The 140,436-nt window shown below is 47.5% G+C and overlaps 7 protein-coding genes across 7 annotated transcripts; 4 read left to right on the plus strand and 3 right to left on the minus strand.

Annotated features, from left to right (window-relative positions):
* The first annotated feature begins 482 nt into the window (after positions 1–482).
* HARS1 (histidyl-tRNA synthetase 1) lies at positions 483–31,998 on the plus strand. The gene is made up of 13 exons (XM_054985232.1): positions 483–649; positions 2,083–2,172; positions 10,524–10,643; positions 11,419–11,514; positions 12,775–12,900; positions 14,518–14,625; positions 16,170–16,268; positions 19,613–19,706; positions 21,202–21,329; positions 21,434–21,676; positions 24,169–24,285; positions 25,862–26,008; positions 31,544–31,998. Exons 1-13 carry the CDS (start codon positions 578–580, stop codon positions 31,601–31,603), a joined length of 1,500 nt encoding a protein of 499 aa, XP_054841207.1. The 5' UTR covers positions 483–577; the 3' UTR covers positions 31,604–31,998.
* A 4,949-nt stretch (positions 31,999–36,947) lies between these two features.
* Positions 36,948–45,010, plus strand: DND1 (DND microRNA-mediated repression inhibitor 1). Its single transcript, XM_054984842.1, has 5 exons — positions 36,948–37,049; positions 37,532–37,649; positions 38,077–38,538; positions 40,369–40,788; positions 43,941–45,010. The coding sequence occupies exons 1-5, from the start codon at positions 36,948–36,950 to the stop codon at positions 43,955–43,957; spliced, it is 1,119 nt and encodes a 372-aa protein (XP_054840817.1). The 3' UTR covers positions 43,958–45,010.
* Positions 45,011–51,471: 6,461 nt separating this feature from the next.
* On the minus strand, positions 51,472–59,024 carry WDR55 (WD repeat domain 55). Its single transcript, XM_054984306.1, has 8 exons — positions 58,996–59,024; positions 57,777–57,925; positions 56,905–57,005; positions 54,181–54,268; positions 53,692–53,871; positions 53,376–53,475; positions 53,011–53,180; positions 51,472–52,312 (listed from the first exon to the last, which is right to left on the minus strand). The coding sequence occupies exons 1-8, from the start codon at positions 59,011–59,013 to the stop codon at positions 51,988–51,990; spliced, it is 1,131 nt and encodes a 376-aa protein (XP_054840281.1). The 5' UTR covers positions 59,014–59,024; the 3' UTR covers positions 51,472–51,987.
* Positions 59,025–63,292: 4,268 nt separating this feature from the next.
* Positions 63,293–78,863, minus strand: IK (IK cytokine). Its single transcript, XM_054985468.1, has 20 exons — positions 78,776–78,863; positions 76,640–76,706; positions 76,113–76,205; positions 75,801–75,860; positions 73,466–73,633; positions 73,261–73,375; positions 72,122–72,192; positions 71,947–71,993; positions 71,616–71,779; positions 71,412–71,520; positions 70,703–70,742; positions 70,155–70,380; positions 69,767–69,785; positions 68,724–68,803; positions 66,588–66,667; positions 65,088–65,145; positions 64,574–64,662; positions 64,284–64,392; positions 63,848–63,882; positions 63,293–63,639 (listed from the first exon to the last, which is right to left on the minus strand). Exons 1-20 carry the CDS (start codon positions 78,789–78,791, stop codon positions 63,612–63,614), a joined length of 1,674 nt encoding a protein of 557 aa, XP_054841443.1. The 5' UTR covers positions 78,792–78,863; the 3' UTR covers positions 63,293–63,611.
* A 199-nt stretch (positions 78,864–79,062) lies between these two features.
* NDUFA2 (NADH:ubiquinone oxidoreductase subunit A2) lies at positions 79,063–84,013 on the plus strand. Its single transcript, XM_054985769.1, has 3 exons — positions 79,063–79,193; positions 82,121–82,227; positions 83,812–84,013. Exons 1-3 carry the CDS (start codon positions 79,099–79,101, stop codon positions 83,901–83,903), a joined length of 294 nt encoding a protein of 97 aa, XP_054841744.1. The 5' UTR covers positions 79,063–79,098; the 3' UTR covers positions 83,904–84,013.
* A 78-nt stretch (positions 84,014–84,091) lies between these two features.
* Positions 84,092–94,520, minus strand: TMCO6 (transmembrane and coiled-coil domains 6). The gene is made up of 12 exons (XM_054985768.1): positions 94,192–94,520; positions 91,214–91,338; positions 89,483–89,592; positions 88,816–88,999; positions 88,068–88,172; positions 87,139–87,224; positions 86,602–86,718; positions 86,094–86,205; positions 85,827–86,007; positions 85,209–85,300; positions 84,576–84,743; positions 84,092–84,470 (listed from the first exon to the last, which is right to left on the minus strand). Exons 1-12 carry the CDS (start codon positions 94,298–94,300, stop codon positions 84,309–84,311), a joined length of 1,551 nt encoding a protein of 516 aa, XP_054841743.1. The 5' UTR covers positions 94,301–94,520; the 3' UTR covers positions 84,092–84,308.
* Positions 94,521–100,560: 6,040 nt separating this feature from the next.
* On the plus strand, positions 100,561–106,699 carry CD14 (CD14 molecule). The gene is made up of 2 exons (XM_054985559.1): positions 100,561–100,632; positions 104,530–106,699. The coding sequence occupies exon 2, from the start codon at positions 104,540–104,542 to the stop codon at positions 105,881–105,883; it is 1,344 nt and encodes a 447-aa protein (XP_054841534.1). The 5' UTR covers positions 100,561–100,632; positions 104,530–104,539; the 3' UTR covers positions 105,884–106,699.
* Positions 106,700–140,436: the final 33,737 nt, after the last annotated feature.

Here is a 140,436-nt window from a genome sequence, read left to right on the forward strand (position 1 = left end):
GGAGGTTGGCAGCTCTTGGGCTGGAGACCTCCGAGAATTAACACATCGATCGCTTCCACAGGAGAAAACGGCTGCTCGCAGATAGGGTTGGTTGCCAGCTTCCAGGTGGTGCCTGGAGATCTCCCGGAATTACAACTGATTTCCCCCTGGAGAAAATGGCTGCTTTGAAGGGTGGACTCGCTGACATTAAACCCTGTTGAGAGGTCCCTCTCCTTCCCCAGCCCTGCTCTCTCCAGGCCCCATCCCCCAAACCGCGCGGAGCTGGCAACCCCACTCGGAGGGCGGCCTCTGCCGATCTCTCTCCACGCCCTCATCTCCAGCCCGGAGTTGGCTGCTTTGCGTCATGGAGTCACGCACTAGAAGCGCAGGTCTGCGGCTGCGCGAGAGCTGCGGAGCGGCCAAACGCGTCTCTGAGGCCGCCAGCCGGGCAAGAGCGGGACATGGGGACACCTCCAGCGGCGTCACCACGCGGCAGTGCGCATGCTTAGGTCGCGTGACGTACGCCTGCGCGCTGAGGACCTGCGGCGCCTGTCTCCCGGCTTCGGATCCGCTGCCGGTCGGCGCGGCTGTGGCGGCCATGGCGGAGGCGGTGAGGCAGCAGGCGGAGGTCGTGCGGCGCCTGAAGCAGGAGAAGGCCGGCCCGGAAGAGGTAAGGCGCCCTGTGCTGCCCTCCCCTGCCCTCCCCTCGGGCGGTCGCACGACAGCCCTGCAGGGCAGTCCACATCGGAGCTCCCAGTCCCGGTTGCGGCCGCCCCGCGTTGCGATGCCCCTTGGGCTGAAGGGGGTGGGGGTGGGGCTGGCTGGAAGCTGCCGCGGGAGACGGAGGCCTGCGCTGCGGCTGTGCCTGGTGAATGGGCCGGGCCAGGCCTCATTCCCGCCCCAGCCGTTGAGCGCTGCAGTCGGCTTGGGCGGAGGCCACGAGTGACTCTGTCGTTCCCGCAGGACAGTTACGACGCTTATTTACGAAGAAAGAACAGGAACCGGCAGGGCCCGGCGGCACTGGGTCTCTTGCATTCCGGGATGTTGTGGCCTTGCTCTCTAATCTTCTTCGTTGCTTCTTCATAAACGGACAAGTCTGCTTTGTGTGAGGCCTGCCGCTTGACAGGCACCTGGAAAAGCAGGTCCCGGTCCTCCAAAGCCTCCGCTGGACTAAGAAATGTCCTTCCTCACTCGAGTGCCATGAGGCTCAATCGACTAAGGTGGCCCACCCGCCTGGGATTACTTAACCAAGGGCATCCATAGCCCAGTCAGTTGAAAACAGAGAGATGACCCATACTGAATGTATCCCAGGTTGTAACAAAGGCGTACATCAAGAAGTCAACGTAGCATCTCCATTGCGCTCAGCCCACCCTCCTCAGCATTCAGTTGAATTTGGATGTGGCTCTACTCCATTTATTTGCATGCAGACGCCCACTGCTTTCACTGCCGTCTGTGAAACTGGGATCCCAAATAAACCCAGGAAGTGTGGGCTGTGTCTTTTTCTCCTGACTTTCTCCGTCTCTATGATAGCAAGCGCCAACCCTGGGCAGACTGTGCAAGAGTGCTGTCGCTCAGTCGATACGTAGGTAGCCATCCTGGGTCACTGAAGACTTAGCTTAATTTCCCTCTCCTATTTGCTTTTCTGAGTAAAGGTGGAAATAATTTTCCTTTCTTGTCTTGCAAGGAAGGGGTAATGAATTTCTTAGTAAGAGCTCAATGTACATGTAAGCATCACCCTGTACCCCAACAGTTTTTACACTGCAGTTGTAAGGGAGGTGATGAAGTAGGCCTTGCCAAAAAATGAGCATGTCTGACCTGCAGAAAAGCTCTTGACTCTTAAGTTATTAAAACAATCATACCTTGCTTCTAACCTGCAGACCAAAGTGAGCAGTTAATGAGTAGACTAGAAGTGTATCATCTCACAGCAGAATGGCAGTGATCGTTGAGTTTAATGGCTTGGGGTAGAATATGTTGATCAGGGAAGTTTTGTCCGTTTGTTGTATTTGAGTAAGGGCTTTTTATCCGCTGTGACATCATGTGGGTGTGTTGAATTAAAGATCATATGTGATATCACCTCTACTGGTTAAATATCTTCTGTTTTAGATTGCCGAGCAAGTGGCAAAGCTCCTGGAGATGAAGGCAGCAATCTGTCCTGAGGAAGGGAAGCAAAAGTTTGTCCTCAAGACACCCAAGGTGAGCTCTTTCGATTTGTTTGCCTGCAGTGGTGAATATCAATAGTTGACTTCAGGCATTGCTGCTGCGAGAATCAAATCTTGAGTTCAAGAGAAAGTCTCACCTTTGTTAAACCAGTCTTGGGAGTTTCATTCGGGCAGCATAGTTGTGGCCTACTGGGGCTTAGCATGTTCTCACTGGTCCAGAAAGGACCTTTCCTGATGCTTCTCAGACAACAGGACTTGGTGGAGTGGAGAGGCAGGCCTTGAGTGGATTTTCAAAAAATTTCTGTCTTGACGAAATGGGTTGGAGACCTAGAAGACTTTTGCCTCCTCCTTGCCTGAATTGTTTGGAGCAGCTGGTTTTATAGGCACCAAGTTTCAACCTACTCTGTTTGTAGTAGGAAAGAACGAGTGACAGATAAATGATCATTTCCTGTAATAAGTTTCTCTGTGCTACTGGTCCACTCTCAATCTAACGCTCCACACTACAACTGTAATGGAACACACTCATGTTGTTGACTGTAGAGTGCTCAAGCTGTTCTAATTATCAGGCAAAGGGGCTTTGAAAGGGCATGCTTATACTGTAATTAGAGTCGGACGCCTTCCTCTTGGCACCACATCTTTGCTCAGCAGGATCACACTGACAGTTGTCTTGGCTTGAATTAACAAAATTACAAACTTCCAAATCTTTCTAATGGTTATCATTTTATCCCACTGATGGTAGCTTATTGCCTGCAACTGAGAGTGTTGGCAACTCTCTGGTGTGATCTGACATTCAGATGAACCCACCTCCTTAGGCATGAGTGGTCCTACATTCTCCTCTATTTGGGAGAGACATCACGACCTGTACTTCAATGCAAGGTAGTTTCTAGTGATTTTTCTCACATCTCCTAAGCCTGAAGCTGTTGTTCATCGGGCATGCCCAAAACTGAAGGGTCAGAACGTGCCCAGTAAGGGCGCTATAATCACCTTCACTGAATGTGTAACGTGCTTTTAAAGGCTGCTTTGTGTGCAGATCAGCCCAGCAGACAATTCTGCCTCCAAACTTGTCTGCACAAAAAGACACATTTGCAAAACGGGCTGGCTGCTTCCCCAGAGTCCTGCTGTATCTGTAGTGTGGCTTGGCCTGGTACATGCTAGTCAATGTGCCATCCTCAATCAGCAGCAATTATTTGCTAAAGTCACAAAAAGAAAATGATAAATGCAACAGCTGTGACAGTTACTCCCACAGCAGCTGCAAAAGCTAAGCACCAAGGAGCTCCGTGGAAGTGCGGCTCACTCTAACCATCCAATGGAGAAGCGCAATCCTACAGTCTTTGTCCTGTCTCATTTTTCATTTCTCCCTCCCTGGTCTCATCCCAGGGCTGCATATTTCCCACTCCTTCCTTTTGTATTTATTTATAGTCTACTACGTTTCTCACTGAGACCCAAAGCAGATTGCACAGTGCATGGTAGTATGAACAACAGCTAGGACATTCAGCAAGCAAATACAATAGGGTACACGTTGCAGAAATTTGAAAACAATCCAAACACAGAGATCAGGCATTGGTAAAACAAAGCATAAGTAAGTAAACATGACATCTTGAACGACATGGAAACTACCCACTAGGAGTATATCTACATCAACAGACAATACCCAGTAGAATAGTTTACAGCCCCTGTGCCTTTAGCAAAGGCATCTCACCGAGTCATTTCTTACAGCACAGTCCTATTATTTGAGTCAAAAAGCCCTCCTGAATAATTCAGTTTTACATAGTTTGCAGAAAGCCAGGCAAGTCTGAGTTTTCCAGTCCTTCTCAGGCAGGGTTGGGGCTGCCACAGAGAAAGTACATGTATCGGGAGCTGTAGATTTTGCCCAACTGTATATTGGTAGTTTGCAGAAGGTCCTGTTCAGATGAGCGAAGCTGCCATGGTGGAGCATATGGGGAGAGATGGTCTTGCAGATATGAGGGGCCAAGGCCATGAAGGGCTTTGCATGTGATAGTCAAAACCTTGAATTGAGCCTGGTAGAAGAGTAGTAATATGCAGGCTCCCCTAGCTCCTGATACCAAATGAGTTGTGGTTTTCTGCACCAACTGGAAGCTCCAAGTTGACTTTGAGGGAAGCCCTATGCAGAGTGCATTACAGTAGTCTAGTCTTGATGTTACTGTGCCCTGAATCCAGCGGGCCAAATTGGCTGTGTCAAATTGGCTGGGCCATCTTCCAGGCTAGTCTCGGTTGAGACAAGGCCTTTTTAGAGGCAGCATTGACTTGCTTCTTTTGCAGCAGTGATGAGTCCAGTATCACCCTTAGGCTCTTAACTGAGTCAACCGGGGTCAACCGAACCCCATCAAAAGTGGGAAGCACAATGTCCTTCAAGATTTCTTTCTTCTCAGCCAGCATGACTTACATCTTGTCTGGGTTCAGTTTGTTTCCTTTTAGTCATTTAACCACAGCTGTCAAGTATTAACTCAAGACCTCTACTGCATCACCAGGAGATGTGGGTAGTGAGATATAGAGCTGGGTATCATCTGCATACTGATAACATCCTTTTCCAGAGCTATGGATGATTTCTCCTAAAGGCTTTACGTAGCGGTTGGATAACATGGAGGATTAGATTGAGCCTTGTGGAACCCTGCCAGATAATTCCCATCCTTTGAGTCTGTTCCATTAGGGAATAATTTAAACCCATCCAGGGCACGTTCCCCTTATATCTGCTTCTGCCTCCAAATGCCTCAACAGGATGACATGGTCTGCTATGTCAAAGGCTGTAGATAGATCCAGGAGGAGCAACAAAGAACCATGGCTTTTGTCTATATTCAGGCAGAGGTCATTTACTAAAAACATGAGAGCTGTCTCCTTCCCATAGCCTGACCTAAAACCAAACTGGAAAAGATCCAGAACATATAAGTTATCCAAGAAGGCCTGGAGTTGGTCAGCTACTGTTCTCTCAACCACTGCGAGGAGAAAGGGCAGATTAGAGATTGGGTGATGTTTGGCAAGCCATTGTTGTCTAAGGATTTTGTTCATGCCATGGAGCATATAGTCATTTTGCAGACACTTTTGTAATCAAAGTTACAACTCCCCGCCACTGCTACCTTTGTAACAGAGAGAGAGAGAGACCTGTTGTGTGTGTGTGTGTGTGTGTGTGTGTGAGAGTGAGTGAAGTCCCATCAATTCACAGCCGACTTATGGCAGCCCTGTAGGGTTTTCACAGCAAGCAATAAACTAAGCTGGTTTATCGTTACCTTCCTTTGTGTAGCTGTGGGGCTTCCTTGGTTGTCTCCCACCCAGTGACTAACCAAGGCCAACCCTACTTTACTTCTGAGATCAGACAAGATGGAGCTAGCCTGGGCCAGCCAGTTCAGGGGTGTGGATGTGAATCCCCAGCAAATTTTATTTATTCATGTTATTCACTGAGATTCAAAGTGGATTCCTTGAACAATGTAACCAGACAGCATAAAACAGCCAGTAAACAATGCAATAGGACTAGGGTTACAAAGTTAGAAAAATAATGCGCAAAAAAAGTATCAAATATTATGTATCATAAGCATAGCAGAAAATGGAATTACAAAAAAGAAGACAATGCAGTAAGAACAGGGTAAAACGTACAATAAACATTGGAATACGCTACAATCCTACCACATCTCTGTTCCTTTTCTAAGAATGCCCTCCTAAACAATCCTATTTTGCATAATCTGAAGAATGATAGAAATGTGGGAGCCTTCCTGGTCTCCATTCCACAAGGTGGGGGCCACCACGGAGAGATACCAGTCTTACCCATTTGTAGGGCTGCCCCCTCAGAAGGCACTACTGAGATGAGCACAGCTGTCTCAGTGAAGTGTAGCAGGAGAGGCAATCCTGCAGATATGTGTATATATGGCCGTGCACGGCTTAGTAGGCGATGAACAATATCTTGAACTGAACTCAGTAACTGATTGGTCGGTAGTGGAATAGCTGCAGGATGCATGTACACTGTTTGGCTCCTGTTAATAAATGAACTGAGGCATTTGTACCAACTGGAGTTTCCAAGTTGACTTCAAGGGCAGACCTGTGTAGAGTATGTTACAGTAGTCTAGCCTTGAGTTCATCAACCCTGGAACAAATGTGATTGTTATACAAAGTGAATTAGGACAGAGATCAGAAGTCCCAACTTCTCTTGGGACAGGACTTGGCAAATCCCAGGTCACCATGGTGCCTAGAAATGTCATTATGATACTTAGTATTTTCAGCAACGATTTTAATTACTGCTTCTCTCAGCGGTTCTCAGTGGAAGTGCAAAGGGTTTTTCTACCAGTGGGAAAGGGAGGAAGGATTTACCTATGACCACCCAAAATGCTATGTTAGGAATCATCATGAACCCACATGGACAACAGCCATATGGAGCAGGGGCTGTAGAGGTCCTTAGGAGAAATCTTTCACAGAGTTGAAGTAAGCTGTCGTCAATATGCTGATGACCTCCTGCAGCTCTACATTTCTGTATCCAAATCACCTGGTGATGCAGTAAAGGTCTTCAGTCACTCCCTGTTTTTTGTGCTGAAATGGCCAGGAGCAAGTTGAAACTGAATCCTGGCAAGTCGGAGGTTTCGGATGGCTGTGGTCTGAAGGACATCGTACCTCCTACATCTGACGGGGTCCAGCTGACCCTTGCCGACTCTGGAAAGAGCCAGGAGAAGCAAATTAATGCAGCTGCAAAAAAACACTTCCATCCATCTTCGTGTAGCCTAGAAATGTCTCTTTACCTTGGCTTGGCCCACCTGGAAATGTGGATCCATGCCATGGGGACCTCGGAACTAGACTATTGTAATGCACTTTACATGGATCTGCCCTTGAAGTCAGTGTGGAAACTCCAATTGGTAGAGAGAGCCACAGCTTGATTACTATGTGAAGCCAAGCAGAGAATGTATTTGACATGCATACCTGTCAGGCTATGGATGACAGCAGACAGCAGACGGATCCCTGGACCGTTTGCAGCAAGACACAAGTACTTGGTCAAATGGCTTTTATTCAGAAATCAGATCATTTCCATATAGAGGTCCATAGGACTGCTTAGAAGCAAGGGAGATGTCTAAGCAGCATGAGCAGAAGTTCACAGGAATGACATCATGTGAGAGAAACCTCTTTTAACATTTTAGTTTACTCCCCCCCCCCCCAACTGGCTTTGGCGCTCTCTTGGTGTGAGAACGTTTCAGATATTTGTGATAACACGTTGAGTTACTAGGGAAGCAAGACACAGCAGTGTCTGGGAATGAGCGCAAGGTCATAAACACTGGAAGCTGTTACAGTCCATCAGATAAACACCTGTGAAAGCCTGAGAAAAGAATAGTTATGACGCTAGCAAAGTGATATTGAGCTATAGCAAGATACACTGTGTTCAGCAGAACAGAATCATAATTGGCACGGACGGGGCTCAGACATGATAACGCCATTGGCAACCAATCAGTTACTGGGTTTAATTGAAGGTACTGAATATCACCTACAAAGCCCTTCATGTCATTGAACCTACATATCCAAACGACTGTCTCTCTCACTATATTTGACCATGACAACTTTGCTAATCTAAGCCAAGCCTTCTCAAGCTGCCGCAGGTGTGTTCTCTGTTGTGGCTCCTACTTAACAGAATGACCTGCTTGAGGAGGTCAAGGAGAACCCTACACTTCTGTCATCCTGCAAACTGTAAAACAATTGTTCAGGCGGCTATTTTTATAAAGGGAATAGGGCTGAAGTGTAATGGAACAGGTTGCTTTTTAAAGTGAAGAGAGAACTGTAGTTATTCCATTGTTTATGGTACATGTTATGTTGATCGTACCGCATTGCTTTGCACTTTTAGTCATTCTGTTCTTTGTTGCATAGTTGGCATATCATGTCTGATGCTTTGGGGGTCGTGGCCTTTAATTTTGGGGATCCAATTGACTGCATTGTTGGTTGGATGTCTCATCCTATTGATTACATCGACTTACACTGTGTAATATACCTGGAGTCTGAACACAAGAGGCAGGCTAGAAATAAAGTGAGTAAATAAATAAATGAGAGGAACTGGCTGAGCAAAAAAGCTGGTTGGCTCCAACCCAAAGTTTATTTTTTTGTTTTGCATCAGAATATTTTATTGTATGACATAAAAATAAAGTGTATGAAGTTTTTGTCCTTGCTTATTTATATGTTAACTTTACACCGTTCGCCGGTGACAGATGAATTAATTTCTTAACCAGTTGCTTTCTATACTGCCTCCAACATTCAGTTTAATGTTTTTTTTAAAGCAGACACGGAAGTATAAGAAATGGGGGAGAAGTTAGGGTTGGATGTTAGGTTTTTGTTGTGGTGATGACCACCAGGGATACATGTGTGTTTTACTTTTGAAGGTTGATAAAATCACAAGAAATTAAAGAAGGTAGGATTTTGTTTTGTGGTGGCAATGATTAGAAGATGCAATCATTAAAATACAACCCCCTGAAGACTGAAAAATAAGTCTGGCTCTTAATTTTTTGAGCTGGCCCCTAAGGCTAAAGAAAATTTGTCAAAGCCTGCCTTGAGATACTGATAAAGCAAGATCCAATTTCAAAAGTAATAAATTTGTTCAGGGTGAGTGAGGATGAACTGATACCACAGACTCCTGTTTATTTTTACTGCAGCAGACTAACACTGCTATCTCATTGGAATGATTTATAAGCAGTCTGTTTCATCCAAGCTTGTTGGAACGTAACCTAATCCCCTTTCTGGGCCCTCCCATTTTCCTGGAGGCAAGCAGTGTCAAAATCTCCCGAATCCAAGGTGAACCTGGATGGGGAGCGCTCTGCTCCAAGAAACAATTGCTCCAGGTCAGAGGGCAGCAAAACATTTGCTTTATTTTGCTGTATAAGTACTTTCTTGTCTACTTTCCATTAGTCAAGTCTCCAGTAAGGTGACAGTATAATTGCTCTATGGGTGCAAAATTTATAGAATGGAGTCTTCTAGAGCCTATATAGCATCTACTTACTTAAATCCAAGACTTTGGTAACCACAATTCATCTGGATAAGAGCAGCTTGTTTGCAACTATTGGATTCATGCCGCCCAACTTTATTCCTAAGTAAGCCCCGTAGATGTCGACAGGCAAGTGTGCATGGGATCGTCACCTTCATTTCTTATTTTCCTGCTGTGTATCTTTGTAGTGCAGGCCTATGGATTTGTTTCTTTCTTCCTCTGTGGAAAAGCGAATGGCGCAATTCTAAAACAACCTTCTTAGAAGAAAGCCCCATTTAGTAGGATTCTGAGTAGACTGGCTTAGGAATGCTGTTTGGGTCACTTTGCAGCAGCCTCCAGCTTTTCATCCTCTGGTCTTGTAATCGCTCTGGTGCTGCTCCAGAGAGCACCTGTTAAGGGCAGCTGTGCTACCTCAGGCCGAGGGTCTCTGGCCAACAGTCTCCAACCAGCAGATGCTTTCAGGCTGCCTCTAAGCGGCACATGAAGGCTCCAGCCCTGCGCGACGGCTGATTCCCCAGGACCAGATCTTGAGAACTGTGCTACTTTTGAATATGGCAGGGTCGAAGGTTAGCGAAGGTGACTGAAAGCCATTGATAGGCCCGTCCTCCAAGAACTCGCCTGATTTCCTTTTGAAGCCACCTAAGTAAATGACCATCATCAGATCTTTGGGCAGTGAATTTCATGCCTTGTGGGAAGCAATATTCCTGTTTATTCTGAATCTTCTGCCAAAAGACTTAACTGGGTGGCCTGAAGCTCCAGACTCAGGGGGCAGGAACACTTTTCTTTCTCTGTCTACACCATCCATAACTCTGTAAATCACTGTCACTTGTGCCTCTGCTTGCAGCCTTTCCTCCCTAAATTTAAACCCCAATGCTTTGAAAGAGACACTTGAAAATTGTATCCCGTTATTGAATGCTGGAGACATTCCAGAATAGTCACCTTTTCCATCTCCTTTTTCTGACTGTGCAGAATGAAAAACACCAGGCTAACAAAACACTCTACACCCGACAATAGCCCTGCAGAGAAGATTAGCACATCAAGCACCAATCCATATGCAAAAGAACCTCCTCAGGATACAGTGAAGCCTCCCACCATTAGCATTCCACACCCTGGGAAACTCTTACAGGATGACTCAGCTCAACCCCACCCCTCCTGAGTAGACATAAATGACCTGCCAACACCTTTTCCACACTGTGACACTGAGAGATCTCTGTCTTTTGGTGCTACACCTCTGAAGATGCCAGCCACAGCTGCTGGCGAAACGTCAGGAACTACAATGCCAGGACCACGGCAATACAGCCCGGAAAACCCACAACAACCATCGTTCTCCGGCCATGAAAGCCTTCGACAATACATTGTGCAGAATGTGTTTAGTGGGATGGAAATCTTTCAGGGTTCTTTCTAACCCCATTTCTTCCATTTGGGGCTCTTAGGGTGCAAGGGACTACAACCCCAAGCAGATGGCCATCCGCGAGAAAGTCTTCAACATCATTGTCAGTTGTTTCAAGCGCCATGGAGCTGAGACAATAGACACCCCAGTATTTGAACTCAAGGTGAGATGGGACAGTGTTGCGTAATGGTTAGCGTGTCAGACTAGAATCTGGGAGAGACACGTTCAAATCCCTACATGGCTAGGGAAACATCCTCAGGCAGTCTTTTTCTCAGCCTAGTCTGCTTCCTAGCGGAGTGGTTGTAAGGATAAAACGGCAGATGATGTAAGGTCCCCAACTGGGGAGGAAGGTGGGAAAGACAAAAATAAAGTAGGGCAAGACTGGTGCAGGTGACAGGTTGGGGTTGGTGGCAGCGTCATTACCAGTGCCTGCTCATATGTAACTCGCTCTCAGCTGAAGGGGAGAGGGGATGGGATTGCATTAGGCGGGGAGGCAGTCCCTGCCACAGTAGCTTTCTGTCGAACGTATGCTGTCATTTACCTTACATGTGTACTGAAACCTCCTCCTGCCCTTTACTCCAAGTAGGAAATCCAAAGTTGCTCAAACGTATATAAATCTGGAAAATGGACAATACTAAAAGCATAATTTTTAAAAAGTTTTTGTCTTCTTCAAAAAAAGAAGGTGGAGGTTAATTCCAGAGAGTCAGGGTTCAGGAAAGGAGGGCCTACCCCGTGCTTGCAAAGATGGGACGCAGTGGATTGAAGGGTCTCAGAACAGGCCTTTCCCCCCAAGTTATGTGGGTCCCTGGGGAATTTAGGGTTTTGGAGGGCCAAATTTTCTTGCTAAGATTCATTGTCCAGCCCTATGGAAGCCTGTGACATGACATGATCTATGTTTTTTCCTCTCTTTCTCCCCCACACGCCATTCTCCCATTTAGGAAACGTTGACTGGGAAGTATGGGGAGGACTCCAAGCTCATCTATGACCTGAAGGATCAGGGGGGAGAGCTGCTGTCCCTTCGCTATGACTTGACTGTATCCTTCTTCCTCGCCTGCACAGACCTCTGCACAAAATCCTCGGATCCCGTCACAGGCATAAGTTGGCCAGATTCAGTAGATGCCCCCCGACTGCTCTTGGCATTGCTACACTCCAGCTTCTGTGCTCTTTCCTGCATCTGTTGTTTTGAGGCAAATAGAGAAAGAGGCTCGAGATAGGTAGACCCTTGAAGCAGTGCGGATACCTGAGAGCATCTAGTCTGTTCCCCAAAGCCCACCCAATCTAATACTTAATGCTAAGTTGTGAACAACACATTGGTGATCCCTTGTGGGCCCTGTAGTGGTTGTGTTTCTGTTGCACAGTTCTGTGTTTTACTGAAGTTGCTTTTGGAGTGTTCCTTTTGGCTGTTGTCCTGCTCCTTCTCCGTGGGTGGGGGGCTGTTGGAAGAAGAAAACAAGGGAGTTTGTACTCCTGCTCTCATGCACTTACACCACCTGTTCATTTTGCCTCTTAATATCTTTTGGGAGAATCTTCATCCTTGACTGCCCCCCCCCCCATCTCGACAATGTTGATCGCCTTTATCCAGTTCTGCGGGCTGAATTATTCAAATTCAGCATTTATTACAAGGGGGAGAAAAATAAAACCCAAGCCTGCAATTTTAGAAAGGAGAGCAAGGGGAGAATGCAACCATTATAGATGGGCGAACCCAGGAGGGAGACCGGATGGCCTTGGAGGGGGTCTGCAGCCTGTTCAGGAGGTAAAAGTGCCACGACTTCCAAGAAAGAGCCCCTCCTGTTTTTTATTTATTTCACAGAAATAGTTCTCTCTCTGCCTTTTGCTTAATTCTCCTCATTTTGCAAGTTTGGTAAGGAATACAGAGGCAGCTGCTGGACTCTGCTGTTGTATTTTGAGGATCATAAACACCCAGATTTTGAGACATGCACCCCAACTTTCAGGACTGTGCCAGTTCTCAGTCAGATTGCGAGGGAGTCTTTTCACCCCTGAATCTTGGGCGGGTGACAAGCAGCCAGAAGTACCTTCTCTTCTGCCCAATTAGGGCAAAACCAGGGCTGCAAAGCATATGAACCATCCTGAAGTAGCAGGTGGGTTTCCCGTTTAGTGGTTGTGATTATGATGGAAGTGACTGCATTGTGATGATGCCTATTTGACACCACTGGGGGGGCTACAGGCAGAATACAAAGGCACCCCCTTCTCTCTTTGTGCACGCTGGCTGCCCTGGGAAGGATAAAAATGTGCCCTCTGCAGCTGAGATGTTCTCCTTAGCCTTCTCTTCCCAGGTACCGTTTGCCCGTTATTTGGCTATGAATAAGATCAGCAATATTAAGCGCTATCATATTGCCAAGGTCTACAGGCGAGACAACCCAGCCATGACAAGAGGCCGCTACCGAGAGTTCTATCAGTGTGTGAGTACCTGCAGGGGCCATCCCTGGGGCCGTGTGTTGCCGTCCCTCTGTACTGCTCATGCTCCGCTTCCCTGCTTCAGCATGTCAGCTGGTGCTCCCGCCTCCCTCCATATGTCTCCACGGCACTCCCTCTGCCTAGATCGCTTTTGCCATTGAGAGCCACCAGAGTGCTGCTTCGTACTCTTTCCCACCTTCCTAGCCTTTGGATTTCTTGCCAATAAAATGCAAACCAAGGGCAAAGACACCCCTGCACGCACGCACACACCCCGGGGCAGCACTTGCGAGCTTTCAGCAGCTGCCACAGTCCTGGCCAGATTGTGGGTGGAGCATGAACTCTGCCTGGAATGGAAGATGGGGCTCTTATATTGGTGGCTTGGCATGCTAAGTGGCTGCTGTCAATTATCTGAGCCTGGTTAAGAAATCATCCATGGCCAAAACACAAATCCCTCTGCTTGAAAAGAAGGGAAGGGGCAAATATTTCTGTACTTGTTAAAAAGTACTGCAAGGGGGGGGGTGGGAGGGCTTTCAGGCAAGAGGAGGGGGCCGGGCTGGGCACCTCATACGCTCAGCTCTTGAAGGGGGTCCCCCAAGGGCATGAAATCCCCTCCTCTGCCCTGCCCCAGGACTACTTCGAGAGTGGTGTGCCCTCTGGGGAAGGGATTCATTCCAGGCCAGGGGAGTCATACCTGAGAAGACAGCTAACTGCTGGAGAAAATGTCTTCTCTTTACTGTTTTGTCTTTTTAAATTGGAAGCCTCTGTGGATGTTTTGATGACGAGGCGGTTTAAAAATGCATTAAATAAATAAGGAAGTCTTCTCAAATACACACTTTTTTGCTACTTGATTATATTAACAACAACAACAACATAATAATAATAATAACAACAACAACATTCGATTTATATACCATCCTTCAGGACAACTTAACGCCCACTCAGAGTGGTTTACAAAGTATATTGTTATTATCCCCACAAAAATCAGCCTGTGAGGGGGGTGAGGCTGAGAGAGCTCCTAGAAGCTGTGACTGACCCAAGGTCACCCAGCTGGCTGCAAGCGGAGGAGCGGGGAATCAAACCCGGTTTGAAGAACAAATCTTACCCCTCCATTTCCTTCTCTCCCTCCCCACTCCCAACTAGTGAAATCTAAATTGGAGCCCTTGTGTATCTGACAAAAGTGCTCAGAATAAATGGTAATGCTCAGAATTGTGAACGGCATACATTACAGTTGAGAAGAAACACTGTTTGTATGACTTACTCTGCTATCTGTCTGGAGTTTCATAGATAATTGAGGTCAGTGAAATTTGTTGGGAGATATGAATATGATAGGGAATTGTCTGTGACTGGTTTGAGTGCAGGGCAGGGGGTGGTTCAGGTCCTGCAGGACAGAGAAATGGAATTCTGGAGACTTTTGCACCTGGGACCTGCTCCTGTTGCAGTGTGTACATACGGGCTACATGAAGCATGCGTGGCTTGCTTGTCCCTCTGAAACGGCAACGGTTATCAAATGTCTTTTTAACGGTAGCTCAGCTGCATGGAGTTCTGTGTCAACTACTGTTCCTGCTTTCACTGAGAACTCTGTAGTGTGTGTGTGTTTCAACTGCTGTGCTTCGTGCCCCCAGGATTTTGACATTGCTGGCCAGTACGATCCCATGATTCCTGACGCGGAATGCCTGAAGATTGTGCACGAGATCCTGAGCGCCCTGCAACTGGGAGATTTTCTCATCAAGGTGAGAATAAGGCCGGGGCTTCATGCAGTTATATCCAGAAGCTGCTTTTTTGTCCCCCTTTGCAAAAATCCTGGCTCTGGAGCAAAGGGCAGCACATGTGAGGCTGCTTTATCCTAAATCAGACCATCTGTCCATCAGAGTCAGTCCTGTCTGCTCAGAGTGGCAGCAGCTCTTCAGTGTCTCAGGCAGAGGTCTTTCACATCACCTACTGCCTGGTCCTTGTAACTGGAGGTGCTGGGGATTGAACCTGGGACCTTTTGCGTGCCACGCAAAGGCTCTTCCACTGATCCACACCCCCTTTAGCAGCTGATATCATCTGTCATGTACCAGCAACCTTAAGAAGCTTCGGTATTTTCTTTACTACCTTTGCCACCTTTTCCTTCCTTGTAGTTTGGGGCACTCTCAGTTCTTGTCATGGTAGGAGTTCTTCCTTACCAGACAGATTATTTTTGCCTTCTTTTTACCTTCTGCAGGGCCCGGGACTACAAACGATGGGGTCCTGGTTCTTTTTTGAAACATTTTGTAGCCCACATGCCAACATTAGGTTGTTGCAGTTGCCTTGCAATGTGAGTCTTCAAGCTGTAGAAGGAAAGAGGCATCTCTGTCAAATGAGGGGGGTGCAGAATGATCTTGGAGGAACTTGACAGGTTCTCTTGCTGCACAGCCTTTGCCCCTTTGGTGGCGCCTTTGCCCAGCTTCAGATGTCTGTTCCGATGGTGCACCAAGTGCTTTTTTACATCCCTGCCCCCCATCCCTCCCTGCAAATATGCAAGGCAAATATTTGTAGATGCGTTGCTTCACCTTCTGCTGTGCTTGTCTGCACTTTATGCGCATACTTTAGGCAGGCTTCCCCCTTCATGCTGCTTCCATTTACTTTCCCGGTTAGCGGCTGGCAGCATTTGTGTCCCTTTCTCACACTTCCTAGAGAAGAGGTTAGCGTGAAGCAGGAGGATGGTCCCAGGATGTGGCTTCAACCTCCCTGAGCTTTCAGAGTGTCCTTCCTCCTGTAGGATGGGGAAAGCAGGGAGGAAACCTTATGCTCCATCCCCTCTTGCAAGCCGAGCTGCTCCGCCTGTGGCTTCACTGTTTGGTGAAGGGGTCCACCAGTTGTTCTGCTGCTTCAAGGTCCTACTTAACCCTTCCAAACGTGAAAATGCAGGGCTTTTTTTCAGCTCGAACGCGGGGGAACGGAGTTCCGGAACCTCTTGAAAATGGTCACATGGCTGGTGGCCCCGCCCCCTGATCTCCAGACAGAGGGGAGTTGAGATTGCCCTACGCGCCGCCAAGCGGCACAGAGGGCAATCTCAACTCCCCTCTGTCTGGAGATCAGGGGGCGGGGCCACCAGCCATGTGACCATTTTCTCCTAGGGCAACCCACTGAGTTCCACCACCTCTTTTCCCAGGAAAAAAGCCCTGTGAAAATGTACTTGCTGCCTTTGGGGCAGAATAGTGACACTGGAAGAAAAACAAAGTAAAGAGTCATTCTTTCCCCATTGCTCCCACAACTGTGGATTGCCACTGAGAAGCGCTTAATACCCTGACAGGTCAATGACCGCCGCATCCTTGACGGGTTGTTTGCCGTTTGTGGGGTTCCGGACAGCAAGTTTCGGACCATTTGCTCCACCGTGGACAAGCTGGACAAGGTAAGGTGTTGATGCTTTTGGAGCGAGAGGAGGTGCTTGTCACAGACAAAAGGGGCTGGAAACCATGGCAGTGGGCCCCCTGTCTTCTCTCCCAAGAAGTGTTGTGGGGACGCTCTCGTTGGGTTCCCATCAGATGCAAGAGATAAAGTTCCACATGCGGATGTAGAAGGGGGTGGGGAGTTAGGAGCAGTGAGGTTAAAAGCGTTGACAGAAGAGCAGGGGGAACCTTCTTGAGCAGGTAGCAGCGTTGCCATGGTAGTTGCTCCCATCTCCTTTCCAAATTGCCAGTCTGGGCAGTTCTAGAAGGCTCATCTCTGTTGTTACCATCCTCTGAGATGATGGGGTGGACCACTTTTTAGAGGTCCCTCGCAGTCTCTGCATTCCTTTTTTTAAAAAAAGTTATATGACAACTAAAGCAGAAGCCCAGAGAGTCATGAATAATTTTGAGCCAAGCTACAAGTGACACCTGACACAGGTTGGACACTTGTCAGCTTCCCTCAAGTTTTGATGGGAAATGTAGGCATCCTGGTCTTGCAGACTGGCTTTCCATTTAATTGAAGTTTACAGAGTGGCAGTTTATGGGAGAGAGAACATGCGGTCGGGGGGGGTAGTGCAGGCATCAGGCTCTTGCCAGGTGCCCCCCTTCCCCTCCGCTGTGTGTGTGTGGGGGGGGGAGTGTTCTGTAAACTTCAATTAAATGGAGAGCCAAGCTGTAAGACCAGGATGCCTACATTTCCCATCAGAACTTGAGGGAAGCTGACAAGTGTCCAACTTGTGTCAGGCATCACTTGTAGCTTGGCTCTACGTCCACAGGGTTACATAGTTCATTTATTTATTTTTATCTTTATTTGCTTATAGCCTGCCTTTCTCACTGGGGCTCAAGGTGGATTACAAAATGTAGAAATAAATTCAATCAGACAGCACAAAATATCCAATAAGAATGCGACAGAGCTAGGATTACAGAGTTAGAAAACAAACCAAAGAACTGTCTAAGGCTTACCCTTCACTATAAAATATTCAAGATAATACACAGATAATTGTTGTCCCCAGTCTATGTTGTTGGTGGTACTTGGGCATCGGTGAAGTAATTAATTCCAGTGGAGCAAAAATGTTGTTGAAAAACCTGCAAGGAGTCTCCTGCCTCCTCAAAGACTGACAGCTCGATAGTTACTTAAGCTTCCTGGCCAGGCTTGCTTCACCCAAGGCATGAAGTGCCTCCTTAGCCAGCAAATGCAGCTACACCCACCCTGGATATGGAGCGGAAAAACAGTGAGCAGTGGGGCTGAAGCACCATGAAACCCGTCGTTGCAAAACTCAGGAGTGCAAGATAAGAATGATTATTCACGGCAGCTGTAACCATGCCTATCCGATGGACATAAATAAACTTAATTCAGCATTTGTTTATGCTACAATAAGTCTGTGAAGGCTTTGAGGAGCTGCAGAACTGTGATTTAACGTCCCCCACTATGCATTCTTCCAGGGCCGTGAGATCCCTTGCAATGTATTATTTATAGGAATTATATATTTAAAGAAGTACATTGTGTATTAAAAGAAAACTATATTCCAGCAAACTGTCTGGGACTGTTCATGAACTCATGTTGTGCTGAGGCGAGAACCAAGATTGCTTTTTTCCCTTTGGTGACCAGATATTTAAAGCGCACCCCCTACGTCATCTATCTGAAACTGCACTGTTCATTCAGTGAGGGGGGCATTCCTGTAGCAGCTTTCTGTTCTTTCTTGTGGGCGATATTTGGTCCTGCCAGATGTGGCCTCCTTTTCGTAGCATGGACTTGCAAGGAAAATTGGGCTGGGAAAGGGCAGCAAATAGCAGCTCTGGTGGAGAGGTTTCTCTTTGGGGAAAGCAACATAAAGAACCCCCCGCCCCCTCCCTTTAGGGTGCCAGTCAAAGTTGGAGGGCTGCATACCTGCTCCTGAAGGAGCGCCCCGTTCACGGAGCTCCTGGCCCCAAGTCTGGAGTGGGCCTCAAGAGGAAGGATGGGGCCACGCAAATTAAGAGGCCTTTTACCTTCTGTAGTGAGAGACCTCTGTGGAGTTGCAAGAATCTTAAGGATAAGTACATCTTGTTATGTCCACCTGGGAGGAAGCACCAAGAGCGTGGAGGTGCTAGATCTGGCCTAGAGGCTGTTTTCATGGCCAGAAGTAAAGACACCGCTCTTGCTTGCCTCCACAGGCTCAAACTGTGAATGTGTGAGCACACCTATCGTTAGCATACTAAAAGTGGGGTTAGTAGAGGAAAGCCTGTAGTGGAAACTCCAGTAGGCTAGAGTAGAATCCTCTCTTCTCTCCCAGTCTACATGGGAACAAGCCTGTTGCATGCTGTTGGGGGAATATGGGAAGGGGCTGTGAGGCCCCAGCTGATGGGAGGAGTGAGCTTTAGGGTCAGGGAGGCTGGCGCTGACTCTCCCAGTTCACTTGCTTCTTGGAAACCCAGAAGGATCAAAATGCAGGAAGGCTGTCGGTCTGTGCAGCAGCTGTCCTGACCCAGGCCTGTCTTGTCTCTCGTCAATCTGTGTGTCCTCCACTGAGAGCAGCCGGCTCTGACTCAGCCCTCCCAGGGGGGACTTTTCAGGGAAACTCACCCCCACCACAGTGGCATGCAAGATGTTTGCACATGTGTAGAAGGGTAACAGCCACAGCCAATAGCTTCTGCAGTGGTGCGCTGTCACGCAGGCGTACACTTGTCTTGTCGCTACTGGCTGCTTTGGTATGCGGATGCTCCTCACATGGATCTTGTGTCCCTGGTGTGTATTTTTAAGCAGAAACTGGGTATTTCAGTATCCACTGACAATTCCCAGGATTGGGATTGAGGGGAAAGGATCACATGCAGAAGCCCTTCCTGGAGGGATTGTTCTTAGCACAGAAGTGCATTGACCTTTCTCTCTGCTTCTCTAAGCATCTGGACAGATTCCATTCGGCTGCCACGGGGGGCATAAAGGGAAGAACAGGCTCAGGTCATGCATTGAAAGACGCCCCCCCACCCCTGGCTTGATTCTTTTGAACCATGGTAATCTAGCTCCTTTCCCACCCCCATTTTAAAATAAATGCACGGCTGAATTTATTCTGGCTTCTACTGAGTCCCAAGAAAAGTCGATATGTATATTTCTGCTTGTGCTAAACATTTTTGAAACAAGCGTGACTGCAAAATCTTCTTTCGCGCTGCGTTTCATGCTTCCAGAATCATGCAGCAGGTTCCAGAAACTGAGTAGTTTTAAAAGTATGGCGGACTCCTTGGAGTTTGCGTAGAGGGGGAAGGAAAATGTCTCCACAGTAAACAGTCAAGCCGGATAAGAATGGCACCTGTATGACTCTCCTCTTGTTCACAGATTACTTGGGAGGACGTGAAAAGTGAGATGGTCGGGGAAAAGGGGCTCTCGCCAGAGGTTGCAGATCGAATTGGTGAATACGTCCAGCTCCATGGTGAGTTTGGAAGCAAGCGAGTCTGTCGTCACTGTTCTGGGCACGCTTGTGTATGTTGCTTGCTGTGGGCATCTCAGTCAAAGTGACACGGTCTGGAAGTGGAATGAGGGAGCAATACTGCAATGTGAGAACCTGTTCACAAATTACAGTGTGCACACAGTCCATGTGCATTGTATACTTGATTTTTCTTTGCACTTGCATTGAATAATTCTCGTGTTATGTTCAACACACGTACAGCTGAACATGTGATTGGAACTGGACATTTATCCAGGTACCGGTCCCTGGTTTTGTTGGTATAGTGAATGCACGTCAGCTCTTTCTTACAAACAGATGTACGAGCGTACATGTAAGAAGTACATGTGTTCAATGTAATGTGAACAGGGCTAGAGTGGAGAAGTGCACAGCATGGAACTGGAAACCATAGACACAAGTGTATGGCACCAGTTCCACGCTCATCCCCTGGCGATAGACATAAGTTGTTTACACATTGGAAGCTTGTATGTCTCTCCAGGGAGAGGGAATAGAGGCAGCAGTTCTGTTTTGAAGAATCCTGTGATGCAGGAGAACAGGAAGCTTACAGCAAGAACGAGCCCAAGAGGAAGCATTAAGAGTTTGCTGTGTCTCCTGTCCCTACACACGACACCATTGTGTTTGGTGCCACTGGGAACCACCATGATTAGCAGAGGGGACGTTCATCTCTTCCTCCGTTCCTTCCGAATGACTGAAGGCACCAGGGGTGTCCTTAACACTTGAGGCCAAGGCATGTATGTTGTCAGGTGCAAACAGGAAAAGGAGAAAGGGGGATCAGCGGGCCTGCTTGCCGAACAAACCCCCCTCATTCGCAATGGTTTTTTTAAAGAACAGTCTTTTTCAATTATTTGTTTACTATATAAATCATATGCCACCTTTCCACCCAAACAGGGTCCTCAGGGTGGCAAACAACGTATATTAAAATGTTAAAGTGGCATTTTAATATGTGTGTATATAAATACATAAAAATAGACATATAGACACACACACACCAGGGAGAAGGGCCAATAAGAGTTTATTGGAGGTACATCAAATGAAACAAAAGTCTCCACCTGCTGGCAAAAGACAGTGACAGAGAGAGGCAGGAGAAACTTCCTTGAGGAGGGAGTTCCAAAGTTTCAGCATCACGACCGGCCGAGAAAGCCCTTCTCAGGTTACCACCCACCTGGTTTCTGATGGCAGGATGCCCCGAAGCAAGGCCTTGGAAGAGGGAGGTTCCTATGGGAGAAGGCAATTCTTAGGGCAGAAGGTTTTATTTTGCACAATCCGCCTTTTTGGGTAGGCCTACTTCTTTTACCCGGGCCTAAATTCAATTCACCTGAAGTATATCCCATTCATAAAGAGTGGCTGAAATGGGAGAAGGGGAAAGACAGTCTTGACTGGGCCTAACCCTGTTTGAGGCAGGGGGAATCTTCAGGGAAGTTTGTTGGCACTGGTCAGTTCCCTGCGTGTCTCGCTTCTGCAGGGGGGCTTGGTCTGATTGAAGAGCTGTTGCAGGATCCAAAGCTGTCTCAGAACAAGCTGGCCAGGGAAGGGCTCGGAGACATGAAGCTTCTTTTCGAGTACCTGGTTCTTTTTGGCATCTCAGCTCAAGTGAGTGTGTCCCAGTGGGGGGAAGGGAGGCTGTTCCTGGCCCATGGATCATTCTAACTGGTGAGCTTTCTGCCTGCTAACAAGGTTCTCATCCTGTGGTCCAGATCTCCTTTGACCTGAGCCTGGCTCGCGGCCTAGATTACTACACTGGGGTGATCTACGAGGCTGTCTTGCTCCAGCCGCAAAATGACCACACAGAAGAATCTGTTGGCGTGGGCAGCGTGGCTGGAGGGGGCCGCTACGATGGACTGGTGGGGATGTTCGACCCTAAGGGGCGGAAGGTGCCCTGTGTGGGAGTCAGCATCGGCATTGAGCGCATCTTCTCTATTATGGAGCAGAAAGCAGAGGTGAGAGCTGCTTGCTGTTCCCTTTCACGAGGGGTTGGGAGTGGCACGAGGCTAGTCTGCTGCAAAGCGTATCTCAGAGCTTGGGAAGTGTTTTGTGCTGCACATTCTGGGGGGTGCTTGTACCAAGGAGCTTGAGTGTTTCCTCATCCACAGGCCAGAGGGATCAGTCATAGTTACAGATATTCCTCAAGGCAGCCACCCCACCCCACAGCACTGGGGTTCCCCTGTGCAGGTGTTACTCCACGCAGCATCTGAGGGGGCTTCGCTGAGTTTCCATTTGTTCCTTTTTCAGAAGTCGGCTTTCTGTGTACCTTAAATGCAAAGCAACAATAGCTCCCTTCCTTCTTTTGTAATGTCCCACCCCCCGCCCCCCATGCAAAGGGGTTCGCATGCAAACTTTGTTGCCACATTATCCTGTATGCTGCAAGCAAACCTGCTTATAGGATCATCAAAGAGCATGGGAAGCTACCCTGGATCACCAGGGACAGCAGTTGTTACAAGACACACCCACTTGCCGTTGTGAATGTTGAACTTGTAGGAGCCGGAGTATCTGAAATGTCAAGAGGACCATTGCTTGTATGTCCAGGAACAAGGTCCTACTGCAGATGTTAGAACAGAAGTGAGGGAGAGGAGAGGACAGGACAGGAGAGGAGAGGAGGAGGAAAAGGGTCGAGCTTCTTGCTTATGAGTAAAAGTGGAGAGCCCTGCTGGAGCAGACGAAGGGTCCATCTAGTTAGTGTCCTGCTCCCATCAGTTGTTCCGGAAAGCCCACAAGTAGATTATACCAGCCACAGCCTGCCCCACCGTCCATCCTCAACATCTGGTGTCTGGGAGTGTTGTGGTCCCTGCACATGAAGATATGTGAGCTGTCCTGACGCTGCGTAGCCCTGATCGGATTATCCTCCGTGAGTTCGTCTGGCCCTCCTCTAGAGCTGTTTTAAGCCAGTGGCCCCCATGTCATGACCATAAATTCTGTAAGCTGTACCTGCTCTCAGCTGTCCTGAATCTGCTTACCAATTAACCTCACTCATGTGTGCTGTCTAGTGCTTAAGTGCAAAAATACTCCGGGAATGTATTGTGCTGAAAAGAAAAAGTGATTGAAAAACCGCATATGCATTAGACTTGATAATTTGTGGCTTTGGAAGAAGCACATGGTTGCGAAACGGGATATTTTGAAGCCGGCAAACCCGTTGCCACCTCCCGCCGAGAGTTTACAGTTATAAATTCTGACTCTCCGGCCAACACTTAAGTTTCGTTGTGCAGTGTAAGAACCAGTTCTGAACAATTGAACTTATAAAACTTTAATTTCATTTCATGGCCTCTGTGACTTTGTTTATCTCCCAAAACTTTTTTGTCAAACACCAAAACAACGCTGTCATTCCGGGAGCTTGGCGCGATGTTCCGTGCCCGGTAAGCAGTGTGAAAACGGCCCTTCTTTAATAACAACACCTTTAATAACGATGGATCATCAGGTTGGATTTTTTTTTTTGCAGCTGCACAGAACTTCTTGTCAGATTTCAGTGGCTTTGTTAAAAGTCTTGTGTTTTCTTAGCTTCTCCTTTTAGCTTTTTTATTTTAATTATTTAAAACATTTATCTGCTGCCTTTCCACCCAGTTAAGGTGAAATCAGGCATTAAAAATTTAAAAGATTAAAATAACATTTAAAAAGTAAGTATAATTTTTTTAAAAAATCTAGTCCACAGTCCCATAAGTATAAATATTTAACAATACAAGAAAAACATACAGCCCTGCCAAGGGGGAAAAAAACCCCAGGCTGCACCTGTTGGATCTTTGCAATTAAAAGCTCTTCCTGAATAACAAAGGGAAACAATCAGCTCGGTGGACAGATGACTAGGGGTTATCTAAAGTTCCAGGCTGAATGGCTCCTTCAAGTCTGGAACATGTGAAGAGGTTCAGAGGATACCTGCAAACAGGCCCTGGCGTGTCTCCCCCCCCCCCCCCGCCCCAAGTAAATGGGGTGTATTTTAACCTCATAAATTGTAAAGGCAAAGTGACTAGTATGTTGAACTATACATTGTTGCTTTACCACTGGCTATGGATTGGTTGATGTTCTAGCCATCACTTTTTAACACCAGCTGCTCCAAGTCAAGCCCAAACCAGACACTCATCCATATACAAAAATTCTATCATCAATCAGCTAGTGTGCATTTAGGCTCATAGCTCATGAAAAGAACTTAAATGTGAGGGTTGTCGACTCTTTATGGGGTGTTGCACTTCCCCTCTACTCATGCCTCTAGGGATATGCATCTGAAGAAGTTGCCATTGGTCCCAACATTGGTCCTTAACCACTTGTGTTGCAATGAACTGGTCGCTGTTGTCTCACAGAACTCAGCTCCATCGTGTTGGGACAGTCTTTTGCTCCTGAGAAACAGGCTTCCTCCTTTTGTGCTGGGCATGTGAATTGTTGGAATTCTGTTGTGTCAATAAGGTCCCATACCCTTCTGTCTCTCTCCACTCTTTCGTTCCTTCAGGCTTCTGAGGAGAAGGTCCGGACAACAGAGACGCAGGTGCTTGTGGCCTCTGCTCAGAAGAAGCTCCTTGACGAGAGGCTGAAGCTTGTCTCGGAGCTGTGGGATTCGGGCATCAAGGTGCAACTGCAGTGTGCAAATCGACAGAAGGCCCAACTCTGAGCCAGGGACTGGGTGTCTTTCTGTCTTGGTTGTTGTTAGGGTGGGGGTGGAGGTAATAGCCTTCAGGGACCCTTTCCTGTGATAGACCACCTGATGAGGCAATCCTAGGTCACTCCATCTGACCTTTCTACATATTACCCACTCTTGTCTGTTTACAGTTACTGAGCCAAGACTTTCAGGGACTAGTTTGGGCCACTTGTGACACTGCCAGCATTTCATTTCCAAGGGCTGTTAACCTTGGTCAAATGTGTTGCATCTTTGAGGCATGAGCCCAGATTTCTGCGCTTACCCAGTCCAAAAACTGCTGGATTTGCCAAATACGTTTGCTATATAGCAAAGCACGTGCTGCAACTGATCTCCAGCCCCCAGTAGATACAGATCGTTGCTTCTGTTGGACATACACTCTCTGTGCTGTTTGAGAAGCTCTGTGCTGGTTTCCAGGATGTCCTATCAACAGCTGAAAGCTAAAAAGTCTCCATAAGGTTTTAGTGCCAGTCTTGTCATATTTGGAGCTTGGTGTATTTTGAAATCAAGACTGTAAGGAGAACCACCATTTTCTAGAATAAGAGCCACCTGGAAAGAGCAGCCTGTGTGGGCACACACTCTTGTCTGGCCCTCTTTCTGCCAGAGTGCTAGCAGGTGCCTAAAAAAGGGTCCCAACAGGTGCCAGCTGGAACTTTGAGAAAGCAGAGCGGAAGGTGCCGTTGTGGAATTGCTGCCACTAGGGCAGGGCCAAACACAAAACACTGGAAGTTTCCTCGGAACAAAGGAAAGTCCTGAGCCACACATCTTCCTGGGACGGAGGTGGCTGCTAGTGAACGGGCACTCACTGTAGATGCAGGTGCCTCCTTGGCTTATCTAAAGCACCAAAGGAGGAAAGTTGGGGTGTGCTCTTTGTTTTGGTGAAAGAATGCTTTGTGGTTTCAGCTTACAAAGAAAGGAAACGTTTGTTCCCTTTGCAGCCATGCCCAGAGCCATAGGAAAAATGGCCATCGGAGGTTTATGGCTGTGATGTATCAGTGTGGGATGAATTCAGTACTTAAGCCAGCTGGGAGGGAGCAACCTAATACTCTGGGTTGTTGTTGTTTTTCTTGCTGTGTCAGAGACCCTTCTGATTTTATCCTTGAGAACTAGGCAGGTGCCAAGAATCGCACTGGTTTAGGATTAGTGTTCAGCCTATCTCCCTTCAAGGAACCCTTCTTGCTTCAGCTTGTCTGTCAGAGCACTCCAGTGTGTCTGGGGCATGTAGGATTCACGCAGGGCATTATCCAGGTCTGTTTTGCCTTCCTCTGACCCCACATAAACCCGAGGAACCCCCCCCCCCAAAAAACCCATTCCTGTGACTGCATATCGCAGATGGAAAGAGTACACAAGCCATCTTGTTAGGAGGCTCCTTCACCATTGCCGATTTCCTCACCATAAGCTTCCAGGAAACCTCAAGGGGAGGGACAGCCCACCCGCCCCCCAAAGCCACAGCCGCAGCATCCCAGGGTACCTGGTCTCTAACGCTCTCTCTGCTTTGTGTCTTCTCTAGGCAGAGATGCTTTATAAGAAGAACCCCAAACTCCTGAACCAACTGCAGTACTGTGAGGAAACGGGCATTCCACTTGTAGCCATTCTTGGGGAACAAGAACTGAAGGACGGGGTGGTCAAACTGCGGGACGTCACTACCAGAGAAGAGGTCCTCGTGTCCTTTCATCTTCAGGGGGAAGGGGGTGGGAATCGATTCAGCACTGCCTAGTTTAAAACTTGAGCCATTTCTGCACTTAGCATAAATAGAAATGTGAAGGCCAAGGAGGGGGGATAAAGGAAAATGGGGGGCTAGTTTTTACAGGGGCTTTTTCACTTTTCTGAGAGGTGCAAAAAAGGGTAAATTTTGGGGAGCACCAAAAAACTATTTTCTCTTTTAGAATGAGTGAAATGCTTTTTTTGTTATTAAAGACAAGGCTTTTCTCACTCAAAATGTTTAACATGAAGAAGTCTGAGGACTGTTTCAGTTTTTCCACTAGGACAATTAGGAAATTTGGGGGAACACTTTTAAAAGGTATATTGTCGAAGGCTTTCACGGCCGGAGAACGATGGCTGTTGTGGGTTTTCCGGGCTGTATAGCCGTGGTCTTGGCATTGTAGTTCCTGACGTTTCGCCAGCAGCTGTGGCTGGCATCTTCAGAGGTGTAGCACCAAAAGACAGAGATCTCTCAGTGTCATGGTGTGGAGAAGATGTTGGCAGGTAATTTATATCTACTCAGGAAAGTGGGTTTGGGCTGAGTCATCCTGTAGGAGTTTCCCAGGGTGTGGAATGCTAATGGCGGGAGGCTTCACTGTATCCTGAGGAGGTTCTTTTGCATATGGATTGGGGCTTGATGTGCTAATCTCTGCAGGGCTGTTGTGGGATGTGGAGTATTTCATTAGCCTGGTGTTTTGCAGGGCTGGAAGCCATGCTCTATTCATTCTTAAAGTCTCTTCTTTCCTATTGAAATTGTGTTTATGCTTATGAATTTCAATGGCTTCCCTGTGCAATCTGACAAAGTAGTTGGCAGTGTTGTCGAGTATTTTAGTGTCCTGGAATAGGATACTGTGTCCTGTTTGAGTTAGGCTATGTTCAGCCACTGTTGATTTTTCCGGATGGCCACCTCTACAGTGTCTTCCATGTTCTTTTATTCTTGTCTGGATGCTACGCTTTGTGGTCCCGATGTAAACTTGTCCACAGCTGCAGGGTATACGGTATACTCCTGCAGAGGTGAGGGGGTCTCTACTGTCTTTTGCTGAATGTAGCATCTGTTGTATTTTTCTGGTGGTTCTGAATACTGTTTGTAGGCTGTGCTTTTTCATAAGCTTTCCCATCTGATCAGTGATTCCTTTGATTACCTGCCAACATCTTCTCCACACCGTGACACTGAGAGATCTCTGTCTTTTGGTGCTACACCTCTGAAGATGCCAGCCACAGCTGCTGGCAAAACGTCAGGAACTACAATGCCAAGACCACGGCTATACAGCCCAGAAAATCCACAACAACCACTTTTAAAAGGCTTTCCCCATCTTTTAGAATAAGTGAAATAAAACAAGGTTTTATTCAAAATGTAGTATGAAATTTTTTATGTAAGTTAAATCTACTTACATAACTAGGTATAGACACATACCAAAATTTCAAGATTTTTTTATTGTTTAAAAAATTCTGATAATAATATGCTATAATGTGTTTAGTGCTGATACATTATTAGTGTTGTTTTTTTTTCAATGTTACAACATTTAATTTAATATCCAAGTATGATGTCAGTCCCTCCTACTGTGATTCTAAGAGAGTTTCTGTCCAAATAATCCACTTTTTTTGTTTACTACAGAATTGGTTTTCCACATTGAACTTTTCCCCCCCTACCTCTCAGAGAGCAAAAGTGAAAGATATGTAGGATGTGGTAGCTTAGGGTGCAAGCAGCCAGACCTGGGTGAGTCGTGCAAATCTTGTATCTAGTCATCTGGTGACTGTTTCTGGCCCTGGCCCTGATGAGCCCTCCCTTAAAGGCCAAAACAGCCCTGGAATAGGCCCTGCCCCCTCCTCTTGCCTTTTACTGACACACATCAAGCCTGGAATACTGGCTAAACTGTTATGGTTGCCTAGCAACAGCCACTGAGGGCATCTGGTTAAAGCTACAAGTGTTTCTTGTATCATTTAGGGGTTTTAACCCCTCCCCCCTTTTTTTTTTAAGATTTCAGATTTTTCTGCAAACCTGGGGTATTTTTCAGGTGTATAGTAGGATCTGTCTTGTCCGTACAACGCCTCCAGTTTTAAGATTTAAGTATCCTCAAATCAGGGCCACTTGGCTGTTAATATTTTTCTTTTGGAAATATTAAGTCGGCTTGTAAGTATTTTATAGAAAACCAAGATATGCATACTTTGAAATTCCATATATATGCCAAATATTACCATTTTATATGCCAACTAAGGTATAAATTATGCATTTTATGTTGTTAAATCAGTAAGAAGTTTAGGTTTGATTAGCAAAGTAAGTATTGCATGTATTTAATCTTTTCCCCTGAATTTACATTTTTTCAGGGGTGGGGAGAAGAGAAAAAGGATTTTTTTATGTGGCCTCAAAATCCCAGAAATCTCACATCTCTAAGCACAGACTTCCTCCATGTATTGTACCTGGAGGGAGCACTGCAGGTGGAACCAAAAAAGGCACAGGCACAAACAGCCTGCCTCCTGTGCCACTTGCAACTGCACAGGACCGTGAGTCTGGGATTAGTGGTGTCTCCAGCAGTCAATCCACAAGCCTTGGAATCGGTTTGGGAACATTTCTTCCCCAAATCTGCCCTCCCACTGCATTTTGATAATTGTGGAGTTGGTTTATTTTCTTCCTCATGTACCTTAAATCAGGATTTTCAAGCAAAGCTGCAGTTGTCATTAGTAGTGTCAATCACAGCACACGTATCCCTCGTTTATTTTTTGTGCATGTTTATACCAATATGTGCAGAATATTTTTTAAAAGATTGAAAAATCAGCATGCTGTCTTTGCATGGGGTAAGCTCCAGCACCTATCCCTACCCCCCCCCCCGCCCCGTGATCCAAACTGGACCCAGAGCGAGGAGGCTGAGACCAGCACCAGCAGGGACACCCAGCCTCTGTGGGGATGGAGCGTGGAGCAGCAGCTGCAGTGTTCCTTTCAAATAGCACTGCTTATTTTGGTGCCAGAATTGGCCACCACCACCCCTCCCCTGGGACACCAGAGCTTTTGTAATTTTTTAAAAAAATGCCACCTTCACATTACTATATCAATAGCAATAATCGCTGCAGCAGGTTCTTTGAATTTGCAGCTTTTTTTTGTTTTTGTTTTTTAAAGTAAGCCTCTAGCCCTCTCCATTGCATACATATGTTTTTTTTTCTTATATTTCCACAAGGGAAGGGAACTGAAATTGTGCCCTCACATCCTTGATGTGTCATCATGTTACTCTCCTGTAGCAAAATAAAACAAAGTCCAGTGGTACCTTAAAGACTTACAACATTTATTGCCGCAAGAGCTCTCATAAGTCAGAGCTCACCATCAGATGGGAAGAAGAAGACATCATTTTCCAGATTTTAATAGGGAAGATTGCAGAAGGGAAAGAGGGAAGAAGAGGCGCTAACGGCAGAGAGAGATTTTGTGTGATTCCTGTCACAGATCTTTCTGGTGAGCTTCTTTATGTAAGAGACTAGAATAGATTAGGTTGTTACACGTAATGGATGGTAAGTGTTTAATCTATGTTTAATTCTGGAGGATATACTGTTGTAGATCTGTAAGTCAAAAAAAAGAAAACCCATAAAGGCAATATAAAACAAAAATTCTGATTTAGAATTCATCAAGGAAGTAAACACTATTCTTCATCCTGGCTTAAACAGAGATTTGAATTTCCTTACTCACTATCTTATATATTAACAGCCAAGTGGCCCTGATTTGTGGATACTTAAATCTTGAAACTGGAGGGGTTGTACGGACAAGACAGATCTTACTATACACCTGAAAAATACCCCAGGTTTGCAGAAAAATCTGAAATCTTAAAAAAAAAAAAGGGGGGGGTTTAAAAAACCTAAATGATAAAAGGAATACTTGTAGCTTTAACCAGATACCCTCAGTGGCTGTTGCTAGGCAACCATAACAGTTTAGCCAGTATTCCAGGCTTGATGTGTGTCAGTAAAAGGCAGGATGAGGGGGCAGGGCCCATTCCAGGGCTGTTTTGGCCTTTAAGGGAGGACTCATAAGGGCCAGGACCGGGAACAGTCACCAGATTACTAGATACAAGATTTGCATGATTCAACTATGTCTGGCTGCTTGCTCAACAGCAGCCTCCCCTCCCAAGCCAGTGTAGTGTAATGCTTAAGCGTTTCAGACTAGGATCTGAGAGATTCAAGTTCAAATTCCCATTCTGCCATGGAAGCTCACTGGGAGTCTTTGATCTAGACACACACTCTCAACCTGACCTACCTCTCAGGGTTACTGTGTTGATATGAAGGTATGGAGAATGATGCCAGGTACTTTGGGTCCCCATTGTGGGGAAAGGCAGTATATAAATGGAGTAAATAGGTGAAGATGGGAAACAGATAAAAGGTAAGTTGTTTAGTGGGTTTGAAGGAAAGAAAGACATAGGGAAAGGTGAGTGTATAGAGGGAAAGAGGAAATAGTGTGGGAAAAGGGATATAGGGGAAATTTTCCCCTTCCCCAGGAGTCCTTGCAGGTTCCCCACCGTTTAGCTGGTCTGGCTCAGCCGGCACGATGCGACTGGGTCATAGCGGAGAGGCTGGAGGGGGGAAGGTGAAGATGGGGGGCAGACGAAGGTGGGTGGGAAGGAGAGAAGGAAGCAGGAAAAGGGGGGAGGCTCTGGGGAGGCAGGAAGGGAAAGAGGACATGGGGGGAGAGGGGGAGAGGAGATGCCCCCTGCAAGTCCCTGTGGGTCCTCAGTTGTAATTTCTAATTAGCGCTGCAAGACTCACTTTTAGAACTTTTAACGGGCTGTTCCTGTTGCATCAGAGTATAACCCTTAACTAATGTCAGTTGATTATGCTTCAAACTCCTTCTACTAGTTGTTTGTTTATCCTACTTTTATCTTGCCAGAGAGGTTTGAACCTCTGGCCTCTTTCATCATCCTTTATGTGTTAACAACCTAATCCATTCCAGTCCGTTGCCCAGAGAAACACACCTGCAAGATTTATGATGGGATGAGCGCCAAGCGTCTCTCTGCCCCCTCCCTTTCAGTCACTTTCCTCATAAAAACGTGGAAAATGATTTCCTCTCATAGCATCTGAGGAAATGAGCTGGCTTGTGAAAGCTCGTGCTGGAATAAGGGCTTTCAGTGGACTTCTCTCAAATCCCTCTCTCCGCGGTGTGTGGGGTGGGAGGTCTGGCTTATCTGCGATGCAGGGGAGTCCTGCTGAACTGGCTGAGTCAGGCTGGCCAAGGTCTGTGGGCCCCCCCATAGTCAAGGGAGATCCCTGTGGAAACATCACTTCAGCTCAAGACACCAGCGGCCTTGTAGAGAATGACCTCCAGGCTCTGGCATTGCAAAAGGGCCGCTGGGCAATGCCTTGATCTGCTTTATAACGCAAGTGTGATGGGGAGAGGAGGGGTGGCTGGAGGCTGCAGCGGAGGAGAACATGTCCAGGGATATGCAAAGGAGGTGAAAAAGGGACAGGCAAGCAGTGCAAAAAGGCAGGCAAGCTGTTACTTAATCCTGTTTTTGCTTTGCAGGTGGATATTTGCAGAGGAAATCTTATGGAAGAAATCAAGAGGCGGACGTGTCTCTCCTAGGACTCTCCGTGCCGCCCACGTGGGGAAGATTTCCTGGATTCCCTCTGGGGAATAGCGGAGTCCTTCCACAAAAGGCCACGTCAGTTTTGCCCGGGGTGCAATTTTGGACAGTCTGGGGCGGTTGCCCTCCTAGTCCAAGCTGTATTATTTATTGTATTCCGAAGGACCTTTTCACTGGGCACGAGATGGAAAAACAATCTTTTTTTAAAAAGGTCACTTCAGAAGCCAATTTTTAGAGGGGCCCTAACCAATCTACGAGCGTTTTGGTGATGGCATAGGTTGGCTTGGTAGGGTGGGACTTCATTCATCCACACACTCTCCCTATTCTTCTGGCTTCACACCATTATCATTTGAAACTGTTGAGTGGCAGTTTAATAAAACATATTACAGCTGCATGCTCCCTGTTGTGTTCATGTTCCCCCGTTCGCTTTGCAGTTACACAGCAAAAGTATCTGCTGCTGTTCCTCAAGTTACAATCGGATTTTTTGCCTCTCTGCAAGGGAAGGGCAGGCCTGGCCAGAAGAGCTCCTTCGCCGTCTCCTGCGGCAGCGTTCAGTGGCCTTGTTTGGATTCCTGTAGGAATTGTTCAAACAAAATTTGCAGTGGAAATGGGCGCTCTCATTCTGTGAGCACAGATGATGTGGTCCTTCTTAAATCAAACTGTGCCGTATCATTAATATATTTCATTCATAACATGGCCAAATCGGTGGATATTTAAATCCAGAGATTAGAGGCATGAACAAACAACACAGGTCTTTCTAAAAATCTGATAAAGCCCCAGGTTCGCAGAAGATTCTGAATTCTAATTTTAAAATTGGGGGATTAACAACAATAGAAGCAGCACCTAGAGCTTTAAGAAACAAATACCATCAGTTGATGTTGCTAGGCAACCACAACAGTATTGCCCAGCCTTCAAGCCTTGGTTTGTGTCAGTAAAAGGTGGAAGGAAGTATCAGGGTCTTTTCCAGGGCTCTTTTGGCTTTTGAAAGAGGACTCATTTGGGTCAGCCCCTACAGCAACCCACTGGGCAACTTGCTATTCTGTGACATGCATGACTCACCCTGGCCTGGCTGCTTGCTAGTGTTCAAAAGCAGCCATCCTATGAAAAACAGTGTAGTGTAGTACTTTCAGACTTGGATCTGAGAGACCCAGGTTCAAATCCCCACTCTGCCATGGAAGTGCATTTGGGTGACTTTGGGCCAGTTACACATTCTCTGCCTAACCTACCTCAGAGGTTTGTTGTGAGGATAAAGTGGAGGAAAGGAGAATGCTGCTTTGGGCCCCCATTGAGGGGAAAGGGAGAGAGGGAAGCAAGGGACACAAACAGGCTGTGGAGGCTTTCTGGGAAGGGAAAGAGGAAATAGTGGAGGAGAAGTAAGTAAGATGTCCTTGTAGGTCCCTCCTCCTCTTATTCTCAACGTGGCCCTAGAGGTGGATCATTACATCCCCAGAACAGAACCATATACAGAGAAGAGGGGTTTTTCAACAAACCTGAGGAAATCCCCACATTTTGAGGGAAAAAAAAAGATCCCGTGGCATAATGTTGCGAGATCTCAGCAGGCATTACAGTTATTGCCTAGCAAACCTGGTAATCAGTTCTACAACATGGTGGTGGCAGCCTGAGAGAACAGAGAGACCCCATTGCTGCTTTCCTCCTCTCTTCCCACCCTCACCCCCTCATCACGCCTCTTGTTGCACCCAGCGGATGGAATGGGCTGGCTCTGAGGTTCCCTGCACTCCAGGCCCATTCGCTGACCTCTCACCAGTGGAAGAACACTTGAATCATCCAGGACATTCTATTGCTGACCTAAAAGTGGCAGTCCTCAGAGAAGCTTCAAGGACAGATGACAACCTGAGATGGTTGAACTTGAGTTCATTTATAAATTCAGAACAACAGAACCCCTGGGGCTGAATACAGACACAGGATTCTTAACACACTACAGATGCTCATTCCTGCTCTAATCAAGCTACAATATACCTTTACATCCTAATTCCCTTATTTCACCCCTCCCACCTCCTGACTGGGATTTAAAGGCTCAGATATCTCCACTCCTCTCTATATCTGAAGAAGGGAGCTTTGCCACTCAAAAGCTCACACCCTGAAAATCTTGTCAGTCTCTTTGGTGCCAATGGACCCAAATCCTGCTGTTCTTATTTCAGATAAAATTAAATACTGTATTGCTAAGCTAATTCTAATAGAGGTATTTAGGTTAATCTTGCTATGCATTACTGACTCTAATTGGACAACACAAAAACACCAGACTTATTTTCCCTAATCTGTGCCACTTTGTTTTTAAAAGGGGATCAAGCACCCCATCCCTTTTTGTGTTCATGTATGTATTTTATTACAAAGGAAGCTAAATGCAGTTGTTATAAGGAAATAAACATCACCGGTCCAAGGTTCTGGGATTTGAATGACCTCAAAATAAACTACATGATATTGCTGTTACAGTTACGGTCAGGAGGTGTTAATTTCGTTTCGTTTTTAGACTGCCAGAAGGACTGAATCGAAAGAGGGGGCATCAACGATCCTATCAAAGGCAAACTGCCACGTCACGGCAACCTCGTATGTACCCTTGTTATTGTAAATGATAATAGTTACATGTCATATGTTAAACTACAGTAATTATCAAGTAAGTTTACTTTGGTTCTTACCCGTAACTTAATTGGAATCTGGGACTGCAGTGTTAAGATTAGCAAGGCGTTTCTTCCCTATTGCAGGACAGTTTTAAACAAAGACCATTGATCAGAGGTTGCCTTCAGAAGTCACTCTTGTCAGCAAGGAAATTACGCAAGCCTGGAGCCAGAAATGTTATTGGGTGGCATGTCTACTCAAAGGGGGGGTGGGGGGTAGGCTTGGTAGGTCTTTTATCACCCCAGATCATGAGATTCATTGGGTGGGCGCTGGTGATGTCATGGCTAGTGTTCAGGGATGTCGTACATCACTGGGTGGTATCACATTGAATATCACTTTTAATAGCCACATTAATAGTACCAACACACATAAGATGTTATGTGTAGTTACAACCATGTAGCTTTTGAAGATACTATTAGGAGACTACAAATATAAAAAATGGACATGGGTATGTGCTAAATGTAAAATAAAGTAGAGCCATTAAAAATAGCTTATTGCCGCCTATCTCAAGTTTACATATGCTGTCATTGACACAAATGGGCATGCATAGAAATCTTAGAAGAAGCCACACATTAGTAATATAGAATAGCATCAGCTATCAATTTGCTTACAATCATATGAATCTTTTGTTGATTTAATTAGTATCCGATACTTTAATTACACTTGCCAGCAAATTGCTCCTTCCAACCAAAAACTCAAAAACCCAAATAGGTTGGAATATTTGTGATTACTGCATTGTGAGGAAAAAAGCACTCTACACACATGCAGAGTGTATGTAGTTTCAAATGTATCAGAGAAAGGGTTGTTTTTGTCTCAGATTTTGTATCTTTTGGGATCTTTTTTCCCCACGCTAGGTTCTGACATTTAAACCCGCCTGACCATTCTGCTTGTGCTTGTGTGGGTGCATGCTGTATTTGGCAAGAAGTCACCCAGCACACTCCATGAAGCAGTTCAGCGAGATCTCAATAAATCAGTGGCAAGAAATGGTGATCAGGATGTGAACCCAACTCCAAGTTGTTGTATGAGCATCTCTAATTATAACTTCTTCCTTTCTCATTCATCCTTACCTTGACTAGTTTGTCCATTTATTATTGCACCCACTCTCCAAGGAGAGCCAGTTTGGTGTAGTGGTTAAGAGCGTGGGACTCTAATCTGGAGAGCTGGGTTTGATTCCCCGCTCCTCCACTTGAAGCCAGCTGGGTGACCTTGGGCTAGTCACGGCTCTCTCAGAGCTCTCTCAGCCTCACCCACCTCACAGGGTAATTGTTGGGGGGATAGTAACATACTTTGTAAACCACTCAGAGTGGGCACTAAGTTGTCCTAAGGGGTGGTATATATAAATCTAGTATTACTAGTTTTTGCCTGCCTCCTCCTCACAAAGTATTACATTTTTGACCCAGCCTTCCTCCCTGTAGCCTTTCATTTTTGCCTGAAACAACCTTGCAAGGTAGGTTAGACATGCTGAGAAGTCACCCTTCCCTTTGTGGCTGGGATTGGGGTTGGATCCAGGCCTCTCTGGCGAAATCCAGTATTAACCACTATACCGTGCTGAGAGGATTGGCATTTGGTGTGATGCGGCTTCACCAGGCTGGAAGCGTCTGCACAGTTCACGGGTGTTTTACAAGCCCCGTTCATTTCAGAGGGATCCTGGTGGGCTTCACACCCACCGGGGCTTCAAATGCTGTAACTAGACTGCAGACCTGCCTCTGTCTGCTCTAATTCTGCTTTGGCACTTGTATCCCTAAAAGCAAGCTTGGCATTGAATGAATGTGCCTAAAACCTTGAAAACAGCTGACCAAAGAGTTACTGCAGTTCTTGGAATGAATCTTTGTATTCAGAGACCCAGTGTGGTGCAGTGGTTACAGTGTTAGAATAGGATCTGGGAGACTCCAGGTTCAAACCCCCACCCTGACCCTGCCTTGGAAACGTGCTGGGTGACCTTGTGTCCAGTCACACCTTAGCCTACCTCACAGGGTTGTTGACAAGATAAAGTGGAGGAGAGGAGGCTGATATAATCTGCTTTGGGCCTCCATTGGGGAGAAGGCAGGACATCAATAAAGTCAAGAACTTGTATTCAACCCAGCTACAAACATTTGATGAACACTCGCTTTGTTCCATAAACAAGCGTGCAGAATATTTTGGGCCGGTGCAAGGAGGGAGGACGGACGGCAGAAACTCAGCAGGAGCCCCCGCAGGCGGCGGCCTGAGGCAGAAGCCGTCCAGCGGGGCGCCCGCTAGTCTAGGACGGCAAGCCAGCGTGATCTTCGCCCGAGCAAACGCTCGAGTCAACTCCCGGCGAGAATCCCGGCCTCCCGCTGCAGCGACTGCTTGAACCCCACGAGCGCCGCTGGGCCTCGCGTCTCCAGGCCGTCAGCCGGCGGGGGGAGGCTCAAGTGTTGCAAAAACAACACACACACACACACACCCCTGGGCCAAGGCAACAGCAGCCGGAGCTACACCAGGCGGCGCGACTGCCGTTTGTTGCACCTGCGGCGTCGGAAGGATGCACGTTCTCGAGGGCCGCGGAGCAAGGCTGCCGGGAGGCGACCGCGCGCGGGCTCTGCAAAGGGCAGCGCGGGGGGGGGGGGCGGAGCTGCACCCAATCAAGAGAGGCCCTGCCCGCCCCCTCCCTCTACCGTGCTATAAAAGCCCTGCAGCGCCGCCGCGAGAGCACGAGGCGGGCGTGGCTGTGAAGGCGGAGCGGAGGCCATGGAGGGGGACTGCGGCGCGCAGCAGGTGCGGATGCGTCGAGGAGGGGTGCCGCTGCGGGGGGCCCCGTCGCGCTTTGGGTGCCTCTGGGCGGGTGTCCAGGTTGGAGAATAGGCAAGAATCCAGTTGCACCTTTAAGACGCACCGACTTTATTGTAGCTTGAGCTTTCGAGAGCCACCGGTCTCTTCGTCAGATGCAACTTCGTTGTAGCATAAGCTTTCGAGAGCCACAGCGCTCTTCATCAGATGCAACCTGACGGTTGCATCTGATGAAGAGCGCTGTGGCTCTCGAAAGCTTATGCTACAATGAAGTTGGTGAGTCTTAAAGGTGCCGCTGGGCTCTTTCCTGTTTTGCAACTACAGGCTAAGACGGCCAGCTCCTCTGGCTCTGTGTCCGCGTTGGCGTCCCGGACGCTGGCTCCGGCCCCGTGGAGAGCGGCGCGGCTCGGCGCCCTCTTGGCCTCGCCCTGCGTCCGCAGAGGGGGAAGAGGCCGGCGCCGTGAGTGAGGGCGCCCGTCCAGGCGGGCCGTCGGGGGCCGCGGCGCCGCCCGCCTGCTGGAGCCGTGCTGTGCTTCCCTCCGCAGGCGTGGACCGAGGAGGTGAACCGGGCGAACAAAGCGGCGCTGTGGGCGTGGGTGCGGGAGACTGGCGTCCGGCTGGTGCAGGTCAACGGGCAGAGGAAGTTCGGCGGCCCTCCGCCAGGTACGTCCCCGCGCGCGGCAGCCCGGCCGGCCCCCACCCTGGGCAGGCCCGCTTCGCTCAGCTGCTGCTGGCTTCGCCGCCCCTCTATCCTGCGGGGGGCGCTTTCTCGTTGGGTTGCCAGCTGGCCGGGAAACAGATGGGTGGAAATGGGCTTTTCGTGGCGCGGAAATGCATAGCCTTCCCTGCCAAATTACATCCCAGTAATCCTCTGTTCAAAGGACAGGACGGTTTTCTCCAGGTGGTTGGCAAGCCTCCTTTCTAGAGTTTTACCCACCCAGTTCCGGGCTTGTATTTAAGCCCGCATGAGCACGTTGCGTTCTGGCGCCTTGAGCAGCCTCTTTCTGGGGTCTCCCCGTTTGGATGGGGTCTGGGGGGGGGGGGTCACCTGCCTGGAGCTGACTGGTCCTTTTTTCTGTACTGTTCAAAGGCTGGGCTGGTGGAACACCCCCTTCGGGGGCCGAGGTATTTATTGGCAAAATACCTCAAGAAGTCTATGAAGATAAATTAATTCCTGTCTTCCAAAGAGTGGGGAAGCTCTATGAGTTCCGCCTCATGATGACCTTCAGCGGGCTCAACCGTGGCTTTGCCTACGCCAAATACTCCAACCGGCGCAGTGCTCAGGAGGCCATAGGTGCCCTCAACGGCTTTGAAATCCAGCCCGGCCACCCCATCGTGGTCTGCAGAAGCACCGAGAAGTGTGAGCTCTCCATCGACGGGCTGGCCCTGTCTGTGCAGCAGCGCCAGCTCCAGCAGCTGCTCAGCGAACTCACTGTGGGAGTGGCCAGCATCTCCTTGCACCCGAGCCCTTTCCAGAAAGGAAAGCAGTTTGCAGGGGTGAAGTACATCTCCCACCGGGCTGCTGCAATGGCGAAGAAGGTGCTGGTGGAAGGTAAGGCGTCCCCCAGGAGTTGTTGCTTTGCAGTCCTCAGTACTTTGAGAGTCATTTGTTGGCGAGCAAGATCCGGGTCCCGTAGCACCTCAAAGACCAGCTAGATCTCTCATCAAATATCTGCCAAAGGGAGCTCTGACTCTCAATAGCAGCTTGTACCTTGGAAATCTAGTTGGTCTTTAAGGCACTATTGGACCCAGATCTTGCTGTTCATCTGTAGACCAATGTGGCTGTCCACTTGAAACTGTCTTCATTTGTTGGAGTTTACTAATGCCTGCAGAGCAGAATTGATTTATTGTCTCCTTCTTTAAAGGGGGGGGGGGTTGTAACTTGAACCCAGTGCCACTTAAAAGCATTTCTGCAGACAATGCTCATTTGACTAGGATTCTTTATCACCTCCCGAGGAATTTTCCTTTCTCTTTTAAAACAGTTTTGGTAATATCTAGCCTCAGAGAATGTTCTAATGAACTTTGCATGCAGTTGTGTCTCATTTGGTTGGTCCTAATTAGAGGTGGGCAAGAACCACAAAAAAACCAAACCATGTGGTTCGTGGTTCATGGGTTTTCACGGACCAGGAACCATGAACTGGGGCAAGTTCACGAGCCAGTTAGTGGGGTTTAAATGCCCCTTCTGGCCACTTATCAGCGGCAGGGAAAGGAACATTTGACAGTTTAAAGGGCCCTTTCCTGCCTTGCAAGTGGCAGGGCCCTTTAAACGGCCCCTGCCCCACACTTACCTTGTCCAGCCGCCCTGTGGCCCCACGGTGTCCTCCCCCTTCTTTCGCGAGGGGCGGGAAGGCTGTTTTTGGCCTGTTCTGCTGCTGCACGGGCCCACAGAACAGCGGAGGAGGCCAAAAACGGCTTTCCTGCCCCTCATGGGAGGAGGGGTAGAAGGCCACAGGCCCGCAGGGCGGCTGGGCAAGTTAAGGGTGGGGGCGGAGGCTGGGGTTTGGGTCGTTTAAGGGGCCCTGCCTCTTGCAAGCAGCAGGAAAAGTTTATATGGCCATTTAAACTGCCCCTTTAATATGGACCAAACGAACCAGTAGACCAGTTGGTGGAAACCAGCTTCCACGAACCAGGCTGGTTTGTGGGTTTTTTTGGTTCGTATTTGGGTTCGTGCCCATCTCTAGTCCTAATACATTATAACTGAGGTATGTGAGTTTTTTTTGATATTTAGTAGCCAAAGTGTGTGCAGGTTAGCTCTAGTACCAGAGTTTACTTCTGTCACAGGGGCTTAGTGGTTATGTGGTTCGCTGGTAACTTACTCTAGTTACCTACATCTGTGGTTCTGCAGGCAAAAATGGAAGCTGGTACTAGCTTAGCTAAGAAATACTCATGATACCAGTGTGTAGCCAGAAAACGCGTGGGCCTCCTTGTTAATAGGAAGCACTGCTTGCCTTGTTCATCTGGAATCTGCTTTTATTCCACTAGTCTTGGTTAATGTATCTGTAAATGATACTCAAGCTGCAGGTTTGATAAGTCTTATTTCAGGGTCTCCAAACTTTTTGAGCATACAGGCACGTTTGGAGTTCTGACACAGGGCGTGGTGGCCTCAACCACAAATTGTCTGCTGCAGGAGGTGGAGCTAGCCACAAAGTGCGCATGCACGCGCACACACACTAAGCACGGGTGCAGGGGAGAAGGGGTGAGTTTATAAACACATTGGGAAAGAAGAATGAGGCAGCAGCTGCTGCTGAAACAATATTTTTATCAGATATGCAAGTGCTCAGTTAGAAGAGCCCATTGGATCCCAAGCACATTCTAAAAATTCTTGGTGGGCACCTCTGGCTTATACTAAAGCAAAATGGAAACCTTCCCGGTTTTTACACAGGGAGTCTGAGCCTCTGTGGAAACGAAATCGAGGTGGATTGGCTGAAACCAAACAGGAAGCACGAACTCCACAGCTCTGTGCAAGCCCTCTCGGAGATCCTGCCATCCAATTGCTCTGCCGACGATGCTCCCGGCCAAGAAGCTTCTCGGCCTCTGGATCCTCATGTCCCACTAGCTGCAGGCAATGCCCTCGACTACCTAAATCTCCAGTGTGAGGAGCGGAAGCTGGGCCCCCCTGTGTTCCTCACCAAATGCATGCAGAGGAACCCTGGTGGCTGGCTGCAGTACTGGTATCAGGTGGTGATTCCAAACTTTCCATCACCGTTTAGTGGATTAATCTGGATCAAGCAAGATCATTCAGTCGTAGAAGACCATGAGAAGGCAAAAAACGCGGTCGCACTGCAACTCCTCAAAGTCCTGGGTAAGAGTCGCTTCTGTGAGTGGGGGGTGCAAAATGCTGCCCCAAATGCTTTTATTCCCCCCAGAAATGAAGGAGGTGAAGATTCCCCCCCCACACACACACACACTTTCCCCCATTTTTCCAACTGGAAAATCTCGGGGTGCACTGGGAACAAATATTGCCAGTGCAATATTCTTTTTAAAAGAATGAAATCTCCGAGTAAGGTTTTTTTCACACCCAAAATGTAGCATGAAAAGGTCTTAGGATTTTTTCCAGTTTTTTCCAGTGGAGAAGTTGGGAAACTTTAAGGGGCTCTGAAAGAACCTCCTATGAAATATTTGCTCTTTTTCAGTGAGAAATACCTTGTCTTACACAAAGCATTTTATTCATGCCAAATATATAGACTGAAAATGTCTTAAGAACTTGTCAATTTTTTCACTGGAAGAATTGGAAAATTTAGGGCAAAACTAGAAGAAAATGTATTATAACGTAGACAGGTACATTATTTTCAGGATTTGGGGGAGGGAGTTGCAAGAATATTCTGTTTAAATGTGTAGTAGGAAATTTTTTATGTAAGACAGTATATCATTTGGCATACACATTTCCAAGATTTTTTATTTAAATGTAAATAATATTCCATGTGTGTGTGTTACGCGAACACATTCTTAAAAGAGTTTGATGCTATGAAGTTCAGATTAACAGCTAAACATGCTGGTAGTCCTGTCTGCTGCAATTGTTTCTTATCTTGAACTCCTTTAATTTCTCAGATGTCAAAAACTAGAGAGATACGTGCTTATGGTAGCATAGCGTGCAGAAGTTTGCAGCTCTTTCTCAAATACTGTGGGTATACATGCAATTTTTTTTCTTAAGGAAAACAAAGGTAGTTACAGTTTTATATAAATGTGCTGCTAAATAGTACAATTTTCTGTTAGCTAAGTGATAAATAATGCATTTTATGTTGTTCTCAGTAAAAAGTTTAGCAAGCCACATATTGCAGGTATTCATGTCCCCCCCCCCCCAAAAAAAAAGAAAAATAATTTTCTGTAGCTTCAAAGTTTCCAGAAACTTTACGTCTCTAGCCAGGAAACCTCTGGAAGCCACTTCAGCCAGAGTCTGAGGAACACCTGGCAAGCAACAGACCTCAGATCGTGGGGCTGTGATCTTGACATAGTGGGGTCGGGGCCTCACTGTGCAGGTGCACGTGCGTACTGCTGTCTTACAGGGCAGGAAGCAGCTTGGCTAACCTCCCCTAGAACTGCAACACAATCTAGGATGGCAACTCTAGATCCAGAGGAGCGAGCCGTAGTAGTCTGCAGTAGCAAAATAGTAAAGAGTCCAGTAGCACCTTTAAGACTAACCAACTGTATTGTAGCAGAAGCTTTTGAGAGCCACAGCTCTCTTCATCAGCATCTGACAAAGAGAGCTGTGGCTCTCAAAAGATTATGCTACAATAAAGTTGGTTAGTCTTAAAGGTGTTACTGGACTCTACTATTTTGCTATTACAGATTAATATGGCTAACTCCTCTGGATATAGAGAAGTGTATGTGTGTATCTTTTGTGAAAGCTGCCCCCCCATAAATAATAACGCAATAAGCACATTAAAATAATACCGTTGCGGGTTAATAGACAAGATGCAACAGACATTTTAAAAATTTGGTCTTGTTATAAGTTATTTTGTGGTTATTGACTAAAGATTGTTTCCATGCAGAGAGCTCTTCCTCTACATCTAGCCCTGCCCGTTTTCCAGTTATTCCTCAGCTCTGCTGCAGGTGGCCCTAACGTGCACTGGGAGGAACTTTTTATCATTCCAAATGCAGGTTTGGGGAATGAGGTGGAGCTTGACCCTCGGCTCTGTGCACTTCTGGCACAATTTCCCCTTGCAGCACCTCCCTCCCCCCCCCCCCCCGCCTCCAGTGGGCCTTTTTTTGCCTGTTTTTTAAAAAATTATTGGTGCATTAAATGAATTGCTATTGTGTTTCATTGTTTATGTATTTGTTCACTTCATTTATACCCTGCCTTTCTCCTCAATGGGGACCCAAAGCAGTTTATGCCATTCTCCCTCTCCTCACAACAGCTCTGTGAGGTAGGCTGGGCGGCATGTGTGTGACTGGCCCAAGGCCACCGAGCAAATTTCCATCACGGAGTGAGGATTCGAACCTGGTTCTTCCAGATCCTAGTTGTGACACTAACCATTACACCAAACTAGTTTTCTAACCTACTAACCCTGCACAAAACCTAGTGGGAGGGTGGTTGCAAGTGCCTTGTTAATGGGAAGGGGAAATTATTTTTCTGAAGTCAGTTTTTTTAAAATGTAGCTATCGGTTCCTTTCCCCCTCTCTCTTTTAAAAGATGAGATAAATTAATGCACCCTTTTGTCATTTCAGCCCTTGTTCTACATTACACATCAGAGGGTGCTCTAGGAGGAGGACCTGGAAGCTTGAAGTTAATGCTTGCCTCTGAGCGTATATGGAGTGAAATTCTGAAATTTTGCAGATCTTCCCTTCCTGGCCCTCCTCTTTGAATTTATCTTTGATCAAAATGAATTTGATTAGAAAGAGGGAAAGAGATTATCCAATTTCTCCCTGAAATTCAACAGAGGAATTAAGAGAATTCCTCTTGCCTCTAGCGTTGCCAGTGTCCCAGTGGCTTTGCATTCCCAGCAGCAGCAGCAGCAGAGTGCAAAATCGGGAGCTGGCATACAGCCGGTGATCGGCCTGAAGTTCAGGCTGATCTGGGCAGCTTCTGCCAAAACCAGACATGGACTTGAGCCCCAGGAACATAACCTGCTCCTCACACGGAGGTCGTACCTTCCATGAGAATTTGTGTACTTATTGGTGTGCTTTTTATTTATTAAGGGATGTATGAACATTTAGTTTGTATTTCGCTAGTTCAGAAGCATGCCTTAGATCAACATAAAAGGGTTGCACGGTGAGGTTTCCCAGAACAAAGGATGTATTGCCATGTGGGAAGCATGTTGTGAGTGATTGCACCTTTGGGTATCTGCACTGCGAGGTTATTCTCCAGTGTTGATAATGTGAAATGTGCACTTTGGTCCTTTATCCGTATGGGAGAGTAAAGACCCATTGCTTCTGTTTGAAGAGTCAACCAACCGGCAGAACGATTACATCCGATGGCAAAATCTGGAACTTAAAATTTTTCTCTCATAACAACAGGGTGCCCAGTGGTGTGAGAAGGTTCTTGAAGAAGAATGCGCTGCCTGCCGTGCTTACGTGGATGACTCCTCTTGACAGTTGCCTGCCTGGTGCCTCTTCTTCTCTAAGTTGGCTGTACAGGGCAAACCCAGTTGGAGAGTGAATGCCTGGCCTATCCCATCCTTCCTTTTCCCTTGGGGCGTGTCTTGTTCAGGGGTCCCTTTTTGTTCTGTTTGCCTAGCAACTAATGTAAAAGTTTCAGTAGTTAATTGTTTTGACTTCTTTGAGTAGCCTGTTTTGGGGAAGGGTGCATGTTTTGTACACTAACCGTGAAGCGAGTTTGATCATGTGTCTGCACTGGGTGTCTTTCTTAAAAGCATGACAGTTCTGTGTAAGGCTATGTACGCATTGTGTGAGAGTCCAGTTATGACTTCAAAATATTAGGACCAAACTATATCAAACCTGGAGCTCCCAAGTTTTTTATTGTTACTTAATTACTTTCCTGCTCTGAAACAGCACCTGTGGGGAGAGGAAACTTAACCCCTTCCCCTCCCACCAACCCAGACAGGGCAGCTATTTAAAGGCGATCCCATTCATAGCGTTCACAGAGTCATGTCTGATTTGCCGTCCAGCTCTTGAAATGGAGAGGGCTGGTTTTTCTTTTTCCTTGCTTTGGATGTTAAATGTTGATTGTATTTTGAAATATTTTTGTTGTATGGCAAAGTTAAGTTTTTTTTTCCTTTAGCCAGCTCCCAACTGGGTAGAGAGTTTGTACCAGTCCTGTGTCCCAGAGAGTGACAGCAGCAAGATGTGTGAGGTTCTCCGTGGCTTCCCGCCCAGGCAGCCATTATGGGAGGAAATGCATTTGCTTGGACCGCACTTTTTTCTTTCAGAAGCTTTGCCTGGAAGCTGGGAGCTGTGCGTAGTCCAGTTTACGCTGCTCCAGGATACTTGTTGCAGCAGAGCTGTAGCTAGCAGATGCCTTTTTAAACTCAGGAAATACTCAGTATGGAGACTGCAGGGAAAGGGTATCCCTGTGCCTTAACTTTTTAAAAAGTTTTGTAAAGTGCTGAAAATAATGAATATATAACATGGACAACTAACTGGCACTTAAATATTAAAGTAGGTTTGAAAAGTAACGTGTTAAGTGTTCTTTTCTGGGATGTCCTAGGTTGACATGGCACTCCACTTGACTGAATTGTAGACTGATGTAATCTCTTGATGTCCTTGATGGTTTCACTGTTCTTGTAGCTGTTTCCATTAACATGATCTCCAGCAACCACTATAACAGAGGTGGCCAAACTGGCTTAATGTAAGAGCCACACACAGTAAACATCAGATGTTTGAGAGCCGCAAGACATGATGCATTGAAGTTACTTCAGATGAAGAGGTGGGTTTGGCAGAGTGTCCTGAAAGTGACATCATAGGACAGGGTGTGGTTTTGGTGTAGTATGCTGGAAGTGATATCATCGGAAGGGATGGAGCTTCGGAAGAGCAATCACCTGACCTTTGAAGTGACATTTCATAAGTGATGTCACATCCGTGCTAGGCTCCACCCCCAAAGTCCCCAGGTATTTTCTGAGCCAGATCTGGCAACCCCAACATTTTTATTGAAAATATGAAAGACATGGAAAAGGAGGGAGGGAACTAAACTAAACTGTACGGCCGCGGCAATACCCAGAGACCTCTGGGAGCTGGACAAAATGTCTATAAGAGCCACATGTGGCTCCTGAGCCACAGTTTGGCCGCCCCTGCACTATAAGAACAGCTGCTGGAGGTAATAGTGGTAAATAAAAAATGCTTGGTCTAGCAAGTGTTTTCAAACTTGGGCAGAATAGTCTTCTGTTGACAAAGTCCACATGGCCAGTAATAAGAATGTTTCATGTAATTTTTGCAGGCAAGACTTAAACTTGTTTTGGCAAATACTGGAACAATGGACTCTCTCCCCTTTTAAACATTCCACAGCTAGCTCATACTACCCAAATTGGCAGCTTCATCTAAAATTAAACTCTGCTTTTGTTTAACTATCACCTTCTCCAAAAAGGATCAAAAAGTAGGATATAAATAAAAAATGCAAATGCATGCCTGCTTTGCTACCACATACACAATTTTAATAATTAGAAACTACTACAGTTGGCAAGTCTACCCTTTTTTATTTAAAAGAAGGTCTTGATGTCCATTGTGAAGAATTCTAGCAAAAATCAAAAGCTTTAAAAGTCTGGAAAACGTATATGCTAGCTCTGTAGGGATCTTCCATGAGGTAGCTTACAAAATGAAACAAAAGTTATAAACAAAAGCTGCAAGAGCATAAAATTTGTCATAAAAGTAAAACTTTGTCATAAAAGTAAAACTAGCGGGAAGTCTCTGGGTGATAAGCAGTTCCCCAGCCCACCCCTGCAGCCATTTCCACAGCCACTCCAAAGGCTTCTGCTCCACTACTGTGTTAATACAGATTCAGCATCCAAGGAAGACTCTAGTCCATGAAACTTCTGCTTGAATAAAGTTTGATCAAGTCTTATAAGGTGCTGCAAGGCTATGTTCTTGCTGCAATAAACTCAAATGGATATTGTGGGTGGCAGTTCTAAGGATGACGGGCTCTGGCAGGTAGTCCCCTGCAGCCTCACAGCAAGCACTCCATGCTCTTGGTTGAAAAGGCTTTATTTCAGGAATCTCGTGTTCATAGACAGGTCCAAAGGTTGACCAGAAAGTTGACAGGAATAGCTTAATGTGTGAAAAGCATTCTTCTTATAGAGCACAATTACTCTTCCCCTACCCAACAGTAAAACATAACTTTTGGCACGAAATAGTCTTGAGAACTCTGCGTAGTTTACATATCAAGTCTAGACTCTAGGCAGGCAGCAGATTAAAAGTGAAACACAGTTATTCATGAGAACGGACAGTGTACAAGGTCAGCAGTTAGATGAGGCACCTGCAGCTTCAGCTGGCCTGTGAAAGCAAGGCAAGTTATGGCATTGGCAATAGGACATCAAGGTACAGCATTAATAATGGGTCTGTAGAACAAGGCACAGAACTGATGGCATGGATGGGGTACAGACGTGGTGGTGGTAGCACCCCCAGCCTCTGCCATTCAGGTATCCTGAGATGACGGTGGTGGTGGTGCTGGTGATGAAACATGCATTAGTACCTGCCCCACCAGCATACCTGAAGGACCATTGTTTCCATATGAACCTAATGACTACAGTCATCTGAGGCCCTGTTTTGGGTGGCCCCACCTGAGATTAGGAGGTTGGTGTTAGGATTAGTTAGAGTGCAGAATTTGCGCAATGGGCATAAGTACATGCGTATTTAGCTCTTTAAAATACTACATAATAGGATAAAAGGTTACATTGGTAGAAAATAAAACAGCTACCTAGCTACATTTTGCTGATTAGAGAGACTTAGTGGCACTGTTACATTTTACAGACTGGCTTGTGCACACTAGCAGACTGAACAAAGAGCAATAAAACTTCAGAATATGAATCTAGCTAATGCCCCCCCCCCAAAAGACTAATTGCCCAAGAGTGAATCCCACTTCTTCATTAAGCATAAAGACTCCTCTTTCTATGGCAGGAAACTTAACAGCTAAATGGTTAAGTTTACTATCCAAGTAACAAAAAGAGTTTTTAAGTTTGCCAGGAAAGGGCCCTATCAGTTGTGGTCCCCAAACTCTGGGACTGTCTTGTAAAAGAGACGCGCTTGTCCCGAAGACTCGCTTGTTTTGCTTGGTGTTCCCTCAGTGAGCCCTCTTCCCTACCCCCATCAGAGCAGGAAGTCAGGGTATAAATTAGGTAAATAATATTTCCCCCCTCCAGCATCTTTCTTCCCTTCTCTACCTCCACCCTCCAATGCCAATCTAGAATCTCTGGGACCTTCCAAACTTGTACTGCGTTCAAAGCATTTTTTAAAAAGAATTTCCAGATGTGTGGGGCTCCCCGTGTGCATCAGAACTACAAGATCATTTTAAATCGGGGGGGGGGGGCTTAAAACCCTTCTCACACTCTTGATCCAAATTAAGCCTACGTACGCGCACGCACACACACAAGTGCAAGCAAAATTGCTAAGAGTTCCAAATATGAAACTCCTGCAGATACCTGGAAAGGCCCACTTGATCCATAAATGCCACCCCTTGATCACTGCAACACTTGAGCACTGGCGGCGTCATAGGTCTAAAATCTCCCCCCACCCCCAGCTTTGTCTTTAATTCTTTAATGCCTGATCTGTGGCGGGCAAGGGCGCCTGCCTTGGGGAAGGGAAGGGAAGCTTTCCTCCCTGCACTGCCAGGCAACCAAACGTCCATTCAGAATGGGAGGGGGGGGCTGTATCCTGTCTTCAACCTCCTGTGCTGTGCTTTGAGGGATCCAGGCAGGGAAGCCCCCTCCAACATCCAAGCAGGAGGAGGAAAGAACCCATAAGCAAGCTGCAGGGAAACCAGCTACAAAACACGGCAAGAGGGTCCTCCTCCCTGGAAAAGCAAGGCGCTCTGACTCTCCCAGGTTCACGCCCTGGCACTGGCAGTCTTGTTGGGTCTGCAGGGCGCTGCTAGCCCTGAATGTTGCTGTTCCCCTGCAGACCAGCCGGGCTGCCCAGCTGACTTGTCAAAAAGAGTCCAGTAGCACCTTTAAGACTAACCAATTTTATTATAGCATAAGCTTTCGAGAATCAAGTTCTCTTAGAGAACTTGATTCTCGAAAGCTTATGCTATAATAAAATTGGTTAGTCTTAAAGGTGCTACTGGACTCTTTTTGATTTTGCTACTACAGACTAACACGGCTAAGTCCTCAGGATCTATGACCATGGAAACCAGCTGACTTGTGTGTCACTTGCATTATGCAAACAGGGCTTACTGGGGATTGGATAAAAGTCCCCTCAGTTATTTGCATAGTTCCTGCCCCTCCTAGTAGCTTCATCTTTCTTCCAGCTGGACTTTGTTTTCGGGCCAGCTTAGCTCAGCAGTTCCTTCGCAGTCTCTGTAACAACAGACTAATCAGCAATTGGTTCGAGTCCTGCGGGCGCTGCCTGGCCTTTTGGTTTCTTCCCAAAATGGAAGCTTCGCCCCCACCCCCCCACCAGGGAAATGCTTTTTAACACCTGCAATGATTTTGCATTCAAGAACAGCACCAAAATATACAAGGGACCCTTGTGCCACTTAAACAGTGAAGATTTTATTCCAGCATAAACATCCCTGGGCTACAGCCCACTTCTTCAGATGCCATGCATCCATCTTCAGGAGCACACGGCGCTCTGCATACTTTCTGGTTCATGTTAATCCCTAATCCTGGTCCTTTTTATGCTGTTTGATTGCACTGTTTATATCCTGTAATCCATCTTGAGTCCCAATAAGAAAGGTGGACTATAAATAATTTTTTAAAATCTTTACTTTGAAAATTACTTTGACCGTCAGCCTTGCTGTGTAGACGCTTGACATTAGGACTGGCTTACTGTAACGTGTTCTGCATGGGGCTGCCCTTGAAAGTCTGGAAGATACAACAACGCAGAATGCTGCAACTGGCCCCTTACCTGGCGTGCCCAGCTGAGCAATGCATAAAACCCACATTGTCCCTGCAGCAGGTTTGGCAATGAGTTTTCAATGGCGGCAACTCTGGACTGGTAAAGTTCAGCTACAGGGACATACAAATGTTCCTACACACCTTTTTAAGGGTGGGAGGAAATCAATAGACGAAATGTACACAGCTCCCGCCCACACTCCCGGGCCACCGCCTAACTCTGCTCCGTAACGGTTGCCATGCGCCTGTCTGCATCTAGGACGGTGGCGTGGCTGAATCACTTCACTTTTTGATCCTTACATGTGACCCTGTAAGGAGCCCCGTGGCACAGAGTGGTAAGCGGCAGTACTGCAGCCCAAGCTCTGCTCATGACCCGAGTTCGATCCTGGCGGAAGCCGGGTTGAAATAGCCTTCCATCCTTCCAAGGTCGGTAAAATGAGTACCCAGCTTCCTGGGGGGTAAAGTGTAGAGGACTGGGGAAGGCGATGGCAAACTACCCCATAACAAAAGTCTGCCAAGAAAACGTCGTGATGCGACGTCCTCCCACAGGTCAGTAATGACTCTGTGTTTTCACCTTATCTTACATGTGACCCTACTTCCACTGGAGAAGAAAGATACCTGAAGAAAGGTCTCAAATGACAGACTGAAAGATGGAACCCTAGGAAGTGACTGCCTAAGCTGCGACCAGTAGCTGAAGGGGACCATTTGCCCCAATGCTCTTAACAGAGTCCAAACAAAATACTCTTGAACTGAGGTCACAGCAGCTTGCTTACATATTTTTAAGACTGGCATTCTTCAAGGAGTTCTCTCCTTGTACAGTGACACCAGAAACACCCATCGTGCACAACTTTCTCCTTTAAGAGTTCCAGAGCTCTTTATTCTATTTGTGATAAATGTAGACATTAGTTCTGTTTGCCATCCACTTACTGTTTGAACAGCTTTGGAAGTTGGTGCTGGTGAAGTTTTGATTTTTGTTGTTTTTTTTAATGACTGCTATACTTAAGTTGTGAAGAGCCCCATGGCGCAAAGTGGTAAGCGGCAGTACTGCAGCCCAAGCTCTGCTCACGACCTGAGTTCGATCCTGGCGGAAGCCGGGTTCAAGTACCCGGCTCAGGGTTGACTCAGCCTTCCATCCTTCTGAGGTCGGTAAAATGAGTACCCAGTTTCCTGGGGGTAAAGTGTAGATGACTGGGGAAGGCAATGGCAAACCACCCCGTAACAAAAAGTCTGCCAAGAAAACGTCGTGATGTGATGTCCCGCCATGGGTCAGTAATGACTTGGTGCTTGCACAGGGGACTACCTTTACCTTTTATACTTAAGCTACCTAAGGAAAGGTAGGGTGCAATCCGTGTAAAACCATAAGCACAAAGCAGGAAAGACCGAAACACATTAGGTCAGATCTTTGGGGGTGGAATCTGTGATAGTTTGCATTAGAAACATTAGCAACAGAAAAGAGATTTTGCCTGCCTGTACCCCAGGCTGTGATGTCAGCTATTCCCTGCACCTTCTCCTCACCGCATAGTTTTAAGGTTATGATCCTAAGGGAAGATCTGGGACACAGCCCTGTCCTCTAACCTGCATACAACAGTGAGTGAGATTGTTAGGCACAACTAGCCTCCTAAGCCTGGCAACAATGCAGCTATTTCTTTCAAGAATGATACAGCTTCTATTGTAGAAAAACGAGATTTCGCCCGGTAAATGCAACCCCTTGCACCCTCCACCACTCTTTGGCCTGGAGGGTGACAATACAACCTTGTAAATCTCCCCGCCCACAGCAACAACGTAAGTCAATGTAAAGAAGGGGAAACAGACTTTGCAGTGCCTAGGAAGGATGTCCACTGCTTTACCTGGGAAGTAGAGTACACTGCCCTCAGTGGACTAGGAATCAACTTCGGCCAAGTCACAACACTAAGAGCTTCAGGAATCGGACGGGGTGTTGTTCAGACGGCCCCATCCCAAAAACAGTATGAACAAGGTCGGCTTAGGTGCTCTTGGGAGTAGCAGGAAAGAACCGCTTGCAGACTACCAAAGAAGAAAACCAAAACCTCTCAGCTCCCAATTCCTTGCTTTAATGGATAATTCACAGACTGACTTGCACCAGGTCTTTCAGCTGTTTTCTTCAGAGAGGCACCAACATTCTAACATATCCAAATTTATCTTTTTTTAATGTAGACATAATGCAGCTGGAAGCAGATGTTCAGCCTGTCCATATACATAGAAGTGACCACTTGGCTCTTATAAATAGGTTAGGGGGAAAAACTGCAAATCTCAGTCACAAACAGCAGCTTCTCGTTTCCTCCTTTCAAGAGAACTTTCTCTTCCGACAGCACAGAAAGGACTAATTTTCTTTCCAGACTATCAGGGATGGTCAGAGGCCCTCGGCCTCATTCTCCGCCACACGTCTCTCAAAAAGTGTGCGATGTCTTCAGCAGTCCAGGAGAAGCAGCCGGCTCAGGCAACAGCGGCTCTGCCTGGGAGGAGGCAGGGCTTTGCACGTTCCAGCAGCAGTCTGTCCCAACGAGTGTCTCTTGTGGGGACTGAGCCCCTCATCTAGGACTGATCTCTCAGTCACTGTCTGAGTCACTACTGTGGTCTTCTTCCTTCTCTTCCGGGCCTGCTGCCTCCTCTCTCAAATCTGCAAAGAAATCCTCCCCGCTACCGATTGCCTTGCGGCTCAAGGATTTCAACTGGCTGCCCTTCTTCTTCTTCTTCCTGTAATCATCCACAACCACAGAGCTAAGTGAGGAAATGTCCCAGAACTTCACCTTCTGGTCATGGCCACAGCTTGCCAAGAAAGGGCTGATGGGGCACTTGGCCAGCTGCTCAATGGGCTCCCCTACGTGCTGCCCAACGCTGCCTATCACACGATTGGGCAAGATGTTCACGGCCCTGGGAGAAGGAAAGAAAACAGATTAACCAAAGGTCCCTGCAATTCCGCCCACCCATTCTCCAGTGTTCAAGTGTGTGTGTGTGTGTATTGGGGCGGGGGAGAACTGATCTGGGTACCCAAATCCATTCTGAAATATGATGGGAAGGCTTCCACCAACTCCACGGGGATCAGTTCATGCCAAAGAGAACCATTAACACTGTGTACGTTTCACAGCATCAATTGGATAAGAACAAAGCCAGAAAGTGGGAAAGGCTGGGAGGGTGCGTGTGTGTGAGAAACTGAACATCCACTTAAAAACGTTGGGCTTGATTACTTCGATCCGTTCCCTGAGCCAGCCTTCAATGTTCAGCCCATCCAGCCTGGCCTTCCATGAAACCATGCAGGTGTGTAACTCGTGGCACCAACTCTCGTATGAAATTTGGTGACAAGGAAGAGGAAGCAGCAGCTCAGCCCAGCCCATGGAGCCTGTGGGGGCAACAGCAGGGGTGGCTGCCAGCAGCCTTGCCCCTGACGCCTGGCCTGTGACCTCCTTCCCTGCATGCTTCCTCCGGGGCAGCTCGGGCTGCCTTGCTGGCCACTGCAGTGGACAGGAGAGGATGGACAGCAGATACCCAGAGAGGAAGGTGGCCGGGGGATGGGCCGGGTGTTTCAGAGACCCTCCTCTTGAGCCCTGCTCAGCAGATTGGTCCTTTCTCACCTGATGATGCCATCAGTGGAGCCTGCGCACACAATGCTGTCTGTGACAGGGACCAGGCAGTCAATGGACTCCACCTTCAGGGCAAAACGGTCGCTGGTGGCCCCAAAACCATTCCAGTTGAAGAGGTAAAGGGTCCCCTCGCTGGAGCTGCAGACCACTTTCTTTCCTCTCTGAGCAAGACGACAAGGCAGAAGCATGAGCAAGAGAGAACAAACTACCCATCCCATGGTCTTGTTGCTCTTGGTTTAGTCTAAAGCAAACCAGAGTCAGTAAGAACAGGGACCCTCCAATTGAGCTCTTGGTAGAAAAACGTGGGCGAGCCATGGACCAGCCTCTTCTTCATGGCCACTGACTGGCAGACTAACCTTCATCAGAGTGACAGCTGTCAGTTCTGCACTTTGAGGTTCAGAGAGCAGCTCAAAGCGCCGCCTTCGGATATTGAAGACCCCCATGGTCCCATCGCCACTGCAAGGAAGAGAAAGGCACGTGGCACAATCACCCCGGCTCAAAGCTGTTGCTTTCCAGGGAGTAACAGGAGGACCCTTGCCACAGAGTGAAGAACATGACCAGGATGGACTGTGGATCTCACAGCGCTTGGGCTTCCATGAAGGCGCAGTCAAAATCTGGCCCCTCCATGGGGGCCACCCTGACCCCACTCCTCTATGTGGCTCCCAGCAATACCTGGTTGTCAACAGCAGCCTCTTGTTCCCATCCAGGGCCATGCCGCTGATATACTCCTCGTGGTGCTTCATCTCCATGACGGAGGTGCCCTTGCGCAAGTCCCACAATTTCAGCTCCCCATTGTCATCTCCCGTGGCAAACAAATGCTCATCTATTACCAGCAGGCTGTTCAAGGCAGAGCTGTGGAAAGCCCAAAAGACCTCGTGGCAAACCCAGCACGACACCCAGCCAACCTCTCTCTCTCCCTCTGTTGCCATCACCGGGCACTCCTGCACTCTCCACGCCACCAACACCTCCAATCCCCCAGGTTACAAAGGAAAGGAACGGGGGGGGGGGGGGGGAGGCCCACCTAGTAAAGGGCACCCCAGTCAGTAGATGCCACAGGATGCCAGGAGATTCTGTTTGCAGGTGGAATACCCTTTGGCAGGCAGAAGGCATGCCCAGTAGTCAAACAAATGGAAGAACTGGGAAATGGCCCCAAAGGCTTACCTGTGCGCCTTGGAGAAGCGTGTCACCAGGCGGCCCTCCTCCACATTCAGGATATGAATGCATTTATCCTTAGATACCGTGAAGAGCTCTGGAAAATATAGGGGAGAGGGGGGAACCTACAGAGCAGGCCTCAGTAGAGAGTATCTGCCTGCAACATGCAGAGTTGTTTCTGGACAATATAATGAGATTTTCTTCTCTGTTAGCTGTTGCAGAGTGCTCAGCTGTCACCAATTTGTAAGATTTACAACACAGGGAGCAGGAAAACCTCAGTGTGCCGGGAGTTTGGGCCAAACAGTAGCTTCAAAGCTGGAAAGTACCTGGCAGGTTCTGCTACTTCTTCTACAGTGAAGGTAAAGTCAGAATCTCTCCCTTCCATTCAGGTTGCCACATCTCATGTGCCAAGACAGAATGCAGCCACCAGCTCACCCCTACAAGCTAGCCTTTCCTCCACTGGCCCGTTGGGAGTAGCAGAAACCCCTCCCAAATCCTTGAAACACGGAAAGGTAACGGAGCTGTCTCCAGCTGAAGACCTGGACATTCAAAGAAGGAGCCTCGAGGAGAACTGCTAGCAATCCTAGCTGTTATATGCAAAAAAGGCTGGGAAACATCAGAGAGGGGCAAAGCTTTCTGACTGGCAAGTGTCAACCAACTGGAATTTACAGGGCAAGAGGGCCCAGAACACTGGAGGAGGGGAGGCTTCTATTTCTTCTGCTGATGCAAAAACGTACAAGCTGTACAAGGCCAATGATGCACTGGAAGAGAGAAAGGCATTTTGCAACCCAGACAGCAGTTAGAGCAAGTCCTAGTGAGCCCAGCACAGTGGTCAAAAGCATGAGCCAAGAAGTGCCACATTCAAATCTCACCTCAGCTATGCATTCAGTAGGCAGCGATATGGAAGTCACCCTCTGCCTCGCCCATTTGCAATATAGGAGAAATATGTAACATGTAGAAATATTGCATATTAAATGGGTTCCTCTGCACTAATCCATTATCACAGTCTAACCTACCTCACTGGATTGTTGTGGGGATAAAAAGAGAGACAGCTACATAGGAGCTGTCCCTTGGAGAAAAGGGAGAATAAAAATTTACTATGGTCCCTTATAAATGCCATGTATTATTACTAATTATGTGTACAGGTTTTATTTGATCTAATAGTTCAAGTACATTTAAATATAGGAAATTATTAAAACTAAACTCACTAATAATTTAATTCAAGATACTTCTGCCCATGTTTCTTTGGGCATACTTTAAAAATATTCCAGTAACAGAAAAGTTATGAAGAAGGTGAAAGAAAATTCATGGGACATTTGCCAGCAGCGATCTAAGGAAGAAATCTATATAACTGAACAGCACTAGAAGAAAAGTTCTGCCAAGACCACCTTCATTCTCAGCTCCTTTAGCAGAAACCTTTCACACTTTCTTTTCAATCATAAGAGCAAGAAGCATCTTGCTTTAAATGATGGTGATAGGAATCTGCAGGTTGTATCTGATTCAACACCTTATTCCCCCAGCTACAGTTGCCAAGCTAGGCAGGACAGCAAATCTCAAACCAATCTTTGTTATTTAACAAAGTGAGAATTTCCAGGTGAGAATTTCTATCCCATTTCCCCCAGTATTATCTCTGATGCTTCCTTATCACCCAAATATACATAAAACTGAACTAACTGCATGACATCACCAACGCATATTTGACCTCTGATGTGCAACCTGACGGGTCAGTCAGCGGACTTACTAAAGTCTCACACTATCCCATCCTGGGTAGTTGACCTACAGGATCTTTGTGCAGTAAACTGTATGTGAAGTCCTAAAACAGGCTGGGGGGGGGGGGGCGGGTTAGGAGGGAAATGCCAGTGGGCAGAGCTGCTGAGAGGCGGGCGGGACAACAAAATTTCGAGGGTCCCGTGAGCTGTCCTTGGCTGCAGACTCTTCCTGACTCTGCTTGCTCTTGGTTGATTGTTTTGTGGGTAGGTGGGGATTGCAGTGTATCCTATTGCTATTATTATTCTGTTCTCAACAGAAAACCAAGTGATTTGTTTTATTATGACATTTGTTTTAGATAAGGGAGGTTGCTATACGGAGGAAGGCAACAGCAAACCATCTCTGCTCATCTCTTGCCTTGAACACCCCATGAGTTGGCTGTGACTTGACAGCACGTTTTCTTCATATGGGGAGCCCAGATGGAATTTTTGTCTGGGGACCCATAGCAGCTATTGGCAGCCCTGCCAAGTGGGCTGGCCAGGCTCCCATTCCAAGGTCCTTCACTACATAAGTGTGGAGCAAGGAGACAAGGCTTCAATGCAAGCAGCTGTTGTGGGGAAATGTGGTATCTGTAGTACCACAGATGAAACACAAACTTAAATAACTTACTCCTTTCTAAAAACTAACTACATTTAATGCCAGCATAAGCTTTGGTGGACCTCAGCCCAGTTGGGCCATTAGACCACGAAAGCTTCTGCTTCATAAAATCTCATTCGTCTCAGGTGCCACTAAACTGCTGTTCATTTTTGCTGCAGCAGATCAATGCAGCTACACCCCTCCGAAAGTAGTATATGTGGTGAGGTCCTTGTGCACCAAGCATATCTGAGTACTTCCTGTACTTTTTCCCCCTACCTGGAATGCAACCACTCAGAAGAAGTGACTGAGAACTACTTGTTTACTGGAATCCAGCTCCAAGATTCCTTATAATTAAAGCCATAAACAAGTCTTGAGGAGAAAAGTACTCACTTTGTCCATCATGAGAAAAGGACACTTCCCGGCAGGATTTCAGATGATGCCCCGAGGACCAAAGCTCTTTGTTCCCACCTTCAAGACAGGAAAATGAATACCTGAAATTCAAAAAGAAGTTGTGTTTGGGGGGCGAGTGTAAAGTAATGGGGGGGGGACCTTCAAGGTGAAGTATAAACCTATCAGAAAATAACAAGAAGCATCAGACCTAAAGATACGATTTGGAGGAGGGCTGGGCAAAGAAGCAGGAATAATAAAAAAGAAGAAAACAGCTGGGAGCACCATTCAGCCTGAAGTGTCTAATAATATTCCATCCATGGGAGAGGTGAGATAGGTATTTGTAGAATCATGTCCTGAAAGACTCCCAAAAGCTGCAACTATGAAAGCTACTGGCTTGAGGGCTCCCAGAGGCTTCTGTGCTGGCTGCTGCTGGAAACAGGAGACCAGATTGGAGACATCCCCATAGCCTGATCCCTTCCAGCTACTCTGCTCTTAGCCAGTGCAAGTGGAAAACTGTGAATATTTGCAATGTTTAGTTCACATATTCTTCTTTGGTTGCAAAGCTTTTGTTGTAGTTCTTTTTATTCAGCAATTAGAATGATGGAATCTCTACAACACCACAAAACAACTGTTTGTTACTATTCCTTGTTTTTGAAATCTAAAACTGTCAGTTTTAGAAAAAATCAGACCAAGAATACCTGCCTCGTTCTATAACAGAGACTTAAAAATGGAATGAAAAGCTTCCATCTTGCCTCTCCAAAATTGTGCTGATCCACCGAGGAGCAGGGGTCCCAGTGCCCTCACCTGCACCCCCAGGCCAAGGATGTATCCTGTTACACAGCCCATACTTAGCCCACAGCAGCTGTACTTACAGATAGACATCACCATCCACATCTCCAACAGCTATGATATCCCGGCTAGGGTGAAAGGCAATGGTGTTTGCTGCCGCATCGAGGGAAATGTCTTCAGGGGTGTCCTGAAGCCTTGGCTCATGTCTTACTTCCTCCTCATCTAAATGTACCTGGGAGAAAGAAAACCAAATTACTCAAGCCTACACAGCAGACCTATAATCAATCCCCTTGCCTCCCTGAACAATCACCTAGTACAGAAGGGCTTGTATGGCTCACTCATGCACCCATGTTCCTCTTAACTCTTCAAGTATCATTCTTTGACTGTTTTGTTGGATGTTGGAAACTCACACCCAAACATCTTTTTTTAAATTTCAAGTGAGGGACGGCAACCCAGGACTCTTCCTTTCTGCCCAATGTTTTAATTGCTGTTTTTATGTTCTAGGATGTGTATTTTGGTTTTGCTTTTGTTTGAATGATTTTTTTAAAAGTTAGTTACATCTTTAATCTGTTAGCTTCTTTGGTTGCCCTGATCCGGGCAGAAAGGTGGATTAGAAACTTTGTAAATAATATTTCTCTCCACCCTCCAGTATCTTTCTTCCCTTCTTTCCCTCCACCCTCCAACTACTCAAATCTAGAATCTCTGAGGCCCTCCAAACGTATACTGCATTCAGAGCAATTTTTAAAAGAAATTCCAGATGTGTGGGGCTCCCCGTGTGGATCTGGACTACAAGAGGAGAATTTTAAGTCGGGGGGGGGGGGCTAAAACCTTCCCACAGTCTTGATCCAAATTAAGCCCCCCCCCACACACACACACACACATGCATGCAAGTGCAAGCAAAATTGCTCGGAGTTCCCAACACGGAGCCCCCGCATGCCGCCGCCTGATCTCTGCAACTTCGACCGTGACCGTCAAGCACTGGTAAGGGGCGAGGGCGGAAGGGAAGGGGAGCTTTCCTCTCTGCACCGCCAGGCAAGCAAACGCCCATTCAGAACCGGGGGGGGGGGGTTGTATCGCATCTTCGGCCTCCTGCGCTGTGAGGGATGCGGGCAGGGAAGCCCCCTCCGCCATCCCGGCCACGTGCCCCAGGAGCCGGCCCTTCCCCAAACCCAGCAGGGGGAGGAAGGCGGAACCCGTAAGCGAGCGCCACGGAATCCGGTCACAGAACGGCGGGGGCGGCCGGAGGGGCCTTCTCCCGGCCAACGAGGCATTTGGTTGCTAGGAGACGACCGAAGAACCCACCTGCATGGGCGCCGCCATCTTGGCGAAGAGGCGCCTGCGCAGGAGATGATGACGCCCGCCAGGATTTGGCGTCTGCTGGTGAAGTAAGAATATTATGGAAATATTGCGCGTTGGGGATTGGGTAGAACTTCCGCTTTAGATTTGCATGGTTCCGCCCCTGCTCAATAGACTCTTATATCGTTCAACTAAAGTTTTCTTCGGGTCAGCTTAGCCTAGCGGTTACTTCGTTCATTCTTGCAGAAACAATCAGCTACTGGTTCGAGTCCCGCGGGCGCTGCCTGGCCTTTTGCTTTCTGTCTAAACTAGAAACGTATCTTTTGCTTTTTAACACTTGCGTTTATTTTCAATTCCAGAAGAACAGCTTCTTGTGCCCCTTTAAGCATAGACAAGATCTTCTTCCGCTCCTGGGCTACAGCCCACTTCTTCAGATGCAATGCGTCCATCTTCAGGAGCACACTTGGCTCTGCAGACTTCCTGGTTCACGTTACTCCCTAACCCTAGTCCTTTTAGGCAGCCTGATTGCGCTCTTTATAGCCTGACATCCACCCTGAGTCTCAATAAGAAAGGTGGACTAGAAATAAGTTAATTAAATCCCTCTTCGAAAACTACCTTGACTCCGCCAGCCTTGCTATAATGCAGATTCTTGCTTTGAGACTATCAGGACTGAACTACTGTAAAGTGTTCTGTCTGGGACTGCCCTTGGAGACAGTCTGGAAGATGCAATGATGCAGAATGCAGCCGCTGGCCTCGTTTCTGGCAGGCACGTCTGTCAAATCACTGCTTTGGCCTACTTGGCTTTCGGGTTCAGTTCAAGGCATCAGTTCTTACCTTCCCAGACCTCCTTCCCCGCACACTTACAATATTCTCCTAGTGCAAACATGCCCTCTTAGGGCAGCCCAAGCAAAGCCTGCCAGTTCTGCCCCCTTCCGGGCAAGTGTGCACATCTGCAGTAAAGGGCCATGGCTTTTCCAGGAGCTGCTTCCAGAGAAGACATGCAGATCCCCCATCCCTTTCTTGCTGAAAGGGTGCAAAACAGAAACTTCGGCAGGTTTTTCTAGGTTTATTCCACTGGTCCTTGAAAATGTTGGTTGTTGGCTGGTTTTCTGTCTGTTTTTAATTGATGTTTGTAAGCATGAACAAGCAAAAATATACATTTAAAAATAAATGTATATCATATCAAAATATTTATTCCCATTTCTGACATACATTCCCACCAATATACCCTTGCAACATTATTTACTCTACTAGAAAACCCCCCCAAAGCAGGACCATGCATGTCACTGTGTCTTCTTCATCTTCCCTTCTGAAAAGGTTGGACAGAACTAGGCACCATCCCTGAACCGTTTGCCCACCAAGTGCCAAGAGTATGTGTAACCCTTGCCCACTAGAGGGAGATAAAGAGTTGGGGTATTCCTTATAAGGGAAAAATGGCGCACTTTTCCTTGAGAGGCTGGAGGACCTGAGGGAGAAGCCCTCTCTCCTCAGAAGCACTCCTTTGTATGAACTCTCTGTTAACGTTGGAAGTATGAGAATTTCTTATACTTATTACTGGAAGGGAGGATTGTGTTTATATTAATTGGCTGTTAGTTGTATTTTGATTATTGTTGGGACTATTTGAAATGAACGTTACATGTATGAATTTTTCCTTGAGAGGCTGGAGGACCTGAAACTGCAGGGAGAAGCTCTCTCTCCTCAGAAACGCTCCTTCCATGAACTCTCTATTAATGTTTTAGGGCTCCTGTGAAGAACAGAAGGCATCCCTACGCAGAGCACAGCTACAAGTTGCTACAATGATGCCTCTCTCTCAGAAGCCCTGGGTGGAAGACCTTTCCTTGCCTACAGACAGCCCCCCAACCTGAAACGACTTCTCACTCACAACCATGAATCGGCCAGCAGAGTCACCAGCACAGGTACCAGGCCCTGCAACAGACCCAGATGCCAGCTCTGCCCTTTTATCTACCCAGGGAATACAATTACAGGACCCAATGGCATCAACTACAGTGTCTCTGGCTCTTACAGCTGCTCATCCTCCAATGTGATATATGCCCTCATGTGCCAACAATGTCCATCTGCAATGTACATTGGACAAACCAGCCAACCTCTGTGCAAAAGAATAAATGGACACAAATCTGACATTAGAAATGGAAACGTCCAAAAACCAGTGGGAGAACGCTTCAATGTACCAGGATATTCCATCAAAGACTTAAAGTTTGTCGCTGTAGTTCAACAGAAACCTTTCAAAAACAAAATCCAAGGGGAAGCTGCTGAATTGGAATTCATACGTAAATTTGACTCAGTCAGGCTGGGATTGAATAGAGACTATGAATGGTTATCTCATTATCAGAAGTAACTGACTTCCTTAACAGAAGCAAACTGATCTCCATATCAGAAGCTACTGATTGCATCTACTCCTCCCTCCCCCCTCCCCCTATATATCTAACCAGTTTCTTCTTGCCCTCCATGCATCTGACGACGAGAACTGTGATTCTTGAAAGCTTATGCTACAACAAAGTTGGTTAGTCTTAAAGGTGCTACTGGACTCTTTTTGATTTTGCCACTACAGACTAACACGGCTAACTCCTCTGGATACATTTCAAGGGACTGGCTACTAGATGTCAGAAAGACTGGGACCTGGGTCTGCGTGAGCAAAATTGTTGCATATGCTCTATTATTGTATCGTTCCAAATAAGATGTTTTCTTTTCCAAGTTTGTTCATTGTTATTTTTTATAAATGCAAGTGTCACAAGGTGGGGTCACACTGTCACAGACATGATGAACGCTCCCAGTTCTCAAATTAGATACTTCTATTTATTTCAAAAAGAGTCCAGTAGCACCTTTAAGACTAACCAATTTTATTGTAGCACAAGCTTTCGAGAACTACAGTTCTCTTCGTCAGATGCATGGAGGGCAGAAAGAAACTGGACAAATATAGAGGAGGAGAGGGGAGGGGAGGAGGAGAGGAGGGATGTAAACAACTCCTTTCATATGGAGATGCAAACAGCTCCTTTTGATGTGGGGATCAGTTTGCTTGTGTAAAGGTTCAAAGGAGTTTGCCGTGTTAGTCTGTAGTAGCAAAATCAAAGAGTCCAGCACCACCACGAAGACCATACAATTCCACTGCAGCACAAGCCTTCGATAACCACAGCCCTCCCTGCCAGATGCATCTGACAAAAAGAACTGTAGTCCTCGAAAGCCCACCATGCATCTGATGAAGAGAACGGTGGTTCTCGAAAGCTTATGCTACAATAAAATTGGTTAGTCTTAAAGGTGCTACTGGACTTTTTTTGATTTTGCTACTGCAGACTAACACGGCTAACTCCTCTGGTTCTATTTATTTGATGTTGTTCCTTGAACAAAACAGGTGACATATGCGCAGAACCCAGTTCAAACGCTCAAAGCACGGTATGACACGGTTTCATTTCCTGCGCTTGTTGATTAGCACTGCGTCCTAAATAAACCTGAAGCAGTAAAAACTGAAATTAAAGACATATATATTCATTGCCACAGAATCATATTTTTAGTACCAAGGCGCCAGACAGATCGTCTGTTCCAGACTGGCACCACTGGATTGAGGTGCAAAACAGAGGCTACACTTGTCCAGTGTAGCATCATTGACTAATTTGGGGGAGGGGTCACAAATATCAAAGCCACAGCCTTCCTGGCGGCATCAAGAATGTTTAATCCAGCTATGTCACTGGTTCTGGTGAGCAAGGTTTCTTACAAGCCATGGAGAAAATGTCTGGAATGTGTGGAAGGGGGTGGCTGAAGCATGGAGGGTAAATTACATCAGCTGGTAAATTCCAGCCCCGAAGCCTCCATTAAAGTGCAGAACATGTTTTTCTCCAAGCAGGTTGAAATCCAGGCTGAAACTCTCCCTCTGCCATGGAAGCTCATGAGGCAACCACAGGCCAGTCATGTTCTCTCAGCCTAACCTACCTTCAGGGTGGCTGCTGAGTGGAAGAGGGGAGAATAATGGGATATAAATAAATAACTAAATCAATAAATAAAGAGAAAGCGAAGGACCTCCTGTTGCACACTTTCCTCCCTCATGTTGCACACTTTTTTGTGGAGAATGAAGGACTCCCATAGGGCACTACATACCCACCACATGCATGAGAAATCCTTGACTTCAGAGAACGTAGCGGGTGGTGCGCGCCTATTTTCAAGTGCGCCTTTGCTAAAGAAACAAACAGAAACCCATTTCCATCCCCAAGCCACTTTTCCTTCCTCCTTTTCCATGAACCCCATTCGACAGCAGTCTAGCTACGCTGCTGCTCAAAGATTGTAACAAAGCATCTGACAGGCATTAGTGCAAGTTTTATTGATTCTACAAGGATTACAAGCCACAGGAGCCAAAACTGTGCCCTCCGGAGGAAGGGGCAGAGCTGCAGCCAAGCCGAGAGATGGAAGTGCGGCATTCAAGTCATCAGCAGAATCAGAAACTTTCCCCTCCTGCCGAACAGCCTGCTCAGCTTTCATAGCAGGCAGCTCTCCAAAGTCTGCTCCAGCAGGGAGGGGGGGAGGGAGAGCTAAAATGTCCACCAAGGCCACATGTCCAGAAGAGCCAATCTTCAAGAACACAGCCATCTTCCAGCACATGGGTGCTCGACAGAACTTCAGTATTTCGGTCTCTTCACCTCAACCCTAGAAGGAGAGAGGTTAAATAGGCATGAACGAGCAAACACTGGTAGCAGAACTATGGACAGTTGGGCAGCTAAGAACAAGAGAGCTTCAGAGAGAAACCCAGTGCCCTCCTCCCCGGCACAAAATGGTCATAACTGACCAGCCTCGCCCCTAAGCAGCAGACTCCCAACTGCAGCAACGTCTCAATGAAAAGAGCAGTTCTACTAACCCATCAGCTTCCATCTTCTTCCTTTTCTCGATGATCTGAGAGAGAGAGGATTGTTACTGCTTGGCAGCCACAACACTGCCCCCATTTCAACAAAGGGACACACACACAGAGCCCAGAAAAATCAGCAACACACACGGATCACAGGCGGCATTCAACTACTGCTCAGCTCTGTCTGCGCTCAACAGCTTCTTCAGCTATAGACTCATACAATAGGCTGGGAGATGGGTCACCTCGGGGATACCAATCCACAGCCTTGGAGGCGTGTGCAAAACACCTGGTGAGATAGCTTATGCGCATGCATCCCTGTCTCCCAGCCAGACACAGAGTCATTCCCCACAGAATCCTAACAGATGACTCTGGGAGCTTTTTGTGAAAGTCTAGATAGGGAAATGGGGTTTTACTAGGGGGGGGGGGGGATTAGACTGTGGATGCTCACTGCGCTGATCTTCTTCCACTGCCGATCCAGCTCGGCCTTGTCGTTGGTCTCCTTGAAGCGGCGTGTCTTACGGCCTTCAGACATCTTGATCCCGTACTGGAATGCCGCTCTGAAGTCAAAGAACGGGACAGATGAGTACACGGGACAGAGAACGACCAGCCAGCCCAGAGCAGAGGCCCTGCGCGTTCACCTCTGTTTCAAGGAAGACCCACTCACAAGGGTCCCTGCAGAGGAGTCATGGTGAGCCACTCTGCTCCACACCCACCACGAGGAGAAGCTGCATGGCTTACTTGGGTAAAGCCTCTTTGTTGTTCATGTATTCACTGTACTCCTCTTGGGTGTCGAAGTCCCAGCGGCCGAGGGGTCCCTTTTTGTTGCCCTTCAAAAAAAGGAGAGAAAGCAGGTTTACCCATGCAGCAGAAAAAGACAGTGGAGCAGACTGTACCACTTTTAAAATGCTGGAGGGGGAGGGAGAATACCAATCTTGCAAATTCCTCTCAAACGCACAAAATCACTCCTCCTTGAAGATTAACAACAAAATTACATCAAGTTGAAAGCCCCTGCTGTGCTATTTTTCCTCCTGGCAGGGAGTTGTTGTTGAATAGCATTAGAGAGATGCAAACAGCTGCTCGTTTCAGTAAAAACATCAGCCCCCTCTCCCCACATCTGCTACCAAGCAGAGTTAGCATTTCAGGCTCCAACAGGAACTGCGAAGTCTTGAAGATCTAAAGCTCTTACAGGAGATATGCAAGGCAGTGACAGATAGGAGCGTTCGTTCCAGATCTGTAAAGACTGAAAACGCACCTGATCCATTTTGCTGTAGTCGACTTCTTCGTCACTGTCCACAGCCATGTCATCCATTCTAGACAGGAAAGAGACAAGCAGACAGCTTGGAGGCCCCACCTGGTATGTCCCATGCCTCAGACCTTACAGTATTGAAATGCAGCCAGCCAAAATAAAGCTCACCTGAAGCCACAAAGTACTGGACGCTCACTCAGTAATGACCTGTGGTGCTAGAGATTATACAGATCTGGCACTTTGGAGCTTGCCTCTACGCTCCACTGGGAGCTGCTTCGAAAGAAGCCGCTCAGAAGCAACACAAGCTTTGCTGCCGGAGTTTGGGAACGCTTCAAAACTTCAAGGCTCATGAAAGAGCGCACCTCTCAATGTCCTTAAAGCAGCGAGAAAGGCAGGGCTTCCCTGTTTTGTATCTGGCCAGTTCGCCCAACGCTGAGCAGTAAAATGCTAGAAACTGTCATGCACTCTCACACTCTCTATTGACGTTTATTAGTGACCTTCACTATGCCTTTCTTCAGCATAAATTACATTTGGGGTCCCCCAAAGTGGCTATCAAATTAATAAATAAGCAAGGTCAGGAGGCTGCCAAAGTCTTCACCCAAGCTGATGAGTTTGTATGACCCTAACAGACTCTTCAGGCCACAGGTAAAGATATGACCTACAAGTCTCCACCTTCTAATGCAGGGATCTCAAGAAGTAAAACACATCTGTCCCCTGCCTGGTTGTGGCAATCACCTGTGAATCAACTCCGCCAGTAACTTTTACTGCTATAGGGACCTCTAAGACATCACCTTTGGATTGCCCTTCATATGCAAACTACAACTTCGGAAACAGCTTCAACAGAGAGAATGCCATTTCGATACTTGTTCTAGGTTTAATAGTCATGACCTGAGTAAATATTTCTGAGTTCCTCTCACTGCTGCTCTGGCAGAAATACAAATCACATTTTACCCCACAGTATAAGATTATTAAGGTTAAGTTACTGTTTAGATTTTTATTTAGAAAATGTACATGCCACCTCTCCGGAGAACCTGCTCAAGGCAGCTCATATGTAACACAAAATTAAAGTGTGTGAAGAAAAAGCACGGACAGAAACTGGAATCTCAAACTGGGCCACAGTAATTATTCCTGTTGGATATTGTCAAACGCTCACTGCAACAGGTGACGGCATTTTGGGGCTAGGGGTACAGAGGACTAACGAAGTCCCATTTTGATTTGGTCTACTAGCCACACCGAGGGGTGACAGACTAAGGAAAAAAGCAAAGACTTCTGGACCCAGGGAAGCGTTAATTAAGCGTGATGAGAAAGCATGCTGGCCTAGGAGCAGCCACTTCTGTCCACGTTATGCAGCACCTACCATGTTCTGCAAAGGGGGGCCTCAGGGGCTACCAACCATTTCCACATTGGCAGCCGAAAAGAAGCCTTAAAATGTTCCACCAGGCAAAGCAGGTTTCTTGCTGAGGTCTGAACAAGTCCCCCCCCCCCCCATTTACACAGCTTCCTTACGTTGCAGGGTAGCATTCAGCATAGCTGTTGGACATCCCGAAGAAGTCACCCAGCTGCTTTTTGTCTTCAGGCTTTTTTATTGTGTTCATTGTTAAGGAAAAAGCAATCTAGACATCTCCACAAACAGAGAACTCCTGCTCCTCCCAGCCCAGCCCATCGCTCCACTCCTTTCCCCTCTCACTACAATCCCTTCCCCAAGCTTTTGCTTCTTTTCTAGTGAAAGCAACGCAAGAAGCAAGCCACTAAAGGGGAAAGCAGTGTGGTGTAATGGTTAGAGGGCCAGGCTACAAACTGGGAGGCCCAGGTTCGAATCAATGCTCTGCCAGGGAAACTTGCTGCATGGCCTAGGGCCAATCCCACATATTCAGGCTAACCTACCTTACAAGGTTGTGCCAGTATAAAATGGAAGAAAGAACAACAATGAGTCCTGATTCAAGCAAGGAGGGATATAAATAAAATAAAGGCCTCCACGCCACTTCATTGCCTCATGGCAGCAGCAACAACGCTGATATGAACTTCCCAGTCAACACATCGTGCATTTTCTAGAGCTGTGATTATCTAGATGCTCCAAGAATGCCAGCAGTACCACTGACTTCAGAGCAAAGAGGCGTGCCCCCTGCCCCACTTTATTTATTTATGTTGTTTATAGTCCACCTTTCTCACTGAGACTCAACCAGTGGTTTCTTTAAAATGGTCCACTGAAAATCAGGGCTCTTAACTCAGCGCTAAGGAGTCCCTAGAGCTGCGCCCCCCTCCCCCCCCCCCCGAAATACAACATCCTCAAACTGCAGGGCTGCTGTTTCAAAACAACACAGAGCCACTATGTGGTAGTAAAGCGTAACTACACCCGTGTACTTAAAAATGAAAAGTTGTAACAAGGTGTCAATGCCAAGTTAATTACAGTGTATTAACAATAGTTAACATCTGACTGATCGATTTGCCTACTTAGACTCTGATAAGGACGTATTCTAGCCAACATGCCTAGCGTGTCAAACTCAATAGAGGGTAAAACAGGTTCTGACTGGAATCAGCTATTATTTCTTAACAAGATCTAGACTTCACTTACGTGCTTTGTTTTTAACTATGTATTTTCATCGGTTTGTGCCGTTAATTGTTTGTATCAGACTATTGTTAACACACTATAATTTACTTTGTTAAATTGGCACTGACACCTCATTATGGGAAGTGATCAAGCAAGGCAATGGGTCAGGCAAAGGATTGACGATATCGAACGACAACCTGGCTTACAGGGCACTCCTGCCTTTATAGCTCCTCCTAGCAGCAGATATATTTCTGCACCTGCTTTCTATTTATCCATTCTGGAGGTAAATAAACTCAGGAGAGCGCTTACTTTGGCTAGATGTTCTGCCCTACCCTCTGCTGTTCTGGATGGCAGATTTAAGAAGATTCCTTGGAATGAGAGGCTATGTCCTTGTATACTTGGGGAGGTTGAAACCCAGGAACATGTGTTCCTGAGGTGCCCTTTCTTTAAGGAAGCACGTATGAGACTTATAAATCCCTTTCTGGAAGGTATCTCAGAACATCCGGATAAGAACAAATTAGAGAAACTGCTGTCAAACTCAGATTTCACAACATTACACCAGATAGCAAAAATTTTGTGCCCTGGTTGTTAAAGTCCATTAGAGTGTACGCCTCCACTCCGGCTGCTTGTCTAGAACTATGCTGAATTTCTGGTTTTTATAAATTTTGAAAGATATGTTTTAAATCGTACATATTCATATGCTCCATGTTTTAATGGTCGTAAAATATGTATTTTACTTTTTATGATAAATGTATTGGCTAAGTGCTGTAATAAAGAATCTACTACTACTACTACCACCTCATTATAACTTTTCATTTTTAAGTACATTGGTGTAGTTATGCTTTACTACCACACGGTGGCTCTGTTGTGCTGTTTGGGAACATCACACCCTGGTCCATTGCTTGCATTACAGGGCTGCTGTTTCGGGCATAAGGCTCAGTACAGACAGCAGCTTTCTGAAGTTCCCCAACACGCATGAGAAAGTATCCTCTGTGGACTAATGTCTGAACCTAGCAGAAGAAAGAGGGCTTTCCTGATGCAGCCTCCCATCGCTGCTGGCTCCCAAATACGCATTTAGTTCATATTAAAGGATATGATTCAGCCCCTTCCCAGCCGCCAGCTCCAGCAAACTTCTCGTTGATTGATTTAATCAGTTCTTTGGCTGAACCGGGACCTAGAAACAGAAAAGGACGTGCAAGCAAGAGAGATCGCATCAACGCAGGAGCAAGTCTGTACTCCCAGCTGCCACATTCAAAAGACTCTTACTCCATCGTCCTAGAACAAGTCCTAATCATAAGCTATCACAGCCAGGCTGCTCCAAATTGGGTGTTGCTGCTGCCTGACACGCAACAAAAACAGCACTAAACTGAATCACTCACACAGAGGGCAGTAGGCAACAGCTATCAAATGCAGCGCAGACATTACCGTCTTTCATCACTTGGAAGACTAATAAACATGTTTTCGTCTAAGCTTTTGTTAGCTGAGGCAAAGCTCCATGGCTATCCCACCTTTCTCCCCAATGGAGCTTAACGGCCTCCTAAATTTTAACCTCACAACAGCCCTTTGAGGTAGGTTACGCTGGAGAGAATGAGTGGCTCAAGGTCATCCAGCAAGCTCCCATAGCAGAGGTGGGACTCAATTCTGGGTCTCCCAGATCCTGCTCTGATACAGTAAGCACTTCATCGAATGATGCAGTCAGCCAGCAGCTGTGCCACAACAAGCTGGGTAGTCTTTAAGGTGGCACAAGACCCTCTCTGTCATCTTGACTGCCGCAAACTAACACTGTTAAGCCAGAACAGATTCATACTTACTGATATTAAAAGTGAAGACAGCTCTTTAAAAGCACAAACCCCAAACAGGTCAGCTGACATAATGCAAATCCCTACGTTTCTGTGAGGGCCAGCATCAGGGACAAAGGGCGATTCCAGATCCAAACTGGGCTACCTAGTGGACTGTTTAAAGTCAGAGGCAGCCACAAATTTTAGAGCTATCGTTTGTAAGCATTCACAAAACTGGAGGGTTTGGAGATAAACCTAGCCCCTTGCAAGCCCATGAAACGCAGCAGATATTAGACATAAGTCCCATGTGCCTCAGCCTATTTCATACCACCCGTAGCCAAAAAAAGAGAGCAACTTACCTTTATCAATATCAATTGGCTAAAAGAAGAAAGGAAAGAACTCGTTATCCTGAGAGGCCAACAAAGTGAGTGACTGACTGTTAGGCTCTTATATGAGCAAGAAGGGCAAAAAGGAAGGGACCCATGTTAGGTACTCGTGCATCTCCATTACACCCCTCTGCTTTGACACAATATACCCCTCTCTTGCTCCCCACTGTAAACTCTGCACTAGCAACATCCTATCTGGAAGACACTCATAGCCTCAGCTATGGCCCCAAGAATATTTTATACCCGGCATAACACGCCAAGCTCAAGCCGCTGTTACTGTAACCAAGGACTGATTCCCATCTTGTACCTATGACTTTCTAATCCCAATTACGGCACCCTGGCATAAACAACGTTCACTTGCCTCATCATCAGCTTTGGGCTTCTCAAAGTAGCTGTGTCTCTTCTTCTCCTCCTCCCGTTCCCGTTCCCGCTCCCTCTCGCGATCCCGTTCACGATCCCGCTCGTGTTCCCTGTCTCGCTCTCGCTCTCTCTCTCGTTCGCGCTCTCTTTCCCTGTACCTCTCCCGCTCTTTCTCTCGTGGCATCTTTGCTGCAGATGGCACGTAATCTCCAATGTCCTCAAAGATACTGTTTGCAAAAGAGATACACATTAAAATGGCTCAGAGAGCAGAAGAACATTCCCTGCGGGCTCCTCTAACACAAGCCCTTCCCACCACCAGTTTTCTGCAGGTCTGGGTACTGAAGGGGGCTCCCCTTTGCCAAGGTGCAACCGTCTCCTGAGCTCAAAGGAGGGATGAGCCAAGCCCCAGGTATCTGCTTTTTTTATCCCAAGTTCTGCAGGAAGTCCATTTAAATCTCTTCATTTCAACTTAAGGTAAGCAGCTACTTGAAAAGGCCCCCAAATCCCACCTAACCCCTGGGGACCATCTACGGAAACTGGCTTGCTTACTTCATATCTGCCTCAGGGGGTTTCTTCTCATCCAGTTTTCCTGCAAACAGAGAGCAGACAGAATAAGCCTATTTTGGCATGCATTTGATCCTATGAGATAATAAAAATGTTTGCACAGAGGTAGGCAGGCCTCAAGTTGAGGGAACAACTGATCTTTAAAACCAGAGCTCCAGCAGCCACCAGGTGCTGCCGTCTTCACAACTGCCTTCCCCACCTCTGAACATGCAACCGGTCACTGGGATCCAGGCAAGTTCCAATCCCTTAATGTGTCAGGGAGTTCAATACTGAACTCTAAAATACTAAAAGGAGCATTGACACTGGAAAGTTATAAAACATCCCTTCCTTACAACTTCCCGGGGCAGCTAAGCCAGAAGGTTTATGACATCTACCGTGACCTTTCTGATGGTCAGAGAGCCGGATGGACCTCTCTCCCTATTCCTCATTGAGCCCCTACCTCTTCCAAGTGACATGCAGGCAGTTTTGGGAAGATGACGTGCTTTCACCACAGCTTCAACCAGTCCCAAGAAGGCTTTTCCATGAGGAACTCTCTCCCTGCCGAGTCAAAGGCTCAGAATTCTGACCCGGCCACACCCCCGCCTTGAACCCATGGTTTGTTCACCATCTTCCTTCCAACGTAACTAATTATAGCAAACGTTCACTGGAGAAAGAAATGTGCACAGCCCTACCAGGCCATGGGACAGAAGCCTACCTTTGTCCTTCTTCTTGAGCTTTTTGTTGCGAGTGCCTTGTCTCAAATAGGAGAGAATTTGGGTCAGTTTACTGATGACAATATCGTTTGTGGTCAGTGTTGTCTGGGCCTGGACGGAAGAAATAAAAGGAATCAGCCACACGACAACAACAACAAACGCAAGAATGCCTTTTCTGGTTCAGGGAAAGTATTCCAGATGTTTACCTCCATGGTGGGGCAATCGGCCTTGCTCCGAATTAAGGTTGTGGGGATGTCCGTGTCTGCATATTCATCGTCAAGGTCCACCACGTAGGCCATCCTCCCTGGCAGGAAGAGCTCGTTCCTCTCATAAGCTTTGCCCTTGAACAGCATTCGGTAGATGTTGCGGCCTAGCAAAGAAGGACAGTCAAGGGCTCACTAGGGAACTGCCACCCCAGCGGCACGAGGGCATTGCAGCCTCTGCCTGGAACGGGAGGCCTTCCTAACAACACACATCCGAGAGCACAGCGGCCAACCAATGCAATATTCACACATGCTTGTGTGTCAGCATCCCTACCCAAACGGGTCTTGAATTCAATTTTGTTTTCTGGATCTTCATCTTTTCTAAAAAAAAAATTGGGGGTGGGGGAGAGAGAAAGAGAGATAGCATGATGAAAAACAGGGATTTCTGTGTCACCTTGTCCTTGAGACTAAAAGCCCACCAAGCCAGAGCTCTGTTTGCCCCTACTCACTTCGTTTCTTTGGGGGGCTTCTCCATCAGCTCCTCCTCTTCCTTTTCTTTGCTGGCAATCTCCGCACGCACCTGACCAGAAAGAGAAAGGACCTTCAAAATGCTATTCCGCTTCTTTCCCTGCATCTTATGAGTCTCCCAAGGACTGGGGACAGAAAGCCACAGAACCCTCCAGCAACGTGAGCAGAGAAATGACAAGGATACTCTGAACTCGTTATCAATTTGTTTACTCACATGTACACGGGGGGGGGAGGGGGCTTCGTTTCCCCCCCTGAACTTGAACATTCATTGCGTGAGTGTGCCCTTCCATGACTCTCAACTCCCATCAGTAAAAATAAAAGTTTCAATTTGGGGCGGGGGAGACTATAGCAAGATGTTTTATACATAAGAAGGTGGAAGTTACGACTACTGAAAGCTTATACCCTGAAAATCTTGTTGCCTGTATGGTACTACTGGACTCAAGCCATGCGATACATTAAAAGATCACACAAGTGCACACTTACAATACTGGACAAGAATGAACAGGAAGAACTGAATACAAAGTTGCACAACCATACTGCAGTACAGTCTTCAAGCTGTAGCATATAATTTACCAAACCAAAACACAGGCCCATATAAAGACCTCCGGTACTCCCACTTCGACAAAGGCTCGAGTTATGCACCAGCAGTAAAATGATAATCCTTGCTCTTTAGCGGGCAAAGTGCACGAGATATTCTTCCACACTGCAGAAAGCTAGACTTTTAACACGGATCACACAGTTCACACTCATTCCCCAAATCAACATTTAAAGAGACAGACCAGCCCAATAAAATGCATAGACAAGAGCCTCACACCGCTTCTTAAATGGGTAGCACTGTATAATAGAGGATCATACCACTATTCCGCCACTCCCCAGAGAAAAGTTTAAAGCCTTACTCCAGCCTAAGGAGCCTACCTAGGAGGGAAGAGCCACTTGAGTTGGAGGAAGGTTGGATCCACACCACTGTCTGTTTTAAGCCAGTTCTGGAGGATCAAGGACGAAACGGTTGCAAAGGAGAGGCCAACCGGAATAGGAGCCACATATTGCTAGTGGAGAAGCCACAAAATGCCGAGGGGAAAAGGCTCCCTTCCAAACGAGTGACTGACATGCTACTGCTCACCTTTTGCAGCAGAGCAAAATCCAGACCTTTCACCAAGTGAGTGTGCTCCATGTCACCACCCAAGAACTTGGACTCTTGAATCAACTGCCGCCTTTTCTCCGCAGCCGATTTATCCCTGGGGTGAATGAAAAAAAAGCCATACTGCATGATGCCTGAGCCACATGGGACCACCAAGAGAAAAGGCCACAACAGCAACTGCACTCACGCCTCTGCGGTCGGCCCCACTGCTCTGTAGTTGGCCGTCGTGCTGATCAGCTCTGTCTCCTCGTAGTCCTTGTTCACACCGTCCCGCCTCTCCTTGGCGCGGTCCCTGTACTTCTCCGCCAGCTCCCTCTCTCGCTCGATCTCTTGCTGCCGTAGCTTTGCATAATAGCTGGGATCAGAAAACAAGTCAGTTAATCATCATTACAGCACGCTCGCTGTGCTGTTCTAGGAATTCCCCCTTTCTCTTAACATTTATCTTGATTGCTACCACAAGCTGTTGAAGCAGGCCTCTTGTTCCTTCTTGGCCCGCTTTTCCCATGCTGACAGAACCAATGTATTTAATATTGACCAATATGAAGAGCTGACCAGCTTCCTGAAAAACACTCAAGCCTAGTTTTAAGAAGCCTGCAGGGACTTCCACAGTACTGGAACCTGCTCAGAGGCCCCCCTCTACTTTTCACTCTTGGGGAGATAGAAACAAAATGATATGCTTGGAGAGAACAGGGCATCAGGCCCAAACCACTGAAGGCACCTTGAATATGAATGAGGACGTGCAAGCAGAAAACTGAATCCCATGGGCATGGGCCGCACCTCTGAGGCACTGCACCTGCTTTGCCTATACAGAGGTCACAGATTCAATCCCTGACACTTCCAGTGAAAAGAGAGTCTGGTGGTAAGACAAGCAAAAGCTCTACCAGGGATCCCAGCGAGAGTACCAACAAGCCCAAGCACAGGGGAGATCCAACAGGCATTATATGCTTGAGCATCCAAGAAACTTTTGAAAAGATCCTTCATCAAAAGCTCCTGAATAAATTTAGCACTGAAAGGATAAGAGACAGGCCCTCTTCTGGATCAGTAAGCAGTTGAACAGTGGGGAAGAAGGATGGAGTATAGCAACAATTGTTACAATGAAGTGAAGCAAGCAGTGGGTTCCACAGAAACCAGGGGTCATAGCACGAAAACGGCAAATCAACATGCAGAAGTGATGGAAGAGGCAAATTCTGTGACAAAGATTATTAGGAAGGACTGAAAATAGCACAGCTACAACTATAATGGTCTACAGCGTGACTGCATTTTGAATACTGCATATCGTTCTGGTCATCCCATCACAAAAAGAGCATTACGAAATTGGAGAGAGTATGGGAAAAGGACAATTAAAAGGTCTGAGGGGTTGGAACACTTTCCCTGTGAGGAAAGGCTGAACAGCAAAGACAGAAAGGTATTATAAAAGATTTTATTAAATTATGCATAGTGTAGAGGGTAGAGATAGACCTCCCACGCTCCCAAGTCACTAAAATTTCGGGTCATCCAGTAAAATCGATTGGCAGTATATCCAGGACAGTATATCTGTGCCCAAAGCATAAGTGGTAACAATGCAGGGGACTGAGCTGAATTGGGAAGTCCGATTCAAATGTCTCCAATGCCATCGACTCAGCCTCAGGCAGGCGATTATCTCTCAGCCTCAGTCCTGTCCCCGTCTGCTATATTGGAATAATGTAAGGACTATCACAGCGTAACACACATGAAATGTTTTCAATGCTTAAAAATGCCCTACAAATTCTGTATTTTCATTAACTTACAGAATTCATGGGCAAAAGATATTTCGATGGCAACTCGCTCAAATGGGGACTAGAAAATTCAAGGACATATTACTCAACAGGTATTACCCATTAGGCTACAAGGAAATTCTATTTTTAGACTATGTACTTCTAGATACCAGTTACAGAGGAACAACAATGGGGAAGGGCAAATGTATTCTTGCCCTACCTGAGGAACTGATCATCTAGCTGCCAACTGCTCAGAATTTTCATCTTTACATTTGCTGGTTTGCAAGGAAAACATGACTTAGGACTAGATGGAGTCTTGGTTTCATCTAGCAGGGCTACTGACTACTGAGACAGGCTATCATAAAATAACATTACCAACACTTCCTGTTTAATGATGTCACAGGCCCCCAAAAGCTATAATAAAATCATTAATCGTATCGGCTCCCAGGTTATTAATTGACCAAGCTCATAAGCACAGTCTCTATGCTGTAACTGGGGCAAAAGCCAGAGGCGGTACCAGTCCAGAAAGCTGACCCTATCCAGATATATCCAAAGATACTCAATGACATCATTAACTTCCTCGTCTTTAAAAAGGGTGGTAAATGGATGGAGAAATCAGCATTGAGGATTGATTTTTCTATTCAAAGCACAGCACCCTCCCCTCTCTTAAAGAGGAGCCAGTCAAGGGCCCAGCTCCTTTAGGCAAGCATTCATGGAGCATTTTTCCTGCACTTTAATAACACTTCAGAGCCTTCGGAAACCTGTGACCCCAGGTGTCTCTCTATTTACCTTTTCTTTTTTCTCCTGCGAGCAGCTGGATCTTCATCTTCGTTGTACTCCCTTGGCATCCTACGAAGAACAAGAATATTCTGATGCATCACAACAGCAACTGATCTAAAACACTGCATCAGTGCTGAATGTTGTTACTCTTGCTCCACATTCAACATAGCATTGCATTAACTTTGACTTACAATTTCATACTCTGTCAAGATTATATACATTTTGAAAAAGCCATACTGGACTGTAATATTAGGTAAATATGCAGTAACTGAGAAACGTTCAGTGAGGTTCTGTCACGAAGTATAGAGGCTGCATGCTTACTCATGATGGCGCGATTTGGACGGTGGGGCAGATGTTGGAGCTGCCCTTGGGGTCATAAGAAGCTTCCGAAAGTCTTCATTGGTCAGTTTGGACCTATGATAAAAACAACAGTGTTTTTACTTGACAGGACAAAGGTGTGATAAACTGATACCCTGTATGCATTGCATTATGCCACAAGCTAACTATGCAGCAGAAACGCTGCTTTACAACGTGCTGACTGGATGTGGTTGAAAAAGTGCAAGGAGCTTGGAGACCCTAGAATAAAAAAGGAGTTCTAGAGGCTCTCTTGCCCTCTCCCATGGGGATTATAACATGCAAGTTTGGGATAAGTTACAAAACACACACAAAATGCAGCAGCACAAATAGTTTTCTAGATCCAGAGCTAGCTATGGTTCATTCTTCCACAGACTCCCTCTACTCAGTCCTGGGGAATGTTCTTTAGGCTCCTTGCCGTTTGAGCAGTGGCAAAACTTTCATCTCAAAATCCCTAACTGTTTAATCAAAAGACAACAGAAGGCTCTACTCACTGGTGGAAAGAATGAGAATCATCCACCTCATGGCCATCTGGGGCCAGAGGGTTAGAGAACGGCTCACCTGGAAGGAAAGAAGAACTGATTACTAATCGAGGAGGCACACATTCTATCATCAAGCACAAAATTTATAGCAGGAGCTCCTGGCCGTGGATAAAGCAACAGACACATGCAGGCCAGCCATGAACAAGGGACTTCACTGAGAACGTGAGGCTCACTGCCTTGCAAGGCATTTGATTCTTGTCTCCATTGCAGCGGTTCTGGAACTCCAAGGTTGAATGCTCTTGGGCAGCCCCCCTTTATGTTATTAAACCCATAAGCCTTATCTGATATTTTAACTGAAACAGTCACTGGCTCTTTGGCCCATATCCTTCTTGACAAGTAGTTTGTCACCCTTCCACTTGTGTTACTTCCACTTACAGTGATACCTCCTGAACAACCAGTAGTATCCAGATTATATTCCAAGATTGTTCCTTGGATGCTTATCAAGAGTTCCTTCTTTAGGCCATCAGTGACGGCATACAAATTTCCCTGGAAGGCATCTAGCCTGCAATTACCAACATTCCTTTGCCGTTTGCAGCCCAGAGAGTGCAGGATGCATGCTTGATCCACCTGAGGCAGAGGCCCAACAAGCATAGCTGGAATCCTGCATGAATTGTGCGTGCTTCCTAACAGAGCCTATCTGTCCTATGCAGGAGTTCTTTTTCATTGAGGTGGGTTACATATGTAAGACAAGTACATGCTCAGGACCTTTTAAAGTGCAATTTTGGATCAGAAACTAGCCAGTCATATATTATCGTTCCGCCGGGCCTGTAAGACAGAGCTGTTCCGCCAGGCGTTTGGTGATTGAAGGGGGCGGTGCCATGTCGGCCTCCCACCTTTGGGGTGGGGAAGGTTCTCCCCACCACTGCACCTTGTTAATTTGTTTTATTATTTGTATATTGATTTTAGTTTTTGTTTTTATCAATTTTAACTGTTCACCGCCCAGAGCCCCTGGGATGGGCGGTATATAAATTGAATAAATAAATAAATAAATAAATAGTCTACCTTCTGATTAAGAGAACTTCTACACACACACACTCCTTTGCAATGCACAAGAACCAAGCATTGGACAAAGGGTTATAGAAAACTTTCTCTCAAGGTAGAAAGTTCAAAGTGTTGGTTGATGGCACTCACCTCTTACCTCCCTATCCTCCCACCTGACAACAGTGATCCTGCACCCTGAATCCACTTCTACCCAACCAACACAAAACATCATCATCAAATGCCCACCTAATCACAAGTAAAAACATGGGGCATAAAAGCCCTCTAATCAAATCTATTTTATTTACAATAGTACATCCATGCACCATCAACCAACTCGAGGTTAGGTTTGATGCCTCTTTGCTGTGTGTGTGTGTGTGTGTGTGGAGGGAGAGTGTCCTCATGTCATAGCTGACTTATGGCGACCCTTGGCAGGGTTTTCATGGCAAGGGACTAAAGGTTTACCATTGCCTGCCTCTGCAACTTTGGTCTTCGTTGGAGGTCTCCCATCCAATTACTAACCAAGGCCAGCCCTGCTTAGCTTCTGAGGTCTAACGAGATCAGGCTCACCTGGGCCATCCAGGTCAGGGCCCGACTTTCTATACTACTTCGTAACAACAGCAGTGTACTTATACACCACTCTTCCACACAGTGAAGCAACTGGAAACTCCACCCCAAGCAACTGCTTCAGTATAAGGCAGTGGGTCCATCAGCATCATAACAGTGTGCTTATGTACTGCTCTTCTAGAACAGCGAACAAAGTCGGCATTGTTCTCTCCCCCATATAGCTGGGAAACTGGGGCTGAGAGGAGGGGCTTCCCCAGGGCCGCCTGCCGAACTTGGGGCAGTAGTGAGGATTCGAACCAGCAAAGTTCCGACCCGCAGCCCAACCACTTAACCCCTACGCTACCGCAGCTTCATTAAGGGTTAGGGGGAGAAACCGGGGCTCTGGGCCTTTGCCTCAGGCCCGCGGCTCGGCTACCGGGGGCGATTCAGGTCGAGGCGCAAGGCAGCTCCACAGGCCGCCGACCCACAGGGTTGCTGTGAGGATCAAGGGGCCTACTGGGAGACTCGCCTCTGCGGGCCCCTCCCGCCCGCGGCCACACTCACTGTCTCGCTCAGGCATCTTGGCTCCGGGGCTCCGAGTGGGCCAAGCGCCTCCGCCACAGCCGCAGGCCTTCCTCGCCGCGACACCCTGCGCCGGAAGGGGCGGAAAGACAACAGGAAAACAGCCAATGAGAGCAAGCGACAGGGGCCTCGACCCACAACGCCTCGCGCCGGGGCGCTTTCGCCGACAACGCCTCGAGAACGAGCCCTATGCTCCTCCCCCAAGCTTTGCATAGCCACGCCCCCTCACTAATCCGAAAGTGTTTATTGGTCAGAAATGAGGGCGGCGCCATTGTCTGAGGCGAGCTGCGAGGCTGGGGCTCAAGATGGCGGCGACCTCGGCTGTGCGGCTGGTCGGGAGCCGCCTCAAGGAGATCCGGATCCACCTCTGCCAGCGCTCGCCGGGCAGCCAGGGCGTCAGGTGGGCGGGAGGCCGCCGCAGCGGGGCTTTCGTTCTCCCAGAGGGGGTTCCCTCAGGCGGACTCTTTGGGTTGTCAGGCCAAACGGTCAGGGGGCGGAGCCGCAGAGCATGTGGGCGGGGCCCGAGGGAGGGGCCTCTTGTGAAAGGGGCGGGGCGACCCTGGCTGAATCTCAAGCGATCCCGACCCCCTTTATTTTTTTATTTGTAGGTTGCCTTTTTTCCCCTTAATAGGATTTTATTGTTGTTTTAGAATTAGTTGTAAAACATACAGTCGATTAAAAGAAGGGAAAGCTAAGAGAAATAGAAGAAAAAACCCTAGGTCGATAGAGAGGAATGCTACCAACTTTCTGTTTGAAAAGGTCTAACAATGTCACATACGATGTACTAACTCTAAAGTTACCATAAATAACTAGATCCAGAGGAGTTAGCCATGTTATTCTATAGCTGCAAAATAGTAAAGAGTCCAGTAGCACCTTCAATATTAACCAACTTTGTTGGCCATGCATGTGATGAAGAGAGCTGTGGTTCTTGAAAGGTTATGCTATAATAAAGTTGGGTTAGTCTTAAAGTTGCTACATAAATAACTACTTTTCCTTTCCATTCTTCCCCTCTCCCTAATCTTCAAAGGCACAGATCATTTGTTTTTTTTCTGTTTCTTGCAAAAAGTATGTAAGTGGCTCAAAAACTTACCTAATGTCTTTTCCCTGATTAAAGACATCATTTGGCCATCTTGGCATAGTCCTATCAATTTTTCCAGCCAATCTTCTACTGTAGGTATTGTTGGTACTTTCCATAGGTTGCCTTTTTGCTGATACTCAAGGCGGATTGCAAAACGTAAAACAAAAATCTGGTGGCACTTCAAAGACTAACATGAGCTTTCCCAAGTCACAGCTCATTTCCTGCAACATATCCAGAATATAAATTCTTGCAGTCAGGCAACAGAAGGCAGCCAATGAACAATGCGATGGGACTGGGGTTACAGAGCTAGAGATCCACAGGAGTTAGCCGTGTTAGTCTGTAGTAGCAAAATAGTAAAGAGTCCAGTAGCATCTTAAAGACTAACCAACTTTATTGTAGCATAAGATTTTGAGTTCTCTTCGTCAGATGCATGAGCTAGAGCTAGAGAGCAATATAAACAAAGGCAGTGAGCTACCTCATTTACTCTAAAGGAAGGCGACCCTGAACATTACACACAAAAACATTTTTTACAACTTTTGTGCAAATACCAAGGCATGATTTGAGTCCACTGGCTCCTTAGAGACCAACAAGATTTTCAGGGTGTAAGCTTTTGAGAGTCAGTGCTTCCCAAAGGGAGCTCTTAATAGCTTACCTCTTATTTAGAGTACAATACAGGATAAAACCAATGCAGTAAAAGCAGGTGATGCAGTAACCATTGCAGTTGTTTACAATGCTGTTCTGTTGTAAAGGTGTGGTTACTTCTTCCAGTGGAGATCCTCAGAGGGATCCAGCCCTGACACTTCTCTGGCAGTCCTCTCTGCCTGTGGATGATGCATGTTGAACTGAGCGTTCCTAATGGGCCAGCCAAAGTCTTCACCAGGGCAAGGGGGAAGAGTTCCCCCAGTGTGGTGCCTTTGGACACCATGGTGTAAGGCAGCGTTTCCCAACCTTCTTTCCATGGAGGAAGCCCTATTTTAATTCTTTAAATCCCAAGGAACCCCTACCTATGAAAACATTTACAGGCCAGAAAAAGTTGATGGCATTGAGCGCAATTCAGTTATTGCAAAATCATTGTAACTTGGGTTGTCATTGCTGTGTGACAATACAAAACGAAACCAGGCACAATACCACTAACTATAATCTCAGTAACTGTGGTATTTTAAAGGAAACTTGGAATTGCTGTTTTTCAAAACATTTATTTATTCAGTGATTTCTAATGGAACCTCTGGGTTTTGCAGAACCCTAGTTGGGAAACGGCGGCATAAGATTGCTTGCTGTAGTTGCCTCTAGTTTGGTCCTCAGCCTTCCTCCTCAGTGTGAAGTACAATGGAAGCTTTAGCCAAATCGTATCACTGATGGACACACTGCCGCTTGTTTACACAGGGCTTTATTTATTTATTTGTGGCTCTGGTATGTGTGCAAGAGAGCCCCTTTCAGCCCATCCTAAGTAGTTACACGTTTCCAAATCCACTTAAGTTAATGTGCTTAGAAGTCTGGAACTCGGTTGAGAGTGGCTCAGCCTGTCTTGTACCCTTCAGAACATGCAACTTCAAATCAGGCTTCATGCTGTGCAGCAGCAGGGAAGCTCTGGGGGGGGGGGGTCACAGGGTACAGCTGTTTGTCGAGGCCTAAGAGCACACGTGCTGCTGTGCTTTTGGCTCACAAGAGGCAGCCAGCGGCATGGCAGATGCCACATTTGGTCCAAACTCTGCAAATGCTCAGCACTCCTGCTCCCAGTGGTTGCGAAGTGTTGAAGCGTGAGGGGATGGGTGACCAGCCCAAGCAGTACTGCAGGGATACAGCAAGGCATTGTGAGTGGAGGAGTCTTCCATGTTGCCACAGCTGATTTTTGCCATGCTTATTCCAGCACAGATCAGTGCCCCCTCCCTATTAACACACACATGTTATTGCTATGTTACTTAGTTGATGCTTGTGTTAGCATAGAGACTTTTGAACTGAGTTCCAGGGAACTGTGGGGGTTCCTCAATGATATCATTAACATTGGACAAGTTTCACCACCACCACTGATCCTTCCCTCAGGAGTTGAGCATTGGGTGTCCTTGAGGGCACACACTCAGCTGGCACGGAAAGGTCGAACTCCCCCCCCCCCCGCCCCAAATCCTCTGCAGTACGTAGGTATTTCTCAGGTCGTAACCCTAGCACTGCATATTTCTACGTTGTGTTGATCTGAACAGCACTTGGAAAAGTCAGTCTGACATGTTGGCACGTGTGTGGTTTGTCCTTTGCAGAGACTTCATTGAGAAGCAGTACGTTACGTTAAAAAAGGCAAATCCAGATTTCCCCATTCTCATCAGAGAGTGCTCAGATGTGCAGCCCAAGCTCTGGGCTCGATATGGTGAGTTGCAGAGAGTGGTCCTGTTCATGAATGTTAGTGTGGTGGAAGCAGCTTGTCAGGTGGCACAACCATCAGACTTTTCCAGAGTGATGGGAAGCTGGAGTCCCTCTTCTGTCTGTTTGAACTGTTCTGTGATTCTTCAACCCTGTCCGGACTTGTGTGACTGAAAACAGAAATTCCACAAAGCGGCTTTAGCACGGCTAATCCCATCCTTCTCTCACACACTGATGTCCCTCCATCCTGTGGCTGATGTCCAAAGCTGCTCTCTTGTTTCTCCTCCCAAACGTCTTGGGCCTGCCTGAATAAACCGTTCCTGCAGCTGGAAAAATTATGACAAGCAAGAAAACTTGAGCCTGTATAACAAGGCAAATCAGGATCTCATTCCCTCCCTTATCCTTTGGGATTAAATCTTAAATGTTTTGGATTTCAGCTCCTAAAATGCTATTTAATATAAACATAATTAGCTGGGAGTCAGCTTAATCCAGTCTGAGGCCTTTTACATTATCCAGACCATACACTAGGAAAAGTGGCAATGAAACACGTGGCTAAAGTCTGATCTCTTTTGGGAAACAATTGGTGTTTCTGGTAGTGTACACTGGCAAGTTCATGTTAGTGGCCCAGCTAACCTGGTCACTGAGGACGTAGTGAGATCTTTCTTCTAGATTTGTACATGGCTGGGAACTTCATGCCAAAACAGACTTTTAAGACATTGTGACAGCTAAAGAACTTAGAACTGTGTGGGGTATCTGTGGCAAGACAGTGTTGATGGTTTGCACAAAACTGGTGAGACAGATGGCATTGTATCTTCTGAAGACCCAGATCCATAAATATGCCTGCTGTGTTAGAGATCATGTAAGATTTTCCTCTTTAATAAGGTCACAAAGCCAGTTGCTTTCTGGAACTCTTAATGGAGATAAGGGGAACGTTGCTGGTCATCAGGACTGCTGCATTTCTTAGGGTTTATTATGGCCACTGACCTATTGGCTGTCAAGTATCTTGTACCATTTTAGTCACTGATTACTCCAGTTTAAAGAAACTTAAGATGTAATGCAGAGGGAGACAGATGGAGCATATCTGTTGGTGGCACAGGGCATAAGGAAAAGTCTGTGCCCGCACACTTAAAAGAAACATGGTGCTTGTGGGATGACACACTTCCTTTTTAAAATAGCCGCGTTCTGGAAGTAGAAACTCTGTAGAATCCTGGGATCATGGTTTGACTGTACAGGTTGTGTTTCAGTATCTCTTTGTTATTGTTGCCCATCCATTCTGGCTGTAACAGCACCTGGCTGCTGCGTTTGCACTCAGCTCCAAAATCAGGTTTATTACTGGCATGGTAACTGCAAATGCATGTAGTCAAGGAACTCACTTCTAGAGGGACTTTGGGGCAGAATAGGGTTGACAGCTCTCTGCTAGCAATTGCTGGAAGTGTTTCAGGGCAGAGTTGAGGGAGGAAGATCATCATGAATGTCATGACATCACTTCCAGTTAAGCAGCCGGAAGTGATGTCACAGTGACTGCAGTGCTACTTTAGGAATTCCCCTCATCACTCTGGTAAATACTTATGTATACCTTTTCTATTTTCAGAGTTCGGCAGAGAGAAGAGTGTACCATTGAACAACCTGACCATGGACCAAGTTGCCAGAGCTTTAGAGACTGTTGTTAAGAGCAAAGCCTAAAGTTAATGCATGGTACTTGCATTCAAAAATCTAAATCCAGCGGTGAAGCATGTATGGATGTAACTTATTAAATTGCATATAAAAATATGGCTCACAAAATAGAATTCAAATATCTGTTCTAGCCAGGTGTGTTTGTTGCAGGTTGATTCTTCCTACTGTTTTGTTTCAAGGGGGTGGGGAGGGTAGAAGAGGTTGTAAACTTGTTGACTACCACTCTGAGCATGAACCTCGGTATGACTACTACTAAGCTAACCGGTCAAAGGAACTGCAGAAGAACCCCACGTCCAGTAGAAGCTACGGCAAGATATTTATCTAGTGATAATTGCTCTTCCAAAAGGCAGTTCTTTCTTGGAAACCAGCCATTACGAGTGACACGTCTCTGCTTCAGTTCTTTACGGAAGAATATTACAAATCATCGGCTGAAGCCTCAAGTGGACAGTCCTGAGGGGGAGCTGCCAGCTGGCTGGCAATTCTGACGAGTGCCTCGACTTTCTCTTGCACCTGAAGATTATCCCGATGCCGCTCTAGAGCCTGTAGTCCAGACTGATCCACAAAGTCAAGGGCAGCCTGTGCCAAGAGAGAGGGAGAGGCTCGGGTTAGACTTACAGTTGAGCCTGGTAATGCACCAGGAGGCTTCTGAGTGCAGTAATACATATCGAATGCAACCTCTACCTCTGGCCAGTGTAGGAAGAGCAGGTGCAGCAGTTCTAGAACGTGGTTCACTGCTTGGTCATCAGAAACAGCAAGGGCGCCAATGAGAGAAGGAAGCCCAGCCTTCTGGTGCAGTGCCTGGCAGTGGGCAGACCCCTTGGCAGCTACGTTGCACAGCACTGTTAGAACCTACAGAGAGGGACAGCCAATGACAGCACAGTCGCTGCCGTTCTAGTTAGTACAACGGTGGATAATAAGCTGGCCGAGGCCTTTGTGTTCTGACTTCAGGGCAAACTGGAGTCTATTTGAAGTTTTTGATGAAGCTCCACCCACAAGAGCGGGGGAGGGGGGCACTGCATCAGTCATAAGTTCAAAGACAGCCAGCTGCGCTCTCTGAGCACTGCCTTCAACGATACCCTTTGCAGCTGAGAAGTCTCCCACATTCATGTTTGCCACAAACAGGGTTTCTGTCCAGCTCCCACTTGCCATGCCCGTAGCCTTATGGCTGCTTCCACCTTAATCTTGGCCAAAAGGTCTTATCTGGCAAGCACCCAAATATCCCCTTCACAGTTTCACCCACAGAAACGGGTAGCTCCGGGTCCTGTATAGCTAGGGGAAACGATTCTATCCCAACCCCCTAGTATTGTTACCTACCAGCACACTTGCTTTCTGGCAATGTAAGAGCTGTAGCAGAAGTGGAAAGAGGTCCAGGCCGAGCAGAGCCGAACACAACATGGGGCTGTCAGCTGGGAAAAGCAGGATGTAAAAAGGACAGAAGTTGCTACTGGCAGAATTTGTTTCACTAAGAATCCCCTAAAGGAAGAGTCACGTATACGCAAGATGCAGGATGAATATAAGAGGTAACTGAATTAGGCTTTGAAGCTTTCTTTCTTTGGTCCTGGGCTACTCGACCTAGCCTGCATCACCCACTATGCATAATCACGCTACACCTGGCAAGGCACCTGAGGTTGTGCTCAAAAGATCTTCCTGCAAGACACAGTCTCCCAGAAGTCGTTAGAAGGCTCTGAAAGCAAACAGGCATAAATACTGCGATCCGTTCCTTGCAACTGAGATCTACCTGTTTGTGGCACCATCCAAGTGACTCAACTCTGCCTATTTGTAAGACTCGGATAGGCAAAGAGCAGCAATACTAGCTCAGCTTAGTTCATTCAAAGAAAAGGTCCCACCGGCTGTTAGACTCTCCGCGATGCTGGCTGTTGTGCTCTCTCTTCCATGGAGCAAGACTTGACGCACCAAGTGAACGAGGCATACCTGTGAGATTGCTGAGCAGCCATAAACACTCCTGCACAATGAAAAGGTGCTTGGGGAGGAAGCTCCTGATGCAGACAAACGCGGCCCTCAGGAGGCACTCTGCTTGGGCCTGCAGTTCACCATCACAGGTCTCGTCTTCTGCAAGGAGGTTGCTAATGCATCGCACCACGGGACAGACCAGCTGAAAGCAGAGGGGAATAACAGATCTTCAGGAGAGGTTGGGCCACCGGCCAGAGGCTCAGCAAGAGATTTCCTGTTTTAATTTACCAGTTCCAGACCCTCAGCAGAAGTTGCCGTCGTCATGGAAGCCAGATCCAGCAACAGCCGCACGAGAGTCGGCAGGGCCCTTTGGGAGATCAGCAGTGAGTTGTTCACCCGGCTGAGGGGAAAAGGAAAGCAGAGGAGGAAGGACAAGTACCAAGGCAGCCGTTCTCCCAGGGCAAAGGGAGGGGAGAAAACAAAGCGTGGGGAATAAAACTCTTCTTCAGTGGAAGATTAGAGCCAGGCCTTCTCATTCTTAATTGTCTGCTTCACAAGGGAGTGCCATGTGTTTCCAGGACAAATGTTTGTGTGTTACATTTTTGATTTCTAGTCTCTCTCATAAGCTGACCCTCAGCAAATTTCTCTTAAGGCCTGGTGTGTCACTCAGTCAACTTTTGCCCGTAGTCTAGCCGTTTGCCTCTTGCCCCCACCGTGCACTGCCAGCCCCTCAGGCAATCCACTCGCCCATCAGAGAGCTGCTCAGAAACCCAGGCCATAATTTGCACACCCTTACCTGCAAATAATGTAATGCAGACACCATGCAAATTCCACTGCAACGCCCACTCCCTGTTCCAGGTTGGAGCAAACCAAGCGAAGCATGTGTTGGGAGAGGGAAGAATCTAGGATCAAGCTGGGGACAGGGCAAAAGAGACAGGATGAGGTTCTATGTAGTTACGGGGAGAACTAAGCAGGCTAGTGACAAGTAAGAGTCTTGGGCAGTACAAGGGAGAGTGAAACAGCTGCTTTGACCAATGAGAGAAGCTCTTATCACGGCAAAGAAGCCCCCATGATCGTGAAGCCAACTCCTTCCATTATTGCAAAGAGCCAGCTGAGGTTAGAATACATCCTTGCAAACAGCTGCCTGCTGGAGATGTCTGGTGTAGTTCCTCTCCTTGCTGCCATCTCTCAGAACGAGGAGCGCCTTATGCCCTGGTATGCAGATTCCTCCTTCTAACACCTCAGAGGAAGGCAAGTTTGCATTCTCGTGTGTGCGCAAACACGCAGACATTCAATTCCCAACTGAGTAAGACGGAAAGGCAGTTCTGCTTACGGTATGATTTCTTCTGCAGCTTCCGTAGACTGCAAGAGCTGTGACAGAGCGTAGCCAACGCCTTCCTGCACTGCCATGTGAGGGGACTGAAATCAGAGGATACAACAGCCCCTTAGCCAATGCCTCGGGGTCAGAGGCACCACATGCACCCAAGGAGGAGGAAGCAGGAGAAACAAAGCGCTCTGCAGAGGCTGGATTTCAGTTCCATTCCAGTCTGCGCAGTGAATGAAACAGTTGCCCAAGGCCACCAACATCCCTATAGCCCTAGACAGCAAAACTGTGCCAAAGGGCCTATGCAGGGATCTCCAGGCAGGGCAGAGCCCAGAAGCCCTCCTGTATTTATTCAAAAACATATCCTTAAGTACCAGCCATGAGCTCAGTGGCACCAAACACAAGAAAGCTGCTCTCTGCCGAGCACCCTATTTAGCTCTGGACCGAAGTTTAAAAGTGGCCTGTCACAGAAGTAACTCTATTCTTAGGGCAAAAAAGCCCCATCTTAGCAGAGTCGAACATGTCCATTATCCTGAGAGGGACAAATCTCGTGGGCAGCTAGGATGGGCTGGGTTACATCTCCCCTGCCCCGCCCCAAAGTTTACTGCTCTAGAGAGAGATGCTACTCGAGAGAGGAGGAGTGCAGGCCCGCCCCCCCAGAGTCTTGGATGCCCCCAGAGGCACACAGGTGCTCAAGTTGACCTGGTGTGGCTTGAGGGGCTCCACTACATTTCTTCAGATAATTCCAGGGGATGGCAATCCCTGGGTCCAATAGGATGCAGCATGTTCCCCCCCCCCCCCCCCAATAACAGGTCCTCAGAATATGGCGCCAAGAGCAGATGATTCTTTCCTGCACAAAATCCATCCTTTGGTCTATGCACAGCCCGGGCAGAGCTGGCTTGCATCAGCCCTAAACAAAGGCTCGCTCCTCCACTCACCTGCATACAAGACGCCAACACTGGGATCATGCCTTGAGGCAGAAGTTGTTTCTTCACAACCTTCGTTTCCACTGCCAAGTTCCCCAGTGTGTACAAACACAGCTCCTGAAACACGAAGGGGGACAGTGTGCTCCACGGTCTCTATTCCTGCCTGCTGCACAGCCCCCATCGGTAACTGCAGGGGGAGAGGCATCCCCCCCCCCAACAGCAGACAGAAGCCAGGAAGGATGCGCAGACACCGTTTTTACAGTATGCAGTTCGTGGAGCAACAGAGAAAATAAATACTAAGCTGATCAATCATTTTCTTTCCCAGAAATTTTCCATCGAGCTCCTCTTTGGGAATTAGGGCCTACCTTAGCCTCAGCTGGAAGGCAGGCCTGCTCTTGAGCCAAGCTCATAGCACTGCAACACACCTTGACAACTGCAACTTCCCCCCACCCCCATACTTTCTCCTTCCACGTGTTTCAGTCCTCTCTGCCCTGTGCCCTTTTTTGGGGTCCAAATGTGGAAACGGACCCCTTGCAGTAGATCCAGTCCCCCTGAGTAAGACCAGAAACCAGCTCTTGATTATGGTGAAATTGACAGCCCCATTAGAAGGTCACCCTGTCCAAAGTGGAGTGTGCTGCGGTGGACCATTTCCACAACATGCCTTGGAAAGCAGACTCGGGTGTCGGTGACAGGCTGCACTTAAATCGCTTGTAGCTTAGCAGATGCCATAACAGTTGAGAAGGGCAGGCCTGGATCTTACTGTGAGGGCAATGCTGTGTCCAGAGAGGTAGGTCAGAAGATAGGAGGTGGCTGGTAAACAGGCCTTCATGACATCCGGGTCTTGGGAGTGCGACAACTCATGTAAGCACCAGGCTGCCTCCATCTGCAAATCTGCCAGATTGCTGGTGAAGAGGCCAATCAACGTCCGCATGCTACCCTCCAGCCTACAGAAGGAAAAGCAGAGACCCCGTATAACCATGCCTCATCACATACTCTTTCTGCTCAGCTGTGTGGCTGAAGGAGAGCAGGCCCAGCCATTCCCACGCGTCACATACTGAACATGTCCATGACTCAGGAGAGCAAGTGAATTTGCTCTGAATGGAAGTTAGTTAGCCAAACTGTCTGAACTCATTTTTTCCCCTTTGGGTTGCAAAAGAGGTTTGTCCTCTTTGCAAATCACTGATAAATGGGCCATGCTCTCTCACAAACATCTAACCCAAACCTGGTTACCAAGCAGATGTGGGCCTGTCTCCATCTACTAGGGCTGTTTTTGCATTGGACAAAATACCTCAAAGAGGGATTGTGACGGACAGGACTGGATCCAGCTCCACCTCTCCATAGAAACAACCAATGAGGGTTCATTTCCTTCAACCAAGGGCATACATCATCCCACTTGGTGAGGCACCACTTTAAGGCCGTAAGCTAACCTGATGAATTTCTGTTGGCTCTCTTTGTGCTGTAGCCCCCATCGAAGGTGGCGCAGGGATTTTATCCTCTCTTCTGTTCCCTTTTGGATGTTTCTCAGAAGCTCTGAAACCTGCCGGGAAACAATACTGAGTCAGTGGCAGCTCTGAAGTAGGGAGCATATTTTGAGATGGAACGATCCAGGGCGGCAGGGAGGGACAATCCTGAAGACACAGGAATCCATCTGAACGGCTCTGAGACAGTTCCCTTTGAAACGAGGCAGGCCTGGACTCTGGGCTGGACCCAGCAGAGTTGTCTGGCTGCTAACGGCACAAATGGCTTTTCTCTGGAGGAAGGTTCCTTGTGCCAAGGGGAAGTGCCACCGTTTGTGGAATGGCTCTGTTGGGTGCAACTCATTATCTGGGCAGAAGCCCCACTGAGCCCTTAAAAGGTCTTTGGAATTGTTAACTGAAAAGCCAATATATTAAAGCAAAAAATGCAGGTCATAGTCACAAAAAGTAGGGTTTCCTTGGGGTAAAATTTTTGCCTTTGTCCCATGCAGATCGCATTCCTTGTGGGGCACATGGTGTCTAAATCCACTGTAGGATGAGAGAGACATCAGGGTCCAGTAAGTTTGGAATGCCTGGGAATGTTTGTTTGTTTATTCATTTATATCCCACCTTTCTCCCCAGTAAGGACCTGAAGCAATTTACACCATCCTGCCTCTCCTCCATTTTATCCTCCCAGCAACACTGTGGAGTAGGTTAGGCTGAGTGTCTGACTGGCCAAAGGTCACTCAGCAAGCTTCCATGGATTAGTGGGGATTTGAACTTGGATCTCTGGCCAGATCCCAGTCTAACACTATTCTGTTAAACCACACTGGCCCTGTTTAGTTAACATCCTGCAGTTACCCCATTGGCTACCTATTAGTTACCGTGCTCAGTTCAAGATGCTGGTTATCACATACAAAGCTCTTCACGGCCTTGGTGCAGAATGCCTATGGGCCTGCCTCCCTCCCTCCCTATTTACCTCCACGGCAGTTTCACATCTGAACAGGGCCTTCTGCAGGTGCCACCCTGTACATGAGCAAAATCAACAGCGGCCCATACATGGGCTTTCTCTGTGGTGGCCCCTACCCTGTGGAACAGCCTGCCTGAGGAGGTAGGGAGAGCCCCCACTCTCCTAGCTTTCCGCAAACAATGCAAAACTTAATTATTCAAAAAGGCTTTTTACTCAGATAGGAGGGCTGTATTGTAGGGAGGAGATCTCAGATGCTCCACTAATGAGTTAGGGACCATAAACGTCACAATAATGTTGCCTTACATATTACCCATTTGTGCTCCTATGTGCTACCTGTGCTTCATGTTATCTAATGTCAGTCCTAGAATTGCTTTTGTTCTGTTTCAGCATTTCTTCAATTCTGTATTGGATCCTTGCTAATTCTATGTCTTTGTAAACTTCTATCTATTTACCCTATAACATTGTTTATGGAAATGTCCTTGATATTGACCGTACTAATCTCACACTGTATAATCTGCCTTGAGTCTCAGTGAGAAAGGTGGACTATAAATGAAATAAATACATACCTTTATTTTGGAAAGAAGACATATGAGTATCCCTCTGCAGTTTGGGCAGCTTAAAATCACTGTGAGCCCAAGTCAGCTACAGACTCAAAGTGCCAATTATCCCTAAACAAGCCAAGTAACTGTAGGATGCACGACACTGAAGCCCTGGTCAAGCCTCAGACTTCCTACCTCTTGTTCAGAGAGAGGAGCTGTTGTACCACCATCCGTTCCAACCTGTCCTTCATCTGTCAAGGTGTCTTCCCATAACAGCCGCTTGCTGACTAACTGCTGCTGCCTGCGGGCACTCCTCAGGGCTGTACCAAAGCATCGCCCAGTTGTTGGAGTGGTTCAGTCCAAAGAAGAGAACAGAGAAATGAAAAGAGGCTTTTAATGTGATTATCCATGTGCACATCAATCCAATTCTATAAAGCTGTAAGTCGCAAGGGAAAAGTAATGAGGGAAGTTTGCAGAAGACCCTTCGAGGCAAAGAGAAAAGAGACGTTCAGGGAAGTAATGAGTAAGCCTCACAACACTTTGTCCCTCGAACAATCTGCTCCCAGCCAAGCACAGAAGTTAGAAGATCTAAAGGTGGTCCCAGGAACATGTGAAAAAGCTACATTCCCAAAGAAACAGAGAGAAAATCCCTATTCACAAGAGCATTCAATGCTGCATAGAGAAGGTGCTGAACCGACCCCCACACCAAGCCTGGCTTCTAAGGTAGAACAGAAATCATAGCCTAAAAAGATCAGGTACTTTCCTCTACGACAAAGTAAGAATAGAGAAGCCCCTCTGCAAACTAAATTTTATAGCCAGCAGTTACAGGCAGTAGGCTAAACTAGAAATACGGCCACAGTGTTAGGAGGTTTGCAGCCCACAGTGCCAAGCTTATATCAAAACTACACATTTTCATTACAAAGATGCTGACGGTCTATAGGGAAGGAGACCAAGAAAGAAAACAGGTTGGAGCTGTTTAGATTATGGAGGGCTGGGAGCAGGGGGGAAAGGAGAATTGGAAAAGGGGTTGGTGAAGGAGGAAGAGGAGAAGCAGCAAGACAGAAAAGGCGAAAGGAGTGGGAAATTGCCCCCACATCCCTCCATCCCAAATATGGGACTGCTTTGCCAAGAATGTCAGCCCAGAGAACTGAAAGGCCAGAACTGGATCTGTAGTGAGGCTGAGGGAAGAAGAGGGCCCTCGAGACAAGGACAGACAGCTGAGTGCAGTGAGCCGGAGAAACATTGCATGTATTTACAAGTATTGTGTTGCATGTATTTTTGAGTGCTTAAATGTTACACATCTTTAGCTAATAGAGTAGTGAACCAGTCTTTGTCCAACACAGTGGATGAAATGTGCTTCCTTCTCATGTTTCAAAACAAGAGCCAATTATCCATTTAAACTGAGAAAAGCTAGTGGGCTGAGCGTGCAGGAGAGCTTCCCAAGAAGACTTTCTCACAGGGGGCAACTATAAAGACAATTTCCTGGTGGGCAGTCATAGAAGAAAGGGAGAGAGCAATAGCAAGGCAGATACTAGGTTATAGTTATCTCGGAGGGAGTTTAAGGGCTATTTCAGCTGAGGACAACCTTCCAATGTAGGATATCATTTCTCGGTTCACCTGGAAAACCTACATTATAGAGGCAATTTTGTACTCAGGGTTCAGATAAACAGATTTACCTTTCAACCCTTCTTAACTGTATATTAAAGATTAGGAAAAACTAAATACTAAAAGAAAGGAAAGAATTGCAAAATAGAAACATTCTAGGTACGAGTTGTCAGAGATTCATCCTCGTGTTAATCCTTAATCCCTCAAACCGATTGATGGTTAGGTATGTCACTGGGAAAATTGTGTTCTGATTTGAGAGTGATGCTTTAATTGCAGTTCGCCTTCTCAATGTTTTGGTCTGTTCCGATGGCAAGAATGTTGGTCCCTGGAAAACAGGCTATCAAATGTTTGTAGTCAAGATTGTTATTACTTCAAGTGGTCGTTAAACAAGACAGCGGCACAAATGCCACATATTGCCAAATGCACCTAACCTGACAATACTGCCTAACAGCCCAGCCCCTCCAGGCAGGTGTTTCCTTCCCTCCCGTACTTCTGTCTCTTATTTCTTTGTATGTAGCTATAGCAGGAAGTTACTCTCCATTCCCACCGCTTGCAGTCCTAACTACAACTTTTTTAAAAAAGTCCCCCTCCATGCCCCTTCACAGGAGACCATCTCTCCTTTTAGGGACAAGTCCAGATGAACAATGATCCCAAAAGAATATCCTGGGAGGGAAATGATAGCAGCTCTGAGCCAGAGCTGCATGGAGAAGTGGGCGAGGAAGGGCTCCCTCTTTGATTTATCATTGCCTGGAGGCCCAGTGGACTGAACAGATTCTCTGCAGCTGCAAGATGCTGCAGTTTCTTAAGTGAGGGGCTCCAGCAGGGCAGCTGATGGACCTTTGTCCCTTTGGGGGACAATCTGCCGAACTGTTTTGGTCAGGGCTATGCACCAGTACACATGGTATGCACCAGTCCAGAGTACCAGCCCCTTCTCTGAGCTCTTCCAAGTCCTGATCCTCACCCACCCACCCTGCCCCACATAGCCAGAGAAAAAAAGGGGACCCTCAGGAGAAGCCTAGAGGGGATCTGCAGAGGGAGGGGGAATTGGTGGGAATCAGTGCAAAATTATGTAGGAGTACTGGCAATTCTTTCTTTTTAAGCAAAAAAAGACATTGGTTTCAGAGAAAGAAGAGGAAGCAAAGCATGAGTTTCAGAGGAAACTACTGAAGAGGACGGAAGCGATGGCATGATGAAAAACAGTCCTTGCAGGGTGCGAGGGGCGGTGCGTTGACAAGAATGTAACCCCTTGCCCTGCTCAGGCAAGATCTGAGCCCGAGAGGAGCCCCGTGCAGCCCGGCAAGATTTCCAGGGCGTGAGCTTTGGGGAGTCGGGCTCCAGATCGGGCCCCGGCTCTCCAACGCCCCTCCGCGGGCCTTGCCGGGCTGGTCCTGCCGGCGCTCCTGGGCTCGAGCCTGCCCGCCGCCTAAAAGCAGCCCTGCAAAACCGCCGCCCCCAGGACCGGCCCCGAAGCGGTTACGAAGAGCGGCCGGAGAGCCGTGGCGGCGGATCAGCGCCGGTCCTCGGCAAGCCCGGAGCGCCGCGCCGCCGCCATCCCGCGGGCCACCCACCGGCTTCGCGCTCCCTCCGCCGGGCCCGCAGCTCCTCCGCGGTGCAGCAGCGCCTCCTCCCGCTCCTCCTGCCCGCCAGGCCGGCCGAGGCCGAGGCCGGCGAAAGCATCCCTGCGGCGCACCAGAGGCTCTCCGAGGCGCGTGTCCAGCCAGGCCGCCCGGCGGTCCCTTCCCAGGCACAGGCCGCCTCCCCGCCCTTCGCTTCGGGGCCCTCGAGCGCCTCACTCGGGAGCAGGAAGGCCGCAGGCCGCGTCCGAGGCGCCGGGCTTGCGTTGCTGGGAGACCCGCCAGGAAGGAAGGGGCGCGGGGAAGGCGGAGGGCCCTTGCGCGGAGGCGCTCCGGGGCCGCGCGGCTGCCGCCTGAGGGGCTTTGCAGAGAGGCGCGCGGGTGTCTCCCCTTCTGCCCTTCCCTCGCGTTCGGCTCCCCACGGCCTTGGGCAGGAGGCTGGGCCGAGGGCGAGCGGCTGTTGGCTCAAGGCCGCCTGGGGCCTCGGGGCAGAGCCCGGTTTCCAAAGGGTCGAGAGACATCGCCTTTTTTGATTTACAATTTTTCCATTTATTTTTATACTACAAACAGACCACCAATAAACGTTCAATTTAACTCAACAATCTATTTTGTAAGTCTGTTAACATTATCCATTAAAGGTTAGACGTTTCCAAGGAAGATTCTGTGCTGAGATCTCTTACATTGAACGGTATTTACATTCAACAAGATTATCAAAGAAAGGAAAAATTTTCTTTTAAACTTCATTAATAACATGTTAATAAGTTATTATTCCTTTTGGAGAATCACTTGTTTCATTGTGTCTTTATATGTTATGTATTCCAAAATGGGGAACCGTTGTTCTAAAAACTGAGGTAATTCTGATTTTCTAACTTAACTAGGGTTGCCAGCCTCCAGGTAGTGGGCTGGAGATCCCCCGGAATTACAACTGGTCTCCAGGCCACCGAGATCAGTTCACCTGGAGAAAATGGCTACTTTGGGGGGTGGACTCTATGGAATTATGCCATGCCGAGGTATTTTCCCTCCCCAAACCCCACTTTCTCCAGGTTTCTCCAGGTTTCACCCCCCAGATCTCCAGGAATTTCCCAACTTGGAGCCGGCAACCCTAAACTGAGCTATGGTTTTTCCATTATAAAAATGCACGGCTGGCTATACCAATTTTTTATTGTTGATGGGGTTTTTTGTTTTGATTTTGAGGTAATAACAGACTTGTCTATTGACAATAGCTCTGATATAAGATTAATTCTGATAGTTGGTATTGACCGGTCAGTCCAACAGCTCAAGAATAGTATCTGAAGTTTTTATTACTACAGTTTCCCAGAAATCTTGTGTGTATTTGCAGTCCCACCAGCAATGCACGTCCCCACGTCCGCCCCACATTCTAACCACTGCACCACCCCACCAAATGAAAGTGCATTAGATGGGGGGGGGGGAAGCACCAAAATTCAAGTTATGCAAAAGTTCAAATGATGTTAGATAGACTGTGGCTCTCTTTCGTATTGCTTTTCCTCCCCTTCTCAGGACTGAAGACTTTCTCCCACTCTGTGTAAGCTTGTAGATGTCATATCCATATCTTTTTAAGGTCTTAAAGACAATAGGCTGTTCAACCAGAAAAAGACAGCAGGGTAACTAAAAAGTTACTGCTTTTCAATATCCATTAAAAACAAGCGACATTTAATTGCAGAAGCAGTATATTTGCACACATCTGATGTTATATTGAAATCCAGGTCTGCTAAGAGAGTCATTAAATGATATTTAAAAACAAACGGGGATCAGATAGGGATCCAGAAATTTTCTTAAATCAAGATGGGTAGCTTTGTTAGTCGGTCTGTAGCTGTAGAAAAGAGCGAGAGTCCAGTAGCACCTATAAGACTAACAAAATTTGTGATAGGTATGAGCTTTCAGGAGTCACAGCTCACTTCTTCAGTAATTTTCTTGTGCTGCTAGTGGGCATAATTGTGCCTGCCTACACCTTTCTTTGTGTCTGCCAGGTGTTTTTAGAAAGTGGGTGGGGCTAGGTGAGGCTTTTGCCCAGCTGGGCTTCTGATGAGCCATTGGAGATTTGATCAGCTGTGCAGATCAAATCAATTTCTGCTTGGGCAGAAACTCCTTCCACGGCATAAGGATCTTCACTGTGTGACTGAAAGTAAACTCTGTCAGCCATTTCGTGGCAGCCATTTTGATGCTGCGCCCACCACGCATTCAGAATACCAAAGGTGCCATCTTATTGAGGCAGAAGTGGGTATCGGGATGTGCCTTGGACTGTTTTAAATCTGTTCCTCATGAAATGGACTCAAACAGTTGCTGTTGGAGATGGAGAACAGCGATCTGCAGAATGGGAATTATCTTGTAGGGGTCCACAGGGCGCAGTCTTATCCCCCATGTTACCCAACCTCTCTGTAGAGCCTTCAGGAGAACTCATTTGTAGCTATGGAATTGGATGTTATCAATATGCAGATGACACCCAGCTCTACATCTCACTGTCTAAATCACCATGGAATGCATTAGACATTGTCTGACAAGCTGCCTGACAACTGTGCACAAATGGCTGAAAGCAAACCAATTGGGACTGAATCTAGCTGACTGAATTGTTTTCTATAGTTTGTAACCCTCCTTGATTCTCAGTCAGAATTGCAAGCTCTAAATGAAGTTAAATATATAAATAAATCTACCATAATCCAATCTTGTACAATGTCCTACAAGCACAAAATATTACTTGATTCGAATAAAAAATAAATGCAATGTTCTAAATTGTTTTATTGTTTTCTTCTATCAATCTCACACATGTAAAATGGGACCCTAAGTTAATAACTTGGTCATAGGCTTTGGCTCCCCCGCACCTCCAGGCTAGACACTTTGGGCCAGGCCCATAGGACAGAGGCCCCTTCACAGTAACCAGACCCCGTCATGAACTTGAGTTGTGTGTTGCCTGCCTACTGCTCAAAATTTCCAGATGATCTCTCTGTGGTTTCACAGGTGTTCAAGCGCATGGGTGACAAGATGGCATCCTGAGACATCCCAAGGGCCAAGGGGTGGGACAGTAGTCTCCAAGCAACATTTAATGGGCATTAGAGGCTCTAGCCACTGAGAAACAGTACATGGCTCAGACCAACCTCAAAGGAAGCCAGAGGTGCTGATGGTGGCCAGAGGTGCTGAGAGGTACATAAGCACCAGCAGGGAAGCACTTCCCCATTGGCTGCCTGGTAAAGGTCATCTAGCAGTAGGGTTGCCAACTCTGGGAAATACCTGGAGATTTGGGGGTGGAGCTTAGGAAGGGTGGGATTTGGGGAGATGAGGGACCTCAGCAGAGTATAGTGCCATAGAGTCCACTCTTCTAAGCAGCCATTTTCTCTAGAGGAACCGATCTCTAGTCTGGAGACCAATTGCAATTCTGGGAGATCTCCAGGCCCCTCCTGGAGAATGGCAACCCTATCTAGCAGGGCAACCAAGCCAGTTTCTGGCCTATATCTGGACTGGAAGCCAAACTGAACCCTGGGGTTGCATTACCACCATTCTCTCAAGCACCTTGCTGTCCAGTTGGATTCACCATGCTGAAAACAGTATAAATCTTTTCTTCAGACTTACATAGTTTGATCAGAGGGAAGGCGGCATGGGATAGCCTGATCTCGTCAGATCTCAGAAGATAAGCAAGGTCAGTACTTGGGTGGGAGACCTCCAAGGAAGACTCTGCAGAGGAAGGCCCTGGCAAACCACCTTTGCTCCTCAGTTGCCTTGGAAGCCCCTTGCTGAGGTCGCCATAAATCAGTTGCAACTTGATGGCACATATGCACACACGTAGGCCAAATCCACACGGCTCAAGTTTGCCGCTATTTTCCCGCCATTTAGGCACTTCTCAGAGGGCTGTTCACATACTCTTACCATTCTATCGTATCTGTTGCGCTGCGCCTCAGACAAGGTTGTCACGCTTTCAAACGCTTCTCTTGGGCAGTTCTCACTATGGATGTGAACATATAGCAGTGGTTCCCAAAGATACCGCCCCCTCTTAACCCGCCCCCCCACTTCCTTGTTTCTTGCCTTTCCAAAACACTTTCCCTCTTTGCCAAGCAATTCTTATGGTCCCAACTCTGTCCGAGGCATGCCCGCACCTACGCCCTGTTTATTTATTTTTTTTAAAGGGGGCATTCCTAGCGCTATTGTGCAATCCCGTTCATGAAGATCACCCACAAACGGTTTGGGAAGTGGTGTTGTAAAAATCCGTGGAGGCATCAAGGGGGGGGGGGGTTGCCATTTTTTTTACAGTAAATAATGTTTCACTGCCGAAGGAGAGCCCAGGTAATTTCTGATGAGCAGACTGTGCCTGCAAAGGTTGACTCTTTCCAGGTTTTTTTTTTTAAATTAAAATTATCGGTATAGCGAAAAATTGCTATCCTATAATTATAGTTGAGTGGTAACATTAACCAATCGCAGGCATCAATGGGGGTGTGGCCCCGCCATTGCAATTGAGCAGAAAATCGATATAGCGAAAATCTAGCATTAAATTTAAAAAAAGGCTACATGATGTCGTCATCGGCGACGGTGGATCTAAACCCGCCCTGTATCATGCAATTCTCCTAGGGATGTGAACGGACTATAGCGCAACGCTGGCACAGTAAAAGAGGGGATGTGAACACAGACTGGGAAATCGCGGGATAGAATCCAGCACAATTATTGCGTATGAAAAGCGGAAGGTAGGGAAGTGTGGATTCGGCCATAGTTGTCCTAAGAAAGGCCCCTTACAAAACTGATTTTTCCAGTAGGCAATGGAGGTATTAGCCCATATGCCTCTCCTCTCCTCTCCTCTCCAATATTTCTTTCTTAGCTTTTCTTCCTTTCAAATGTTAAAAGTGAATAGATTTATTTAATTTTTCCTCAGACAGGAACTTTTTGTTGCCTAATGAACTAACAACGTGGCAGGTAATGGCAGATACACAGCGCTGCAACTGTGTGAATTCTGTCAGGTCTTGCCAGGTACTTCCCCAAGCATTTCAGTGTATTACTCAGGTGCATGAGTTAAAGATGTTTTTATTAAAGAAAGATACCAGTATCAAGATACTATGACAGTGGAATTGGCTGGAATGCCTAAAGGTAGTAAAGCAGGGTCAGTTATAGGGTACTGTCTCCGCTGCCGCCCCCCCTCTTGATAGGAAGAAGAGGCCGTTGAAGGTTTTGGCGCTCATTGCCTGGGGAAGAAGGAAGGGGAAGAGAAAGGAGTTCTACGCAGTCTCTGCGTTTAGTGCAAGGTCATTTCCCTTCAGCAGAAACGCATCTCCAAAACATCTTGCCTGAGAGATAAGCGGTTAGCAACAAAACAGACAGAATAGAGGTTTCACTTTGCACCTACTCAGAGGCCCTGCAGCACAATATTATAACACAGTACAGTTGATAGATGGTAGATATGCTGACAGCCTGACAGCCTAGCTGATGAATTCTTCAGGTGGGCTTAGGTATTGATATTTCAGGAGATATACCTGTGCACATTATTAATAAAAGGTCAATTCCTTCAGTCTTGCTTCATTCCTATAATTCAGTTACATTCTCTCTCTCTCTCTCTCTCTCTACCAACTTGAGATTCGAATCCCCAGGTATCTGATTGAGCAGCAAAAAGTTGGGAGGGGGGAATTTTCAATTGGTGTAACAGTGAAAAGGGGGGAATTACCCCACCTTAAGCTGCAGGTCCATTCCATATCACACAGAGACACACGTCTGTAGCTGCTTTTTGCAACTTACTGTGGAATCTCAAACAGAGTTACTCCATTCTGTGGCCACTGAGTTCCATCAATCCCTGCATGCCAAGTCTCACAAGAAAGGGCTTTTACCTCTCTTGCATTTCATTTAAAACAACCTCTGGGCTGTGGTGCTTTTCTTTTCACAGCTATGACTGGGAAGCCAACACAGCCACACACACCCCTGTGCTGTCCCACCCAGATGCCTCGCTCGACTTTGCAGGACCAAGGCATACACCGAAAACTATGCTATTTGTTATAGGGAATTATGTGGCATCATTCATTGCCTTCCTCCTGTGCCTGGAACTGACCATGTCACCAGCAGTGAGTCAGAGAAGGAAGAGAGAAGATACACACAGAAGATCTTTTATTTCTAGACTCTGGTTATGCAATTGTTTTTGCCACTGTACCCTTCTGTATTGTTTGTTCCTCAAAAGGCTTGTGAAATAAGTGTTCCAGTCCCTGCCGTAACGCTATCTGAAGTTGTTTCTGGTGTTAAGTCTGATGAGAAAACTAGAAGCAGATCTGACAGGGGAAACCACATCTGGAAAAGTGAAGAAATGTTGCTCTTTGCCCCTCCCCAGTTCCGGACAGAAGGACCCACTTTGCAAGATTTAGACAGCGAAACTTCTCTTCCAGCAGAACACCTGGAAGCAGAAGGCATCAAGCCCTCTCTGGGACAGAAAAGGATCTTGAAAGCCAGGGCAGTAAGTGGGTGAGTCCTTTCTATGTTTGGGGGGCTGAGGGGCAATTTGTGTCTTGCTGTAAGCTGGCGGCTTGTTCCAGCACATTGCCTCTGGCATAACAAAATCTGGGCGTCTTTGCCTTAAAATAATCCAAAGGAATTCTTGTAGGGCTGGCTGGTAAAGGAATGTCCTCCCAGGTTTTATTTTCCATTTCCTTCTGTGCAAATCCTTGATTGCGCCCTCCTTTAAAAAATAGGATAGAAATAATGGTTTTAAGTTGGAGCTACATGACAGAGTTACAACTGATGAAGCAACAAATGAGCAAGAAGGACCTTTTTATTTTATGTGAGGACGGGCCACGAATAACCGCAAGTCAACAGCTACTGGCATGAGGAGAATGTTTATATTAACACTGGACCAGCCAAGAGGCTTTCCTTTGACTCTGCCTTACAGTAGTTATTTGAGTATGAATCCTTGAGGAATGTCAGCTCGCTCGCTCCTTGCAGCAAACAACAGGGAAATGTTGAGATCTCAAACTCCCCCCCCACTCCATAGTATGCACATGCAGGGCTTTTTTTTTCTGGGAAAAGAGGTGGTGGAACTAAGAGCCAAGCTACAAGTGATGCCTTACACAGGTTGGACACTTGTCAGCTTCCCTCAAGTTTTGATGGGAAATGTAGGCGTCCTTGGTTTTACAGCTTGGCTCTCCATTACAGCTGCAAGGCCAGGATGCCTACATTTCCCATCAAAACTTGAGGGAAGCTGACAAGTGTCCAACCTGTGTAAGGCGTCACTTGTAGCTTATCTTTCAGTGGGTTGCACTCGGAGAAAATGGTCACATGGCTGGTGGCCCCGCCCCCTGACCTCCAGACAGAGGGGAGTTGAGATTGCCCTCTGCACCACTCGGCAGCGTGGAGGGGAATCTCAACTCCCCTCTGTCTGGAGATCAGGGGGCGGGTCCACCAGCCATGTGACCATTTTCAAGAGGTTCCGGAACTCTGTTCCACCATGTTCCAGCTGAAAAAAAGCCCTGTTCACATGCATATCATTAATTGCTCAGGTACAATAAAAACGAGTCTGCTTTTCGCCCTGCATCCCTGTAATTCCCTCAGCTAGACCTCATTCCTCACTGAGGTAGACGTCAATTGTAGGCCTGTGTTTGGGCTAAACCGCTTCAGCTGGCAAGCTGGAGCTTACATGATAGAACACAAAAATGTCCTGCACATTGAAAACTAACACATCAGGGAAAAGGGTTATAGCCTTGGCATTTTTTTTTTAATGGAAGAGCATTAAATCGTTTGAGTTTCCCTCTGCAGACTGAAGCAGAATAATGCCGTAGAAGATGTTTTGCTCTAGGGAGAACTAGATATATATGAAGCTCAGTGGCGGCTGTTCCCACAGTGTGACAGAACTTGGTATTCCATGGACTTCAAAATGGCAGTGCCAATAATCCCAGCGAGATGGAGGTTTGGGTCCTGTTCTTTGCTCTCTTCCTTCAACCACACACTGAGCAGCCTGTCCCTTCTTTTTATTATTTATTTATTTATGTCATTTATAGTCTGCCTTTCTCATTGAGACTCAAGGCGGATTACACAGTGTGAGACTGAATGAATGAATACATGAATTTATTTGTGGTCAGAGACCATAACAATGGCAACACATCCTTAGCAATCAATAGAATAGTTAAATCCAGCGTAAAAATGTAAAGGACATAGAAAAATACATTTAGCATTTAAAATCTTATCTTAAAATGTATATATTTCTCTGGGAACCGCAGTAATTCTAATCAGTGTGAGATTAGTACAGTCAATATCAGGAACGTTTCCATAAACAATGCTATAGGGTAAATAGATACAAGTTCCCAAAGACATAGCGTTAGCAGGAATCCAGTACAATATAGTGGTGAAGTCTATGGTTCCTAACTCATTAGTGGATCATCAGAGATCCCCTCTCTACAATACAGCCCTCCTATCTGATTAAAAAGCCTTTTTGAATGATTCGGTTTTGCATCGTTTGCAGAAAGCCATACGTACATGCTCATGCCCTCACCCAAGGGCACATATGTGAGCCTCTGTGCCCTTGGGTAGGAGCAAAGTGACCAGCCAGCTGGAGCCCATGGAATGCAATTCTGTGTGATACTCAGTGCGGCGCAGAGGGCAATCTCAACTCCCCTCTGTCTGGAGATCAGGGGGCGGGGCCACTGGCCATGGGACCATTTTTAAGAGGTGCCGGAACTCCGTTCCACCGCGTTCCCACTGAAAAAAAGCCCTGGTGATACTAAAAGTGAGACCAGCAACGGTCAAGCTCAAAGACACAGCTCTGGGTTCAGAATACAAGACCTCCTTTGCTTTTTTCCCTTTCTTGCAAACTCTTTTGGAGCTTTGTGATGGGGGCAAAAGACACTGCAGGGGAGAAGATCTTTGACTGGGAATTATGTATGTGGATTTAGGTTAGAAGCTTTGAATCACCCGGCGAAAACATCCTGGGAAATCTCAAAGAAAGATTATTGAGAAAATAGAATATAAACGTAGTCACATCAAAAAACAAAGGAACACAAAAAGCAATCATTTCAAAAAGGTAGCCATGTTAGTCTGCTGTGGCAAAGCTCAACAGGAATCTTGTGGCGCCAGAAACACTAACAGGGTTTTATTGTTCCGGCGTGAACTTCCATGGACTAGAATCCGCTTGTTAATTTTTATTGCCACTAGACTACTGCGTTTTTTAAGGAACTAAAATGTATGAGGCTGGTCTAGTGGTGTGAAAATGGATGGAAATGGAGCCTTGAAGACTGGCCGAGGATGCGTGCAGCTGTGCAGGGACACCACGCCCTTCCTTTCCTCGCAGACAGATTCTCTACTTCTTCTTTCTCTTGGATTCCGTCCTCCCCCATCCCCAGCCTCCACTGTTGCTTCCAGGGCTGGCCCATATTTTTTTACTTACTGGACATTTAAGATGAACAATGTGAAAAGAAAAACAGATAAGCTCTTCAAAGGCCCTCCGTGTTTCTTCATGGCAGCTGTAGAAGACCAGAGTCAACAGATGGGGTTGCCAACTCTGGGTTGGGAAATTCTTGAAAATTTAGGGGTGGAGGTGGGGAGGGCGGGGTGTGGGAGGAGAGGGACCTCAGCAGGGAATGATGCCATAGAGCCCACCCTCCAAAGCATCCTTTTTCTGCTGTCCGGAGATCAAATGTAATTGAGGGAGATCTCCAGGCCCCTCGCCATAAGCTGGTAAGCCTGTGTTTCTAGAAGCCTGTTTCCCATCAAGATGGGAGATCTTCTCACCTTTTTGGTGCCTTCAAAATCTGGTGCCCGAGGCGGTTGACTAGTAGTTGGGCCAGCCATGGTTGCTTTGGAACCTCACCTCTGACCTTGGTTGCGTCTGTGCCTGCGCCTCCCCTGACTCCTCCCCTCCCCCTTCCATTCCAGCTGCAGAATCTTCCTTTGGGCGTGTGACTGTGGGGACCATTGGAGAAACACAATAAGTAGAGTCCATTTTATACGTGCCCTGGGCTTGGAAACTGTGCCCTGCTTTGCAGTTCTTGCTTATCTGTGTACGCCCCTGTTCATTGCCTTTGCTTTTAAAGAGGGTGGGCTTTGCTCCTTTCCTTAGAGGCACGCCACCTGCAAATAGTTCTGAGATGAGGGCGGCGGGGATTGCAGGAATACCTGGGGATCTGCTGCACCCCCAAAACAGGAGAATAGCGCCTTTTCTTTTATCCAGTGTATGGAGGGAGAGGGTATTTGCAGTCTCCCAAATGCCAGCTTTCAGGGGCCCCCTCTCACACCAGCCACTCAGGAGACAGTCGGACAAGCTCCTAGAGGCTTGAGATACCACTTGCTACCCACTACTCCCTCAACGTCCTTAACAACACATAGACGGTGGTTGTCACGCCAGAGATTTACTGTGACTCTTCTCTTTCCCAGGCTTGGCATCATGTGCAGAACTCAGGCCTTTGTGTCCCTCCTTCTCCTGGGACTGAAACTCCCCGAGGCAAAAAGCGACTGTGAATTTGTCGAGTCTGAAAATCTCTGTGTCTGCTCGCTGCTCAAGGAGTCACAGATGGACAACTTGTTTGAATGCTTCCAAGCCACCACATACGAGCTTCGAGGAGGAAACCTGGAGAAATTCGCAATTTTTTCTGATCTCACACCGTCTCCGTATGTTCTTGATATTCTCACGGCCCTGCATGTCAGGAAGCTTGTCTTCACAGACCTCCTTGTGCCAGAGGTAATCTTGCCAGGAGCCCTGGAGTTTGCTTCCCACCCTCCTCTGCTCTCCGAAATTGAATTTGTTAACTGCACTTTCCTCCGAAGGGCCGGCTGGAGCTACCCAAGAAGGCTGTCCCCACTGAATGTTTCCTCTCTGCGTTTCCATCGAGTGACTGCTGATTCCCTGGCTGACAGACGCAATGATTTGTCCAGCTTGACGAGGTGGCTGGAGACCCTAGAAAATCTGACATTGACCGACTCAAAAGTCACCTCTATCCCATGCAAAATTGGCCAGATGTTCACTGGGCTGCACCGTCTTGATGTTTCAGGAAACCATTTCCAGGATGGGAGCATGAGGTCCTCACTCTGCCAGGGAGCATTCCCAGGACTCCAGGAGTTAAGACTCCACCATAACCGACTAACCTCTTACGATGCTGTGTGTGAGACGGTTGTCCCCCTCAACATGCTCATGCACTTGGACCTCAGTCAGAATGATTTCCCGCCTGGATTCTCCTCCTCCTCCCAGTGCACGTGGCCACAGTCCCTTCGCGTTCTCAACTTGTCCAGCACAGGGTTAAAACACGTGGAATGGTCTCTGCCACCCAACATGGAGATCTTAGATCTGAGTGGCAACAGCATCTCTACTCTCGACCTCTCACTCCCCGCCTTGAAAGAACTCCACCTGTCCAACAACAGGCTGCAGACAGTCCCCTCGGTCAAGAAACTCCCTCGTCTGGAAGTCCTCAGTGTTGATCGAAACCAGATCTCACATCTGCCTAGCCAAAGCCTCCTGCAGCTGAAGCACCTGCAGCTCTTAAAAGCTAGCCACAATCTCTATGATTGCTCTTGTCCTTATATCAAGGAGCTCCAGGACTTGGCAAGCAAGCCATCCTTGCTGGCCAGTTGGCCTCATAACTACACATGCCAAACCCCTCCTTCTTACCGGGACTCCCTGGTTAAAGATATGTCTCCTTCGACACTTCAGTGCAACAAAGCTCCACTCCTTCAAGGGTCAGCAGTCATCTTGCTGTCCAGCCTTCATCTTCTTCTTTGTCTGTTTCTGATTTGACCATTGTCAAACATTTATTTTGATCAGTTCTAAAATATTGCAACTGGGCCGATTACCTGAAGCCGGGACGTGGCGCAACGTTGCGGATCATGCCGGGGAAAACGCGAAAGATCGCGTTTTCTCACGCGGGTTTTGCACGACATCGCGCAAAACTCGCACGAGAAAACGCGATCTTTCGAAAAGAAAACGTGGAACTGCACAGCAGTTTGAGATTGTAGTTCATGCACATAGCACTTCCCACTACAAGACACCAAAAGCTTTGTCACTAAGAATCACACTCCGTGACGTTTAGAAGTCTAGTGGAAGAAAAATCCTCAGAACTGGGAACTGAACAAAATGTACCTTTTATTTTAGATAATTTACTTCTTTTATAAACACAGCCTCTGGGGTCGCTTTATCAAGAGGCTATCACAGAGAGAAAAGGAAAAAACCTTTTCCTTCCTTGCAATTTTCTCACTGGAGAAAGCCTGTTGCTGGGGGAAATTCAGGGGTACCCGCATTTTTTTCTCCAGTGGGAATAAAAGCAACTCACGGTGCCTTTTTCTAGTGAGAAAACAGGAGGAGAGGAATGGGTTAACATTTCTCATTCCCTGCCCTGTTCTCTTCCTTGATAAAGCAATCCCCTAGGCTATATTTGCAAAAGAAAAAGAATATGGGATAAAATAAACAGTATGTGGGGTGAGGAAATGAAGCGCCGTTCAGCCCTCAGTACACAGACTGCCTCAGATCCTGCAGGAACAACCAGGACATTCACTTAAAGAAATATTAATCCTTATTCTGCATCAGGGCTTTTTTTCTGGGAAAAGAGGTGGTGGAACTCAGTGGGTTGCCCTCAGAGAAAATGGTCACATGGCTGGTGGCCCCGCCCCCTGATCTCCAGACAGGCAATCTAAACTCCCCTCTGTCTGGAGATCAGGGGGCGGGGCCACCGGCCATGTGACCATTTTCAAGAGGTGCCAGAACGCCATGCCACCACGTTCCAGCTGAAAAAAAGCCCCGCTCTGCATATTCCGTAAACTACACCAAGGAGAAGAAATCAGTTGACCTTCGGGGAATACTCTGTAAAGAGAAGGCATAGAGTCTAAAGGAATTGGGAGGGGTGGAAAATGGACCTACTTAAGCAGGGTCTGGACTATTGTCTTACTTTTCACATTGTTACTACTGTATCCTATTACATGAGCTTGAATTGTTTGGACAGCACCAAACACAGTCTTTTGGAACTGCGTTTTCTCCCCTAGAAGTACATGTTTTGTGTCTGGTTGCACATGTAAAAAACCCCAATGCAGAATTCTACTGATTTGGGTGTAAAAAAATTCCCTGGAATTTGGGGGTAGAAATTTCTCTGAATACTGCTGGAAATACACGTGTGGAATTTATAAAGAAGACTGCGCTCCCTTTGGACTATTCCATATTATGCCCGTAGCAACTGGCACGTATGTATTATCTGCTGAAAAACAAATAAAAAGAGTTTTATTTTTAATGCAAACAGCGCTGTTAGCATAAAAACTCCCCTGCTGCAAGTGCCTTTGATGTTTTTATAGAGAGATAGCAACAAAAGAAGGCTACCTTTGATCCTGGGCTGTTTGCTTGCTTGTTTAAAAAATTATGCCCCCCCCCCCATATTCCCAGAGATATAAATGGCTTTCCTTCAAGGTGTATGTGTGCGTTGTGTGCACGTGGAAAGTGCAGTCAAGTTACATCTGATCTAGGGCAACCTCTTCTGGGGCTTTCAAGGCAAGAGACTAACAGAGGTGGCTCTGCGAGTCTTCCTCGGGGGTCTCCCATCCAAGTCCTAACCAAGGCCAATCCTACTTAGCGTTCTTTGTCGGTGAGAAAAAAAGATTTACCAGTGCTTAATCTGCAAATCTTAGTATTAAGAAAACAGTACTAACAATGCTGGTGATAAACTAGATCAATATAATTGGAGTCGATACCATTTTTCTGAGCACTTATTGGACATGACACCGTTGAGGACGAGCAGCACATGCCATTTGTGTCCTTGTGCAGTTTGCAAATTGTTGTCACCTCTGTTGTTTGTTTTTTGTAGTTATGGGCATAAATGTTGGTCCATGCTCATCCATTTTTCCAGAAGCCCAAATTGTACTACATAGGGAAGCGCCAAAGATCCCGAGTCAAGAAGTCACTCACATGTTCCAGGTGGCACTCCTTCAGTGCCACGTTCTTTAGTACTGCCTGGTCTGCCTGAAGATTTCTTCTGTGCCTTTAGCAGCTTAGTGGCAAAGAGAGGATCAGCAAGGGCAGCGTGCGAGGAGGAGCACCAATGCCTGACTGAGGCACAGAAACCTTCTTCAAGCAGCTCTCTGCTCTCTGCTGGCCATGCCCCTCGCCCCTGCCCTTCCAAGTTCCTACAGCCACCCACCGACCTCCCTCCTCTTATTCTCCCAGGATGTCACTTGAGACCATGATCCCCTGAGCTCCAGCGCTAGGTTCTCCGATATCAGTCCCATGCTGGTTCTTGTTTTTATCTATGACCTGCAATGTGATGCTACTCAGGGCTTTTTTTCTGGGAAAAGAGGCGGTGGAACTCCGTGGGTTGCCCTCAGAGAACATGGTCACATGGCTGGTGGCCCCGCCCCTTGATCTCCAGACAGAGGGGAGTTGAGATTGCCCTCCGCACCGCCGAGCGGCAATCTAAACTCCCCTCTATCTGGAGGTTAAGGGGCGGGGCCACCGGCCATGTGACCATTTTCAAGAGGTTCCGGAACTCCGTTCCACCACGTTCCAGCTGAAAAAAAGCCCTGAAGCTACTAGAGTTGACAACTTCTCCAGGGCCGTTTCCACACGGCTCCCTGCTGCTCATAACAACCTGGAATATCGCGAAAAAAACGTGGAAGATCGCGTTTTCTCACGTGAGATTTGCGCGAAGTCGCGTCATGTCAGGTTCCTTTAGCATCACCTTGGAAATATGAGCAGACAGTGCTCACATCTCTGGGAGTAGGAGAAGGACCTTCCAGGACAAAGAGTCAGACTTCCTGTAAAGCTTACCCCAACCCTTTTCTAAACCTGGCTTGGCCAAAGTGTGTCTGTATGCTTGTTATGTAGACGGGAAGGTTCACGTTTTTGCAGGTCCCAACCACATGTCAGATAAGCCCTGCATATCTGCCACGTATCGGAATGTGTCTGTATCTGGGTCTCTGAGTGTGTGCAGAGAGGCGCCTGGTGTCTAATGCTACCCTTAATTGTTTACCTTCCCAGCAAGGATGTTTCCAGACTGTGTTCCCGCCAAGCTGAGAATTTGACCTTGGCAAAGCCAAGCTCCCCTTCCCTCCTCCCTTATTCTCAGGCCAGCTAGACACTGCCCGCTGAAACTCCACATGGCCCTCGTTCCCACCGGGTGGGAGGACTTCACCCTATATCTATCTGTATTCTCCCGCCTTTGGCATTCCAGTCAATATCTTTGTCTGTGCTACTTGTGCTACTTGATACTGGTCTTTTTCTTCTTAAATAAACAACTTGAAGTGTTTTGGGGAAGAATCACCTGGCAAGTCCTGACATCACACTGGCACCTTTTCTCTTCCTTAGTCCCCTTCACACCCTGCTAGGATTGCTAGCCTCCAGGTGGAGCCCAGAGAGCTCCCAGAATCACATCTGACCTCCGGACGAGAGAGATCAGTTGCCCTGGAGGAAATGGGGGCCTTGAAGGTTGGACACTCTGGAATCAGACCCTGTTGAGGTCTTGCCCCCCCCTCCCCAGGTTTCACCCCCGCTGTCAGGCTACGGATGACAGGCTACGGCAGATAGATCCCTGTACCATTGCATCAAGAAATACAGGCTCTTGGTTAAATGGCTTTATTCAGAAATCAGAGCATTTCCACAGATATGTCCATAGAATTACTCAGAAGTAAGGTAAGCATCTGAGCAGTAAGAATAGGTTGACAGGAATAGTAACCTGTGGAAAAATCCTTCCTCTTAACACGCTCGTTTGCTCCTCCCCCACTCCCAACAGTAAAACAGGACTTTTGGCGCAAACTCGTCCTGAGAATGTCTCACGTATTTGTACTATCAGGTCGAGACACTGAGAAAGCAAGAAATCAAAGTTGAGACATAGCAGTGCATGGGAGTGAGCAGCGTACAAGGTCAGAAGCACTGAATGTTTCTGCAGTCCATTAGATAAGGCACCTGGATCACATACTGTACCGACAATTACCAGTTGGTATTCTAAAATATGGGACCATTTTTTATTTGAAAAAATCAATGATGGAATCTAACAAGCTGAAAATTTCCCCCAAACAACAAATTTTATGGAAAAATGGTTCCCCTTTTTAAAATACATTTCTAAAGAAAATCTCTATCCTCCCAATAAAATATACCAAACAATCCTGAATCTATAATCCAAAATATATCAGAGCATTCAACTTGAATTTGTCTTTCCATGTTTTACCTTTCTCTGTTATGTAGTTTTTAACAATTTACCCATGTTGTATTTCATATTGTAAACAGTTTTGTTAATAATTGAAATAAAAAGAATTTTTTTCAAAAAAGATAAGGCACCTGGAGCTTCAATAAGCCTGTGAAAGAAACAGTTATGGCATTGGCAATATGACATCAAGTTATAGCATGAAACATTGGTTCAGAAACAACAGGTCAGCATTAAGTAATGGCATGGATGGGGCACAGACATGACACCCTCCCCAGTCTCCAGGAATTTCTCAGCTCCATGGCTAACAGCCACTGGTGGTCTGATCCTCCATGAATATGCCTTATCGCCCAGTCTCTAATCTGCCCTTTCTGGGTAAAGTGGTTGAGAGAGCAGTAGACCAGCTCCAGCCCTTCTTCAACAAGTCTGGTGCCTAGGACCCTTTTCAGTCTGGTTTTAGGCCAGTTATGGGATGGAGATGGCTCTGGTGACTCTAGTGGATGATCTCCGTCTGACTATAGACAAAGGCCATGCCTCCTTATTTCTCCTCCTGGATATATCTGCAGACTTTAATACAGTAGACCACACTATTCTGCTGAGGTGTTTGGAGGCAGAAGTTGGTATCTGGTTGGACTGTTTTATGGACTCAAAGAGTTGCTATTGGAGACCAGCAATCCTCAGCGTGGGAACTATCTTGTGGCGTTCGACAAGGCACAATCTTATCCCCCATGTTATTCAACCTCTATGTAAAGCCTTTAGGAGAACTCATCTGTAGCTGTGGAATTGGGTACCACCGATAAGCAGATGATACCTGGCTTTAAATCTCGTTGATGGTATAGAGGTTCTTAGTCGCTGCTGGACAGCTGTTGTCAATTGGCTGAAAGCAAACAAATTGAAACTAAACCTGGACAAGATGGAGGTGATGCTGGCTGGAAAAGCAGAGATTTGGAAGGACATTGTGCTTCTGACCTTTGATGGCCCCAGCTGACTCAGTTATGAGCCTAGGGTTATACTAGATCCAGCACTGCTGCTAGAGAAGCATGTAAGTGCAGCTGCAAAAAAAGCCTTCTCCCAACTCAGGCTAACCAGGAAGACGGTCCCCTACCTTGACAGGGCCAATCTGGCCGCCTGGATCCACGCCACAGCGACATCGAGAATAGACTACTGTAATGTAGTTACATGGGTCTCCCCTCAAAGTTGAATTGGAGATTCCAGTTGGCGCAGAACGTTGCAGCTCATTTAATCTAAGGAACTAGATGGAACATACATTTCACTCCCATTTTGCAGTCATTCCATAGGCTTCCCATCAGTTACCAGGCTCAATTCAAGGTCATGACTATTACCTTCAAAGCCCTTCATGGCTTCGGGTCCTCATATCTCTGTGACTGTCTCCCCGCCCCTATGTTCCCCCATGGAAGCTTCACTTATCTGGATAGGGCGTTCTGCAGCTACCACGCTGCAACTGGGAAAAATCAATAGCTGTGCACACACGTGTTTTCTCTGTGGTGGCCCCTACCTTATGGAATTGCCTGCCTGAGGAGGTTAGGAAAGCTCCCACTCTTCTGGCTTTCTGCAAACTAAGCAAAACTGAATTATCCAGGAGGGCATTCTACCCAGATGATAGAACTGTGTCATAAGAAAAAGCTCAGAGGGATGCTTTGATAAGGACAGGGACTATATGCTGTGCTTTTGGATACTGTATGCTGATGCAGATATGTGCCACTAGGGAGTTTCCATGTTGCTTAACATGCCATGTAAATTAGTTATGAGTAGTTTCGGAAAGGTTTCATCTCTATGCTCGACTTTATGCTGATTTCCAAATTCTCTGCTACTTTATCCTATTGTATATGTTTCACTGAATGTCCTAACTTTTGTTAATTATTGTTCTTGCTTGGTGAATGTCCTACCTGTTGATTATATTGTATTTCACTTACACTGTGTAATCTGCCTTGGATCTCAGTGAGAAAGGTAGGCAATAAATGAATTAAAAAATAAACAAGTGGCTGGGATGTGGAATGTTGTGATCTCATCAGATCCTGGAAGCTGAGCAGGGTTGGTAGTTGGACGGGGGGCCCCAAGGAATATTCAGCAGAAGCCAACAATGGCAACCCACCTCTGCTTCTCACATGCCTTGAAAGCTCTTTGCTGGGGTTGCCATAAGTGGGTTGCAACTTGACACATATGCCTCCTGTGTCAGTGAATCCCACAGGTTAATTGCTAGCTGCATTGTCACGAAGAGCTTTGTGAGGCAGAGAAGTTTGCCCAACCTGGTACAAATAGTGTAGAGCAATGGGAGTCATGGATGATGCGGCATCCTGACAGAATTCGGCTTCTTGTCTTGTGCCCTTTACTCTAATTCTGGCGAAGCTCCATTTCTCACCACTGCATGAAACTGAAGTTTGCAAGGTCTCCGTAACAGCCAGCTCCTTCTCAACCTCTGCCGTTTCCCTGCTTATTCCTAAAGCCCACCCCTGTGCTGCTCTGAAGTCGGCTGCCAGAAAACGCCAGACAGAAGGATTAAAGATTAATAAGTGTTCTCTCTCTAGTAATATTATCTGCCTCCTACAGCCTCTAGGGGAAACGAGCCAGGATGAAAAGACAAGAGCAGTGTCAGCCATGGATGCCGGGCAGGTGGGTGCAGCAGAGGGGAGTCGCAAGGAGCTGAAACTGCCCCCTAGCTGGGGGTGATTCTCTCTCTGATGTCCTCTGCTTGAGGGTGCTTGGGATCAGCACTTAGAGGCTGCTTGTGTGCTTCCCCCACCTCTCTGACTCCCAGAGATGCTAGGAGATGCCTTCACATCTCTGCTGCTGTATTTCTTTTCAGGATGAACAGGAAGTGGGCGTTCAAGCAGCCGTGGGTCTTCGGCAGATGCCAGGTAGAGTATCTGGAGCTGGAATCTCCCAAAGAAGCCTCCCCCTTTAAGGAGGCTCCATCAGGCATAGGGCCAGACATTTGGCTGTGCCTTCAGTGAAATGATTCTTCAGATAGGTGGTGACAAAATGCTTGGGCTGGCTGGGTTTTAGACAGTCAGGGCCAGGGCTTTTTTTCAGCAGGAACGCAGGGGAACGGAGTTCCGGAACCTCTTGAAAACAGTCACATGGCTGGTGGCCCCGCCCCCTGATCTCCAGACAGAGGGGAGTTGAGATTGTCCTCCGCGCTGCTCAGCGGCGTGGAGGGCAATCTCAACTCCCCTCTGTCTGGAGATCAGGGGGCGGGGCCACCAGCCATGTGACCATTTTCTCTGAGGGCAACCCACTGAGTTCCACCACCTCTTTCCCCAGAAAAAAAGCCCTGGTCAGGGCCAAGCTAGAAGGGACGAATTACACTTGAATGGCAAGTGAACAGACTCACAAGTATTCCTCCCTGTTCACTTGCGCTCCACTTGCGCTCCACTCAGTCGAGTGTAATTCAAGTGTAATTTGTCACTTCTAGCTTGGCCCTCAGAGCAAAGAGGAACAAAGGGCTTTGGAACACATTATTACTAAGACGGTAAACACAAAGAAAGAGAGTAATTGTTTTCTCTTGAGTATTGTTACATGGCAATGAATATATAGAACTGTAATTGGTTTAGATTGGTGACACTTATGTAGGCTTGCCAACCTCCAGGTGGGGGCCTAGATAGCTCCCAAAATTACAGTTGATCTCCAGATTACTGAGATCCGATCCCCTGAAGAAAATGGCAGCTTTGGAGGGAGGACTCCGTGGCATTGTATGTGCTGATTGACTACACATAAGTTTCCACAAAGGGCACATAGCGGCTGCTCACAGCTATTTCAGAAAGGGAAAACAACACAGGGAGAGGAGAGGAAGGCATCAGCTCCCTCTCCCTACTCCCCATGGACATGATCCAAACTGGCTCCCTACATGCCAAGAACTCCCAGCACACATCTGGCCAACAAAACCTGGGGTAGACACAGTGTGCCCCTGTAAACAATTTATCATGTAGTTCAGCCCTCAGTACTTAGTCTCTTTGTATTAATGGCAAGATCTAAGAAAGACAACTATTTGATAGGCTATAAACTAGAAAGCTTCATGTTGTCACCAGGCCCAGCGTGACACAAGTATCTTACTGTATAATTGAGTAAACGTGTTTCAGACAACTCACTTTATACCCTGATGCACCACCAGAGGGCACTGCCGCAGAGGAAAGCCCCGGGTAACTCACCATATCACTCCAGAAAACATGCTGCGGTGGGAAGCCCAGGCAGGGAACAGGAGCGGAGTCTTAACCCGTGCCTTAACCCAGCTGGTATTAGGTGCAGAGCAGGTGGCAATGCCCACCCCCCACCTTAACCTACCTTAACCCAGCTGGTATTAGGAGTGGAGCAGGTAGCAATGCCTGCCCCCTGCTTTAACACAGCTGGTATTAGGAGCGGAGAAGGTGGCAATGCCCACTTCTCTTCACCCAGCTGTGATCAGGAGCGGAGCAGGTTGCTATGCCTACTCTCTTCCTTAACCCAGCTGATATTAGGAGTGGAGCAGATGGCAATACCTGCCCCCCCTTCAGCCAGCTGAGATCAGGAGCGGAGAGGTGGCAATGCCCTCCCCTTCTTCACCCAGCTGGGATCAGGAGGGGAGCAGGTAGATATGCCCACTCTCCGCCTTAACCCAGCTGGTATTAGGAGTGGAGCAGGTGACAAGCTCGCTTCCCTTCAGCCAGCTGGTATTAGGAACAGAGAGGGTGGCAATGCCCACCCCCTGCCTTAACCAAGCCGGTATTATAAATGGAGCAGGTGGCAATGCCCATCCCTCACCTTAACACAGCAGTTATTAACAGGTGGCAATGCCCACACCCACCCTAACCCAGCTGGTATTAGGAGTGGAGGAGGTGGCAATGTCCATCCTCACATTAACCCAGGTGGTATTAGGAGTGGAGCAGGTGGCAATGCCCACCCCCCTTCAGCCAGCTGGGATCAGGAGCAGAGCAGGTGGTAATGCCTGCCCCTGCCTTAATCCAACTGGTATTAGGAGCGAAGCAGGTGGCATTGCCCACCCCACCTTATCATAACTGGCAGTAGGAGTGGAGCAGGTGGCAATGCCCATCTCTCTGCCTTAACCCAGTTGGTGTTAGGAGCAGAGCAGGTGGCAATGCCCACACCCTTCTCCCAGGTGGGATCAGGAGCGGAGCAGATGGCAATGTCTGCCTCCTTCACCCAGCTCGGATCAGGCATTGGCAGGAGGCAATTCCCTTCTTCCTTTCCCCCAACTGGGACAAGAATCGGAGCAGTTCGCAATGCCCTCCTCCTTCAGCCTTCTGGAATAAGACATGGAGCAGGCAGCAATGCCCATCCCATCTTCACCCTGTTGGAATCAGGCACCATGGAGGCAGAAAACTCCACCCCCTTCAACCTGCCGGAATCAGGAGCAGAGAAGGTGGCAATGCCCACACCCCCTTCACCCAGTTGGGAACAGGAGCGGAGCATATAGCAAAGCCCACCTCCTGCCTTTGCCTGTCAGGATCAGGGAAGAAGCAGGAGGTAGTGCTCGCTCCTCCCTTCACCCAGCATGGAACAGATGGCAAAGTCCACCCCCCCTTCACCCAGCTGGGATCAGGAGCAGGCAGCAATTCCTGCCTCCCTTCACCCAGCCATAATCAGGCGCAGAGCAGAAGGCAATGCCCGTTTTCCCTTCACCCGGCTGGGATCAGGAGTGGAGCAGGTGGCAATGCCTGCCCCCCTTTACCCAGCCTGTATCAGATGTGCAGCAGGTAGCAAAGCCCACTACCCCTTCATGTTGCTGAGATCAGGTCTGGGTCAGGTGGCAATGCCCACCCCCCTCCTTCACCACCCAGGATCAGTGATGGAGGAGGAGGGAATCCCTGCCCGCCCGCTCTCCCCTTTCTAGAGCCCGTCGTATTTTTTCCCACAACGGGCTTTGTTTCTAGTAATACATATTTCATTTTCCATTTTCCTCTACAGCGCCTATCATATCTTTACACACATTATACCTGTAGTTTTAATACCTCTAAAATTTACCTTTTCAGTACTGCCATTTTCTGCTTATTTTTCCTAAGTTTATCTTCTTAGAAATCAAATCCACAAATAATAATTTCATTTTTTCTTGTCTCATGCAGAAAGTCAATAAGAGGTTTCCAAGTAACCATGAAAGTAGGCAGTGTTTTATCTTTAACCAGAGCTGTAAGTTTAGCCATCTCCGCGAACTCCATCATTTTCATAATCTGGTCATCCATTGAAGGCAATACTGTACTTTTCCATTTTTGAGCATATAAAAGCTAAACTGCCATTGTCATAAATAGAAATAGGATGCCATGTTTATTTTCCTACTCTAGTCCATTAGTCCAAACGGGACAAATAATGTGCGTGCTTGAATGCTCCTTCCAGGTTCACTGAAGCAAGAGAGCTTCCTGGTAGTGAATGAAGATTCAAACCGTCTGATATTCATTAATAAGGCAGAGAAGGGAGAGCAGGTGAGAGAGCAGAGTGGCTCCTGGAGTCCTGGCTTGGCCCCTCAGCTATCTGTGAGTACGTAACAACAGGGTGAGTTTTGGACCATATACAGGCTATGTGTGGCCACAAATCCCTGTCTGTGAGTAGGGTTGCCATCCTCCAGGTGGGCCCTGGAGATCTCCCAGAATTACACCTGAAGTTCAGACGACAGAGGAACCAGCAGCTTTGGAGGATGGACTCTACCCTACTGAGGTCCTGTCCTTCCCTCCCCAATGTCCACCATCTCCAGGCTCCACCCCCAAATCTCCAGGAATTTCCCAAGCCACTGTTGGCCACCCTATTTTGGGAGCACTTGGGTAGGTAAGTTCCCCCAGCTGACGTGTGGCTTTGGGGGAAATGAATGGACGCGTGGCCAAATGTATCGTGTAGTTTGGCCCTAAGAGGACCCTTCTGCCCAAAATAACCACGTTCTTCATATGGATATCCTTGTGGTATAAGATGGGGTCACTGCAAAGCTTGCCGTGTGATTCTTGGAACTGTATCAAAGACCTGTCTGATCTAGACCCAAAGCCTTTGTCAAGGTGTAAGGAAATAAACATGATTAAGTGCTTAACAGCAGACTATTGCCTAAGCTTACATGTTATTCTTCTTTATTGTTTACATAATATTGCTAATACCATCATTTCTTGCCTTCTGACTAAAATGGTTTGTTAGACTCTTGACTACTGCGTGTTTTCTTAACTGCATGTAGATAGCTTCGAGGGAAACTGGCTAGGTTAGGAAATTCTAAAGCCTCCATGTTTAATGACTGAAAAAAATGCTTGCTCCTTCTGTGAAAAGGCATTTATTAGCACTGGGATTCCTAAAACTCCATGTTCATCTTTCCTTTTCATCAGGGCTTTTTTTCAGCTGGAATGTGGTGGAATGGAGTTCCGGAACCTCTTGAAAATGGTCACATGGCTGGTGGCCCCGCCCCCTGATCTCCAGACAGAGGGGAGTTGAGATTGCCCTCCGCGCCACCAAGTGGAAGGCAATCTCAACTCCCCTCTGTCTGGAGATCAGGGGGCGGGGCCACCAGCCATGTGACCATTTTCTGTGAGGGCAACCCACTGAGTTCCACCGCCTCTTTCCCCAGAAAAACAGACCTGCTTTTCATCATGTGGGGCTGTTTTCGGCCGTTTTCACTTTTGACTTTTGCAAAAATCCTGTTGCAGTAAATTTATTGAAAGCAAATTCCAAAGCATGGATTGGATTGTTTCCTTAACTTTGCCAAGACAACTAACTCTGCAGCCAAGGATCACGCACCACCCGCAATATATGATAGACCCCAGCCAGGAATCCCATATCTCCGATGGAAGAGCACAGAACATGGGCCTGTATCTCTCTTAGATGCAGACTAGTGATGAGTCGTAGGTCCACGATGCAGAGGGGATCTGGCTGGTGCATGGATAGTTGAACTCTTCCCAGAGGAAAGGCAGGATATGCACGAAATAAACATTGGTGAAAGGCTAATCACAGACACAAGTTCCAGAGGAATTAGCCGTGTTAGTCTGTAGTTGCAAAACAGTAAAGAGTCCAGTAGCACCTTTAAAACCAACCAACTTTATTGTAGCATAAGCTTTGAGAACCACATGCATCTGAAGAAGAGAGCTGTGGTTCTCAAAAGCTTATGCTACAATAAAGTTGGTTAGTCATAAAGGTGCTACTGGACTCTCGGCTCAAGTTTGTAACACTTGTTTCCTCAGAACCCTTACAGTGCTTCTGCCTCATTGGACCAACCCTCAGCAGGCACTTTGACTCCACTCCTCCAACTCGGGATCCAAGGACAACATGCCCTGGACAGGTAAGCAGGGAGGGGCCGTGCCATACCTCAAAGTCTGACTGCTGTAAATGCCTTCAGTATCATGCAAGAAACAGCCACCCTATATTTGGGTTAACAATCATTTCTCCTTTAAGTGCTGGTATCAGGGTTTCCCACAGAGGAACTATGCAATGCGCAGAAAGAAATCCCACATGCTGTCAAGGGCACCTTTCACACTCGTACTTTACAGCGTATCCGTACTTGTTTCACGTCCCATGTTTGCAGAGGTTTCTCACTTGCAAGCTAGTCATGGGACGCAGTGCCGCTCTTAGTCTGCGGTATCCCCGATTTTCCCCCCTGCAGACATACGACGATTTTTATTTTGAACCTGCTGCCAACTCGTGGCTGACAAGATTAATGCCAGTCCCCTTTTGTCCCCTTTTTGCTTCTTTCCCCCACTTCTGCTTTTCCTCGGGAGCTGATTAGGCTGTGCGGATCTGACCACTCCCACGCTCATCAGCTCCTTGACTACTTTTTCCACCCCTTTTTTTAACGTTTCAGCATTTGGTGGCAGTGTGGCAAAGCACCCCTGGCCTGCTTGGCTGGCTGGCAGCAGGGAGCCGGGCACCTGCCTGGCCTAGCCTGAGCAAGGAAAGCAGAGCACAGAGCGGGAGGGAGGCAGGCAGGGCTGGGGTTGTGGGGTGCAAGTGTGCATGCTCGCCCTACGTGCCACGGCACATCCATCCGAACAATGCCCCCGAAGAACTCAGGCTTGGTTTAACAGGCAGCTGTGGCGGGGGGGGGGGGCGGGCTTCGGCTGTGCAGCATGAGAGGTGCTGGGTGTCAGGCTGTGGCATCCCAGTTAGCCAGAGTCTGCCCTCTTCCCTTCTGCAAGAAGCCAAAGTCTCTTGATTTCAAAAGGTTTATTAGAAAAACAGCATTCAAGCCCAGAGGTCCACACTCTAGAACCAAGACAGTCCTAGCTGAACACAAGCTTTGTTAGGAATGAGGTACAAAACGAAAGTTGTTACACATCAAACCCTCAGAGCCCAGCCTCCCCCCAGAGTTCACATAGCAGGAAATGTCTCTGTGGGAAGCTGGCCATCCAAGGTCGACTGAGAAGAAAACAGATAAGACGCAGCATCCTCTCCCATGGAAAACCGGCACCTGGCAATTGAAGGGGCCTAGAGGGAGAAGAAGACTAAACAACTACAGAAATTAATATGGCGTTACTTCAGTTGCATTTCTCTAGCATAACAGACTCTGAGTTAAGAACTCCGAATATGACAGATCCTGACATTCTGCCCCCCTTAAGGCCCCCTCCACATTCTTCTTCCCCCGTTTTTTCTTTGTAGGCATTGTGGAACCTGTTTTGGGTCCAGGATGTGAACAGATTCCACCCCCTCTCGGTATTTTCTCATGAAGTCCTTCCACCTGACTGGATAAGGAAGTCCATTGTGTCTGTGGTTAGAGTTCAAAATTTCTTCAATGTCCCTGTGTATTTGAATATCGATTAGGGTTGAAGTAGGTGCTGTTGGTGTAGGATGCCATTCCTCTGGGGGTGGAGCATGTTTCAGTAAACTGACATGAAAGGTCATGTACATGGTGCAAATCTATAGTGAGTTCCTTTCTTGTGGCCATGGTGTTGAATGCTGTGGAGGTGTATTCTGATTCAAAGTTTTCCTTGAAGAGGTAAACTTTGTTTGTAGATGGCTCTTCCATGGCTCTGGACGGTGGCAAGTAGCATATTTTTTACATTCAGCTTTCGCTTTGGTCAAGGTTTTCTGCTTTGTAGTCCATTGCTTGGATAGGGAATTCCTCTGCTTATTTAGGTCTCCGTTCGACTTATTTTCTGGTTGTATTTTTTGTTGTACAAATAAGGCCACTGAATTGTATGGACAGCCTTTTGAAAGGGGCAGCTTCGGATTAAAGGCTATAGAGCCCACCCAGGGCTGTTTGGGAACCTTCAATGGCCAAACCCTTCCCCGTTTGGTTATACTGTTAGTAGGATAGAAAGACCTATAGGGTGAGCCCGTTCTTCTCATTCTTGATTCCCAGTACTGCATTTGAACTAATTGCAGAGTCTTTTGAGAACTGAAATGGTTTGCGGGGCGGCTATTGTGACACGGCTGTTCGCCCCCCTTCATCCAGCCTCCTGTTGCCATTTGAGACTTTTTTCCTGTGGGTGCTCACTCCCCCTTTTCCCACATCGCTTTTCCTTTGATTTCTCCATCCCTTTTGCCTGATTTGCTCGTGGGTTGCTTGGTTACAAATAGTGATCACACCTTCCCCTTCCTGGGGAGAGAAGTCAACATTAACAGTCTCCGCCCCTTTCCCTTGAGGTGTGGGCATGTGCAACATAGCATCTGTTAGACAGTTGGATTTGCCTGGAGGAAACTTTAGGGTGAAAGCAACCTTTGAAAGGATTCCGGCCCACGGCGGTTGCTTAGGATGAAGCTTCTGGACTGTACGCAGAATTTCTTGTTTCTTCTGGTTAGTCCACACTTCAAAGTCATGGAATGCTCCCTCTAGCTCCTTAGTAAGGGCTATTTTAATAATAAAAGTTTCCTTTTCCCGTGCAGTCCGATTATACTCATGGCCTTCCAATGAGTATTGTGGGATCCGTTTAGAGGTAACTCTAAAGTCTTTCCCTTTCTCAAATGTTGCTTGGCATTCATGGTCCCAGCTAAGCTTCCTTGCGGAGTTAATTGCTTGCTTCTCCCTCCCATTTGCTTTGAACGAGTCTACTAGCGGGAGGGCAATCTGGGCAAACCTTTTGACAAATTGTTTAAAGCAGTTGGCAAAGTCCGAAAAAGCTTGCAGTCGGGTAGGGGATGTTTGCAAGATCCTAATTGTTTGGACTTTAGTAGGTCCCATTTTAAGTTGTCTAGAAATGCGGTTGCCCCGACAGTTCAATTTAACTTTCCACAACCAAAAAGGGAGTTTATTCTGCAGCAGAGTGGCGAAGACATTTCTAACCAGTTTAGCACTTCTCTCTTCTGTTTCTGAAATACGTAGCACCTCATGCAGGAAAATCATCACTCCCTTGTATGAAATTTTATGAAACATCCCATTGAACACAATCACATCAAGGAAACAAGTATCTATTAAGTCCAGTTTTGAAAAGATCGCACCCCGTGTCAGGATTCGAACCCGGTAAATTGAATTGTTGTTCATAGTTCTGCCATAGTGGCCCACCATTGCTGGAGGTCTCCACCGGGCTGATTTCTCAGCTACATTTCGAAGGGGAACGTGTGGGATGAAACATTTTATTAGGTGTTTACCCACTTCCAAAGTGTCCCGTTTGGGCTTTGGAAATGTCACTGGTACAAATAAAACGGCCCCAAGGCCCCTCACCTTCTCAGCAGCGATTTTCCTTTTGGACCGTAGCCGGCGTTTCCCGATGATGAGCTCCTGGTTTGACAGTTGTGTCTCTATGAGCCCTTCCTCCGCTTTCGGTCCCCTCTCCAGCCGGCCTTGCCGTCGCGCCTCCACCCGCGGTTCGTCCTCAATGCGGGAACGATGCCTTTAAGAAACATTGGGCATCGATTCTAAATCATTGTTCCTTTGATCTGATGCTCTTATTAATAGAGACTACATTTGGTGAGGTTGACAATTTGAAGGTAGAGGCGAACGCTTTGACTGAGAAAATCAAGGGGTCTATGTCTAGTGATGAATTTGAACTTCAACTGACCAACACTAAGCGCTTAATTAAAGAATGTGAGCAGAAACTGAAGGACATTAAAAATAAGAAACTGGCCAGGGACCGGCAGGATTACGCTAGTGGGAACATTTATGTTTGGGAGGACAGACCAACATTACAAAGGAAGAAAAAGAGGGTTACTTGGGGGTCTGTTCGGGAAGCAGGATCTGATTTTGAAACCACAGACCCCTTGGATACCGACCTCTCTGGTGATGAACAACAACAAGTGAGAAACTTGAGGAGTAGGGAAGTTGTGTATGGTGAGCAAAGAATGGGTCGTTTTTTAGGGAGAAGCAACAAACCCAGGAGGGGCAGGTTTCGGACCTAGTATTTAATTTATCCAATAGGGCACTATCAGATGACGAAATCGGGGTGTTGAATAAAGGTTTAGGATTTGTACCAACGGCATATTATGATGCGTTTAAAACCAGAGTGGATCTCTTTAAGTTAATAAGATTAATTAAATTACGCAAATTATTCGGTGCACGTGACACACAGAGACAGCTGGGCGGAGTAAGACATAGATCCACCTTCATGCCTAAGGTAGATGACCGTTTAATTGATGCATTTGAGCATCTGGTCAAATTAGAGGTGGACAAATTGGAAAAGAGACCATGCCATGTTAAGCAAAATTTAACCCTCTCAGAACGTAGGGCCCTTAAAAACCTTGGTGTTGACAAATCTATCGTCCTCAAACCCGCCGATAAAGGGGGCGGGGTAGTTGTGCTAAACACCACCGATTATGTCAGAGAAATAGAGTACCAGTTCAATGATATCAACAATTATCGCCCCATAGAAAGGGACCCTCTCCCTGAGATTCAGAGAATCATTAAAATCGTTTTGGGTGAGGCACTTGCTATTGGGGACTTGGATCAGGTAGCCTATAATGATTTGATAAATCCCTCACCCCGTACACCCATCTTTTATGTCCTCCCCAAGATCCACAAGAATAAGTTCCCTCCCCCTGGCCGCCCTATTGTTTCTGGGTCTAATTCTGTTTTGGAACCCCTTTCCTTTTTTGTAGATTTTGTGTTACAGCCCATGGTGCTTAAAATGAAGACTTATATCAAGGATACGACGTCTTTTATTAAATCCATAGAGAGTCTCACTGTATCGGATCAGGCAGTTCTAATGACCATGGACGTTGAGTCCTTATATACCTCAATCCCTCATGAGCGTGCCAGACTCGTTGTTGAAAATGCCCTTCGTTCAAGAAGTATTGAAATTCCCCCCACTCCATTTATTCTTCAGCTAGTTGATATAATTTGGAAAAGAACTATTTTCGATTTAAAGAGCAATTTTACTTTCAATGCAAAGGAGTGGCGATGGGTTGCCCTGCAGCGCCCAGCATTGCAAATTTATACATGGCCGAATTGGAAGAAAAGTTTTTTCTCAATCCAGAAAGAAATCCTTTTTTTAAGGAGATACTGTACTTTGGGAGATACATTGATGATGTGGCCGTGATCTTGGATGATATTGCATACGTGGGAGGTCTCCACTGGGCTGATTTCTCAGCTACATTTCGAAGGGGAACGTGTGGGATGAAACATTTTATTAGGTGTTTACCCACTTCCAAAGTGTCCCGTTTGGGCTTTGGAAATGTCACTGGTACAAATAAAACGGCCCCAAGGCCCCTCACCTTCTCAGCAGCAATTTTCCTTTTGGACCGTAGCCGGCGTTTCCCGATGATGAGCTCCTGGTTTGACAGTTGTGTCTCTATGAGCCCTTCCTCCGCTTTTGGTCCCCTCTCCAGCCGGCCTTGCCGTCGCGCCTCCACCCGCAGTTCGTCCTCAGTGCGGGAACGGAGCGCAAAGGTGTAGGGGCGGCCCCGGCTGGTGCGTGAAGGGGACACTGATCAGTAAAGTGCCCACTCCGGCCGCTGTGGTATAATCCTTGTCACTCGCGAGTTTCTCGCACTTCGAAGGTCGGGTTCGATCCTGCCTCAGCGGCTTCCAGCTCCTTTTTCAACCGCTCCTTTTCCCGCGTTCCATGTCTGCGAAGCGAGCGCGGGGTTAGAAGTGGGCAAGCCGGGGGCAGCGGAGAAAAATCTCGGGGAGGACCTTGGAGGCTTTGAGTTGCAAACTGTCCATCTTGCCCCCATTTCACACGCAAATCTCGCTTCCATCGAGTTCCTTTAGCTCCCTGGTTCACTAGAGCGCTGCTGTCCCCCTTTGGCTCTGGCAGCTCTCGCTGAATTTTTATACGGGCCCCTTCCCTTTTCATTGGATCTGTATATTGGTCTCTTAAGGCTGTTATGAATGCTTGTAACTTGGTCAGTTTAGGAGCTCTAGTATAGAAAGGCATCCTGTCCCCTTCCGCTGTGAAAGTCTCCAGCCTGGTTCCCAGGTACTTCCCGTGGCTTTCTCCGTCGGGGCTGAAGAATCGGAATGCTTGTACAATAAAGAATCCAATAAAAAAATCTCCATTTGCAGGCATCTCCACCCAACGCTTCTTTTAGCTTAATCCGGTCTCTCGGTTGCTTCTCCTCTCCCAGTTGGCCCGGGGTTGAAGCTGGATTTTGTTGTGGTTGTGGTTTTACTGACCGGGCTGGAGCTCTCAGCGGGACAAGACATTTCGTTCCCCCACGCGCTGATTGTGCCCTAGATGGTGGTGGCGATGGCACTGGAATTTGTTGCCGCTGCACCGGTGTTTTCCCAGGCGGGCGCTGCGCTAGGGCCCCGGCTCCGACTTGTGCTTTCAGTACTGGCTGCGCCCTGAGCGGCGGAGCTGGCAACCCAGGGATATGCTGCGGCTGCAACAGAGGGGCAGGTGCCCCGCCAAGTGGGCGCTGCATAGGGCCTCCCGCTTGGGTTTGCATCCTTGATGGATCGGGAGGTTTCTTTTTCCCAGCTGCCGGTTGTGGCCTGGGCGGGGGCAGCGATGGCAGAGGGACTTGAGGCGGCTGTGACTGCGGAGCAGGCACTTCCCTAGGCTGGTGCTGAGTTGGGGCCCCGGCCTGTACTCTCGACATCGGCTGCTCCCGGGGCAGCGGTGGCGGCGGCCCAGGGATTAGCTGCAGCTGTGACCGCTGGACAGGTGCATCCCTCTGTGGCCGATGTGCGGGTTCTCCGGTCCGGGCTTGCGCCCTCGATGCAACAGGAAGTCTCCCTTCCCCGGGTGTCCATTGCAGCATGGGTGGTGGCTGAAGAACTTGCCCCTCTCCTCCAGAGACCAGCGGCTGCTGTTGAGGAGGTGGCAGCGGCTGAACCACTTGTGGAGACAGCGGAAGAGGTGGAGGAGGTGGCTGGAGTGGCTGTAGAGCTGCTGCTGGAGGTGTTGTCTGGAGACGAGGAAGGGAGCCTGGCTGGGCTGGCGGTGGCGGCGATGGTCGGCGCAGGACGTTCTGACCTGGTGCCGTGGTTCCTTGTAGGGTCAGAGTGGATGGGAATGGAACTTTTCCAGCTAGTTGTCCCACCGCTGCTGCTGTTTGTGCAGTTGCCGGCTGCAACAGTGGGACAAGCGGTTTCCCAAGCAGGCGCTGCGCGAGAACGAGTGGTCCCTCTTCCCTGGAGACCGGCGGTGACTGCGGCAGCCGCACGTTACCTTGAGGGATGGGTCTCTGCCCATTGTCTGGCCCCCCATTTTCAACGGCCCGCTCTCCGGGCACGAGACTCGTTGATGCTGCTTCCTCCACAGCAGCAGCTCCGGCAAAACCCGGGCCCGGTGGTGCGACTGTAGTGGGCTCAGTAGTTGGCTGGGGGCAAGCCCCTGAAACAGTCGGATGCCCCACCATCTCATCGCTCGCGACTCTGTTCTCTTCCAACATTTGCAAGCGAATCAGATGAGTTGCTCGGGCTAAATTCTCCGTCATCACATCTAGCCACCTCTCCAACCATCGATAGCTAGCTTCTGCTTGGCTGTCGGGGTCAGGCTTCCCTTCCTCACCTCTGTTGAGATGAAGCCTGCTTCCCAGTGTGGCTCCTGACTCCCACGATGCACTGGGCCGGCGGGTCTTGCGATGCGCGGCTGCTCTTTGGGGGGCCCTCTCTGCAACTCCAGACAAACAGTCTACCCAACACCTCACTCTCCGATTTATGCCCAATAATCCAAACGGTATTTTCGGAGCTTGGCTCAGTAGCTGAGACTCACATCCCGGCACCTCATGTACTGGCGCTCCACTCCTCTCAGCTCCTGCTGAAGAAGCTTGCATGCCATCTGGGCCTTCGAGTTCCACTCGTAAGGCCTCTCGGACCAGGACACTCTCTTCCGAGCCCACGTCTCCCTCCACACGGGCAGGCCCACATCTCCCTCGATTCTCTCGCCAGGGAGTTGGCAACGTTACCAGCAAGGCACATTCGTCCTCTACGAGAGGCAGACCGGGCAACATGTCCTCACCCGGTTTCTCCCTCTCTTTTGCCTCCACTGGCCTATCCCGTAGAGCTGGGCTTGGGACGAACCCTCTCGCCAGGGGTCTCTCCATCTCCGAAGCGTGGGTCAGCCAATCTTTGTCAACCACAGTTACTGCAAGTATTGGAACTTGCATAACTTTGACGCCATCCTTCCCCGTAACCTCGGGCCGTATGGCAGCATAGTCCCAACTCACGAGATCACTCATCTCAGGCGGGTGACATTCCACCCAGCCCCCAGTCTCTAAATCCCAGCGAAACCACGGCTGAGTGTTGAGATGGTCCGCGCCGGCCAGGGTTGTAGCTGTCCGCGGCCTCGAGTCCCGCTGGCAGGGTTTTGGCAACGACGTCAGCTGGGAGACGCTTCGACTCGCGCTGGTTTTCGGACGAGCGCCTTCTCGAAATGCTCTGTCCCGCTTGGGCTGATTAGATGGCCCCTCCATTCTAGGTACAGATGGATCTGTCGGATTTCCTCCGGTATCCATCCTTCCCAGGTGAGGGGTGAGTAAAATGTGATTCCTAACAAAATGTCAGGCTGTGGCATCCCAGTTAGCCAGAGTCTGCCCTCTTCCCTTCTGAAAACAGATAAGACGCAGCATCCTCTCCCATGGAAAACTGGCTCCTGGCAATCGAAGGGGCCTAGAGGAAGAAGAAGACTAAACAACTACAGAAATTAATATGGCGTTACTTCAGTTGCATTTCTCTAGCGTAACAAACTCTGAGTTAAGAACTCCGAATATGACAGATCCTGACACAGGGTGCAAGGTCTGAGCTGAACCGACTTTAATCTTTAATTTTGCCCTTGCCAGATCCCAAGAATCCAAAAAAATGATTCATGAACTTGTCAGATCCCAGCAAGTTTGTGAATCGGGGATGATCTGTGGCCCGGAGCGAAGGAGGGCGGAAGGCTGGGAATGAGCAAGGGGTGTGGGGGACTCTCCCTCTGGCAAGGCCTCTGCTCAGCCTCTCCTCTCTTCTGGCTCCCATCCTTGCAGCCCCCCCCGCTCCTGCATCTTGCTGTCGCGATTTCCTCTTAAGCTTCCTCATCACATTTGAGCTGTTTGCTTCTCTACACTGCCCGCTCCTTTTCCTTGAGCTGATTAGTCTGTGTGGATCTAATAAAACCCACCCTCCTCAGCACCCCGTCCACTTTTTCTGGTTTTTTTTTTTGTATTTCTTAAGGACAATAACATTTCAGCGTTGTGCATCTTTTTTTTATCAATGGATAGGAAGCAACGCTCTTAAATTACTGCTGTTTGGGAAAAAGGTGCCGCGGGAAATCACCACCAGCAGATATGCTTTCTGGCTCCGCAAAGAACCACTTCAGTTCATTTGAATGTTGGACACATTTCCCTTTTGATTTTTAATGCTCAATATAAATGATAATGATGGCCTTAAAATGGAGTTCGAACAAGCATGTGGAGTCTACATTTTTTCTAAAAAGATCACCACACCACACCCATTCAGGGTTCACGTGATCGCGTGAGACCAATGGTGGCCAGAAAATTTGCTGGGCAGGGACAATCAGCTCTCAAAACCCCTTGGCACTATTTTCAAATGTGAAAAGTTAGGGTGCGAAAATGGCAGCACAGAGATGCTGTATTAATGCATAGGGAGGGGTGGGGTTTCAAGTGGTAACATCACAATGTTACAACGCATGTGCAAACTTTTTAAAAAAAGGGTGATGTGAATTCCAAACCCCACAAAGCCCGCAACAAAACCGTGGCTTCGAAGCGAGTGTGAAACAAAATGTAGGATGCCAATTCGAAACTTCTCAGACAGTGTGAAATGCACGGGTGCCGAGCTGAATCTGTTGCGATTGTAGCAACTCCTCGGAAATGGGCCATTAACCTATGAGTGTGAAAGGTACCAAGTTTCCCCCAGGAGCTTTCTGCGTCTGAGCACTGAGCACTCCACTCTGTACCATTTTTCTTGCTGGCCAAACACTCAGGACCTTGTTATGCCTTACAGAGTCACAGTGGGACCACACAAAGGAGCGCAAACAGAACAGCCAACAGACTTTGACTGTCACCCTGTACACAGGAGGGGTAAGTGTTGACTTCAAAGCTATGCTCCCCGCCCCCCAGAAATAGGATCAGTCCTAGTGATTCTGGGGGCCTGGGCAAAAGCCCAGAAGCACTGCCACCACCCGCTGCCGCCCCTACTGGCCCTCCTCCGTTGAAACCAGATAAGAAGCGATCCTTATTCCATGAGGGGTGGGTGGGAGCTGTTGCTGGAAGGGAGCAGGCACAAGCAGCTATTGTCAAGCCTCGGGCAGGGCAGGAGTGGCTGTGTGAGCAAAAGCACAGCCATCTTTTCTGGCTAGCTTGAAATACAAAGCTGCTGCTTTTGCCTGGCCTTGAGTGTAACTGTACAGCAGAGAAATGCTTGGCCAGCAAGACCAGAAGCCCTAAACAACTACCAGTTGAAACCAGCTGGATAACATGGGAAAGCTTCACTTAAAACTTATAAAAGAGGAGGGGCCATTTGTCCCAGAACGGAGCAAGGGGTATAAAAGATCCTCCCTGCCATTTTAGGGTGGGCTCAGAGTATTTTTACTGGCTTGAAACTCTGTACCTTTTTTATTCCTGGAATAAAATCTTTTCCTCTTCAAAGTTCTCCAACTAGCCCAAGCCCTGAATGGGACAAGTGTGAGTAGCGATGGTGCAAGATTGTTTTTTTTGCTTCTTTCCCCTCTCCACTGGGAGGGGCCATGGAGAACTGGCCCTCCCCTAGCACAGGGCCCAGGGCAGCTACCCCTGTTGCCCATTGCCTAAGACAGCCACAGCCCAGAAGATGGAATGGCAAGTGAGGGCAACCCACTCCTGGTGGGTTGGGGGGCACAAGAACAGGAGGAGAGCTCCCGCTATCACTTAACTCACTGCTGCCAACCAAGAGCCTGAGCACAGAGCCTGTTGCAGCAGGCTGCCCATCCCTGTTCGCTACCTCTGCTTCTTTCTGGATTCCTGCAGGCAGCCCCTCCGCAGGCACAAAGCCCTGTCCCGGTCCCAAGAAGATCATGAGTGAGGCCCACAAGACCGGCAGCTCCGGTGACCAGCAGACACCCAGCTCCTTCACGGTGGGTTTCCCAACAATTTGGGGCTAGCAGGGCCCCTATATTTTTGCAAGCAGTTTAGCAGACATTTATGGGCCAGGTGTTGCTATAACTAAGGGCCAAGTGAGAAGTGACGAATTACACTTGAATGGCAAGTGAACAGACTCACATGTGTTCCTCCCTGTTCACTTATGCTCCACTTGTACTCCACTTGATCGAGTGGAGCACAAGTGAACAGGGAGGAATACATGTGAGTCTGTTCACTTTCCATTCAAGTGTAATTCGTCACTTCTCGCTTGGCCCTAAAAGGGGAATGTAGGGAAAGGGAAAGCTGGCTCCCATGCATCTTTCAAAGGCACAGGAACTCCCCCCGCCCCCTGAATAAGGCAGCCAGCAGCCCCAGTCATCTGTCTTGGCGTTCAGAACTCCATTCCTGATGCTGTTTGGACTTTCATAGTTGTGCGCTAGATACGGATCCTTCTCTGGCACCAACTGTGAATTACCTCTGCTTTCTTTGGGATGGGTCTCTTTCCAAGGGTCCTCCACCTGTAGGGCTCCCTGTTCCAACAGGGGAGAGTGGGAAGCCCCAGAGGGTTTGTGGTCTCCCAGTCACTGCTGGAGCGATGAACCACACAGTTTGGTTGCATGACATGTGAGGTGGTAAATACAGAGTAAGATCTGATAGCACAATAAGCAGCAGGCAAAGAGGCCATCTGTTGAATGCAGCCATAGATGAATGAGAGGGAACTGGGGAAAACCAGTGCTTAGATTGATGGTGTCAGGAGTGGGATTCACAGGAACTGGGCAGAAATCCTCACGCAGCCAGGAAGTTCCACTGGGGCTTGTCCTGCCCTCTTTCAGCCTAATCTAGGGATCCCATTCCCCAGGTGAGGGTGGGGGATCCCCTGCTTCCAGCATCTGCCCCCCTTACCTGACTGTGGGGGGTGGGGGAGGCATGGGAACAGGCTGAACACACAAACACACACATCTGGAGAGTGCCCCTATGTGGTTTAGATCGCTTCTCCATCAGGCCAGGAATTATGTCATTCTGAGAGCTATGCAGAAATATGGGGTCACACCAGGGGCTGATTGCATAAAAATCAGGCCCCCCACACTAAACAAATGTAAAGCCTCCTGTGGCAGGGGGAGGAAATAACCACTGCAGGGATAATTTTGGAGGGGGGCTCCACTAACGTGCCTCCCTTCCTTGAAGGATACGACCAGCTTTTCACATCTCTTCAGTTTTTCTTCCCTGTTAATCATCTTTACAGTTTTGTGAGCTTGCTTTTTTTGTTTTGAGTGGGTAGAAATATTTGAAGGTATGTTTTCAGTGGAGTGCTTTTTGAGAGAGACTGGTGTCTCACTTCATTCAATATGGCTCATTCCCAGGTAATTTGTGTCTAATCTGTACTTAATTTATAGTACAGTTCAGTATTCCCACAAGGTCCCTTGACTGGGGAATCGTTCCGATTCTGCCTACTCATGTTTTGTACCATATCCTATTGCAGCTGGCACAGAATAAGTCATAAGTTAAATAAAATCCTTCTTCCCTAATGTTTCTTTTCTAATGTTTCTTCCCTAATGAACAATTATTGTTCTGTTGATGATGGTATCAGGAAGCCATGCAATTTGTTTTGTTACGATATTTGATTAGAATCAGGGGCCATAACGAGTCTTTGTCCGGGGGCCTATGGCAGCTCTCGACAGCCCTGGATTCAGATGTATGTAGCTATCCCGATGGGTGGATCAGGCCCCCATCTGTTCGCTCAGGTAAAGCTGTTACTGGGTTCAGGCCCTCCTAAGCAACACCACCAAAGAGGCGTCAGATGCAAGCCCTGTTTTTTTCCAAGCTGTTGACATCATATGATGTTCTACTGGGCATTATCTAAAGACTGTCTCAGGGTCCATCTTAGAAGTAACAAGTTGTGCTGTGAAAGGAACCTCTTTGTGTCTTGCTGAGGGGGAGCACAGCCCCGCCTGAGAGGCTGGAAGGGAGAGATGAGCCATCCTCTTCCCTCTCTGCTTTCCCCTGGAAAACCACATTTTAAGGAAAGCAGAGGTTAATTCTGGCTTTCTACCTCCACCAGACAGGTGACCCAAGCAGTCTCATGGAGGGGGGCCAAATTGGCAGAGGGGGCAAGGGGCAGGGCTTTTTTTCTGGGAAAAGAGGTGGTGGAACTCAGTGGGTTGCCCTCGGAGAAAATGATCACGTGGCTGGTGGCTCCGCCCCCTGATCTCCAGACAGAGGGGAGTTTAGATTGCCCTCTTGGTGGTGTGGAGGGCAATCTGAACTCCCCTCTGTCTGGAGATCAGGGGGCGGGGCCACCAGCCACGTAATCATTTTCAAGAGGTTCCGGAACTCTGTTCCCCGGCGTTCCAGCTGAAAAAAATCCCTGGCAAGGGGCATTGCCTGAACCACCTCTGCTTCTGCTCCCCTGGTGCAGGGGGGGGGGCAGGGGCAACAGAGGGCCAGATCATGCCCGAGTCCCAGTCCCCCCACCTAGTCCCCCTTTAAATTCTGCTCCAGTTGCATCATGGCGATTTTATGGCCAACTCGGTTCTGCACACAGATCCGCCGCTGCCACATGTAGTTTGGCATTCACCATGATAAGGACCACAGAACAAAGCAGCTTCGCAACTTGACCCTGGGCAGACACAGAAAAAATATTTCTCTAAAGCTGAGGAGGGGGGATAAGACATGCCAGGAAGATGTAAGCCCAGGAAAGTCTGAGTATTAACTTGTCCACTGCTGCCTTTTTCTAGGAAGGCTGCTTCACCTTTGATGGAGTCTTCAATCTGGACACAGGACAGGTATGGTACTGCATACCCCAGACAGACACCTGTAACATTCTGAAAAGGCAGAGTGTAAATCTTACTATATAATTGAGTAAGCGTGTTTCAGACAACTCACTTTATACCCTGGTACACCATCAGAGGGCGCTGCCAAAGAGGAAAGCCCAGGTAACTCACCATATTGCTCCAGAAAACATGTCATGGTGGAAAGCCCAGGCGGGGAACCGGAGGTGAGCTGGTGGCAATGCCCTCCCCGCGCCTTAACCTGGCTGATATTAGGTGCAGAGCAGGTGGCAATGCCCACCCCACCCCCACTTTAACCCAGCTAATATTAGGAGCGGAGCAGGGGGCAATACCTGCCCCCACTTCAGCCAGCTGGTATTACGAGTGGAACAGGTAGTAATGTCCACCACCACCTTAACCCAGCCTGTATTAGTACTGGTGGCAATGCCCGCCCCCTTCAGGCAGCTGATATTAGAAGCTGGGATCAGGAGCAGGGCAGGTAAATATGCCCACTCTCCACCTTAACCCAGCTGGTATTAGGTGGTGTTAGGAGTAGAGAAAGTGGCAATGCCTGCCCCGCCCTTAAGCCAGCTGGGATCAGGAGCAGAGCAGGTGGCAATACCCACCCATTCTTTAACCCAGCTGGTATTAGGAGCAGAGCAAGTGGTAATGCCCACCCCTGCCTTAACCCAGCTGTTATTAGGAGTGGAGCAAGTGGCAATGCATACCCCATGCCTTAACTCAGCTGGTATTAGGAGTGGAGCAGGTAGCAATGCCTACCCCCCACCTTAACCCAGCTGGTATTAGGAGCAAAGCAGGTGGCAGTGTCCATCCCCTCATCACAACTGGCATTAGGAGCAGAGCAGGTTGCAATGCCCACCCCCCACCTTAACCCAGTTGGTATTAGGAGTGGAGCAGGTGGCAATGCCCACCCCCTTCACCCAGCTGGAATCAAGAGTGGAGCAGGTGCCAATGCCTGCCCAGCGTCTTCACCTGGGTGGGATCAGGCACAGAGCAGGAGGCAATTCCCTTCCTCCCTTCACCCAGCAGGTACAAGAAGTGGAGCAGGTGGCAATGCCTGCCCAGCGTCTTCACCTGGGTGGGATCAGGCACAGAGCAGGAGGCAATTCACTTCTTCCCTTCACCCAGCCAGTACAAGAAGTGGAGCAGGTGGCAATGCCCACTCCCCCCCTCCTTCACCGGCGAGGATCAGTGATAGAGGAGGGGGGGATGCCGGCCTGCCCACTCTCCCCTTTCTAGAGCTCATTGTATTTTTCCCCACAACGGGCTTTGTTTCTAGTCAGAAATAAAATCCCTGTAATGTATTACACAGGATGTACACAGCTTGTTGAAAGCCCTGAAGCCTTCAGTATGAAATCAAAGAAAGACGGGACAGGAAGGAAATAAACGTGTATCGCCAAGGATTCATGGACCAATACACAGTGCAACATTAAAGATTACATACAGGGAATATCAAAACATGACGAGACTCCAGATGCCTTGCACATTTCACCTCTTCCTCAGATATGTGCAAAGAAAACCTTTCAAGACAAAAACACTTTGCCTTAAGACACTGAGACAATGAGAGGCTGCAGAATACCAACTCAGATCCAAAATCTGCGTGGAACTACAGCAGCAAAAATGAATCCCAGTGCTGGCCTAAGCAGAGCCACCCCTTTCTAAACCTGTGGCTCTGTTTAGGATTGCAGTAAATCTTCAAATGGGGAAGTTGCCACTTTGCAACTATCTCTATTTCTGCTGCCAGGGTCAGAAGAACAAAGTGTTTGGCACACATCTGAGGAAGAGCTGAAATGAGAAAGTTACTAAGGGCCAAGCTACAAGTGATGAATGACACTTGAACGGCAAGCGAACAGACTCACGTGTATTCCTCCCTGTTCACTTGCAATTCACTTGCGCTCCACTTGATCAAGTGGAGCGCAAGTGGAGCGCAAGTGAACAGGGAGGAATACACTGAGTCTGTTCACTTGCCAGGCAAGTGTCATTCGTCACTTGTAGCTTGGCCCTGAGTATGCTTTTCAATGCTAGGACAATCCTGAATCTCCCTGTGTCTCATCTAGTTTGATCGTTTACCGCTACGTATCCTTGGGATGAGTCCTGGTGTCCTCTTTTGAGCTTTCCTTGCAAATGGAAAAGAGAGCAGGGATCAACGTTTTTAGTGTAATTTGTTTTGTTTTGCAATATTGTAACCAGTTCCAAAACAAATTGGGGGGTCGGGAGGATGTTTCACACATTCTCATCATCTCAAATTTGTCAAGAAGCCAACAGTTTTGGCTCACTTGAGTATTGCTGGTACAACAGGCAGGGCAAAAATTGAGAGTGCTAAGATAGTGTGTGTGCGGGGGGGGACTACTGGGTTCCACTCGGGGCTTTTTTTCTGGGAAAAGAGGTGGTGGAATTCAGTGGGTTGCCAGCACATGGGGCAACTCCTGGCAGGAGGTGGTGCCCCTGGTACCATATGCATGTGCGCAAAGTGCGTGCATGCTCCCAGGACTGCACAATGACATCACTTTGGGTTGGCTGGAACAAGGGGGGGGGGAGTTTTTAAAAGTTTAAATCGTTTAGATTGTCAATCTAAACTCTGCTCTGTCTGGAGATCAGGGGGCGGGGCCACCGGCCACATGACCATTTTCAAGAGGTGCCAGAACTCAGTTCCACCGCGTTTCATCTGAAAAAAAGCCCTGGTTCTGCCCACTCCCAGGCTGATCTGCTCTGTCCCTGTTCATAAGGCATTTCTCTTCCCCAGGACAAGCTCTTCTTTGAACATCTGCTGCCTCTACTGGCTAGGATGCCCCTTGGCTACAGTGTCTCTTTGCTGGTGTGTGAAGCCCGTCGCTCTGGACCCCAGACACAAGGCTTTGTCCAGAAGGTGAGGGAGAAGGACAGAAGATGAGGCCATAGCAGAATCATGGATTTGTTTGGCCATGGGGATCTCTTTCCTTCATACTGGAAATAGTTATTTATATAGTTTAGTTCAGCAGTTACCTCGTCAGAGGAAGCATGAAGCCAACATACAATCTTCAGGTGATTAAATTGTAGAAAAGATAGCTCTCACATTTTATGGAGGTAGATTCCATTCACAACATTTTCTTGTAGAGGACAGGAGAAAGAATCCTAGTCTAAAGTGAACTTGCCGTATTGGGCATGGCCTGCTAATTCTGTATCATGCTGGTATGCGGGTATGTGGATTAGGCCTCCATGGTAGGAGGGAGATGCAGGTGCATCCTGCACCTTTGCAAGCCACGAGGAAGAGAGAAAATCTCTCATAATGGACACAGAGAGAGGGGAGCCAGGTAGGTGTTCACATCTTAGACCAAGAGACTCTTTGTGTCTGTCTGCAAAGTGCCCTTCTTTGTCTTAAAGAGACAGTGCTCAAGATACAATTAGCCCTGTTGGGCTCAGCTCTGCCTGTCCTGCCCACTTCCTGAAAATGCTTGGTGGGTGCCAGAAAAGGTGTCAGCAGGTGCCCTAGCACCCATGAACTAATGGCCACCTCTGGCCTATATTGAGTAACATTTGCTTAATTTATCAGACCATGCTTTCTCAGCTTGCTTAAGTCTTCTTTGAAGTTTACATATTCAAAAAATATTCAATTTTATTCTTTTCATCTATGAACCTGGTAGTTATTACATGTATTTTACCATGTAAAAATGCAGTTTTATATCCAGATGTTCATCCTGCATGTTTCTGGATGCTGCTCTGCTTAAAAGCATCCTAATTGTGAAATATTCACAACTGGTGCTGAAGTTGATCATAATCTAATCCTTAAATCTGAGAAAATCTTTTGGCAACTTATCTGACTTTGTATCTTTCAACTTCACCTTTTGCATCCTTTTTAGAGCTTTAGAGACCCATTTGCAGCCAATTTCATTCTTAGCCTTAGATAGTGTAGTGAAAATTTCCACATTCTGGAAATGTCCTTGTATAGAAAAGTCCTTGATGCTGTATGGAAATGTTCCCGATACTGATTGTACTAATCTCATGCTATGTAATCCGCCTTGAGTCTCAGTGAGAAAGGTGGACTAGAAATGACAGAAATAAATATAAAATAAATTAAAAAATCCAGGTCCTCTTGCTCTGCTTTCTTCCATTTGCTTGCTTCTGGTTCAGGCATTTGCTGAACCTCATCCCATGATGATGGTTCTCGCACTAAAAATGATGTTACAATATAGGCTAGTCTCTCGGCTGGAACTCCTCTGTAGGTGTGCCGAGAGCGCCTGAGATCACGGGTCAGTTCTGCCTCCACAGCAGACCCCAGATTCTTTGGCACATTTGCTGGCTGGGAAATTTCTGCCTTTACTTTCTCACCTGGTACCAGGTGAAAAAGCAGCAGGTGGTTATCGTCACCATCTCCATCTGAAGGGTTACGTCGTGTGGCAACAATCTGGTTGTTCCTTTGTCAATCACCAGGTTTTTACTTCTTACAGTAACATTGTTGATGTTGGGGGTCTAGAATTCTGTATCCCTTGTTCCCTGGAGCATAGCCTACAAAAATTACTTCTAAGGCTCTGGGTTCTAGTTCGGATCTCTTTTCTTCTGGCACATGAGCACAAGCAGGGCTTTTTTCCAGCAGGAATGTGGTGGAACGGAGTTCTGGCAACTCTTGAAAATGGTCAGATGGCTGGTGGCTCTGCCCCTGATCTCCAGACAGAGGGTCTGGAGACAGCGGTGCGGAGGGCAATCTAAACTCCCCTCTGTCTGAAGATCAGAGCGCAGGGCCACCAGGCATGTGACCATTTTCGCCAAGGGTGACTTAAACTTTTAAAAACTTTTTAAAACTCCCTCCTTGTTCCAGCTGACCCAAAGTGACATCATCGTGTGGTCCTGAGTTCCATCACTGAGTTCCACCACCTCTTTTCCCAGAAAAAAAGTTCTGAGCACAGGCCTGTCATTCAAATACTTTGACATTGTTCCATGCTTGACTTCTTGTTATGCCATAACTTGTAAGAAGTTTTCTCTGTGGCCTTAGTTGGAAATCTGCTTGGCAAGTAAATTGCAATCAATGCAGCTTGTTTGTAGGCAGCTCTGAGTCAATTCGCGTGCATCTAACCATATTCATGATTAGAGTGATTTTTCTGCTATGCGACACCATTCTGCTCTGGGGTGTAGGGAATGGTAAGTCTGTGTTGAATTTCATTTTCCCTGGGAAATATCTGTGTGGCATGAGAAATAAACTTGCCCCCATTACTGCTCCAAGAGACTTGGGGTTTCCTATTGTTAGAGAACTGGGCGATATATTCTCTCAGTTTCTGCTCAGTTTGTGATTTTTCTTTCAGCCAATAACATATGGTGTATATTGAGAAGTCATCAATAAAAGTATATAAATGTTATTTCTGGTTGATGCTGGTTTAATAGAACTACAAGTCAGTATAACCTAATTCAGTGCACATAAATCAGACCACATAAATCAGTTCAAACCAGTTTGGCTTTCTTTGGGAATAGGAGGGCAAGTTGCTTTTCCCTTTATATTATTATTGTTGTTAGCGTTATAATTATTATAAATTTAATTATCATTATTAATCCTGATATGCTGCATGCAGTTCTCATTCCCCTCCCCCTCCCTGGTCAGGTTAAATCTCTCTTACTCATTAAGCCTGAAGTCTATTAGAATTTGTTTCTTTGCTGGATTGGCTGATTTACTTTGTGAGCCATCCCATAACCTCCAGCTTGAGAGGGCTCAGCATGGCTCAGCCCCCCAGCTTGTTTTTTAGCCTGGGCTAGTGGTGAGAAGTTGACTTGCACTGTCCCTTACAGTCATTGCCGTCCCTCATTTACATCTAGTTAGGGAAGCAGTTCTAAAGTGCCTGGCGAGCACATCAGAATGGTCAAGGAAACGGCCTTGGATGGACTTTGTGAAGCTTTGGGGATTCTGTTTATCAGACTCAGTGGAGCAGCTGAGGGTAACCTGTCCCATGGGATTCTGCAAAGTTTTGAGATGCCAAGTTTAGAGGGCCATTTTAAGGATCTTTAAGCAAAGCTCCCTTCATGCATGCTACAGAAAATAGATACAGCAAGAATTGGAAGCAGGCTGTTGGTAGTGCACAGTAAGGCAAAATAGTTAACATCCTTTGAGACTCTCTCATCTGTCCTCAGATCATAGAGGCTGCCCTGCCAGAGCCCAGCCACTCCAGAGATGATGGTGCTTTAAAAACCATTAGTTTTGTCCAGGTAAGTGGCAACAGGTGCTCAGCCTCACCATTTTTCCATGTATACCTTTTAGCAGGGCTTTTTTTCTGTGAAAAGAGGTGGTGGAACTCAGTGGGTTGCCCGTGGAGAAAACGGTCACATGGCTGGTGGCCCCGCCCCCTGATCTCCAGACAGAGGGGAGTTTAGATTGCCCTACATGCCGCAGAGCGCAGAGCGGCACGGAGGGCAATCTGAACTCCCCTCTGTCTGGAGATCAGGGGGCGGGGCCACCAGCCATGTGACCATTTTCAAGAGGTTCCGGAACTCCGTTCCCCCGCATTCCCGCTGAAAAAAAGCCCTGCCTTTTAGGAAGAAACATGTAACCTTATGGCCCTTGGCAACCACATGTTTACTCTTGCCTGTATGACTATATTCGTCTTTCTGCATTCATCCCATTTTAGATCTACACAGATGGAAAGATTCAAGATCTCCTTAATCCTGGAAGCCAAGCCCTGCAGATGATGGACTTTCCTCCACTGGGGCTGTGAGCATCTGCATTCAGGGTCATGATGTTGGGATTCCTCTGGTCAAAAGGATAAGAAAGAGCACAGTAAATGGAGGAGAATCTGAGAGCTGGCCTTTCATTGAGCCGGGAGAATTTGACCCAATGACATTGGGCATGGCTGGCTTGGAATAGGTCGGATTGGATAAGAGATGATCTAGTACAGCTGGAAGAGATGCATCCTTTGGTAGGCTTGCAAAATTAAAGAGCTTTGGAACCAGAATACTAGAAGAATCATTTGATCCCTCTTGAGCTGAGACACCAGGGCACTCAGTCCTGCAATGCCTGCACGGCCATCTTGGCATGAAGACTAACACGGCTTCTTCACTGCTGGAGTCCTCCTGGATCTGGCAGTGGAAGACGTCCAAAAGATAGTCTTGGCACTACATGGTGCCCACTTAGTTTTAGAGATGTCTGCATCCATCCAGCCCTGTTAACAAAGGTGACACACCCTAAACTTTCTCTCTCTCCCTCTCTTTTTAGGGTGGTAGAAAAGGCAACCGAGACAGTTGTGATGGACTCAAAAGCAGCCACCCGCCTCTACTTGCAGGGGGTGTTACAATCCCAAGAGTGTTTGCCAGAAACTTTGCATAAAGAGCACAATGCTATGTAAGGGCCACAGGAAGGGAAGGGCACTTGGGAGGGGGAGACACATGGCCAGATCTGCATTTGATCCTTAGATGACTTGGCTGTGCTACCTTGCTTATTGACCTTTCTACCTGCCTGGTTCTTCTACCTTCCTGTTCACACACCTTGGAATCCTCGATCCAGAGGAGTTAGCCGTGTTAGCCTGTAGTAGCAAAATAGAGAAGAGTCCAGTATCACCTTTAAGACTAACCAACTTTACTGTAGCATAAGCTTTCGAGAACCACAGTTCTCTTCGTCAGATGCATGAGCTAGAGAGCAATATAATCAGGGAGGAATTGTCATTCACCACATCGCTTTTGATCTGAAAAGCAATCTGTCCTCCTGCTTCTTCCTCCTCCCATTTCCTATCATTCTGCAGCACAGTGGTTAAATGGTTCAGCTGTGAATCAGCACTCTGCTGGTTCAAATCCCACTCCTGCCATGAGCTCAGTAGGTGGCCTTGCGTCAGCCACTCTTCTCAGCCCCAGCTCCCCAGCTGTATTGTGGGGATAATAAATAACACTAACTTGTTCACTGCTCTGGTGGGACACTAATCTGTCTAGAAGAGTGATTCTGCACACGTTGGATAATGCACTTCCAATCCTCTTTATAGATCATTTGGAACAGATTTTTTTTTGTGCGGAACAGAAAATCCACCTCAAATGATTGATAAAGTGCATTGAAAGTGCATTATCCAATGTGTGCAGAATCAGCCAATGAGTGGTATATAAGT

The sequence above is a fragment of the Eublepharis macularius genome, chromosome 7 (genome assembly GCF_028583425.1).
Source record: "Eublepharis macularius isolate TG4126 chromosome 7, MPM_Emac_v1.0, whole genome shotgun sequence".
In the NCBI taxonomy this organism is placed as follows: domain Eukaryota; kingdom Metazoa; phylum Chordata; class Lepidosauria; order Squamata; family Eublepharidae; genus Eublepharis; species Eublepharis macularius.

Excerpts from the sequence above, each read along its gene's own strand:
- HARS1 (XM_054985232.1), top strand. The coding sequence starts at position 578 with ATGGCGGAGGCGGTGAGGCAGCAGGCGGAGGTCGTGCGGCGCCTGAAG. Across the intron at positions 16,269-19,612 it reads CCGTGGACAAGCTGGACAAG|ATTACTTGGGAGGACGTGAA; the intron begins GTAAGGTGTTGA and ends TCTTGTTCACAG. Across the intron at positions 26,009-31,543 it reads ACGTCACTACCAGAGAAGAG|GTGGATATTTGCAGAGGAAA; the intron begins GTCCTCGTGTCC and ends TTTGCTTTGCAG.
- DND1 (XM_054984842.1), top strand. The coding sequence starts at position 36,948 with ATGGAGGGGGACTGCGGCGCGCAGCAGGTGCGGATGCGTCGAGGAGGG. Across the intron at positions 37,050-37,531 it reads GCCTCTGGGCGGGTGTCCAG|GCGTGGACCGAGGAGGTGAA; the intron begins GTTGGAGAATAG and ends TTCCCTCCGCAG. Across the intron at positions 37,650-38,076 it reads GTTCGGCGGCCCTCCGCCAG|GCTGGGCTGGTGGAACACCC; the intron begins GTACGTCCCCGC and ends TACTGTTCAAAG.
- WDR55 (XM_054984306.1), bottom strand. Across the intron at positions 53,476-53,691 it reads AGGCTGCTGTTGACAACCAG|TGGCGATGGGACCATGGGGG; the intron begins GTATTGCTGGGA and ends TCTTCCTTGCAG. Across the intron at positions 52,313-53,010 it reads TCCACTGATGGCATCATCAG|GGCCGTGAACATCTTGCCCA; the intron begins GTGAGAAAGGAC and ends TCCTTCTCCCAG.
- IK (XM_054985468.1), bottom strand. Across the intron at positions 76,206-76,639 it reads GATTCTCATTCTTTCCACCA|GTCCAAACTGACCAATGAAG; the intron begins GTGAGTAGAGCC and ends TTTTTATCATAG. Across the intron at positions 70,743-71,411 it reads GCTCAAGAAGAAGGACAAAG|GAAAACTGGATGAGAAGAAA; the intron begins GTAGGCTTCTGT and ends CTCTGTTTGCAG.
- NDUFA2 (XM_054985769.1), top strand. The coding sequence starts at position 79,099 with ATGGCGGCGACCTCGGCTGTGCGGCTGGTCGGGAGCCGCCTCAAGGAG. Across the intron at positions 79,194-82,120 it reads CCGGGCAGCCAGGGCGTCAG|AGACTTCATTGAGAAGCAGT; the intron begins GTGGGCGGGAGG and ends TGTCCTTTGCAG. Across the intron at positions 82,228-83,811 it reads CAAGCTCTGGGCTCGATATG|AGTTCGGCAGAGAGAAGAGT; the intron begins GTGAGTTGCAGA and ends TTCTATTTTCAG.
- TMCO6 (XM_054985768.1), bottom strand. The coding sequence starts at position 94,300 with ATGCTTTCGCCGGCCTCGGCCTCGGCCGGCCTGGCGGGCAGGAGGAGC. Across the intron at positions 84,744-85,208 it reads GCCAGAAAGCAAGTGTGCTG|GTTCTAACAGTGCTGTGCAA; the intron begins GTAGGTAACAAT and ends CCCTCTCTGTAG. Across the intron at positions 84,471-84,575 it reads TCTTCCTACACTGGCCAGAG|GCTGCCCTTGACTTTGTGGA; the intron begins GTAGAGGTTGCA and ends CTCTTGGCACAG.
- CD14 (XM_054985559.1), top strand. The coding sequence starts at position 104,540 with ATGTGCAGAACTCAGGCCTTTGTGTCCCTCCTTCTCCTGGGACTGAAA.